This window comes from Zingiber officinale, chromosome 4B (assembly GCF_018446385.1).
Source record: "Zingiber officinale cultivar Zhangliang chromosome 4B, Zo_v1.1, whole genome shotgun sequence".
Classification (NCBI taxonomy): Eukaryota; Viridiplantae; Streptophyta; class Magnoliopsida; order Zingiberales; family Zingiberaceae; genus Zingiber; species Zingiber officinale.
In genome coordinates, this window is record NC_055993.1 from 51,758,851 (window position 1) to 51,903,029 (window position 144,179).

Consider the following 144,179-nt stretch of genomic DNA (forward strand, 5'->3'; position numbering starts at 1 on the left):
ATCACATATCATGGCATATTACATAACATTATGTATAGCATTTCCTAGAAGGAACCTTGCACTAGTTCGGTTAGACAATAATCTTACTCACCTCTTTAAAATATTTTTGGTTGAAATCCTAAGGTTAGATACTCCTCTGATCATACATCATATCAATATAAAATCATGGAAAGGAATCCTTCTACATAGCATAGAAAATCTTATCATGAAATGAGGTCTTGTTTAAATCATCCTAGATTTGAAAACCTTTTCTTTAGCCGAATTTTCTTAAATTCTTTCCTAGGTTTTCTAATCCTTATAAATCCGAAAATCACATAAAAGCCTTGTACCACAGGTGAGGGGAAGCTTACCTTCTTCGCTTAAGTTTCCTAGGTTTGAGAACTTGCTTGGGGACCTTTCTTCCTTGCTTGTTTGCTCGGCACCAATGGAGGAGAGGAGTGGCTAGGTCTTTTGGTGGAGAGGGGAGGAAGAAGAGGCTTCTTCCTCTTTGTGTTGCTCGGCAACAACAAGAAAGAAAGAAGAGGGAGGGAGTGAGAAGGAAGAGGAGCTTCCTTCCTCTTGTGTTGCTCGGCAACAAGAAGAAAAGAGAGGGAGAGGGAGGTCTCGGCACAAAGGGAGGAGAGGAGGATGAGTGGGTTGAGGATGAAGTTGAAGCCCCCTCCATGCCTATTTATACTAAAAGGAGGGGAGGGAACTTGACTTGATTCATCCTCCCTATTCATTTCTCCCCTTAAATGACAAGAATATTCTAGAGATATGCCTCTTGAGTTCTCTCTTTTCTTTCCCTTAATCTCTCTCTTTTTTCTCCTTTAATTAAAATTCCTATCTCTCCTCTTACAATATTCTCTCCTATCCCACTTGGTTAATACATGCATGCATCCACAAGAGAACCAAGGTTCAAAACTTGGTTATGTATATTTTTATTTCTTTTTACTTCCTTTTTCTTTTAAGTAAAAAGAATCATTTCTTATTCTTAACTACTTAATCCTTTCTCTCCTTATCAATAATTCTCCTATCCCCTTTGGTATCCTATACATGTTCCTTACAAGAGGTCCAAGGTTCAATCTCTCTTCTAACATTTTATTTTCTTTTGTACATAATAATTCGTATATTTCCATATTATGCATTATGCATAAATATTTCATACATGTACATATTATCTCATATTTCTTCCTTTTGTCTACATTAATTCCATACATTTTAAATCATGCATAGATGATTATATTCTCAACTTTATTTTTCTTTCATAAAGTTTTAATCATCTAAATCCATCTTAATATTTAACTTAGACTATCTACACATTCTTTTCATTACATTCGTACTCTCATTGCCCTTACTTTATCTAGGCTTTCTAGGGGTGTTACACCAGAGAACAGGAGGAATGTTGCAACCTCTTCCAATACCAGAGTGGAAGTGGGGAGACATATCCATGGACTTCATAACAGGTCTTCCAAGAACTACAAATGAATATGATGCAATATGGGTAATAGTAGACAGATTGACCAAGTCTGCCCATTTCCTAGCCATCAAGGTGTCCTATTCCAAAGAGCAGTTGGCACAACTGTACGTCAAGGAAGTGATCAGACTTCATGGAGTTCCTAAATCTATTATTTCTGATAGAGATGGGCGCTTCATCTCTCACTTTTGGGAGTGTGTTCAGACTGCACTAGGCACCAAACTCAAGTTCAGCACAACCTTCCATCCTCAGACTGATGGACAGACAGAGCGAGTAAATCAGATCTTAGAAGATATGCTCAGTGCTTGTGCACTAGATTTTAAGGGAAGTTGGTGTAAGTATCTGTGCTTAGCCAAATTTGCCTACAACAACAGCTATCAGGCCACCATCAAGATGGCACCATACGAGGCGTTGTATGGCAGGAAGTGCAAATCACCCATTTGCTGGCAAGAAGCAGGTGAAAGAAAAGGAATGGAAGTGGAACTAGGCATTCAGACAGAGCTGATAGATGAGACTACTCAGGCTATCCAGAAGATCAGACAGAGGATTGAGACTGCCCAGAGTAGACAGAAGAGTTATGCTGACACATGCGGTAGGTCACTTGAATTCCAAGTAGGGGATTCAATCTTTCTCAAGGTTGCACCTATGAAGGGAGTGATGACATTTGGCAAGAAGGGTAAATTAAGTCCTCGTTATGTAGGACCTTACCTGATCACAGAAAGGATTGGGAAAGTAGCTTACAAGCTGGACTTACCACAGGACATGTCAGCAATACATAATGTATTTCATGTCTCTATGCTAAAGAAGTGTATTCATGACCCTAGCCAAGTGATTCAGCCTCAGTCAGTGCAGATCCAGGAGGATCTTAGTTATGAGAGCAGACTTACACAGATAGTGGACAGAACAGTCAAGAGACTAAGAAATAAAGAAGTACCACTAGTGAAAGTCATCTGGAAGAACCAGAAGCACGAGGAAGTCACTTGGAAGCGTGAGGACAGTATAAGACAGAAATATCCATAACTATTCTAAGTTTGGGGACGAACTTTTTATAAGGTATGGGGGATTGTAACGACCCAACTTTTCCTATTTCAAGTTCTAAAAGTCCTTAAAAATATTTATAAATGCTATAGAAATATTCTAGAGATTTTTAGGAATTTTTAGAGTATTTTTATGAAATTTTTGGAGGTTGTTTGGTATTTTTACTAAACGAAGGAAGTTTCGACAAAAAAAAATGTTCAAGTCGAGATTCGAACCGTGGACCTCGGACCTGAACCGAGCCTTAACCAAATCTAGCCAGCCAACTGTTCCACGGGAGTTTTGTTAATCAAGTAGGGAAGAAAATATATTTAAGCAGTAAGGAAATCGGAAATAAATTGAAATAAAAGGGCGCGGCTGAGGAATTGAAACCGCGACCTTTGACTCGGTCAAAACCCGGCTGACCAAGTGTGCAAGCGGGTTATGTTAATTAAAGAAAGAACGAATTGTATATATAAGCAATAGTTGATAATAAAAAAACCCTAGTTACAAAAAGAGGGGAAGTTTTCCCGAGCCCTAATTTCCCTTTCTCCTCTCACGCGGCGGCGGCGCTTCCTCTTGCGGGCGAAACAAGACCGCAGCTAGGGCACGATTCCGGCGGACGGCGAGGGGATTCTCCGGAGGTTCTTCACCAGTACAAGGTTCCCTCGTCGAGGCGGAACCGTGAGCACAAGAAGAGACCGAGAGCTCGACTTCTCAGGAACCCTAGAACCTTCCTTTCTTCTCGGTTTAAATCCAAGAACACGCTGTAAGTAGCTAGTCACCTACGGTAAGAGTAGTTTCAAGATTTTCTGTCCTTGTTGCCGTGAATTGAGGATTGGGAACTAGTTGATTTTGAAGCTTGCTGCGGTGAATTGAGGTTTCAGATTCTTGAGTCTTTCTTTGGTTTTCGAAGCATTCTGTAAAGAAGGTTTTCTCTTGAAGCATGCTGTCATTTTTGTAGAGCAAGCATGTTTGTAGATCAAGCATGTTATGTAGATTCTACAGTCCCTTGTCGTTAACATTTCATTCCACAGCTCTTATAATTAGTATTTCATTTTACAGCCCCTATGATCAGCATCTCAAATTTATGTTTTCTTTGCTACCCTAATGGCATGATCGGATTATATGTAACCCTGTAGATTTGGGTTTTGTTGCTAGACAATGGGCAGGAAATGGTTCAGATTTTAGATTTCTCTTGCATAGTAGTTACAGATCTTTTGTTGGGTTATTGGAGCAAGACATGGTTAAAGTTGAAGCATGTTTAGGGATTTTGTGTTGCTGCCGTAAGTTTCATAAAGGGATCACAAAAAAAAAAAAAAAGGAAGGAAGGTTTGGCTTTCTTAAGTGAGAAGGGTCATTAATTAATCAGAGCAACTCCAAATAATTATCTAGTTGGCATAACCTGTTAGTTGAGGAAGTTTATCACAGCTCGACTTAACTTGTTGGTATCAATTTATTAAGGAAGAGTATGAGTCGTTTCCAACTGATTATACCAACTCTAAATATTTTGGTAGAGTATCAGTTGGTGTATCTAATTATTAACGGTCATATTAGTTACTAGTATGATTAACAGATACTTAGTTCCCTGTTTATCTCATTAGTAGTGTTGCTAATATTCACTAATTACATATGAGGTGTACTCATTAAACGGTCATGAGTAGTCTAAAGATGTTTACATGCATTTCAGTTTTAGTTCCCTTGCCCACCACCTTAGGCACATGAGCAGATTTTATTAAGCTTATTGTACAGAATTCATGTGCAGATTTCATTTACCCTTAGCTGAACATGTGCAGTTTTTCATTTGCTACGAGTTGGGCATGAGCAGTTCTCTTTGTTTTGCTGTGTGCGAGCATGTTTAGTTCTTTATTTTGCTGTTTACGAATATGAGCAGTCTTCCTTGTTTTGCTATTAGACTTTATTCATGCACTGTAGTTGTATAATTGTTTAAGCATTTTATTGAGCTTAAGTGCAGATTTTTACAAGTGTAGTATGCTGATTTTTGCTTTCACTTTGCTTTAAGATGTGCATGAACAGATTATAGCATGCTTAGAGAGTTCAGATTTGCTTTCCTTTGATTTATGTTTATTATAGCATGCTTAGAGAGTTCAGATTTTCTTTCCTTTGATTTATGTTTATTGTAGCATGCTTAAAGAAGTTAGATTTGCTTTCCTTGATTTATATCTGTTGTAGCATGCTTAAAGAAGTTAGATTTGCTTTCCTTTGATTTGTTCTGTTGATACATGTTTAAAGAATCCTGTTGCTCTATAAAAACTCTAGGATCTGCCTGTAGGTGGAAAAATTAGAATATTAAAAGATAACAAGTATAAGAAAGATAAAGAAAAGAAAGAAAAAGGCCAAGGCCTTAAGTAGATCCCAAAAGTCAAGACTTGAGGGATTTTGGCACATAAGATGCTTATTAAAATTTCAAGACATTTAAAGAAGAAGTAAATAAGTATTTTATTTTTAAGAGGCTAGTACCCGACTTCCGAGATTATCATTAAACAAATCTAGGTGTCCAATTCCGAGGTCTTGACCCTGGTAGACCGAGGTCTGCTCTTTTAGGATTGGTGGCTCGCTACCCCAACCTATTAGGGAACGCGCATAAGATGGTACTATGTCTGGGCCCAAGTGAAGTTGATTACTATTTTGAAGTATTATAAGTATAAGCTTTTGAACAAGTAAAATAAGTTTCACATAAGTATGAAAGTATAAAAGAATAAGTTTTAAACAAGTGAGATAAAAGAATAAGTTTAGAACAAATGAAATAAGTTTCACTTTGTTTTAAAATCAGTAAGTTTAGCTTTATTTTATGCTAGCATGTTATTTAGATTAGCTTACTGTTCTTTGCTATTAGAAGAGCATGAGTAGCTTTACATGTTTAGCATTTCAGTATGTATGATTTCTTTGCTATTAGAAGAGCATGAGCAGCTTTATATGTCTTCTTTTAAAGCATTCAGTTTCTAGTTTCTTCTCGTATACATGCACATTCGTGTTTTTGTGTAACGCCCAAAAATTCTCAAATCAATTTTAGAAATATTCTATGATTTTTCTAGAATTTTAGAATATTTTTATGGAATTTTTGGAGTAGCAGAAGTAGCAAAAATAAATAGAAACGTAAAATAGCCTAAGCGGGAATTGAACCCGAGACCTATGAGACCCTATGTCTTATAGACAACTCTAGTAACCAGGAGGCCCCAACAGGGGTGTGTTGAAAGAAGAGGGAAACAGTTATATTTAAGGTTTAGTTAGCCGAATAAACCACTTAATATAAATAGGAAAAATTAAGTGAGGAGTTATTAGTTTTCATCAGAAGCTTTTCCTCTCCTCACCCTAATTCCGCCGACCCCTCTCCCTTCCTCACCTCTCAGCGCCCAAGTCCAAGGAAGAACCTAGGGTTCCATCCCTAGGGCCATAGGAGTATCTTCTGGCAACATCAAGGGTATGAGGACGCTCCTCTCCGCGAGAAGAATGCATAGACGCGACAAGATCGTCGAAGAGATCCCTTCTCCGGAAAATCTAGTGATTAGATTGTAAGAAAAACTAGCGCAGGAGGTAAGAAACCCCTCACCTGCAGTATAAGTAGCTCTTTTCATGATTTTATGCCTTAGTTTAGTTATATACAGATTTTCAGCACATAGGGTGTGAATTAGTGCACACCAAATGTTTGATAAAATGTTTAGCTCAGTTAAATGCAACATAGGCATTTTTGATAGCTTAGATAAATGCAATAGGAGCATTTTATAGCATACTTAGCCTTGCTTCAGCTTATATGGGACAGATGGTCCAATACGTGGGCTCCCACAGTCGTCTCTAGGTTCAGATAGCCTAGTTCTAGGTTCAGATAACCTAGTAAGAGCAAGGTAAGGTATATTAGCTACAAATCAGTATTTTACTTTTCAGTGGCACTGTACTGGACTTCAGTTGTCCTTGGGTTGGGCTCCCACAGTCGTCCCTAGGTTTAGATAACCTAGTAAACCCTACTAGAATCGGGATTTGCAACCCCGAGTTTAGTTAGGGGTGCGCGCATAGCAAGTACAGTTGTCGGGCCCAACAGCAGCATGATTAGTATTTTCATCTATTTATGATAAATATTTTTTCAAAGCTTCACAATTTAGTTATGTGATTACAGTTTAGAATTTGTATCAGCTTAGCATTAGTTTAGTTAGTTATCGTATCAGTTTAGTTCTATCTTGTTGATGATGGATCGAAAGCGCTAGAGGGGGGGTGAATAGCGCTCGTGGCTATTTTTAGCAATTTAAAACACAGATTATAAGCGCAGCGGAAAGTAAATGAAAACACACAAGACACGAGTGTTTTACTTCGTTCGGAGCCTATCTCAACTCCTACTCGAAGGCCCGCGGTCCTTGACCGCTTTCGGTGGGCAACAACTATATAATGCAAATCTTTACAAGTGAATAAGTACAAGTAATTGCAGTAAATAAACTATACCAACGAAAAGGAGAATAGAAAACTTTGGATTGATTCGTTGGAGTAGCAGAGCGTTGTTGAGGCGTTTAGCAGCAGCACATGGAAGACCAGAGTTTTCTGTTCGAAGTTGATGATCTGAGCTGCACCTCGAGGTCTCTTTTTATAACTCTGCAAGGTCTGATCCAAATCCCCAATCTCGGGATCAGATTTGACCCGAAGCGGATCGGTCGACCGATCCTCACGTTCGGTCAACTGATCAGATGATCTCCACCGCATCTGATCTGTCCATCCATCGCTCCGCTTCGATCTAGTCAAACTTTATCCCTGGGTTCGGTCGACCGATCCCAAGGTTCTGTCGACCGATCCCAAGGTTCGGTCGACCGATCAGTCTCCTCTGACCCGCACACCTCGGCTTGATCCAGTCGACACCTATCCCATGTTCGGTCGACCGATCCCGAGGTTCGGTCGACCAATCCCTGGTTGAACCCGGTCCAACTTCTGGATATCTGATCTGGTAGCTTGGAGGTTCAGTCCACCGATCCCAAGGTTCGGTCGACCGATCCCGGTCAGTACTAACCCTGCACAAAAGTATTAGTTTCCTGTAAAACAGAGTTAGAACACAAACGATAATATATAAACAAATGTATTGACAGCCTTCGGACTGTCCGGGTCTGACTTCGGGTTTCCGACCGAAAACCCTAAGTCGACCCGACGCCTAATGTTCCCTCTACGGGGAACGCGTCCTCACCTACTCCACTCAGGAGATTTTACCTTTTGCAGTTCGATCCTCCAGATCGACTGGACTTTTGCTCAGCGTCTGATGCTTCCGGTCTTCATGCTGGATGTTCGGTCCTCGACCCATCTAGACTTCTACCTAGTTCGCGACACCAGGATTTTAACCTAGGGTTACCACCCCCTAGGATTTTTGCCCGAAGCACCGTCTCGCCAAGACTTCCCACATAGGGTTACCACCCCCTATGACCTAGAGTTACCGCCCCCTAGGGTTTTCCTTTTGCCTAACCGCAGCTAGGACTTTTCTCCACCTAGGGTTACCACCCCCTAGGACCTAGGGTTACCACCCCTAGGGTTTTCACCTTGCCTAACCACAGCTAGGACTTTCCTGAAACACTTAGTCATACACATTAGATAACAATTAAACTTAACTTTGAATCCCTTTGCCATTATCAAAACTAAGGTTCGATCGTCGGATGCTTCCCGCACCAACAGTTGATACCAGAAGATATTGCCATGATCAGCTATGGATTTCTATGTTTTGTATGATAGTATGCCATGCCATGCTCTAACATGTTCAGTATATATTTCAAATAGCATGTTTTAAAAGCATAAATTGCATCGTATGCATGTTTTGTGAGGTAGATGGTTTCTTACTAAGCTCCCAAGCTTACAGATACTTCTTTTCCTTATACTGCAGATAAAGGTAAAGGAAAGATGGATTAGCAGAGGCTGGAGGATAATACAATGAAGATGTGTGTGGATAGGAACTTGGAATAAAGATCTTTGGAGAAACTAGCAACTTAAGAACTTAGCATTTCCTTTATGTTATTCCTTTCTGCACTTTAGTTATTTAAGTGCCTTGGATTATGAAAGTTATGCATAGATTGTTAGTTGTCATGATATTAGATAGCTAATCATGAGTAATGATAGGTCTAGTAGCTTTGTTTTTGCTTATAGAATTGATATATGTGATTCGAGCACGAAACAGTGCTGAAATCAAACTTCTGATACGAAATCAGAAACCCCAATCGATCAGCCAATCGATTGGAGGCTCCTCAATAGATCAGCTGATCGATTGGGCAGCTTGTTCCGTGAACAGTAAGATCCTGAATCGATCGGAGAATTTGCTCCCGCGAACAGAGAGCTTCTGAATCGATCATTGGATCGATTGGTCAGCCTGGATCGATCAGCCGATCGATCCAGAAATTCATCCGTGCACAGTAGCACGTTGAATCGATCAGTGGATCGATCCAATAGCTCCAATCGATTGAGTGATAAGCTCAATCGATCGGGAAGCTGGATTTTGACTAGAAACCTTTAGTTGTAGCTCCTTGAGCATGGGGGATGAAAAATATGTCATGTATACCTTAGATCTCATCCCTTAGCACATGTAGAACAAAGAAATTGCCATAGCATAAAGAAATTTTAAATTAGTTCAGTCTTCCGCACCTTATAGTTTAGCACAGCATAATGTGATGGTCGGCCTTGCAGCCTAGTATCAGTAGGAGGCGGGTCGTTACATTTTGTGAGTTAGATAGCGCTTACTAAGTAAATTTTGCTTATAGATTGCATTTCCTCTTACTGCAGATAAAGGAAAGGAAAAGATATAGCAAGGAATATGACAAGGTGGTGCGGATGGTGTGTGATGTCAGGACTATGGAAGTCTTGGGGCTAGAAAAGAGTTCTTTTAGTTTTCTTTCTTTATTACTAAGTTTTTCGTGTTTTAGTGGACTGTAAACATTTGAGATTGTACTTTATAGTTCATGTCATTTGAGTTCATCCTTGTTTTAGATTGCATGCTGAGATGAGTTTTGTTTAATAAGTAGTTATTTTGGTATTTGACACATATTTAACTGTGTGAGAGTTTGTTATATGTTCCAGCCACCTGTGGCTGATGTATATTATGTTCGTATCTCAGTTTATGGCCACCGGTACAGGGGAGACTCTGCCAAAAATTTTCGGTAAGGACTCCTCGTGGTTTCGATCATACCGGTTAAGTAGAGTTAGTAGTTAAGTAACGGTCATCCTTAGAGAGTAGTATAGTATAGTAAGAAGGGTGGTCGTTACATAGGGTGCTTTTATTGTAGACTTTATAGGTCCTACTAGTTGTGAAGTACCCTAGAAAAATACCAGTTGTTGATTTGGATGTAAATTTACCTAAGTAATCTTTAGTGTTTAATATGTGTACTTTACACCCCAAATACTTTTAGATGATTTAAGTTGGATATTTTATTATAATATATTTCATAAGGGGTTTTCTTATAAAATTTATTAATTAAAATTCTATTTTGATTATAACATGTTGTAATTATTGCTTCCGGAATAGAGCTCACCCGAACCCATTTTTCGACATTCTCCTCAAGCAAACTTCCTCCCTGTCTTCTCATTCCTTGGGTGTCGCTCACATCCTTCTCATCCATCGGTGTACTCTTCCGCAACACCTCGTCCTTCAGATGCACCGAGCCCATCGACTCCCTTCCCGTGCCATCCTTCTTGCTAGCTGTGTCTTCCACTCGACTTCTTATGTTCCTAAGCTCCTGTACACTTAGACACAAGGATCAAACACAACATGACCTAACTGAACTTAATTGATCATATCAAACTATCCTGAGGTACTTACAACGATAACTCATTCTCGGACCAGAAGCGCAAGGAAGATTTCTTGCTCATGTTCTTCGTCTAATGAAGACTTGTCCCACATTGCTTGTAGATCCTTCTTTTTCTGTTGCTTCTTGGCTTCCTTTAGATTTGAACAGTTTTACTTGATGTTCCTTTCTTGTTGCATCCATAACAGGTGACTTTCAACTTAGCCTTCGTGCTTGAATTTGGACTTAATTGCTTCATCTAAATTTGGATCATCTACTTAATCTCTCATTTGGTAAACCCCTTCTTCTTTCTGTACAATTTTTTAACTAGGTTCATGAGCTTGACAGTGACTTCATCATCATCTTTTGAATCCAATTTACCTTTAGACTCAAGTTTAGTTCGGTATTCTTTCTTTGATTCTTTCAACTTGTTTATACCTGCAACTAAATCAATACCTCTTTCGACTGGAAGTGCATTAGTCTGTTCATATAATTTGAATTCAGAAAACATTTTGTCTAGTATAATATTTGAAAGATCTTTAGATACTTTGTAAGCGTCTACCATCAATGCCCACAAAGTATTTCTCGGAAAAGCATTTAACGCGTACCTTATAATGTCGCATTTCTCCACCTTTTGCCCGATCATGTGAACACCGTTGAGCAAGTCCTGGATCAGAGCATGTAATTGGCTTATCATTCACCATCCTACATTTTAATATTATATAATTTATTTAAAATTAAGTCACATTACTTACTTTTGTATCAGAGGTACCCTTGTGCAATTTAATTAGTTTTTCCCATAGGTCCTTTGCACTTATCAATGGCTTGGTTTAGCTCCTCTTATGTCAGGCAACATTAGAGTTTGAGTTGCCTTAGCATCGGCCTTGATCTTTTTCTTTATTGGTGTGTCCCACTTGTCATAAGGGATGAGTACTCCGTCTTTGGTGCGGAATGTGAATCTGATTTGAATGATAATTCACATCTCCACCTGAGTCTTCAAGTGGTATTCCATTAAGCCTTTCCAGTATCTAAAATCCACATGGAAGAAGCGGGGCGGGCGAGCAGTACTATAGCCTTTTTGATGGGCCATTCGAAATCTCTCACACAAAGAAACGAGGAAATTTGTTCCAAGACTCAGATTAGTAGTGCAGTATTTAAAAAAAAATAAAGAACTCGAGTGGTGTTGCACCAACTTCAAAAAATATATAACTCAATTATGGGAAAGAGAGAGAAAAAATTTGATCAAAAGGGGTGATAGTAGTGATTCTGATTGACTCCAAAAAGTTCAAAAATACCATAAGAAAAAAACTTAATCGAACGGTGGTTGCACCGATTCAGAGTGGCCCCTCTCTGATACCAAATTTAGGATCAAAAGTACTAGAGGGGGTGGGGTGAATAGAGATTGATGTTTTTTCATGTTTTTTTGTAAATTAATAGTATACACAGTGGAAAGAAAGAATTCAAAAGAAGAACAGTAGAGACAAAAGCTAACATGTTGTTTTTACTTGGTTTGGAGCTTGTAGTGACTCCTACTCTAAGGCATGTGATCATCAATCGCTTTCATTGGGCAATCAACTAATAATTCCAAATAAGTACAAGTATAAAGTGATAATAGTTTAAGTGTTATAAACAAAATTATACCGACAACTAAAGATTCAGAGATTTGTGCTTTCGATCATCAGAGCAGCTTTACTACATCATAATCAGAAATCGGAGTAGCATGACGATTGTTTAAGCTTTGAATTGAAATCAGAAGTTGCAACTTGTAAATTTTGCTTTATGGCTGTCGAGCAGTGCTTTTATAAGGTGTTGAGGGCGCCTCGAACCTCATCCAAGGTGCCTCTAATCTCATTTGAGGCACCTCCAATGCAAGTTTGATCCCATCCAACTCGGACTCGATAACCTCCATAGACTATGGTTTCTATCCTCATGAGGGTGCCTTCCAGGCACTCTGAGGCACCTCCAATGTGCTTCAAAGGTACCTTCCATGCACTCCAGGGTGTCTCCATATAGTGAAAACTTTATTCTCAAAGTTAATCTACGCGAGGGTGCCTTCAACCTATCCAGGGCACCTTCACGTAGCTCTGAGGTACCTCCAGCAGCTCTGAGGCATCTCAAGCACTGTTTACTCGAGGCTAACTTGTGTATTTCAGCTCCTGCAAAATATGTTATGCCAAATACCAAAGATACCTTACAAACTAGAGTTAGCACAATATAAAATAGTATTCATTAATTAATTTGACAGTTTTGGGGCTGTCTAATACTGACTTTGGATTTTACTGAAATCTTAGGTCAAATCGACGCCTATTATTCCCTTAATAGGGAACAGATCCTCACCTACTTCTCTCAGGAGAGTTTACCTAATGTCAAATTGATCCTCCTGACCATTTTAACTTTTACTTAGCATCCGAGACTTCAGGACTTTCAGCTGGATGTCCGATCCCAGACCCCCAATCTTCCGCTTGGTGTTTGCGACCACTAGGACTTCCACCTACTGTCCTCGATCCATAGGATTTTCTACACGATGTCCTTGACCGGCTAAGACTTCCGCTTAGTCCCTTGGACTAGGACTTCATTACCTTGCCACAACTTGGGCTTTACACCTTCCTAGTATTCACTAGGACTTTTACCTTGACTAAACTCACTTAGGATTTTTCTACACACTCAGTCAGACTTTATTAAAACCATAATAACTCTTAATTTTGAACCCTTTACCATTATCAAAACTTGGGTAGATCATCTGGTACTTCCTGCACTGACAGGAATGGCTGGGGAGTGTGTGCCATGGCCTAGGGTAGGCACGATCGTGCCTCAATGCACGACTAGGCTGTGGCTCTCTCTAGAAAATGTGGTATGGTTGTGCCTCAGGACACCACTATTCCTCAAGGTCGTGCCTCACAAAAATCCATTTTATTATGTCTAAACGTGGTTATCTCTAGTAAATCTCTAATGAAAAGTTGTAGATCTTAAAGTTATATATATTTTGGTATCTAGAATGACCCATGACTCTAGCCGAACAAAAATTTATGACCATTTTACTTTTATTCCATAGTGAAGAAAAATCTAGAATTTGATATGGTTGTGTTTGAAAAAGACACGGCCATGCTTAAAAGGCACGACTTGGCTATGGATAACACTAGATTGACCTAGATTTTCACATGGTTATGCCTATAAACATGATCAAATGTTTTGGAGGCTCTATACTCCATTTTAGCTCAATTTTCCATTAAATTTCTTTCTTAGGAATATGTACATGTCAAAGAACATATCTAGGGCATATTCCTTAATTAAAACTTTAATATGAAAGTCTTTTTAAATGAACGTTTCATATATTTGGCTAAACCATGTTGAGTCTTTTTCTACTCCATTCTTCTTTGAAAATTGCATTCTATCAATCAAAACAAGTAAAGAGCATATCTATAAATAAATAGAATGGATGTAAGACATTATAATGAAATATGGTATAATAAACATAGATTATACTCATGAAATATAAGTAAAGGTGCATCAAAGAATGTCTAGAAAAAAATATAACCTACGCACATCATCGACCAAACCCCTCAAAGGCTTTGCTTTCATGTAAAAAGAAATAGCACATTATTACTATAATAAAATATCCTACTAAATAGAGTTTGATTAATAGATAATATGCATAAATAAATCTGATAGTTGTGACTGTCTAATCACAACTTAGAACCCTCCGTTAGTTTTTTTAGCTAGATCAACACCTAAGATTTGTCCCGACTGGGACACACCTCACTATTTTTCCTTTAAGAAGAACCACTCTACTTAAGGATCTTACCTTCACTTATCCACTAAACATCTTGTCCACTAGACCTTTTTGGATTTTATCTACTCAACATCAAATCCTTGACCCCTAGGAGTTTCTCCTAAATTGATATATGGTCTTCTCTTACCTATCAAGTTTATCTTACTATATATGTCACATCCCAAGGTATACTTGTCCACCAAACTAGATGGTACCCCATAGTGACAATATGGAAAATACGATATTGAACTCAAATCAAGCAAAATATACCTCAATGCAAAATAAAAACACACTATTTTTTTTAAATACTAATGCATGTATATATGCATGTACATGTGAACATATTAAACTAACCAACATAAAACAAACACTCAAACATTCAATACAAAAAGAACACCATAAATACAAGTAGCAAAAAAATAAACCAAACAAGTTGAAAAGAAATATGAACTCTAGTAGGACTGGCAGCCAGGACCTTTGAGCGACATGACACATCCTCTAACTGCTAACTTAGAAGTCAAAGTAAAAGTAAGGGGTAATGGGTACAATGACTAAATGGGAATAAGAAGGATAGTAGATGAAACTATATAGTGTAAGGAGATCAAAAGGAACCAGTCTCAGATAATAATACTTACTACAAAAGTAAGAGCACCTACATAAAATCATCTTCGAATCAAATCATAAACAACAACATAACCCTTTATTAACCTTCTCCACAAGAAATAGTCAATAAATCAGGAGTGCATATAGTACATATAGTACATATAGAAACTATCTACACAAACTTAGCACATAATAAGCATATAACAAGCATATGACAAGTCATGACAATAAACGTTACATTTTAAGTCTCCATGAATGTGTCTCATGAGTAGTCAAGGTATCCACTATCTATAGGTGACAATACATGTTACTACTATCTGTTCTAGTGGGCAGATAGGATGAGATAGTGATGTGGACAAATCCACAAGTGCACAGAAGTGTCATCAAGTAATAAAATATCATCCACGGGGGGTATTAATTAATTAAGCACTGGCTAAGTTCGCAAAGCAAGTTATTTAGATGATCATGGTGGTGTGTGGACAAGAGAAAGCTTAAGAGAATGAAAGTTGAGAGAGAGTTGAGAGCGAGAGAAGCAATGTGATCAAGTAGATGGGAAGAAATCAAGGAGAAGGCGGAATGATCAAGGAGAGAAGGTAGAGTGTGATCATAGTGGGATGACAGAGAGATCACAGAAGGTTCATGGGTGAAGGTAATTCTAAAACTTTGGTTTCATTATGATGTTAATTGGTGTCCCTATGCATCACTCATCTATCTAACTTCATGCTCACATTCTTGTAGGGCATCTAACTAAAGTCTAGTAAAATCCTGTGAAGATGGTACCAGAGAGCTTACCCAAGTTCTAATGTTATTAAGTTATGAAGTAACTCTATAAAGTCTAGGTAACTGGATACCCTAGGGCCCCTTGGTCAAACAATCTCTAGAGTTATCCAATATACTTTTTAAAAGTAGATTAATGCAACTAAGTGGAAGAGGTAACCTAAAAAGTTCGATTAAAAGGATATCCTAGGGTCCTCCAGCCATACAATCACTAGATTACAAAAGTTACATCCTAACATTAATTTGAAAAAACCCTCTCAAACTTTAATTAGTTTTGCTTGTAGATGATTGTTCTTAGTTTCAAGCAAGTGTTGTAGAATGTAAAGATACCCTCTATCACAGGGTTCCTTAGTCATACAATCCTAAGAACCTCCTCTACACAATGAAGATAAATCTACATCTACATGAGTTGACCTCACACACATTTCATTAACACATACAAGGCACAACACACATAGAACATATCAATAAACATATCAAAGCATGAAAAAAATATCTAAATACATAATTCATACATCACATCATATCACATTATAACTACTGCCTACTCCTAAAAATGGGGAGGATATACTCCATTAAAAAGGAATTATAAACCAAAGACGCTAATAAAATCATTCGTACAATTCAAATCATATAATAGAAATAAAAAATGCTTAGGGAGAAGATTCCCCATGTCTTCGGAGTGGTTCCTTACGCCAGAGGTGGATGGATCATCGGAGTTGATGGAGATGATGTCCCTAGGGTTTTCCCTAAAGGGGAAACCCTCTCAGTAGAAGGACAAAGTCATCCGATCCCTAATCCAATTGGGTGAATCCTCTTATATATGTGCTAGAAATGATCGCCAGACATGGGTTATTCTGCTGGGCACGGGCACCCATGTTGAGCATTGAGGTATAGATCTAGAGGGTCATGGCTAGTCCTATTGGGCATGGGCTCCCGTGGCGAGGTGACAAAATTGGGTACGTCCACGTGGCATGGCAGAGCTTCTCCACTTGATCACCTTCGCTCCTCGTTTCACTACATCCTTCACTCCTATAAACCAAAATGCATGAGAGCAGTATCTAGGAGTAATAAAATATAAAAATGAAGCATAGAATCAATATACCATGAATTAGGCATGCAAAAGTAGGCTGAATGTAGTGTGAAAACATGATGAAAATTTTGTATACTTCACACTTATCAAATTCCCCCAGACCAAACATTTGCTTGTCTTCAAGCAAATATAATCTAGAGTGCATATGAATAACACTCTTCTAACTTCAATGAAATCATCTAATCCTATCTAGTAACGGCTTAAAGCGAGGGCATTCAATTAGTTTCACCAAGCCGAATGAGCTAGTTTTGTATACAATGCATAGTTTGTTCCTAAGATTTCAAGTTCCTCCCTAAGTCAAATCATTATTCAATTATGTTCCCAAAGTTTCTAGCATTAGGCACTTACCTGCGGCAATATGCGAGGCTTCTCCCTTTTCCTAACACAAAGTCTCAAAGGTATGCTCAGTATTGAGAGAAATGGGTAAATGTTTCCCTAATAATCTAACTCAGTCTTGACATTCTTCCCATCAATGACAATTATTTTTTTAATCCCATTATTTCCACTTTCCATTTTTTCACTCAAATATTTTATTGCATTTCAATTATTTTCTTTTTTTTTATTTTCCTCTAACTTGGGATTTTGATTTTTTTTCAAATAGGCTATCACAAACCGAGCATAATCTAGTAACTAAAATATTAGGAAAGGGTCACTTATGGTCACTATGGTACTAATCTAACAAAATAAATAATGACTATGTTGTACTAAATCAACCTTTCGGAAATAAATCAAAAGTGTAGTGTAATGGTCAAACTATCAAATAGGTATATGGTGAACAACAATCAACTCAACATCGCTTCTATTAAATTTTATTACTAGATAGGAAAACATTAATCACCAAAAATGAGAGAATGCATCAATATGGTAACACTAATACTAAACACATCAAAATATTGCTTAATGGACAAAGCCTGCATGGGTGCTTCTATTCAAATCTAAGACATCAACAAGAGCTAAACATGACATGATACAAGCTAGAAGAAAATTTTATTACGCAAAGAGAAACATGACAAAACTAACTAACAACCCAAAGTATATACAAATACCCAGACCTAAACTTTTCAATGTCTTCAATAATTGTAAAATGTATTATGGAGGGAAGTTTACAGAGGTTACCAAGTGATGCGTGCTAAATGCCTAAGTCATTAACCCCTCCATCTAGTGGTTGTATTCCTCCCAATCTTTGAATCCTCTATAATAAAAAAGAAAAACTAAGTAGAGGGTTTGTGTTATGAAAAAGAGAAATGTAAACAAGAAAGAACATGGGGATGCCTCCCAAGAAGAGCTTGTTTATGGTCATTAGCTCGATCCATTTTTGGGCTCATCTAAATCTCGCTCTGACCGAAGTATGATACTTCCAAAAATTCTTTCCAATAGCCCATTTTATTATAAAGAGAGTTTTAGTCATGAGATCAATATAGTGAAGCACCACTCTCTCCATCTTCGTCTTTTTGAAAGTTCTTCCTGGGCCAAAGATTGTTCAGATTGAGCTTTGAATTTCTGACCCAAGTGAAATCTATACACCCAAATGAAAAGAACACTTCCCATAAGTATGTAATATAAGAAAGAACTACAAACCATATTAAATTTGATGAAGCATGAATGAAAAAATGAATCACGTCCAACAAAATCAATTATAGGTACCTCTATGAAGTTTTCTAAAAGATCTCAAGAAATCTAACCTAATATTGCCAAAAGGTACCTGAAAGTTTAAGCAAGTGGATGTGACTACTTCTGGATCAAGTAATGGTTCTAACTCTAGCTTAGGTGATGGTGCAACAAAAGGTGGTGATTCTTGGAGCTTTTCCATCTCTACATAAGTCCCCCCACACATTGATTCACAACATGTTCAATTCCTACAACTCTCATTATACCAGTTGGTTGTGGAAACAAAGAAAGTGATTCTTGAGATACTACTTCCACAACACGACTCCCTACACTTCCTTTCAAAATATTAAGATCATCACATACAACATTGGATAATGCACCAAGATCAATATCATCTATAGGAGAATCAACAACTCCATAAGAAACTTCAAAATGATCATTGATAATTGGCATTTAGACAAATTATTTTAGTGTGATTTATCGGTATTCTATCCTCTTATGTATTCAATTATATGCTTTTAGTGTGTTTCTTGAGTTTGGATATTTTTAGTCTTCATTTCAATTTCAATTTCAATTCCTATTCATTTGATGAATATTATGGATATTTATTGATTATACTTTATTTTGCAGTAATTGAGAGAGATGATGATGAATTGAGGAGAAGAATCATCCTCGTCAGAAACTTCATCATTAAGTAATCCAACAAGGTCGCAAGTGGCTAATTCACCATCATTGAAAATTCATCATCTTGAATTAAACCAACAAACTTGCGTACAATTGAATTATCATCATAGAGTTTGTTAAATTCTTCTTCACTCTTAGTTGTAATGTGCGTAGATTATATATGTAATTTTGCACTATTTGACACACATATACATATATTTCGTGTTGATGATCTATGTGTTTTGCACCCTTTTCTATTATATTTTAGTATGATTACTAATTTATGTCCAGAGATTTGCTTGGTGCTTATTTTAACTTTCAGGAGCAGTTTGGAGTGGAAAAGGATGCTTAAGATACAAATGATGATCAAATGAAGTAAGGATTAGAGTACCCAGGTCATTTCAGAACCCAATTGGACCTGGCCATGCTATAAGTCATGGCCAAGAGAAGCTCAAGGAAGGGGCCGTGCCATTTGGCATGACCAAGGAACAAGGAAAAGACACTAGCCATGCCAAATGGAATGGCCAGGAAGTGAACTCAAGGCAAAGGAGGACTAGGTCGTGCTTCAAAGCATGGCCAGATGCTGTCCATGCCATTTTCCAAAGTTAAATTGGTTTGGTCGTGCCTTGAGGCACGACCATACACTTGAAGGCATAGTTTTGAAAAGATGGTCGTGCTAATTAGCATGGCTCAAAAGAAGCAAAGAAAAGTTGCTCTACTTTGGCCATGCCAAACAGCATAGTCTAGCCGTGTGGACAAAGCCTATAACTAGCTCTAGTCGTGCCTTATGGCATAGCCAAGAAGCCAGCAGCAAAAAGGGGGATGCGCCATTTGGCATGGCCAAACAATTATGACCAAGACTGATTGGCTCTAGTCGTGCCAAAAGGCATGGCCAGATGACCGAGCCAAGTTCAAGTTGTGCCTAGAGGCATAGCAACCCCGTGTTTCACCTTTATTTAAGGGGCACTTCATCCCCTTGCTAGGGAGGAAGATCCAAGGGCGGAAGAGAACCATCTAGGTCAAATTCTCACATTTGTGGATGTCATCTGGATTATCCAAGGTTGTTCCACTGCTCTATCCTCATCAGCCTTCCAAGATCTACATCCAAGCCCTTCACTTGTCGTCAAAGGATAAGTTTCTACTCCCTTTCCTTAGGGTTTTAGAAATTTCTATGTTTTTGAGTGCTCGAGTTGTATTTCTTCCTATTATAGAGTAGATTCTTATTGTTCTAGTATGTAAGAAGTAATTACAATGTGTGAATGATGTAAATTCTATGGAATTGCCAATTTGCTAGTTTGATGAAGCTTGTATGCACTTGTTTTGTTTGATGAAATGATTGCATAGAGGCTTTCCCTTATGATCATAAATTTGTCTATCTAGATTGCATATCTATATGCATGGGTCTTATTTCTGAGTAGATACATTACTGTGTATCTAAATTGGGGCTGTGTGTGAACCTGAATTTTCGTTGATCAGATGCATATATTGTCATCTCTTTTAAGTGTGTGTTCCAATATAGCTTGTTATGGCCTTAGGATACTTGTTTGAAGTTGAGTATCTAAGATAACTATCCTTCTATATGGAACATAACCTCCTAAGGGAGGATGATTCTATGTATGGATAAGTCTATCACTTAACCTAATTGGCTTCTCCTAATCATATGCTACGTAAGTGACCTACGCAATCTAGAGACGTATATCCAGGGCAGACCTTGTGACAGGAGGTACTCTACTAAAACTTAGACTCTCTAAGTTACTTCTTCACTTGATGGCATACTTGGTTACTGGAAGAGAAAGTACTCCAATACAACATCACGGGGTGGAATTCGGTAAATGTTTAAGCTATCCTGTAAACATACAAGCAAAGAACCAGGAATGGGCCAATTCATAGCATAACATCCACCATTCAATGAAACTTTCAGCCTAGAACATTTTCTGAATTAAGGACTTCCTCAACTATTTCTTACTTTTATTTTCACATTTTAATTGAAAACCTCATAACAATCCATTATCTATTTTGTCTAGTTAAATTTGAAGTGTAGAACCAACTAGCATTTAATCTTCAATCCTCGTGGGATCGACTTTTATAAATTTTATTACTTGACGACAACCGTGCGCTTGCGGTCATGACATCAAGTTTTTTGTCGCCATTGCCAGGGATTGAGTGTTTGGATCTAGTTAGTTTACATTAGAGTTTGTCTAGACAATTCCTTAATTCTTCAATTCTTTAATTCTTTAATTCTTTAATTCTTTAGCTCTTTAATTCTTTCATTCTTTCATTCATTATTCTCTATGCCTTATTTTTCATCTTTGCATTATATTTCCTTTTTAGCATTTTATTTTCTTTCCTACTTTAATTTTGTTACTTCATGTCTATCTATTTCTAACACATTTCCTTTCAAATAGATATGGACTTCTTAAAGTTGAAGCTAATTGCTCTAATTCATAAGTTCAACCAAAATGTAAACGTGAATTCTTATATTATTTTTTGTGATATTTGTTTTGCAACAAGTCATGTGGAAAGTACTTATCCATCATTATTTAACCCATCCTTATCGGGTTCCCTCCCCAACTACAATTAGAGGCAGGAGAAGGGTTATTGTGAGGCTTGTAAAATAATGGGTCATTCCATTGTAACTAATTTAAGGATCAATAATCTAGTTAAATCATTAGAAGAGCTTGAAAAAAAGTTTAATTAAATGGCCTATTCAAACTCACATTCTCAATTATCCAATTGGAGGAATCCCCAAAATTTTTTAAAAATAATCAACAAGAAGGAAGGATGAATTATTTTTGCCCGACATTAGAAGTTCAACCACCATCTAAAGAAGATAGATTGGAAAAGATAGCGGAAGAAATTTTGACCAGTCAAGCTCAAATACTCGGGGATATAAAGCAAATGATTAAAAGCAACAATGTAGGCTCATCTTACACTGAAACGCCAACTCTACTCTCAACTTGGGAGGACCCTCAGATGGGCATTATACATAAATATGAGCTTGAGGAACAAGATATAGAAGCTTCTTCCCACACTTTGGAAGATAGATTATGGGAAATGTAGGAGAACTTCAAAGCCTTCTGGGCTCAATCAAATGAGATGAATGTGTTAGTACCTCATGGTTGTTTTGATGTGGTCAACTAAGTTAAGTTAGGTCATGTGTATTTGATCCTTGTTTCTAAGTGTGTAGGAGCTTAGGAACACAAAAAGTCGAGCGGAAGACGCAGCTAGTGAGAAAGATGGCACAGGAAGGGAGCTGATGGGCTTAGTGCATCCGAGGGATGAGGTGCTGCGATAGAGTACACTGGTGGACGAGAAGGACGTGTGCTATGTTCCAGGGATGAGAAGCTGAGGAGGAAGCTTGCTCGAGGAGAAAATTGAAAGATGGGTCCGGTTGAACCCAATTCCGGATGGACGAAATCACCTACGTGAACGGAATAGTGGAAGAGTAAAACGGAGCTACTGGAGGTGCCCCGCACCTTTCTGGTGGAAGGCGCCTTCAAATTATTGAAGGCACCTTCAAGCCTTCATGGAAGGCACCTTTAATCACTTGAAGGCGTCTTAGACTGGGCAAAAAGTGGTCGTTGGCGAGGATATAGTCTTATCCTTACTTGCCTCACTAGAGGCTACTTCCATCTTATTGGAGGTGCCTTCTAACTTGTTGGAGGCACCTTCCAGCCTCGGATAGAATTTTTTAGGAGCTATAAAAAGACCCCTGGAACTAAAAAATCAACAACAACTCCAGTATTCATTTCCTAGCATATTTTTGAGCATTCAAAAAGTGTAATAGGTTTCTTCACCTACACGAAAGAGATCTTTCTAGTGCTCTTTTCTATCTTGGGTTAACAACCACCTAGGTTGTAATCAAGTAACTCCTTAGTATCTTTAATTTATTAGTTGTTTAATTTTCTTCTTATAAAGTGTGCTATTAATCTGAGTTGGAAGAACGAGAAAGGTTTACGTTGTTTTTAACAGGCAATTCACCCCCCTCTTGCCGACCGCACGGGTCCTAACAAATGGTATCAGAGCTAGGCTCATCTCAGAAAAACTAACCGTCGACTGAAGCACCGAGACGATGGCCAGACCGAGCATTTGCCCGTCGAAGTTCGAGGGAGAATTCATGTTATGCAAGAAATGCATGGAGGTATTTTTTAAAATTGATTTTGAAATTCTTTTAATAATTAAATATGGTTTTGTAGCTCCTAAAGACCAACAAGGAAATAAAAAGGAAGAATTATAATGGACCAAGAAGGAGCAAGCAGACTTCGTAGCGACGGATGAACCAAGTTCCACGTACTCAGTGTACTTCCACCCCAAGAAGTTAATCAGATTAGAGATTATGAATCAGCAAAGGAACTTTTGAAGAAGTTCCTAGAACTACACGAAGGAACTTCCGATGCAAAGCTCGCGAGACGGGACCTGCTCCAAAACCAACTGACGAACCTCTCGAAGAAAGAAAGTGAAATAGTTGCACATCTGCACTCGAGGATCAAAGAACTCATCACAAGACTCATGAATGTTGGAGAAAAGTTAAAAAATTGAGATTTATTAAGGTACACTTTAAATGCATTTCCTAGGACTCCTTAGTGGACCTCCATAGTCGACTCATTTTATATATCTAAAGACCTAGAAGTTAGTTTATTAGAAAATTTTTTCCACTTTTGAACTTCACAGATCTAGATGTGCAATGTTGAAAAAGGAGCCTAGTCAGAACATTACCTTGAAGGAAAGAACGGATGATCCAGACTACGAAGTGTCAATTTATGAAGATGAAGTGGCCCTAATGGAGAGAAAATTTAGTAAATTCATTAAATCTAATAAATTTAATAAGTCACAAGAAAAAAAGAACTTTCGGAGCAAAAGAAAGGTTTGATGCTACAACTACCAAGGAGAAGGGTATATCAAAGACGACTGTCCAGAACTAAAGAAAAAGGACAAGGACAAGGGAAAAGGACCAATAAGATCGAAGCACAACAGTCTGAAGACCTCATGGGATGAATCATCATCCTCTGAGTCTGAAATTAAAGTCTATACTGGACTAGCCCTGATGGAAGATCATCAGAGGGGCATTGAAAGTTCCTCAGAAATGAGCATCGATGAAGGGGGAGGATCCTCTTAAGAAAGCAATGATGAAGGGGGAGCATCAGAACACAAGGTAAGTGAGGTACGTGCACTATCTCACAAGCAATCTTTTAAGTTTATCAAAATACTTTCTAAAAATATGTGCAAATTGGAAAATGAAAATTTTGATTTGAAAAGACAATTAGCTAATGCATGCCCATAGACTTGTTTGATAATCTGAAATTAAAAATTGAAAATTTGAAAACACAAATAAAGAAATTGAAAGATAACCATGCATGCTCTAAATCCTATTAGAAAATAGGATTTAGAAATTATGGTAAAATCAACTAATACATTAGAAATCACTGAGGATAAATTAGAAAAATCCCCAGAAGTTATGTAGTAGCCAAATTTTTAGTAAATCCAATAGGTAGAAACCTATACTGGGTTCCAAGATCATACTAAGATTAAATTTATATTTTTTTTCCTAGAAGTCTTAGAAAGAAAATTAAATATTTATTTTCTTTAAAAGGTTTTGTCTAAAAGTGGTTGTTATTCCAATACCCAAGAAGGCCTAGTGCCTCACCACATCCTAGAAGCCAATTATTAAAATTAATATTTAATTATCTAAATGTTAAGAGAGTTAATAGTTATAAAAAATTTTAAAGATACCCCTAGAACAGTGTTTTATATTTTTTGATGTGATCAAACGGGGAAATAAGTATAAGTTAAGGGGGAGTAAGAACATTTTTACCATTATTCAAATTTTTGCAATTTTTTTTAACTTGGTTAATTCTCTATATTGCAAGATTTTTTTTTTTCAACTTGTTATTATTCTGTTAAGACCCTAACTTTAACTTGGGTTGATACACATAAAAAAGGGAGAGATTGTTAGTACCCCATGGTTGTTTTGATGTGGTCAACCAAGTTAAGTTAGGTCCTGTGTATTTGATTCTTGTGTCTAAGTGTACAGAAGCTTAAGAACACAATAAGTCGAGCAGAAGATGCAACTAGCGAGAAGGATGACACGGAAGGGAGCTGACAAGCTCAGTGCATCCGAGGGATAAGGTGCTATGAAAGAGTACACTAGTTGATGAGAAAGACGTTCGTGACTTTCGAGCGATGGGAAGCTGGGGAGGAAGCCTGTTCGAGGAGAAAACCGGAAGATGGGTCCGGGTGAGCCCAATTTTGGATGGACGAAATCACCTAGGTGAACGGACCAGCAGAAGAGCAAAACGAAACTGTTGGAGGTGCCTCCAACATTGTTGGAGGTGCCCTCACGCCTTTTTGGTGGAATGCACCTTCAAACTATTCAAGGTGCCTTCAAGCCTTCATGGAAGGCACCTTCAATCACTTGAATGTTAGTTAGAGCCCTAGAGCCAATCATTTGATGATTGTATGGACTCATGTATATCATATTCTTGTATATATATTAAGGCATTTGGTTTTTGGTTATTATGCTTATTTGTATTAGTGCTAGATAAAATAAGTATAGTAACGTCCTTGAGTAGAAGGTTCTTACCTATATCAATCGATTGGTTGAATCGATAGTGAGATGATATAGGGAACACTACTCTAATTCATTCCTAGTCGAGTATTAACATTCAGGGCTAATGTTAATACAATAAGACTAGCATGTAGGTCAGCTCGATGACTTGATCTCACAAGTTATGGATATAGAGATATCAAGCTGGCACATGGGTATGCATTAGAGAATGTATACTGAATGACCCGCCATGAGAAAGTATCATGGATCGTTATATGAGTGTCATATACTTTCTCATGTGGCTATTAGTATGACTATTAGTCCTTAGACCTGAAGTCACCATGGATCCCTACATAAGGAGTTATGTACTTTGGTTTCGTCAAACGTCACCCGTAACTGGGTGGACTATAAAAGCGATTACTGGGTATGTAACGAATTATGCAGAGGGATGTGAGTGATGTAGATGGGATCTATCCCTCCTATATGACGACGGGAGTGACATCAATATTCTTGATAGAGTAAGACCACGAAGTGTATGGCCATACCCAAATGAGTCAATATGAGATATTGAGCTCATTTGATTGAGTGAGTCTACTTGGAGTTCAAAATTTAGATTGGTCAGAGGATGACACGGTCTATGCCTCACATTGATCAATCTAGATGTCTAGGATAGAAGGACACTTGTCATATATTGTGAGGAGTCACAATTAGTAGTCACAAGGTGATGTTGGATCTCGACATTTCTTGTAACTTGGGTAGCAATGATGTATTGCTAGATGCCGCTCATTGCTTATGTTTCTAAAGGAGTTTAGAAATATTGCCAATGTTACAAGAACCTATTGGGTCACACACAAAGAACAAGCGGATGGAGATTAGGTTCATATGATGAACCAATTGGATTAGGTTCATATGATGCACCAAAGATTGGATTCAAATTAGACTTATTGAGTTAGACTCAATTAGATTCAATTGTTGAATGAGTCTAATTTAAATTTGATTCATTGAGTCAATTTATATTAATGAATTGAGATTCATTAAATTGAAATTGACTTGAATCAAAGGTTGGATTTAACTCAACAAGGAAGACAATTGGTCAAGTTTGACTTGACCAAGTAGAAGTTGAAACATCAAGTTTGACTTGATGTGTTGCCACATCATAAGGATGACTCATCCTTGCCACATCACATGCCACCTCATGGAGGTTACAACACTTCCCATTCCATTTAATGTGGCCAGCCACATTAAATGAGGGAGTTATGTGTGTGGCCGGCCACACTAAAGAGTAAATGGTTTTCATTTAGTGTGTATTGATGTGTGGTAATTTGATTATCTTCTTCCTTGCTTCTTCCTTCTCTTCTCTTGCTATTTTGCCGTGACTTCCATGGTGTGGAGAAGGTGGTTGAGTGAATTCCAAGAGCAAAGGAAGAGTGAAGGTCACAAAGGAAGGATACTACTAGTGAGTGTATAAGATTTGTTTTGTATCTTCTTCTTTTCTTCCTTTCCAATCCCATTCGAGAGCTCTAGAAAGTGCTAGCACACTTGGGGCTCTCTTCTCCATCCTTTGAGTGTGAGAGACACTCCTTGTTCGTGTGGATATCATTAGAGGAGTGTCTACGTTGACACTCTCGAGATCCAGCGTACCGTTGGACGAGCGGGAACGCGAAAGGGCACGCATCAAAGGTATAAAGTGTTTTCCTTTGTAGATCTACTGTAGATCATAGTTTATAACTCGTACTCGTGTTTTTCAAAAATTTTCTTTGCACGGATCCTACGGCTTTGGGTGATTCGGGGTTTTCGCGGCCCAAAAAACCCAACATTGAAGGTGCCTTCGACTGGGCAAAAAGTGGTCGTTGGTGAGGATAAAGTCTTATTCTCGCTTGCCTCGCTAGAGGCGCCTTCCAGCTTGTTGGAAGTACTTTCCAGCCTCGAATAGAATTTTTCATGGGCTATAAAAAGACCCCTAGAGCTAGGAAATTAATAACAACTCTAGTATTCATTTCCTACACATTTTTGAGCATTTAATGAGTGTAATAGGCTTCTTTACCTACACGAAAGAGATCTTTTCAATGTTTTTTTCTATCTTGGATTAATAACCACCTAGGTTGTAACTAAGTAACTTCTTAGTGTCTTTAATTTATTAGTTGATTAATTTATTTTTTATAAAGTGTGCTACTAATTTGAGTTGGAAGAATGAGAAAGGTTCACATTGTTTTTAACAGGCAATTCACCCCCTATTGCCGGCTGTACGGGTCCTAACAGAATGATGATAATGTAAATGAGCTTGGGGCAAATGAAACAAAGAATCTAACAGAGGAGTGCATTGCTTTAATTCTAATACCTCCTATTATCAATAATCAAGAGGAGCCTTCCCTTTGGCCTGCTATTGATGAAGTTATGGAAGGAAGTGTAGGGAGTTGTGTTGTGGAAGCAGTATCTCAAGAATTACCTTCTTTGATCATACAATCAATTGATACTATGGAATTTGAAAGAATGAAATTGGTTGATGATATATGTGTAGGGGATTTTGTAGTAGAGGAAGAGTCCCAAGAATTACCTCCACTTGAACCAAAGCTAGAGACACTACAAGATCTAGAAGGAGTCACATCCACTTGTTTAGAATTATTAGGTATCTCTCAACAATGCAAAGTAAGTATCACTATTGATCTTTTAGAAAACTTCATAGAGATACCTATGATTGATTTTGTTGGATGTGACTATTTCTCATAACTGCTTAACTAAACATGATATGGTTCTAGTTCTTACTTATTTAACATGTATGTGGGAGGAGTGCTTTTCTTGTGAGTGTGCATGTTTTCAAGAGGACAAAAATTAGAAGCTCACACTGAACCATCTTCGACCACCGGAAAGGACTCTTAAAGAGACGAAGATGAAGAGAGCAGTGATACACTACATTGCTCTTATGATGATAGTTCTCTTCATAATAATATGGGTCATTGGAAGAAAAGTCTAAAAGTTTCTCACTCTTGCAAGATCACAATTTTGATGAGTCCATTGAGGTGGTTGATCTAATGACCACAAGCGCTTTTTGGGAAGCAACCCATATTTCTTTCTTGTTATTATTTTAGTTTATTTTATTTTCTCTTTTCTTAACCCAATCCCTTTACTTAGTTTTTCTTGTCCATATTTATTTTTCAAGATACATTATTTAGGAGGCTTGAGAATAATGGAATAATTTCAGAACTTGATTGACTCATTAACTTGGCATGTCTCATTTGGTATCTTCTTTAACCTTAACTCTCTTTCATATTTGACTTTATTTTCATTGGGATAATAAAAAGTTTAAGTCTGGGGGGATGCATACTTAGATGCATATATGTTGAGTTATAGTGCTCCATCCTCATTGGCATTCTAAGATCTACATCCAAGCTCTTCACTCGACGTCAAAGGATAAGTTTCTATTCCCTTTCCTTAGGATTTTAGAAATTTATATATTTTTAAGTGCTTGGGTTGTATGTATTTCTTCTTATTATGGAGTAGATTCATATTGTTCTAGTACGTAGAAAGTAATTGTAATGTGTGGATGATGTAAACTCTACGGAATTGCCAATTTCCTAGTTTGATGAAGCTTGTATGCACTTGTTCTATTTGATGAAATGCTTGCATAGAGGATTTCCCTTATAATCATGAATTTGTCTATCTAGATTGCATATCTATATGCATAGGTTTTATTTCTAAGTAGATACATTGCTGTGTGTCTAAATTGGGACTGTGTGTGAACCTGAATTTTCATTGATTAGATGCATAAATTATCGTCTCTTTTGAGTGTGTGTTCCGATATAGCTCGGCATGGCCTTAGGATACTTCTTTGAAGTTGAGTATCTACGGTAACTATCCTTTTATATGGAACATAACCTCCTAAGAGAGGATGATTCTATGTATGGATAAGTTTATCACTTGACCTAATTGGCTTATCCTAATAATATGCTACACAGTGACCTACGTAATCTAGAGACGTATACCCGGGGGAGACCTTGTGACAGGAGGTACTCTACTAAAACTCAAACTCTCTAAGTTACTTCTTCACTTGATGGCATACTTGGTTATTGGCAGGGGAAGTACTCCGATACACCGTCGTGAGGTGGAATTCGGTAAATGTTTAGGCTATCCTGCAAACATACAAGTAGAGAACTAGGAATGGGCTAATTCATGGCACAACATGCACCATTACAATGAAACCTTCGGCCTAGAACAATCTGAATTAAGGACTTCCTCAACTATTTCTTATTTTTATTTTCACATTTTAGTTGAAAACCTCATAACAACCCATTATCGATTTTGTCTAGTTAAATTCGAAGTGTAGAACTAACTACCATTTAATCATCAATCCTCATGGGATTGACTTTTATAAATTTTATTACTTGATGACAACTGTGCACTTGCGGTCACGACATCAAGTTGCCACTTGCCTTTATAGAAAAGGGATCCTTAGTGGAGGTCTTAGGAAGATTTGGTCTTTTTTCTGCAAATTGTTTTTGAACTTGTGGTGGAGACCAAAATTGCTTGTCCATTGTTGGTGTGATCAATCATTGAGGGAAAGGTACTTGTGGCCTATAGACACTTTCTAGAGTGTTAGAATTGAGTTTTCATGATTTTCCTTTGTTTTTCGCCTCATTTCTGTACAAATCTTTTTGAAATTCTTCAAGATTCTTGCCACTTTTCAACTTGGTGACATTACAATTTGAACTAGACTTTAGTTACGTGGGAGAGAGGCATTGTTTGAACCATTTTGAAATCAATCTTTCTAACTTAGCCTCTAATTATTTGAACCACTCATTCTGTGACTCATGATTTCCAAAGCTCTTAGGTGGTTGCACTGCGTCTTGTTCAACAAGCACAGTTGCATTCAAGGCTCGTACTTCTGGAATTTTCAAGGAATATGTCATCAAATTTTCACTTGTTCATACCTAGAGGATTGTTGTCACTAGATCAATTAATGTATATGCTTCATCCAAACTTTTACTCATCAAAGAACCTCCTGCAGCTGAATCCCTTACTCGAAAAAGAAATCCAAAAGTATAATATGTGCACCGTCATCCATCTTTCCAACCCATGATGAGGATACTATCTTAATAAACCTTTAAATCTGTCACATGCTTCAAATAGTATTCTCCATCTTCCTGAGCAAAATTTATGATACAATTCCACATATACACCGTTCTTCTTGGAGGGTGACTTAGAAATCGTTGTTCCATTTATTCCCAACTCATAATGCTTTGAGGATCAAGAGAATAAATTCAAGTCTTTGCTCTATCTTTGATGATGAAAGGAAATGCAATCAATCAAATAGCATTAGTAGAGACACAATTCACCTTATTGCAATATCTAAGAAATATCTTTAGGTGTTCATAAGGGTTTTTGAATTTTCTCCTCCAAATTTGAAACTTTGTATCATGGCAATCAAATCTGGGTCAAGTTGAAAGTTGTCAACTTCTATCTAAGGTATCACACTAGCAAATCTAAATCTTACAGAAATGGGTGTGAAATTTTATTTTAAAGGCATGTCTCTCATGCTAGTGCTCATTAGATCTAAACACCTTCATAACAAATTATTAGAAAATAAGATGCAAAATTTAAATTGTAAGAAAGAAAAGGCAAAATTTGTTGGATCGTGAAAGATGAGAGAGGGGGTGGTGAATCTCATTCGATTAAATTTTTTTTCTCAATGTAAAAACAAACAGAGTTAAGCAGCAGTAATAAAGTAAAAAACAATTAAAGACAAAAGATAAGTCTCCTTTATACTTAGTTTGGAGCCTAGCCGACTCCTACTTAAAAGTATGTGATGTTTTATCACTTTTGGTGGGCAATCAACTAAATGATGAAATAGTACAAGTATGAATAAAATGTGTAAGTTAAATAAAGATACCGACAACAACATATGTAAGATGAAGAGTAGGCTGTCAGAAGCCACCCGATGTCGTAGTAGTTATAGCTTGCATGAGTAATAGAAAATCAGAAAGCATAAGTTGTGTCTAGCTCAAAGCTCGAGGACTTCTTTTATAGGAATCGTTTGATCGACTGAAACCACGTTCTGTTGACTGAACCTATCAGTCGACTAAACCTCCTATCGGTCGACTGAACTATGTTCCCTCCCTTCTTTGCCCCGATCTAATCCATTCGATCCTATAAATCACACTGTTTGATTAATTGATCTAGCTTATCAGTTGACCAAACATGAATTTGGCAATTCTGTGTCAATTAGATCTGATCTCTGTCATTTACCAAAATTGGATCAATGACTAAACTGCCTATATAGTGCACGATCATATCTATGCTAGATCTATAGTACACGATAATTGTAGTCGACTGAACCTATTGTTCAGTCAATTGAACCTTGATCAAGTAAAATTTTGTTCAATATGCAAAACAAAGTTGGCACAACAATAATATAATAGTAATCCTATAGAATAGAGTTAGATAGATATATAATGCATGAATGAGACAGTTAGTACTGTCTTAATCTCAACTTATAAACCTCCGTTTGTTTCTTCAATTGGATTATCTCCTAAGGTTTGTCCTTGTCAGAACAAGACCTCATTGCACTCTCTCCAAGAGCATACCTCAACTTACTTGTCAAATATCTGGTCCTTCGGACCTATTTGGACTTTCTCTGCCCAATGTCTGATCGCCTGATCCACTAAAACTTTTCCTGCAATACTAAATTAGCACAACAACAATAATAGTAATGTAAAATAGTGTCAGTAAAACTATACCTAGGTTTACCAAAATTCATTGGTAACCATTCGGTCACACATGCTTGGAGTTCATTCCTCCAAGGCTTTTCATTACCTAGACTAGAGTTTAACTTCACTCACTAGGACTTTTGCTTGGAGTTCACTCCTCTAAGACTTCTTATTACCTAGGGCTACCCCCCCTAGGATTTTCTGCTTGTCAAGCATCAAGTCACTCAGTAAACTATTCACCACTTGTTGTCACTCAAAAGACTACTCAGCCCTTGCAGTAACTCGGTAGACTACACACCACTTAAAGTCATTTGGTAGACTATTCACCACTTATAGTCACTTTGTAGACTATTCACCACTTGACAGTCATTTAGACAACCTTGACCTAACTAGACTTCTCACATAACTAGGTCAACCTTGACCAAGTTCCATTAAACATATTGTCAAACATTAAAACCATCGAGGTCGATTGTACCAACAGAATTAAAATCAAAAAGGAACTTGTAAAGTTTTTAACAAAAAAAGAAAAAGAAAATGTCTAAAGTAACTAAATTGCTAGTCAACTAATGTTAATAGAAAATAGTTCTCAACAATGGTGCTAAAAATTTGATGTAGACAAATCCACAAGTGCATATAAGTATCATCAAGTAATAGAATATCGATCCATAGGGACTATTTATTAAACACTAGGTAAGTTTGCATATACGTTATCTAGATAATTGTGGAGGTGTGAGGTAATGAGAAGGCTTAAGAGAATGAAAGTTGAGAGCGAGAGAAGAAATGTCATCAAGTATATTGGAAGAAATCAGGGAGAAGGAAGAATGATCTCGAAAACAAGGCAGAGTGCGATCAAAGTGGGAAGACAAAGAGATCATAGAAGGTCCAGGGGTGAATCCAATTCTAGGACTTTGGTTTCATTATGATGCTAGTTAATGTCCCTATGCATTGCTCATCTGCCTAACTCCATGCTTACATTCTTATAGGGTTTCTGACTAAAGTTCAGTACAACCCTATGAAGATCATACCAAAGTGAGCTTAGCCAAGTTCTAACATCATTAAGTAAAGAAGTAACTCTAGAAAATCCAATTAAAGGGATACCTAAGCCCCTCGATCATATAATTGCTAGAGTTATCTAATTTACTTCCTAACGGTATGATGAATGCAATTAAATAGAAGAGATAATATCGAAAGTCTAGTTAAAGGGATATCCAAGGCTCCCCTGGTCATACAATCTCTAAATTATACAAGTCACTTCCTAACATTAATTTGAGAAAAACTCTTCAAACTCTAATTAGCTTTCCTTTTAGAGAATTATTCTCCATTTTAAGGAAGTGTCATAGAAAGTAAGGATACCCTTTATCACAGAGTTCCCCAGTCATATAATCCCAAGCATCTCCTCTACACGGTGAACAGAATTCTACATCTATATGAGTTAATCTCACACATATTTCATCAAACACATACAAACCACAACACACATAGAACATGTCAATAAATATAGTAGAGCACGAGAAAATGTTTAAATATATAGTTCACATCATATCACATCATAACTGCTCTCGACTCCTAAAAGGGAGAGAATCTACTCCATTGTAAAGGAATTACAAACCAAATACACTAATAAAACCATTCATATAATTCAAATCAGAGAATAGAGATAAAAAAAATACTTAGGGAGAATATTCTCGATGTCTTCGGAGTGGTTCCTTTCTTTGGAGGTGGACACGGGCCATGCCGCTAGGTACGGGCTCCCATGTCGGGTGTTGAGGCATAGATCTAGATGGCCATCGCCTGTGCCACTAGGCACGGGCACCCATGGCAAGGTGGCAGAATTGGGCACGAGCAAGTCATTGGGAAGTTCCTGAGCACGGCAAGGCCCATGCGGTGATGCAGGGGCATGACCCTTACCATGAGGCATGAGCCCCCGTGGTAGAGCTCCAGAGGCAGGCAAGACCCGTGACACGACAGAGCTCCTCCACTCGATCACCTTCACTCCTCGTTTCACTCCATCCTTTGCTCCTATCAACCAAAATGCATGAGAACAGTATCTAGGAGTAATGAAACATGAAAATGACAAAAGTAGGTCGAATCTAGTATGAAAACACAATGAAAACCCTATATACTTCACTTATCACGTAGTTATCTAGCTCTTGAGCTATTGAATGCAGGCAACTATACACGCTACCATAGTCTAGTCTAGTGGACAATCAGAACACATAAATGTCACTATTTATGAGCATCAATATACACTACCACTACCTGATCTAGTGGACAAACAGGATGTGTAGCTATCTAGTTATGGACTACAGACGACAACACGTTACTATTAATATTAGCCCTAGTACCAATTATGAAATGATTGACAAGGGCATTTTTTGTATCATATTTCACTTATTAATAAAGGTAAAGTTAGTTATTATATTTACTTGAATTCAGTGTCAAATGAATAAGTATAATAATGTCCTAGAGTAGGAGGATCTAATGTACAACATATCAATTGATTGAATTGATAGTGAGATATTATAGATATATATAGAACACTACTCTTAACTATTCCTAGTCAAGCATTAATATACAAGGATAATATTAATGCATTGAGACTAGCATGTAGGTCAACAGATGATTTAATCTCATAAGTCATGAATATGCAATATCATGTTGATACATGGGTATATATTAGAGAATATGTACTAAATTGACCCGCCATGAGATATTTCATGGATCATTATATGAGTGTTATAAACATTCTCATAGTGACTATTAGTATGAATAGTCTTTAGACATGAAGTCACTATGATTTTTTACATAAGGAGTTGTGCACTTTGATATTGACAAATGTCACTGCAAGGTGGACTATAAAGTCGATCACTGGATATACAATAAGATATGCGGAGGGATGCGAGTGATGTAGATGGGATTTATCCCTTCCATATAACGGAAGCGATATATGTGAGTCCCTTGATTAGTAAGACACAAGAATGCATGGTCATGCTCAAATGAGTCAATATGTAATATTGAGCTTATTTGATTGAATGTGTCTACTTAGAGATCAAGAAACACAAAGATTGATAAAAGGATAATACGATCTATACCTCATTGATCAATCTAGATATCAAGGGTAGAAGATTTGAGTCATACAAGATAATAGACATGGAAAGGTTAAGTCATATCTCGATATTCTCGTCACTTGGGTAGCAATGATGTCTTGCTAGATGTCACTCATTATTTATGTATCTAAAATAGTTTTAGAGATATTTCCAATGTTACGAGAACCTATTGGGTCACACACAAGGAACAAGTTGATTTAGAGATATGTTCATATGATGGATCATTGGATAAAGTCTAATTCAAATTAGACTCATTGAGTTAGACACAATTGGATCCAACTATTGGATTAAGTCCAATTCAAATTAGACTCATTGAGTTAGACACAATTGGATCCAACTATTGGATTAAGTCCAATTCAAATTAGACTCATTGAGTCAATTCAGATTGATGATTAATGAGTAAGATTCATTGAGTGATTTGATGAATTTCAATTCATGAAGGAAGAGGAGTGTTCAATTTAGAATTGATCATGCATTGGATGAAGAGTGGTCAATTTTGAATTGCTCATGCATTGGATTCATTGGATGAAGATAAATATTAATGTCAATTTAGGCAATTGACATTAAGGCAATTTCATGAATGAGTACAAAAGGGATTTTGATTCATTTTCATGACGAGTTTTATGTGTTCTTGCTCTCTTTCTTCCCTCTTCCACTCTTGGCCAAAATCCACCAAAAGGGGTTGCTAACACAACCTTTGGTTGATTTTCTTCTCCACTTCTTGAGTTCATGGGACGAATGAAAGAGTAGTTCGTGTAGATGTCAAAAGAGGTGTGAACATTTGATTGTGATGAGATCCTAGCTGTCAGGAGTTTGTGTTCACACACCAAAGGTATAACTCCCTTCATTAAACTTAGTATGTGATTTTCCTTCGCATGGATTTTCTGGAAAGGAACTTGTTTTTCCACAGCGCTTTCTATGTGTTTAGTGCTATAGTTCCTTACAATTACTACGAATTTCTCATTGGCAATCAAATATATCTTGATCTCTAATGACTCTCTCAACAATAAATGGGAGATAATGGTAGACAAGATATAACAATGATCAGTGATGACTCTCTCAACCATGAATGGGAGACAATAGTCGACTGGATATAACAATGGTCATTGATGACTCTCTCAACCATGAATGGGAGATAATAGTCGATTGGATATAACAATGATTATTGATGACTCTCTCAATAATGAATGGAAGACAATGGTTGACAAGATATACACAATACAATTATAAGTAAAGAATAAACAATCACATCCAAGAGTAAACTTGGCTATCTACACCATAGTCTAATGATATCATACGTATATATCAATCAAGCATGAAGAATAATAAGACTGCATAGATATCAAATAGACTCAATGTAAGAACAAGTGATAAAGTTCCAACCTCAAGAACCGATCTAGAGTAGAGTCAGTGTAAACAAATAACTATTGTATAATCAATATATCATAATAAATGATCATGTACTAAGATAAACGAAACTATAGAGGTCAAAGAAGAACTACCTACCTCAAATATAGATTGTATTAACCATCTTCAAGTCTGAGAGGTCACATCGAGCTCGAATCCTATGAATATAGGATATAGAGCCAATCTAAATACTAGAGTAATTCGATTAACAATTTTGTTACCTACCAAGTTAATTAAACTAACTTAGTTAACTCTTAATTGATATCTAATCAATTATTCATTTCATTAATTACTCTTCAATCAATTATTGAATTGATTACCAATCTAGTTAGCTCAAAACTTAAGTAATTATCTAATTACATCAAATAATTTAATCAGCTAGTTACTCAAACATATCAATTAATTACTTTCATCTCACCTTATTACTTCTACTATTCCAGAATTAAACCATACCTTAAATCTTTTTTATCATTAATTAAATCTACATTTAAACCAAATGTAGAGTAATTTAATCTCAACTTAATCAATTTACCTTTACCAAAATTGCATTTTTTTTTCCAACATTGGACTCTCGGCGGCAAGTGGTCTAGTAGTTGGTAGTGGCGACGTTGCATGACTAGATGATGAAGGGTCAGTGTCTGGCAAGCAATGACAGCGTCATAATATCTAGTAAAAATTGTATCTAAATTCATGTAGTTAAATAGTGCATCATAATCTCTAGCAAGTCAATCTAATCCTATTAAATGATTTTATTGGTGAGCAAGATACAAAAGTTATTTGAGTACAGCTTAAGTAATAGTTCTTTATGCTTAGTGCAATAATGGCCTAAGTTTTTCAAGCTTTAATCCCTAAGCCTAGTCAAATCATCATAAAACTATATTCCTTATGCTTCTGGTGATAGGTACTTACCTGCCACACGGATGGTTCATATCTCTAAAACAAACAAGGTCTCAAAGGACTACTTAAAATCAAGAGAAACATAATATTTATTTCCCAGTAACTTAACTCAGTCTCAAAGGGGTAAATTATTAGTTTTCACTCACAATAACTTTTTTTATCCCTTATTCATATGATTTTTTTTTCTTTTTTGGTGCTTAAAAAGTGTAACACTAACACATATGCAAATATACAAATGCAAATACGGAGATTTTAATTTTTCCAAGTGAATTGCCCCAATCTGAGATCATCTAGTAACCAAAATGTAATTAAGATGTCACCTTAGAAATACAAGTACTAGTCTAGTTCTATGAATCATAACTATTTTTAAAATTATCTACCATCAAAATTAGGCAAGGTGTAAAGAGATCCTAAACAAGACCAACACTCAAATTTCTACAATAAAATCATTACTCACTTCATGGTAACATAGATAAGAAAAGATAGATCACTAAACTTACTAGCATCATAAGTAACCAATAAATCACATGAAATCTAGAACAAGAGCTCTAGTATTTTGCATTAAGGAAATCATGATGTGATGAATGATGCAACTAGAAAAAATTTATTATGCAAAAAAAAAAATAAAGAAATTTAACAAAAACTAATCTAAAACCTAATACCCCCCCCCCCCCCCCGACTTAAACTTTTTATTATCGCAATGAAAACTATAAATGAAATATGGAGCAAGTTTAAAGTTAGAGAAGTTACCAAGTTATGAGCTTCAAATGATTGAGACATTCAAGTTCTGAAGATACTTCCTTATCTGTGATTTGCAGTCCTCCACAACTTTGAATCATACATAAAGAAATTAGACAAGAAAAACTAAATAGAGGGATTAGGGTCATTATGAAGAAAGAAAAGTAAACTAAAAAGAAACTGCAAACTTAAACGAAAACAAGAAAGAAGAACTTGGATTGTCTTCCAAAAAGCGCTTGTTTTATGTCATTAGCTTGACTATCTCATTAGATTCATCTAAATCTCACTCTTAGAGGGATAAGATATTTCAACATCCTCTTACCAAGGGCTCTTAGCATGGAGAGAGCTTTCATCATAGGAGCTATAAAGTGAAGTATCGTTCTCTCCATCTTCGTCTTCTTGAAAGTTCTTTCAGGTGGTCAAAGACAATTCAGAGTGAGCTTCTAATTTCTAGCCCAAGTGAACTCTACACACCCAAAAGAAAAACAAATCTCCCACGAGAATGTTATATAAGATAGAACTGGAACCATATCAAGATAAGTTGAATAAGTAAAAAAAAATGAATCATATCCAACAATGTCAATTATAGGTACCTCTATAAAGATTTTCAAAATATCACAAGAAATACTAACCTTACTTTGTTGAGAGATACCCAAAAGTACTAAATATATGAGTGTGACTTCTTCTGAATCAAATGATAGTTCTGGCTCTAGCCCAGGCGGTGGTGCAACTAAAGGTGGTGATTCTTGAAACTTTGCTAACTCTGCATAAGTCCCTACACATTGATCCACAACATGTTCAATTCTTATAATTCTTATAGTCTCAAAGGATTGTGTGGACAAAAGAGGTGATTCTTGAGATGCTGCTTCTACAACACAGCGCCTTACACTTCCTTCCATATCATTAACATCAACACATGTAGTGAAAAAAAATTCAACATCAATATCTTCAATAGGAGGATCAACAACAAGATAGTCAATAACTTTACTTACAACCTTAAGTTGATCTACCTCATCACATTCATCATCTAAAAATTTAATTCCACTACAATGCCCTATAAATCTATGAGATAGATATGAAAACTTGTTGACCACTGTATTATCATTATCCTCCTCATCTGAAGAGTCCTCATCTTTGTACACATCAAGAAATTTGCACTCAACCCTATTAGTATCATAAAATTTGCCAAAGTCTTTGTTTTTATTGGTACCCACTAGCCTTTGTGGAAAAGAAATTCTTAATGGGGGTCCCGGGAAGGATTGAGCATTCTTTTTCCCAAATTCCCTTTGAGCTCGTGGCGGAGGTTTAACTTGTTGTCTAGTGATAGTGTGATCAACCATTGAGGTAAAGATACTCGTGGCCTTTGGGCACTTTCTAGAGTAATGGAACTGAGTTTTTATAGTCTTCTATTGTTCTTCTCCTGAATTCTATACAAGTCCTTCTCTAGAAGTTCTTCATAATTCTTACCACTTCTCAACTTAATATCATTATACTGTTCACTAGATCTTGTCTGTGTAAGAGGGAGGTCGCGTTTGAATTATTTTGAAACTATGATGTCAATCTTTGCCTCCAACTATTTGAACCCCTCATTGTGTGACTTGTGATTTTTAAAATTCTTGGAAGGTTAAACTGCATTTTGTTTGATAGGCTCTTTTACCTTCATAGCTTGCACTTTTGAAGTTCTCGGGGGAAATTCCATCTAATTTTTAACTAACCATTCTTGGAGATTTAATGTCACTTGATCAATGAATGTATATGTTTCATCCATACTTTTGTTTATAAAAAAACCTATAGCTAATGAATCTAAGAAAGAAATTTCCCTATAGAATATATGCAGAGTTAGCCATTTTTTCAAACCATGATGAAGGTACTATCTTTGTAGACTCTTGAATCTATCTCATGCTTCAAATAGTGATTCTCCATCTGCTAGAGTAAAATTTGTAACGCAATTCCTCATATACACTATTCTACTTAGAGGAAAAATGATTCAGAAATCACTGCTCCATTTGTTCCCAACTTGTAATACTTTGAGGATGGAGAAGATAAAACCAAGTTTTTCCCCTATCTTTGATACTAAAAGGGAATTCCATCAAACGAATGGCATCCACTGAGACACCCTCACAGTTCACCATATCACAAAGCTCCAAAAATGTCTAAAGGGATAGATATGAGCTTTCTGATACTTCTCTAAATTTATGACCTTGTATCATAATGATTATCTCTGGGTCTAGTTAGAAATGTCTTGCTTCGATATGATGTTGCACAATGGGAGATAAAAATTTCATAGAATTAGGGGCAGAAAATTCTCTTAAAGGCCTATTTGACATGTCAGTACTCATAGTATCTAAAAAATTTTGAGAAAAAATAATAATATAGAATTAAGAACAAGAAAGAAAATGCATAAATTAAGGAAAGGAAAAAACTGAACTATAAACTAATGTCAAGAAAAATTAAATGCATAAATAAAACAAACAAGAAGATGAAAAATCTAATAACAAGTCTAGAGTAACTCATATGCTAATCAACTAATATTAATGCGAACAGTCCTTAGTAATAGTGCCAAAAACATGATGTGTGTCCGCAAGTATACGGGTATCATTAAGTAATAAAAATATCGATCTCATAGGGACTGTTGATTAAGCACTAGTTAACTTCACACAGTGAGTTATCTAGACAATCGAAAGGTGGTTCAGTCACTAACACTTAAGAAGAGACAGAGTAGAGAGAGAATAAATGTAGGTGAATGAAGGACGATAGATTCTAGGATTTCAGTTTTGTTATAATGCTAGTTAATGTCCATATACATTGTTCATCTACCTAACTCCATGCTTACACTTGTGTAAGGCTTCTAACTAAAAGTCTGACACAACCCCACGAAAGCTGCACTAAAGAATTTACCCAAGTTCTAACGCCATTAAGTAAAGAAGCAACTCCAACAAGTTTGGTTAAAGTGATACCCTCTGTCATAAACCCTCCTAGTCATACAATCGCTAGAGTTAACTAATTTACTTCCTAACGGTAGATTAATAAAATTAAATAGAAGTGGTAACCTAGAAACTCTGGTCCCCCTAGTCATACAATCACTAGATTACACAAGTTACTTTCTAACATTAATTTGGGAAAAAAATCCTAAAACTTTAATTAAACTCCGTAGTAGAGCATTGATCCCGTTTCAAGGAAACACCGTAGAAAGTAAGGGATACATTATGTCATAAGGTCCCATGGTCTTACAATCCAAGGCCTTTTCTCTATATAGTGATCAAAACTCTACATTTGAATGTATTAACCTCACACACATTTCATTAAACACATATAATGCACAACACACAAGAACAAGTCATAAAACATATCATAGCATAATAAAATGTCTAAATACATAGTTCATATATCACATTACAACTACTTCCTACATCCTAGATCTGGAGAATCTACTCTATTATGAAGGATTTACAAATAAGAGACAAGAAATTAAGTATCTACAATCCAAAACACAAGATAGGGAAGAGAGGAATACTTATCTATGTGTCGTCAGTCTTCTTGCTTGCAATCCTTGCTCCAGAGGCGGACGGATCTATGAAGATGGACAATCTAGGGTTTCCCCAAGGGTGAGAACCCTTCTCCAAGGAATGGGGGTGAGCCCCAAGCCAAAGATGCTTGAAAAGGGAAGAAAAAAACCCCTTAAATAGAGCAGGGCACGGGCCAGGCATGACCCATGCCACGGCCTGTGGCATCAACACGGCTGGAAGCTGCTTTGCCTTTGGTCCAGTGGCACAGTCGTCTAGATTCCACACAGCCATAATTTGTTGAGTTTTTGGAAATCTCACACAGCCATGTGGATTCCACACAACCAAGTGCTACCTCTTCTCTAGTTTATTGACATGGTCGTGTGGATTCCACACGCCAAGTCTTGCTTCTTCTCTGTTTGGTGGCATAAACATGTGGGTTCACACGGCTAGAGCCTTCTCCTCCTCTGGGCATGTGGCATGGTCTTGCGAGTTCACATGACCAGAGTCTTCTTCTCCTCTGGCAAAGTGACACGGTCGTGTGGGTTCCATATGGCCAGGCTATTTTTCTTCGTTTGTTCTCTGAGTCATCTACCAATTCCATTTTTGCTCCAAAAGCTTGTCTTATCAATAAGAAAACACACAAAGAGCATATCTCTGACAAAGAAGGATAATTATACTGAAAATATGATAAGAGATGTAAAAGTGCATAGATCAAATGCAAATAAAGTATGTTAATGTGTGTCAAAAAATGCATAAAGGTGTATATAATCTACGCACATCAGTGGTAGGTGGTTGAGTAGTTGGTAGCGGCGACGTTGCATGGCTAGATGATGAAGGGTCAGTGTTTGGCAAGTAGCGGCGGCGTCAAGGGTGCATCGAAGAGGCGTGGACAGGGCCACTAGGTTGTGAGGCAGCGAGGTGGCACTGATGTTCATGCCTTGACAGCTCTCTGATCACTCATCAGGACAAGGAGAGAAGGAAATAGGGGTGGGAGAAATGACGCCGGTGTCAACTTCTTGCGGTAAAGGGCAACACTAGGTCTGTTGTGCAGTGAAACAGCACCGGAGCACATGGGGAGGAAAGGACGCGATGATGTTAGGAGGCAACTATAGGGACGCTGTGAGGGAGGGACAATGGAGGTGCCAATGGTGCACAGTACTAATAGTGAGGCATGCAATGACAACGATGCCAAATCTTAGGTTTAGAAATCTAAACTTAGTTTAATTAAATTAATCAACTTTCACTTTAAATAGGTATTATAAAGAGGTTTTTCTAAGCGCTAACCGATTTATCCCCATCATGCAACAAAAAAAAAGGACAACGCGGTGCACGAAGCTCCTGCTATGCGGGGTCCCGGGAAAGGATTCATTGTACGCAGCCTTACCCTGATTTATCCCCATCGTAATATCTAAAAATTCCATTTAAACTCAAAAAAATCAATAAAAATTCTAATAAATACTATATATTCCTATAAATTTAGTTACATATTAATTATCAATTTTTTTTATTAAATAAATTCAATTGTATTAATTTTAATAGTTTTAAATTCCTATTATCTCTAATATAATTAAAAATCGAATCTCAATCTCATTTAATTAATGTTATATATATATATACACGCACACGCACTAATATATTTATTTATTTATTTCTCTTATATAACAGTATGTCTGGTTCGCTAGCCCATCTGGACTTCTTTGCTAGTGTTCTCAATCTTCCAAAACTTCCATTACCTAGTATCTAATCCAGCTGACCTATTAGGAATTTTTAGATATAGTAACCTACACACTTGATCAATCCATTAAATCAAAACAAAACTTAACTTTGAACCTTTGGCAACCTCAAACATAGGTTCAATTCTAGTACTCCCTATACTAACAATCTTCCCTTTTTGATATTTGGACTCTCCCTCAAACACTCCCATGAGTTTAACAATTTTGAGTTTTAAAGAAAACTAAAAAATTTCAACACTTAACTTATTATAAGTACCCATACTATTGTGAATTCTCCTAATATTTATTGTCAAAGTTGTTGTGCAATGTGTCATAGGAACGATGATTGTCCAATAATATTTGACTACACATATAGAATACATAGAGATAGATGGGGTGCCCTTCCCAATTACAATCAATGACCGGAATAATATTATTGTGAGGTTTGCAAAGTAAATGTCCATACAATCAAAAACTACAATAGAATACATAATTTGGAAACATCATTGGATGATCTCAACAAAAAGCTTGATATAATGGCCTCATCACATTCTCACACATATAGCCCCAGTTGGAGGAATCCTCAAAATTTTTTTAGGAATAATCAAGAGGAGCTATGTACCACCATCTCAGTGGGATAGAATTGAGAAGATGGGTGAAAGACATCTTCAACTCACAAGTTCAAATGCTCGAGGAAATCAATCAAATGAATGTTAATTGCATTAACATAACCTCAACATGTGTGAAGTTAATGAATATGAGCTTGGGGAATATGAAATTGAGACTTTGACAAAGGAGTGCACTGCTCTAATTCAAATACCTCAAATTCTCAAAGTTCTAGAAGAGCCTTCCCTATAACCTACTATTCAATAACTTCTTGAAGAATTAGTAATGGTAGGATTTTACTTGATTTATCTAAATCTACTAACCATTTCATTTTCGAGCATGTTGATGGCAGGACATACTTTGTACAGCAATCACATGGACAACCTCATGATGAACCTTTGAAAGAGAACATATTTTTTGCGAGACTAAGAACCCTTGGTAAGAGTGTTTTGAAATATCTTACTCTACCATGATTGAGATTTAGAAGAATCTAATAAGGGATTGAACTAATGACCTAAAATAAGCATTCCTTGGGAGGTAACCCAAGTTCTTTCTTGCTTTTGTTTCAATCTTTATCTTGTTTAGTAATTTTAACTTGGTGCTTTGTTTAATTTCAAGGTCAATAACATCTACGAACTGGTTGTATCAGTCGCCAAAAGGCATGGAAGGTATTTGAAGGACACTTGAAGCCAGGGCCATATCTTTTCCTTTCCATAGGCCATTCCATGCCACAACCGTCATTTGACACAACCATGTCATTTGACACGTCATGTCTCCTATACAGCATGTCCCATGACTTGGTCGTGTCATTTGACACAGCCATGTCTCCATTCAGAGATAGTTCCACGCCATGGCCATGTCATTTGACGCAGCTGTGCCTCTTTTATGGGGAGCTGCCTTTTCTTTCTTTTTCATAACCCTAACTCCTACTTTGTTTTTCTTTCCTAATCTTATTTTTGCAATATTCAAAGATAGGGAGGAATGCAAGTAACAAATATAGGGATGTCTTTAGCACATGAATGACTCAAACATTTAAAGCGCTTCATTTGATAACTTCTCTCACTTCACACCTCTCTCTAGTTATATTTTATGGATTTCATTGGAACAATGAACAATTTAAGTCTAGAGGGATGTATATATGTTGGGTTTTCAGTTAGTTTTCTTCTTGCATAATAAATTATTCTAGTTACATTTTTAATTATTGTCATCTTGCTCTTAATGAAAAAATTTTAGCATGCTTGTTCTGGACTTATGTTGTTTGATCCTTAGTACTAGTATGTTTAGTGAATGATTTTTCTCTATCTTTAGTAGCATTAAATGAACAGTATTTTATTGAAAATATTTGAGTGATGGCCTAGTTTTAGGATCTTAGTTCCCTTTTCTAGTTTAGATAATAAATAACTTTATAAATAGTCATGATTCATAGAATTTGTTAGTACTTATGTTTCCATGTGAATTTCTCAAACTATATTTTGGTTACTGAATGAGACTCAGATCATGCCAACTCACTTGGAAAAATCATTATCTCGACATTTGATTTGTATATATGAATTTGTGTTAGTGCTACATCTTTAAATCACTAAAAAAGGAAATCATTTGAATAAGGGATATAAAAAAAATAGTTATCGTGAGTGAAACCTAGCAATTTACCCCTTTGAAACTGAGTTAGGTTATTGCAGAAATAAGTGCTATGCTTCTTTTGATTTTGAGCACTCCTTTGAGACCTTGTGCAGTTTAAGAGGGATAAACCAAGTGCATGGTAGGTAAGTGCCTATCACTGGGAGTATAAGGAACATAGCTAGATGATGACTTGACTAGACATAAAGATTAAAACTTGAAGAATTTAGGCCACTCATCATACTGATCATGAAAAACTTCATCTTAGACCACACTCAAATCACTTTAGTATCATGCTCACTAATGACACTATTTGATAGAGTTGGATTGATTCACTGGGGCTTATGATGCACCTACAAACACATGAGCCTAGATTGTAGGTTCTTGCTTAAGGACAGGTAGGCATAGACATGGCTTTGGGGCAAGGCTTGCCCATTGAAATTTCAGAGATAAAGCATGGTCGTGTCTTTTAAACATGACCCTGCGTGGGTCTTGCTGGAGCGAGACACGACCGTGCCAAAAGGCATGACCATGTCATCGATATTTTATTACTTGACAACAATCGTACACTTGCAATAGTGTAATAACTTTTTGGTGTTGTTGTTGGAGACTATTCTGATTAATATTAGTTGATTAGCATATGAGTTAATCTAGGCATGTTAATAGTTTTTCTTATTATTTACTTGTTTATTTTTATTTTTTTCACCTTTCTTTCTTGTAATTTAAATTCTGCATTTTCTTTCTTGTTTCTCACTATGTATTTTATTTCTTATCTTTAATTCTATATTTTTAAAAAAAAAATCAATACAAAAATTGGTTGAGTGTCATGATTATTTTAAATCTCCTATATCCATGTGTTATGTCATGATTACACCTTGTGTCTTGTGATTTTATTGTTGTTATTTCAGATGAGACTAGAAATTTTCTTTAGCCATGGATAAATACCTTTCTTGATAACCTAGAGGCTTCATCAATGCAAAGTATAATATGGATGACAAGCAAATATTGAACATCTGTAGAGTATGTGGCAGCTTAACCCACCCAACCATCATATGCCACCTCTTCCAAAAAGAAGCTAGACCTTCCACCGAACCAACTGATGATATCTACAAGGTTTGTGGTAGCTCATCCCATCCAGTTGCTTTATGTCACTTCTTCTATAGAGCTGCTACCTCTCCTACGGAACTTCAAAATCTATTCCAACCTAAACATTAAGACATATATGATTCAGTTCCTAGTACTTCTAGCTATGACTAGGGATATCAACAAACTCAGAACTTTCAACCCCGACACACATTTGAGGAGAATGAGTAGTTACTACCATAGCAGTATATCCCTGACTCACCTCAACACTACAATTAAGAATGGATGGATTATCAAAATTTTAATTTTAATTGCATATAAAGTGTTGAGCAATCTTCTCGAGCAAATTAAAATCCATCAAAATTTTAGGATGATTCACTATCAGATGAACCACAATAGTTACAACTTGAAGAGTTGACTGACTGGTTGGACCCCCAAGACTTAGATACTCTTGCTCTCGGTCAAATGAAGAGCACATTACATTATTTAGAAGAGCTTCTAACATAGCAAGGGATTCTCCGATCCTTACAGCAAGTGGATGCAAGTCTAATTTTGGAGTCTCGGCTAAATGATATTTTAGAGGGGACGAATTGTAAAGATGATGGTGATTGTGTTCATAATTTTATAGCTCTACATGACTCCTCTACTGTTTTGCATGAAGATAGTATTCTTGATGATACTCCAGACATTGATAGAACTATTGATACATCTTCGACTAGTCTTACTGTTGTTCCTTTTGCAACTTTTGATAATACATACTTGATGGATGATGAGATCATAGAAGAGGCAGATGGTGATATCAGTATGCAACCCTTTGAGTAGGAAGTCGTGGATAGCCGGAGACACCAAGACTGGGCACTCCCACTTTTACCTATACCTCACTTTCACCAAAACAAGGCCTCAACATCAACTATAATAACTGCACTCTTGGCCTGGATACTCTAGTTACACCTTCTCTAACATTTAGGGAGAATCTTCAAGGAGAATAAGAAGGAGAGAGCAATTTCACACGATATGTTTCCCATGATGAAAGTTCCCTTCGTATTTTGGGCCATTAGCCAGAAAGTCCAGAGGTATCTCACTCCATCAAGATCATGATTTAAGTGAACCAAAGAAGGGGTCGAGCTAATGACCTAAAACAAGTCCTTCTTTGGAGGCAACCCATGTTCTTCCTTGTCTTCATTTATGCTTTTAGTTTATTTTCTAGTTTCTTTTCTTTCCTCATAATAACCCTAATCCCTCTACTTAGTTTTCCTTGTCCTCTTTCTTTTTGTAGAATTTAAAGTTGTGGAGGAGTGTAAATCATGAATAGGGAAGTATCTTCAGAACATAAATGTCTTAATCATTTAGAGGTCAACACTTGGTAACTTCTCTAATTTCAAAACCTCATCCATATTACTTTTTTAGTTTTCATTGAGACAATGAAAAGTTTAAGTCAAGGGAATGTATTGGGTTTAGATTAGTTTTTGTTACATTTCTTTTTGTATAATAAATTTTTTTTAGTTGATCATGATTGTTTATTCCTTAAAGCAAATTACTAGTATGCATGTTTTAGATTTCATGTGGTTTATTGGCTACTTATGGTGATAGCATGTTTAGTGATATATCTTTTTCTATCTATGATAGCATGATGTGTGCAATATTTTACTATAAGAGTTTAAGTATTGATCTTGTTTTAGATCTCCCCACACTTGGCCTAGTTTTGATGGTAGATAACTCTAAAAATGGTCATGATTCATATAACTTGATCAGTACTAGTATTTCCATGATAATTTCTCAAACTACATTTTGGTTATTGGACGAACCTCGAATCATATCATCTCATTTAGAATAATCAAAATATATTCATGTGCATTTATGTTCAAGTGTTGCCCCTTGCAATAAGTTAGAGAAAAAAATGAAAAAAAATAATAAAGGATATAAAAAAAATAGTTGTTGTGAGTGAACACTAGAAAGTTACCTTTTTAAGACCAAGTTAGGTTACTAGGAAATAAATGTTATGTTTCTCTTGATATCGAGCATGCCTTTAAGACCCTAGGTAGATTGAGAGATATGAACTAAGCATGTGACATGTAAGTGTCTATCGCTGGGAATATAAGGAACACACTGATATGACAATTTGACTAAGCTTAGGGTTTGAAACTTCATAAACGTAGGCCACTATTACACTAAGTACAAGAACTATTTCTTAGGTCATATTCAAACTATTTTTGTATCTTGCTCACCAATGAAATCATTTGATAGAATTAGATCGACTCGCTAAAGATTATGATGCACTATTTAACCACATGAGTTTATATGCAGTTTTAACTTGAGAACAAGTAAAAGTTTAAGTATGGGGTGTGATGTGCATAGGTTATATATATTTCTAGATATTCTCTAACGCACATCTACTTGTATTTCATACATATAATTTATATTTATCGCATCCTATTTCATTATAATGTCATACTTCCGTTTTATTTTATTTAGAGATCTGTTCTTTGCATGTTTCTATTGACAGGATGCAAATTGGAGAAAATATAGAGTGGAAAGACACATTGATGCAACTTGTGAAGAATCAACAACCAAGCCATTCCCAGTGGCACGACCATGTGCTCTCTCCCAAGGTAAAGCCGAGACAGGCCATGCCTGAAGGCATGACTGATGTGCGTAGATTATATATACTTTTATATATATTTTAGAGCACATCTACTTATATTTCATGAGTATAATTTATGTTTATTACACCTTATTTCATTATAATGTCATATCTCCCCTCCTTTTATTCGGAGATCTGCTCTTTGCATACTTTGATTGACAGGATGTGCTTTCAGAGAGAAAATTATGTTTGTAGATGATGAGGAGAACAAACGAAGAAAAAGAGCCTGGCCATGTGGAATCCACACGGTCGTCCCACTTACCAGAGGAGAAGAAGGCTCCTGCCGTGTGAATCAACATGGTCATGCCACAAAACAGAGAAGGAACAAGCTCCGGTCGTGTGAATCCACACGACCGTGTCAACAAATAGAGAAGGGGCAGAGTATCGCAATGTGGATTCCACACGGCCATGTGACATTTCTAGAGAGCATGAAGAGCATAGCCGTGTGGCTTCCACACGGCGGTGCCACTAGACCAGAGGCTAAGCAGACCTTAGTCGTGTGGTTGCCACATGGCTGTGGCACGGGTCATGCCAGGTCCATGCCTTGCTCTATTTAAGGGGCTTTTCTCCCCTTTTCACTCATCTTTGGTTTAGGGCTCGCCCCCATTCCTTGGGGAAGGGTTCTCCCCCTTGGGAGAAATCGAGATCGTCCATCTTCGTCGATCCGTCCACCTCCGGAGCAAGGATTACAAGCAAGAAGACTGCCGATGTATAGATAAACATTCCTCTCTTCCCCATCTTGTGTTTTGAATTGTAGGATGCTTAATTTCTTTTCTTTTGTTTGTAAATCCTTTGCAATATAGTAGATTCTCTAGATCTAGGATGTAAGAAGTGTTGACACAGCAGGGCCGGCAAGAGGAGATGAATTGCCTAAAAAAGAAAATAATACCTTTCCCGTTCTTTCAACTCAAATTAAAAGCAACAATAATATTAACTTAAATTAACAACTAAAAAAGATGTGACACACTATTTACTTAGTTACAATCTAGGTGGTTGTTAATCCAAGGGCAATGAAAAGCTCTAAAAATCTCCTTCGGTGAAGGCCGAGAAGACTCTTACAATTGTTAAACGCTCAAACAGTTGCTAGGAAAAAAATACAGGAGTTGATTATTGATTTCCTAGGTTCAGGGGTCTTTTTATAGCCCCGAGAAAATATTATCAGTGGCTTGAGGGCGTCTTCCATAGAGCTGGAAGGCGCCTTCAGTGAGGCGCCAGTGGATAAAAGTTTATCCACTGCTAATGACAAAATCTGCCTGGTCGAAGGCACCTTCCATAGGGCTGGAAGGCGCCTTCGTACTCTTCATCGAAGGCGTCTTCCAGCCATGGAAGGCGCCTTCCACAGAAGGCTCAAAGGTGCCTTCAACTTCCTTTGAAGGTGCCTCCAACAACACTTACAGCGACTTTTTCTCTTTTGCTGTTCCGATCGCCTGGGTGATTTCGACCAACCAGAATAGGGCTCACCCAAACCCATTTCCCAGTCGCCTTCTCGAGCAGGCTTCTGCACCAGCTTCTCATCCCTCAGAACGTCACGCACGTCCTTATCGTCCACCGGTGTACTCTTCCACAGCATCTCATCCCTCGGATGCACCAAGCCCGTCGGCTCCCTTACCATGTCATCCTTCTTACTAGCTGCATCTTCTACTAGACTTCTTGTGTTCTTAAGTTTCTGCACACTTAGGCACAAGGATCAAACATAAAAGGACCTAACTTAACCTGGTTGATCACATTAAAACTACCATGGGATTCCAATAATCTCTCCCTTTTTGATATGTATCAACCCAGGTTCAAGTTAGGGTAAAAACAAGGCAATAAAAGTATTATAAAGAAATTGCAATAATAATATTTTAGGAAAATTCAAAATTTTATAATGTTGCAAATTTTAAAATTTAAATCTCCCCCTAAACTTGTACCTATTCCTCCCCTTTGATCACATAAAACAAGGAAAATACCAAAAAAAAGTTAGAAAGTTATGGAAATAATTTTAGGGGTACTTAAAAATATTTCCATAAAGTCATACTTTATATTTGACAAGAAAGAAAAGAGTTAAAAATATTTTGTCAATTCTAAAATTTGATGAATTTTTAACTTGTTTAAAAGATTATAATAGTAAATCGTTTAACAGTTAGTCAATTAAATAACTATTTTAATAATCAACTTCCAAGCTGTGGCGACGCACTAGGCCTTCATGAATATTGGAGCAACAACCACTTTCTTAGACAAAGTCTTTTAAAGAAAATTAATATTTAATCTCCTTTCTGACATTTAGCCCTTTTAAAAATTAAAAGAATTTTAGACTAAGCATGATTTTGGAACCCAATATAAGTTCTTATTTACTGGGTTAATTAAAAATTAGGGGGTATATACCTTCTAGGGATTTTTCTAAATTGTCCCTGGTGTTTTCTAATGTACTAGTTTAGCCTACCATAATTTCTAATTTTTAATTTTTGAAAATTACTTGTTTCAAACATGCATGTTCTTTTTCTAAATTTTTTATTTGTATTTTCAATTTATCATTTTCTAATTTTAAATTGTCAAACAAATCTAAGGGACATGTCTTTCCTAAGTCTAATTTTAACTTAGCATTTTCTTTTTCTAATTTTACTAAATCTTTGGAAAGTATCTTAATAAAACTAAAAGACTGCTTGGGAGATAGTGCACGTACCTCACTTACCTCAAGTTCTAATGCTCCCCCTTTATCACAAGTTTCTTCTGATGATTCTCCCCACTTCATCGATGCTCATTTCTAAGCTGCTTTCATCTTCTTCTTGGTGGTCGACAAGTAGGACTAGTCTGGAGAAGGCCTCAATCTTAAACTCAGAGGATAATGATTCACCCCATATGGCCTTCAAGTTCTTGTGATTTGGTATGTTGACCTTGTCTTTCGCCTTCTTCTTTAGTTTAGGGCATTCATCTTTGATGTGCCCTTCCCCTTGCCAATTGTAGAATCGAACCTTTCTTTTACTCTGAAAGTGCTTCTTTACTTGTGACTTATTAAATTTATTAGATTTAATGTATTTACTGAATTTTCTTACCATTAGAGCCGCTTCATTTTCATCGATTGATGCTTCAGAGTCTTGATCTTCCGTTCTTACCTTTAGGGCAATGTCCAGACTCGGTCCCTTTCTTTGTCCTGCACACCGAGATTTGTGTAATTCAAAAATGGAAAAGAGATTTTCTAAAGTACTCATCTCGAGATCTTTAGATATATAGTAGGAGTCTACAATAGATGTCCATTCCGGTGTTCTTGGGAACACATTTAATGCATACCTTTTTGTGTCCCGATTAGTTATCGATTCTCCGAGGTTTGTTAATCCGGTGATAAGCTCCTTGATTCTTTCGTGTAGATGTGTTACTGACTCTCCTTCATCCATCCGGAGGTTCATCAGTTGGTTTCAGAGCAGGTCCCATCTCACAAACTTTGTTTCGGAAGTTCCTTCGTGCGGCTCTAGGAACTTCTCCCAAAGTTCCTTTGCTGATTCGTACTCACCAATCCTATTCACTTCCTAGGTGGAAGTACGCTAAATAGGTGGAACTCGACTCATCCGTTTGCTACGAAGTCTGCTTGCTCCTTCTTGGTCCATTGATGTTCTTCCTTTTCATTTCCTTGGGAGTCTTTAGGAGCTACAAAATCATATTTAATTATTAATAGTAATTCAAAATCAGTTTTGAAAAATACCTCCATGTGTTTTTTCCAACACGTAAATTCTCCCTTAAACTTCTATGGGAAAATTGTCGGTTCGGCCATCGTTTCGGTACTTCAATCAGTGGTTAGTCCTTCTAAGGTTGTTAGGTTCTGATACCATTTATTGACACAACGAGGCTGGCAAGAGGAGGTGAATTGCCTAAAAAAGAAAACAATACATTTCCCGTTCTTTCAACTCAAATTAAAAGCAACAATAATAATAACTTAAATTAACAACTAAAAAAGACGAGGCACACTATTTACTTAGTTACAACCTAAGTGATTGTTAATCCAAGGGCAATGAAAAGCTCTAAAAATCTTCTTCAATGAAGGCAAAGTAGCCTCTTACAATCGTTAAATGCTCAAACAGTTACTAGGAAAAGAATACAGGAGTTGATTATTGATTTCCTAGGTTAGGCCTTTTTATAACCCCTGAAAAATCTTATCATTGGCTTGAGGGCGCCTTCCATAGAGTTGGAAGGCGCCTCGAGCGAGGCACCAGTGGATAAAAGTTTATCCACTACCAACGGAAAAATCTGCCTAGTCGAAGGCACCTTTCATAGGGCTAGAAGGCGCCATCGTACTGTTCATCGAAGGCGCCTTCCAACCACAGAAGGCGCGGAGGCGCCTTCAACTTCCTTTGAAGGTGCCTCTAGCAACACTTACAGCCACTTTTTCTCTTTTACTTCTCCGATCACCTAGGTGATTTTGGCCAACCAAAATATGGCTCACCTGAATCCATTTCCCAATTTTCTCCTCGAGCAGGCTTCTGCTTCGGCTTCTCGTCCGCTAGAACATCGTGCACGTCCTTCTCATCCACCGGTGTACTCTTCTGTAACACCTCGTCCCTCAGATGCACCGAGCCCGTCGGCTCCCTTCCCATGCCATCCTTCTCGCTAACTGCGTCTTCTGCTCGACTTCTTGTATTCCTAAGTTCCTGCACACTTAGACACAAGGATCAAACACAACAAGACCTAACTTAACCTGGTTGATCACATCAAAACTACCACGGGATTTCAACAAGAAGTAGTTGTGATGTGATGTATAAACTATGTATTTAGACATTTTCTTATGCTATCATATGTTTTATGACTTGTTCTTGTGTGTTGTGCCTTGTATGTGTTTGACAAAATATGTGTGAGGTCAATACATTCAGATATAGAGTTTTGATCACCATGTAGGGGAAAGACCTTAGATTGTAAGACTATAGGACCTTGTGACATAAGGTATCCCTTACTTTCTATGGCGTTTTTTTTAAACGGTGATCAATTCTCTGCTAAGGAGGTTAATTAGAGTTTTAGGAATTTTTTCCAAATTAATGTTAGGAAGTGACTTGTGTAATCTAGCGATTGTATGACCGGGGGACCCTATGACAAAAAGTATCCTTTTAACCGGACTTTCTAAGTTACCTCTTCTACTTAATTGCATTAATCTACCGTTAGGAAGAAAATCGGTTAACTCTAGTGATTGTATAATCGGGAGGCCTTGTAATAGAGGGCATCCCTTTAACCAGACTTTCTAGAGATGTTTCTTTAATTAATGGCGTTAGAACTTAGGTAAACTCTTCGGTGCGATCTGCGCAGGGATTGTGCTGGACTTTAGTTAGAATTCCTACACGAGTGTAAGCATGGAGTTAGGTGGATAAATAATGTATAGGGATATTAACTAGCATCATAATGAAACTGAAATCTTAGAATCTATCATCCTTCACTCATCTATTGTTATTCTCTCTCTCTCTCTCTCTCTCTCTTCCCTTCTGTTTCTCTCTTAAGCGTTAGTAATCAAAACTATCCTTCCGATTGTCTAGATAATTCACCGTGCGAAGTTAAGTAGTGCTTAATCAACAGTCCCTGTGAGATAGATAGTTTATTACTTGATGACACCTGTATACTTACAGACTCACATCAAGTTTTTGGCACCCTTGCCGAGGATTGTTCGCATTAACATTAGTTGATTAGCATATGTGTTACTCTAGATATATTTCTTTTTCTTTCCTTTCTACATTTTATTTCTTATTTTTCATTATGCATTTTATTTCTTATCTTTAAATTTTGCATTTATTTTTAAATATATATATATATAAAAATTGGTTGAGTGCCTTGATTATTTTATATCTCCTATATCTATGTTCTGTATGATGATTACTCACCATGTCTTGTGAGTTTAGTGATATTGTTTTAGGTGAGATCAGAAATTTTCTTTAGCCATGATTGATAATCTTGGCAACCTAGAGGCCTAAATGTAAAATATAATTTAGATGACAAGCAAATTTTGAACATCTGCAAAGTATATGATAGTCTAACCCATCCGACTGCCATATGCCACCTATTTTAAAATGATGCCTAGCCCTTCCACTGAACCAATTGATGATACCTGCAAGGTTTGTGGCAGTTTATCCCATCTAGCTGTTTTTTGTCACTTCTTCCAAAAAGCTACTACCTCTTACTCGAAACTTCAGAATCTATTCCAATTTGTACATCAAGACATATATGATTCTGTTCCTAGTATATCTAGTTATGACTGGAGAGATCATCAAACTTAAAACATTCAACCCAAGCACACTTCTGAGGAGGATGAGCAGCTACTACCACAACAAACTTCTCTGACTCACCTCAACACTACAATCAAGATTGGGTGGACCATCAAAATTTAGACTATATCTGCATTCAAAGTGTTAAGTGGTCTTCTCAAGCAAATTAGAGTCCATCAGAATTTCAAGATGACTCACTATCAGATGGACCACAACAGTTACAACTTAATGAGCTGACTGACTGGGAGAACTCCCAAGACTCAAATATTCCTACTCCTAGTCAAATGAAGACCAAACTTCAAGAATTAGAAGAGCTCTTGATGCAAGAGGGGATCTTGTTTCTCCAATCCCTATGGTAAGTTGATGTGTCAAGTACAAATTTAGAGGCTTAGTTGAATGATGATTTGGAAGGAATGGAATGTAAAGCTTTAGGCGATTGTGATCATTATTCTATAGCTCTACAAGACTCCTCTATTGGTTTGCATGGTGATGATGTATTTGATGATACTCTGGGCACTGATAGGACCATTGATGCATCTTCAACCAACCTTGCTATTGTTCCTTTTGCAACTTCTGATAATACATGCTTGATGGATGATAGGATCATAGATGAGGCAGATGTTAACATTAGTATACAGCAGCTCTTTGAGTGGGAAGTGGTAGATAGCCGGAGACCCCAAGACTGGACACTCTCACTTTTGTCTATACTTCACTTTCATCAGAACAAGGCCTCAACATCAACTTTGATTACCGCACTTTTGGCCTAGATACTTCAAGTGAACCTTCTCCAACCGTCAAGAACAATCTTTAAGGAGAAGAAGGAGAGAGATATTCCTTAAAATGTGATTCCCACGATGAAAGCTCCCTCCGCATTTTAGGCCATTAGCCGAAAAGTTCAAAGGTATCTCACTCCGGCAAGATCATGATTTCGATGAACCTAATAAGGGGTCAAGATAATGACCTTAAACAAGCGCTTCTTGGGAGGCAACCCAAGTTCAATCTTGTTTTTAATTTAGTTTTAATTTCTTTATAGTTTCTTCACTTTGTTCATAATAACCCTTATCCCTCTACTTAGTTTTCCTTATCCACTTTCTTCTTGTAGGATTCAAAGTTGTAGAGGAGTGTGAATCATAGATAAGAAAGTATCTTCAAAACGTGAATGTCTTAATCATTTGGAGCTCATCACTTGGTAACTTCTCTAATTTCAAAATCTCCTCCATATTTGCATTTCTAGTTTTTATTGGGATAATGAAAAGTTTAAGTCTGAGGGATGTGTGGATTATAGTTTAGTTTTTTCATATTTATTTTAGTATAATAAAATTTTTCATAGTTCATATAGCACGTCATGATTGTTTGTTCCTTAATGTAAAATACTAGCACACTTGTTCTAAATTTTATGTGGATTATCAGTTAGTTATGGTGATAGTATATTTAGTGATCTATCTTTTCCTATCTATGTTAGCATGAAGTGAGCAATATTTTTACTGTAAGAGTTTAAGTATTGGCTTATTTTAGGATTTCTTTACACCTTACCTAATTTTGATAATAGATAACTCTAAAAATAGTCATGATTTATAGAACTGGACTAGTACATGTGTTTCTAAGGTGACCTCTTAATTATATTTAAGTTATTAGATGATCTCGAATCATGGAAACTAACTTAGAAAAATCAAAATCTCTACATTTGCATTTATATATTTATATTTGTGTTAGTGATACACCTTTAAAGCACCAAAAAAAAAGAAAAAAATCATATGATAAAGGGATAGAAAGTAGTTATCGTGAGTGAAAACTAACAATTTACCTGTTTAAGACCGAGTTAGGTTACTAGAAAAATAAATGTTATGTTTCTCTTGATTCTGAGTAGTCCTTTGAGATCTTGTGTAGTTTTCTTAGGCCATGTCGAAACTATTTTTATAACTTGCTCACCAATGAAATTATTTGATAGGATTAGATTGACTCACTAAAGATTATGATGCACTATTTAACCACATGAGTTTAGATATAATTTTTGCTTGAGGACAAGCAAAGGTTTAAGTATGGGGGTGTGATGTGCGTAGGTTGTATTTTGTTTCTAAAAATTCTTTAACGTACATCTACTTGTATTACATGTATATAATCTATGTTTATCGCACCCTATTTCATTATATGTCATACTTCCATTTTATTTTGTTTGGAGGCCTGCTCTTTGTATGTTTATATTGACAGAATGCAAATTGAAGTAAAAATGGAGTGGAAAGACACATTGATGCAATTTGTGAAGAATCAGCAACCTAGCCATTCCCCGTGGCGCGATCGTATGCTCTCTCTCTAGGCAAAACCGGGGCAGGTCGTGCCTGAAGTTACTACCATGCCTCCCACAAGTAGCCAACCAAGAGGTGGTCGTGTGAAAACACATAGCCATATCCCCCTTCCACAACCGAATCGTGTTCCGGCTTTGCTATACTTCCATAAAGGAATTAGGGTCAGGTCGTGCCAAGTTTCTAGAGGTAAATCAGGGGTTGGACATGCAAATTGGCACGGCCGTGCCTCTCCGGCCGAGTCTATTCACGCCCAGGTCGTGCCAAAAGACACGGTCGTGGCGGAGAAAACAAGGGGATCATGTGCCCCACTATAAAAGGGGTTTCTCCCCTTTTCTCATTATCTTTGTTTTAGAGCTCCATCCATATTCCCTGGGGAAAGGTTCTCCCCCTTGGGGAACCATCGAGCTTCCATCTTCGACATTCCACACGATCCGTCCACCTCTAAAGCAAGGATTGTAAAGCAAGAAGACCAGTAGCACATAGATAAGCATTCCTCTTTTCTCTATCTTGTGTTTTAGATTATAGGATGATTAATTTCTTGTCTCTTGTTTGTAAATCCTTCATAATAGAGTAGATTCTCCATATTTAGAATGTAGAAAGTAGTTATGATGTGATGTATGAATTATGTATTATACATTTTCTAGTGCAATGAAGTGTTTATGTCATATTCTATTGTGTTTTGTCTTATATGTGTTTGGCAAAATGTATGTGAGGCCAATACAATTAGGTGTAGAGGATCGGTCACTGTGTAGAGGAGGTGCCTTGGAATGTATGACCATAGGATCATGTGACAGAGAATATCCCTTACTTTCTCTAAAATTATTTTAAATTAAAATTTTCTTGAAAATCATTTTAACTTAAAATTTATTTTAAAAAATTATTTTTAAAAATCTTTTTAACTTAAAATATTATTTTAAAATAATTTTTAAGTCAAAAATTATTTTAACTTAAAATTTTCTTAAAACTTATTTTAACGTAAAAGTTATTTTAACTTTAAAAGTTATTTTAAAAAATTATTTTTAAAAATCTTTTTAACTTCAAAAATTATTTTAAAAATATTTTTAATTGAAAAAAAAATATTTTAAAAATCTTTTTAACTTAAAAATTATTTTAAAATCTTTTAAACTTAAAAAAATATATGTTAAAAAAATCTTTTTAACTTAAAAAATTATTTTGAAATCCTTTTAATATTTTAAACATCTTTAAAAATCAATTTAAATTCTTTAAAAAATCATTTTAAAACTAAGACCCTTAACTTAAAACTTAAAACTTAAATCTTAATTCAATTAATTCAATTAAACTTTAAACTTAATAATTAATAAGTAAATTTAGTCTAACTTTATTTAAGAACTAAGATTGATTTGATTAGTATCTTGATCAACTTTATTCTAAATCATTTTAAAACAAACTTGATTTTACATTAAAATATTAATAAAAATTTTAACTACTTTATATTAATTAAAGAACCTTAAAATTACTTAACTTGGTTTAATAACTTCAATAAATTTAACTCCAAATTAATACTTTAAACTTAGTTAATCTAAGGATAATGTACATAAAAAATTAAATTATAATTAAGACTTTCATCAATTAATACAAAATTTAAGTTGTTTTAATCAAATAAGTATTAAATTGAGTTAATAACAAATTATTGCATTTAACTTGAAACTTAAATGAATAATTATAATATGTAGAAATACTTATGAAAATAGTATACTAAACATAAGTATTATTGATCCCAATTTCCTTAACACACTTAGGTAGACAAATGTACTAAAGCCTTGAAATTATGTCCAAACTCTAGTATTCACTTCATGGGGAGTGTTGACTTCAGGGGAGATGGTTTTGAAAAATATGTTTGTAAAGTATTTTGAAAAATTACTTTTGTAAAAATATTTGAAAATTTTATAAATACACTTGAAAATATTTTGAAAAATCTTCTCACACTTTATTTGAAAAATATTCTTAAAATATTTCCAATTTTTTTTCATTTTGAAAACTATTTTACAAATTACTTTCCAAACTTGGTTTATAAAAAAAACAACACTCTATGCTTTTCAAAAATTGTTTTGAATTATGTTTTTTTAACATATTTTGAAAAACTATTTTGTTATGTAGTGAACATTTTAACAAATTGACAAGCTCTTCTCAAAAGATTTTGTTCCACAATCACTTTCAAATTTTTTTTAGTGTATTGGAAAATATTTTAAAAGCTCACCTTCAAACTTTGTATTCTTTTAATTTGGATCAACCCCCTAGACACATAGGAAGTTTTACTTATGGTTAACAAGAAGTCCTAAGAATATGTCAAGTTAAGGCGGAGCCCTAATTAAAAGATTAAAAGTAATTTTTAAAAATTAAATTCTGCAAATCTTTAAAACTGAGTTTGAAAAATTATTTTCATAATCTTTTATAAAATACTCCTTGCTTTACAAATTTTTGTGAAAGACCTTAAAAAACTTTGAAAATGCACTATCAAAGAGTTGTTTAAACTCTCAAAAGTTGTTAATTGTGAAAACTTACTTAGAAAATTTGTTTAAAATTACTTTTAAAATCTTTAATTCAAAAAATTCTTTTCAACAGTTTTATAAAGTTCAAAAAAGGGTTTACTCAAGTTTTCTTTTATGCTTACTTAAAAAGATATTTTTGCAAACACTTTGGAAAGTTTTTCGTACATTGTTGGTGCAAAACCTAATAGAACCTTAAGTTTATATCCTTTTGATGTGTGCCAAAGGGGAGAGTGATGTATTAAGTTAGAAAAAATTATCTAAAACCTCTCAAACTTTTTCGAATTTCTCAACTCTTGAGAATTAACCCTTAAAGACCCAAGCCTAACTTAAGAAAATTGTCAAACATCAAAAAGGGGAAGATTGTTGGTGCAATCGACCTCTAGGATTTTAATGTTTGACAATATGATCAAGGGTTAACCTAAACAGGATTTGATATTTGAGAGAGAAAAATCTAGTCGGAACTAGATGACAAGCAAAGGTAAGTTCTAACCAAAGGTTAGGCAAAGTGCTTCAAGTCCTGATGAGTGAAGTCGGGCCCTAGTGAGTGAAGTTAGGTGGTGGAAGTCCCGGTGAGTGAAGCCAAGCCCTAGTGAGTGAAGCTAGGTGGTGGAAGTCCCGGTGAGTGAAGTCGGACCCTAGTGAGTGAAGCTAGGTGTTGGAAGTCCCGGTGAGTGAAGCTAGGTAGAGGAAGTCCTAGTGAGTGAAGTCGGGCAATGGAAGTCCTAGTGAGTGAAGCTAGACAATCCTAGGAAGGTAATCCTAGGTTTACTGTACTATTTTTATCTATTGTGCTAACTTTGTGTTGCTAGGTCGACGGGCTGATCGGGTAGCTGGCACGAAGTCCAGACCGGTCGACAGACTCACCAGATGTCTAGTAGGTAAGTTAAGATAAGTCACTAGAGGGGAGTGACTTGGTGAGGGTGTGTTCCCAGTTAGGGAACTTAGGCGCCGAACCAACTTAGAACCATTTCGGAAATCTAAGTTGAGATCTTGACTAGATTCCGGTCTCGGTGAGACGGAATCTAATTACTACTCTCTTTTTCTTTAACTGTACTAACTTTTATTTTGCAGGGTAGTATAACTTTTATTTTGCCTCGGACTAACACTTTCTTGTAGGAAAAGAACCTTCTGAAGAAAGGTGGTCCGAGCGCTCAGAAGGGATACGGGTGCTCGGAGTTTGTCCGGGCACCCGGAATTAGTTCGGGCGCCGAAAGGCAAATTTTATCCTATCGCAGTCATCGCACATGGAGCTCACTGGTTGGCTAGGCTACATCACAGTTCAGGCGCCAGGAAGGGATCCGGACGCCCGGAGCCTCCTATATAAGGAGGGTGAGCCCTGAAGCAAAGAACAATAACGACATCTGCTCTACTGCGCTGCGTTCCTGCGTCGCTGTGAAGCACCTCTGACAACGTGCTACCAAGAGTTTTTTCTTACTTTATTTTGTTGTCAGTATTTCCTTTTAAAGTTCGTGTACTTGCATTTGTAATCTTTTGCGAACTGCTAGTGAATTGCCCAACAAAAGCACTCAACGAGTACGGACCTTGGAGTAGGAGTCGACGAAGGATCCGAACCAAGTAAATTGGTTTGTGTTAGCGTTTGTGCTCTCTTTTATTTTTCCGCTGCTTACTTTTACTTAGCTACGAATGATTTTAAATCGATATTCACCCCCCCTATCGACTTTCACGATCCAAGAAGCATGTTAGCGATGAGAAGAATCCGGGAGAAAGGGATCGGGTGAGATGATGGGATAATGAAAACTTAGGTTTTGTTATCTTTTAGTTAGTTTAATTAATTGCAAATGAAATCAAGCATCTCCCACTTAATTGATATTCCAAGTAGGCTATCTCTAAACCTAATTAATTCATCTCCTTAAAATATGTCATCCGAACTCCGTTTAAAATCTAAAAAATTTCTAAAAATTCTTAAAAATTTCAATAAGGTTATTTCTCCAATAACACTTATTATTTAATATTCGTATATTATATGAATACTAGATAGTGGATGCTTTAGACATTTAACTAGAGATCAACATGAATTCACAAACATAAAGTTCAAGAATCTAGGATCAATTGTCTTTGGTAACAATGACAAACTTAAAGTAATTAGAATTGGTGATATTCAGTTACAATAAAATTTCTTAATTAGAAAAGTTCTACTTGTTGAAAATTTTAACTTTAATCTCATTTAAATCAATAAATGGAAGTATATAATGTTTGGTTATAATTGATGATTATTCCAGGTATATCTAGGTAAAATTCTTAAAGTATAAAAATGGAACCTTTGAAATATTTAACAATTTTTGCAAACAAATAGAAAATGAAAAAAGACCTAAAAATTAAGAAAATTAAAAGCGACAATAATGGAGAATTTAAAAATTATAATTTTACAAATCTCTATCTGGAAAATGAATATCACCATGAATTTTCATGTCCTAAAACACCCCAATAAAATAGAATAGTCAAAAGAAAAAATAAAAATTTACAAAAAATAGCTAGGTCAGTGATAAATAATACAACCTACCTAAATTCTTTTGGACTGGAGCCATTAATACGGCGTGCTACGTTCAAAATAGAATTATAATAAATAAAATACAAATTAAAATACCCTATAAAATCTATTTTAATAAGAAACCAAGTATAAAATACTTAAGGATATTTGGGTGTAATTTGTAGGATCGTAGGTGCGTGAGAGTGAGAGTGAATCAAGTGTATTTTGAAATCTTTTTCTTTTTCAAACTTTAAAAAGTGTGTGTGAGTAAGCAACGGAAATTTAAACGATTAAGTGAGAAAGGAGTAGAAACAGAACACTATCTACTCTTGGGCGCTTTGACCACCCTAGGTGCCTAGAACTGACGTGTGTCAGCTAATCAGAGTGCGCCAACTCATCTACAAAAGTAGCTGGGTTCAGACCGATCAAGGGTTTGGACCCACTGGGTCGCCTAGGCCTCAGGGTATTTAGATCCACTCTAGTACCTTGTCGTGCCTCGAAGGAGTCTCAGCCCGATAAATGGACAATATCTCCCCTCTTATGACAACGTATGGAACCTAGATACATAACCACACGGATGTACAAGTATAATAACTACAGCTCACACAGATGGAAATATACTTGGACCCACGCGGTTGAAACAAAAATACAACGAAAGACATAAGGTAGGACACTCAAACCAAAATGACAAACTACGAGCCGGCTCGACTTAAACACAACAAGCAGTGAAAACAATAAAGGTAGACACAAGTCTAAACATCAACTCCAAGTCAAAATTACAATATCGAATCCATAATGAAATCCAAGGAAATGCAAGTAAAGCAAAATGACACAAATAAAGTTGTCCTAAGATATGACGTGGGACCGACAGACAGGATACTCCAAGCAACTCTGCAACATCTACATGATACTTGAAGAACATAAAACATATAACGGGGTGATAAGTCTGGATGACTCAGTGGATAATAGACATAATAGTGCATGTTCAACGTAGAACATGGAGACCAAAACATACAATTTCAGTAGGGAAATAAAAATATAATTAGATATAGTATAATAAATGCACATACCTAATCTGGATCTAACATACACAGTATAGTGATTAGTAAACTCATTAGAGATTAAAACAGATTTGTTGAGCAATATATAATAGCATATATATATATGATAAATGAACATGTATGAATCATGACAACCATATACAGCAATTATAGCTCAATCAAATGCAAACATATCACAAGCATATGTAGATATATCTAAAAAAAATGCACCGTGTATCATATGTATACGAACATGTATGTCACTTCTACACAGCACTCTAGCTACCACTACATCAATGTGACCGAGCAGGGAGGACAATGACGACTGCTCATGTCTCCAGCTACCATTACATCAATGTGACAGAGACGGACAGAATGCAGAGTATTTATCTAACTACATAACAAGAAGGGGTACTATCTACACGACTCCAGCTACCACTACTCAGAATGTGTAGCGAATATGACTGACAACTCTCTCAATTATAGAGAGAGACTTAATTATCAGCATGCATAGAGTGCAATGATGAATATGATGTAAATAATCATGATATAGATACATTCATCATCAATGCAAGAACACAATCAACATAAAACTATCCTCGTGTTGTCTACCTCCTGATGTTGTCTTGAGGCATGGGTCTCACACACTTTATGCTAACTCAGACCAAGTTTAATAGGCTAAGTAACTAAGTTGCAAGTTAATTCTACTACAGAAGAGTTGGTCAATAAAACTATCCTTTTGAAGCATAAATGGTTTCTCAAAAGTTTCAAATAAAATAGGAATCATGATTTAGGAAGTCATGCGAAAAAGCTTTAGATGCACATGAGATACATAGAGTTTAATGAGACCATTAATACTACAATTCCTCGTGTAGATATCAAAATGACTCACCTTCTATAGTTGTGAATTTGAATAGGTATATACTTGGTTACGCCATTTGTTGGCCTCAATTAAGGCCACACTTCTTAGGCATGCCTGAGTCAAACTTAGGCAATGATAATTGAATGATGAGTTTTACTTGAGTTGATTCATGAACTTGTATACGTATGTTAAAGGTAAAGCTTGGGATTCACATTAAATGTGTTTAGCAAAGTTAGTAAACCGAACGAGTTTAGAAGTTGCATTGGATGCAATTTTAACTAGTACCTACCAAATTAACCATGTCCAAGTTTTACACTTGGGAAGAAGGGATCAAACCCCATTAATAAACTTGAGAAGTGGGAGATGCAAATTAAATTTTGTTCAATACCACCCAATCAAGTTTTCTTAGGCATGTAGTAGGCGTGCAAGGCAACAGCTTGAGCATAAGCTGTAATAACAAAATCAGTAGTTGTTTGCACGCAGTCAAGTCACAGCCCCTGTAAATAATGTAAGATAATAATTATATCCAATATGTTTCCAAGAGCACTTTCTTAAATTTCTATCCTATGAATGGAATGTTATTAAAGTAATTTGGCTAAATTATTCTGTCAACCTAAAATAATCCATTGCAATTACAATATCAAATAGATCTCATTATCATAAATCTAATGGTATTTTGTTTGTATGTCTAAAATGCTAACATTGTGACACTGAAAATATTTAGAAACAAAAACTTATCATTGATAATAGTAAGGCTGCTTTGGATATCCAACAAAAGAGAGATGACAGGAAGTGCATACCTTGCAAATAAAATGGAAACTTGAAATGTCGATTGAAAATTTTCTAGTTTTGAGTGTATCTTTTGAAAAAAAAAAAAAATTCATAGTATATAGGATTTTAGTCGCAACCATTAACGACAAAAGTCTAAACCAATTTGAGGTAGTTCATGAAATGGTTTTTTAGCCAAACCAAATAATGTAGCATTTGTAATCGCATGCAATCAATAATAATACTATATTGTTGTTTGCCAATTCCCATTCCCTCACATGCCAGCTAAGTTTGGATACATTCATAATTAAACAAAACAAAATAGCACGTCGATGAAATAAAAACAATAAACACCATGACATGAGCTCGAAATCTGTACAATAGCACTAAGCAGATTCTCATGAACATCATGACTGAAAAAATAACAATTATATCCATGACATTAGTTGGATTGTTCTCATTCACGCAAACTGATTCTGTGTATTGCTTTCTTTTCCTTAGATGAGTGCCAAGGAGGGGATTGCTATATCATGCAGAACTACATAATGCAGAATGGTGATTGCCTCTCATTACTCGTTGAATTCTTCCGTTGCACTCACATAGCTCTCATCAAATCTAGATGTACCTTAGCTTGTTTATGTACCTTGAGATGCTTCGTTTGCTTATACATGAAGCCACTAGTAAATCAGTAACGGAAAAAAGTAAATAAAACAGTCACCATAGGAAGGCAAGCTAACAATTAATATATATCCACAAATATATTACAGCGTCTGAAGGATGAGCAGATCCTGAGTACCTTTAACAAGTTACGAGGAGAGAAATTATGATTCAGACTAATTAGTTTCGGCAGATTCAAAGAGCTCCCTCCATTTCTCTGGATCACTTCCAGGGCCGTCTCCCTGTAAAACATACATAACTTCCTTTTCTCATATTCTATTCCAGTATCAAATCTGAGAAAATAAGACAGCAAAAAAGATTATTTTCATTATTTTATGAAATTCTTCCGGAGCTCCTGAAAAAGAAAGAAATATAAAGGTTTTGCACCTTGTTCTCCAAAAAGTAATTTTTTAAAAAAAATAAATAATACTTGAAGTCCATATTGCAGATAAAACAAAACATATTCTTTTCTTTGTCATTTCATCAAAGCTGTTGACACAAACAATCCCAAGTAGAAATTTGCAAACCTAAAAGGAAAAACATGATACATTTCCTATTATTATACGAATATGTTTATTCATTTGATTCCAAGGTATAAAGGATTGAAGGTCTCTAGAAGGAGGGTGAAGAAATTTAGCATCCAAGGAATAGCTACCTCAACTGAGTTGATCTCGTAGATCTTTCTTTTAGTACACTCTAGGTCAAGTGCTTGTATACATGCTTCAGCAACTACAAGTCTGCTAACCTCCCCAACAAGCTTATCTCCTGTAGAACATGAAATTTTATCATGCAGATTCAGATGTTGCAAAATAAGTTTTATGAACACTTAAATATGCGTACAAGTAATCAGAAATTTAAAGGTGTTGTTCAAACATTTGGATGTGTTGGGGCCTTCAAGTAAAATTTAAGAATGCAAACTGTTGTATATTAGAAGAGAAGAAATCAAGCTGAGACCTAGCTTCATTGATGAGTTGCCGACTTGGATAACTTCCTGTCAAGCATGTTTGGATGAATTCATGATTATTGAAGCTGGAAAAGCTTTGCAGATCCTCCAAATAGACTGCAGATCAGTAGAGACTGCCTGTCGTCTAGATAAGATTACTTGTGCTCACCTTCTCTCATGTTTTGGTCTCACTAGAAGAAGGATGTTATTAGTTGATGACTTGAAGATCTGGAAATTGTGCTAACAGGATACTATAGGTAGGCTTTACTTTCTTTACTAAAGGTAGACTCTGGAGAACTAATTAACATGGCAAAGATCAGGTTTTGCTCCCTTCTCAACAGTATGAAATCAACAATTTCATTGTCATTACTGTTCCTCTATTTGTAAAGAATTGTGTGAGTTATGCATCATATATGCTTTAATTAGAAAATCTCTTGCATATGTCAGGTTAGGATATTTGTAACATAAAACAAGATTGTTGTTCAGCACAGAGAATTTCATTGCTCTAGGCAAGTGGAATGACCTAGTGATACATCATCCTATCTCCACACATCTTAAACTTTCCAAGTGCAAAAATGTAGAATTTCAAGCAGCCAACTTCCTGTTCATCTAGATATTTCAATGTCATTCCTTCATAACAATTTGTAGATGCTACAGTATCCTCTTTGTCAATGTCTTAGCTCAAGTACCTAATATTATCCTTGTATATGCTGCATAATTATCTCTATTCGATGTAGTGGCTGATGCTATTAGATGAGGTTTTGGAGATGGAGGACGAGGTTGTGGACCCAGACATACTTTATACCGACCATGTGTTCACAGTGGTTCACCAACCATCAATCAGATATTGTTGTGGGGATAAGCTTGAACCACCACCTACTGCATAGATTACTGCACAAACAAACACAACCTTATTTTTTGATTCCACCTACTGCACAAACTAACACAACCTTATCTTTTGACTCCACCAGCATCCACAACAGTACCTAGACTATAAGTTCTGAATATGTGCATATGAAATAATCTCAAGCATTCCCTTTATTTAATCCACATTTCCTACAACTTCTTGTAGTACTGATTGTGTGGTAAAATTACCACTTGGGGATTAATTAATTAAGGTGCGCCTTTATATAACATGTAATCACAAATTAATTTCTACCCATCATTCACTTGTCACTTGTCTTTATTGCCAGAGGGAACAAGAATAATCTCCATCTAGATATTTTCTGATTATTTGTTTTAGGATTATCTATTGTTAGAGAAGTTAGAATTATTTGTTTTATTAAGGTATGTGATGGATCTGTACCATATTGGTGGCCTAGGTTTAAGGTTTTATCAAGAGTCTTAAATATACCATGTAATGGGTTACACTTGATTTACATTAATAAGAATATAACCTAATATTCTTTTTAAAGCTTTGTTTTTAGACTAGGTGTTTTCTTTAGTTGCCCAATCTATTTTCGGTTTCTTTGCCAATGCGAGGCAATATACATACAAGAAAGTCACCTTTGTCACCTTTCATCTTGTAGACTTCTAGTGGGCCTATTATCTTCATATTGCACGAGTTGTAAACTTACAGCTTTTAAAAGAGTAGAGGTTGACTTCTTTCTCGGGCAAATTTAGCAATGCAGCTTCCTCTCTTGATCCCAGATGTGGAATCATCCCATGCTATGATCATGTTCTCTTGCGAAGATGGTATCATACGTTGATTGTACTTGTCCCAAAGTCTGCTCATGCTAACAAAGTTACCGATTATCGGCGCATCTCTTGTTATAAGATTTTCTACAAAGTCATCTCCAAACTGTTAACGACTAAATTATCTGAGGTCTTGGGTCACATTCTTCATCAGTCCCCAGCATCTTTTGTGCAAGGTCGACTCATTACCAATAACATCCACTTAGCTCGGGAGCGAAATAAAACCGCAAGCGCATCTCTCCCCAATGTATTATGAAGAATGACCTCCAAAAGGCATTGGGATTTTCTACATGAAGTTCTTGAGGGACTCAACTTTCCTCCACTATTTGTGTCCTAGATCATGGAGTGTGTGACCACTACCTCCTCAGCAGCCATCAATGACGGGATGTTTGGCCATTTTAGGGGAATTTTAGGGGAGTCAGGGTCTCAGGCAAGAGGACCCATTGTCTCCCTACCTATTTGGTATCTACATAGAGGTCTTTGGGAGGTAGCTGCAACAATGCACCACCAATGCAGGTTTCGGCTTCCACCCGCAATGTGCCCACCTAGATTAGCTCACATGGCCTATGCTGACGGCCTTCACCTCTTCTGTCATGGTAATACAGCATCAGTTGGCACACTGACCACTTGTCTACGGACTTTCAAGGAGGCAATAGGACTTCAGGTTAACAGACTGAAGTCGAACATTTTTCTAGCGAGAATGGTATAGGTTTTCAGGAAGGTGTCATGTCTTTTAGATACCTCGGGATTCCATTAGCTGCAACGCATCTTTGACTATCTAACTATAGCCTTCTAACTAACTCTTTGATTCGTCGAATCTATTAGCTGAAGAAGACCCTGTCTTATGTCGATAAGGCACAGTTCATCCCTTCAGTGCTTCAGGGGATCAAGTGCTTCTGGATGTCCATCCTTTCGATACCGCAGGGCATCATTGATCGTATCTATAGTATTTGTCGATCCTTCATGTGAACATCCAAACACCCCCCAGTGTCTTGGGCAGATATGTGGCAGCCTAAGGATGAGGGAGGCTTGGGATTCAGAGACTTGCAAGCGCTCTCCTGGCTAAGGTTCTATAGCGAATTTAAGAGAAGGAAGATGCACTCTGGATTAGTGGGTTCATCACACCTACTTGAGTCACAGTGCTATTTGGATCTAGCAAGCAACACATTCAGATTCCCTTCTGATCAAGCATTTGTTGTAGATATAAGATCTCATTCTAGAGACTGCAGGGCCACCTGAGATGGCTAGGTAAAGACCGAAAGATTAGTTTGCATAGGATGAAGGGGTAGCCTGAACGAATGACTTCTTCAGACAACCTAGTCCCAGGATGTGGGCCCGGATGGCGTGGAAGACTTATCTACAACCGAGTCATGAAATCACTTTTTGGATGTTGGCATTGCGAAGGCTTCCCACTAGAGATAGATAGACAGCATCATCAGGAGGACCGACAATGCACTTTTTGTAGGCAGGAGCTTGAGACACCAAAGCATCTATTCTTCTAATGCACCTTATTACACAGCTATAGCGGAAGATCTGAGGTTGGCTCCACGTGTCGGGAGATGTCCACATATCACCGAACACTTAAGAGTTTTTAGCCACACTACCTGGGTAGGGCTTATCATAAAGTGGTACACTATGGATGGAAGGCACGAAATTGTAATTTTTTAGGTGAGGGACAGTTAGATGTAAAAAGGATAAACAGGAGCGTGGAGCTTTATGTATATAGGTCTTTAGACGTCTACTCAGCTTTATGTATATATGTTATGCTAACACCTCTATTTTTTAGAATTCTCTATATAATTTCCCTTGATATTGTCCACTTTGAGCTTAAACCTTCCTGGATTTATTTTTGGGCTCTACCCAAAAGATCTTATACCAATGGAAATATCTTTATTTTTAAAACCCATAATCTTTTCCATGTATTTCCAATGTGAAAGTTTGATTGTATTTATAACAATCCTCCCTCAAGCAAAAGACTATCATTATTCTCATAGTCAGGTCTCCCATCAAGCATCGGATTACTTTTGACCTGTTTAAGGCCTCCCCTTAAGTATCTAGTCACTCTTAACCTGCTCAAGTCTCCCCTCAAGTATCTTATCACTCTTGACATGCTCAGGGTCTCCCCTCATCCTTCGTTCAAGGCAACCCCCACATGGCTCGATTTGAACCATGGCTCTAGCTCGTGCTTCTTCCGACGATTATTCTAGTGAAGAGCGACATTACTCTGATATCAATTGTTATGTCCAAAAAAAAAAAAATTCACATATCTCCACAATGGTATAATATTATCCACTTTGAGCCTAAGCCCTCATGGTTTTATTTTTAGACTCTACCTAAAATGCCACATACCAATAGAGATATCTTTATCTTTTAAACCTATGATCGTTTCCATGTATTTCCAATGTGAGACTTTGATTGCATTCCCAACATCAACCACACAGCTTTTTGGAAGGTTGTGTTTTAAGGTGGTTCAAATTAGGTTAAAAAATCCTGATACCTTAGGTAATTTCAAAACAACTCATGCCTCCTTCCGCCTCGAACCACCGTAGTTGCTGCCCCATCGTTGCTATCGTCGCCACTAATGCCGCCATCGTTGCTAACACAGCCATCGCTGTTGAGGTTAGGTTGTTACATATTTCGATTCCGGCATGGAACAAACGAAAAACCTAACTTCTCAGTTTAGGTGTTTCATCTTCACCGCTTCAAACGCATCGTTGGACCCGAGCGAGGCGATGCTCAGGCTATGCTTCTGAGCCCGTTGCCAAGGTCCTGCAATGCATCCTACGTCTGAAGCGGAGACGTTGAGTAAACAAAGAAGTTTTTCGATTTTTTTAACTTCATGTAGGATTTAATCAAATAACTTTATTAATAATTTTAATATACTTCTCGCTATGATTGGGATAATTTTAATATACTCCTATTAATTTTATATATATATTATTATTATTTTTTAAAATTTAGATTAACATTTTTATTTTTAGTTAATATATTCTATAGTAAATTTGTGTTTTAAATTTTTATTTTTTATTTAATTATTGAAGATTAATGGTAGAAAATGAGAAACAACTAGAGTTGGAGTTGAAGCGAATATTGTTTGGGATTATGGGGTGTTGTATTACAAAGAAAAAATAGATTGTATCACATGTAAATTGTCTAAGAGGCTTATTAAGGGAGGAATTTAACAGATAAAGCTTCATATTGTGCTATTGTAGGAAAAGTAGAAGTATGTCCTATATACAAAAAAAAGAATAAGAGCTTATCTTGAAAATAACAAGAATAAGAAGCAAGAAAGTGTGAAAGAACTAAAAGAAGAGAGGACAGAAGTAAATATAGGCATTGATATAGAGGATGAAGATTGTCAAGTGGAGAAAGATTCTTCTAAAAAGAAGTCAAAGCATTTTAGGCCTATTGATAAATGGGCATCCGCAATAAATCCAACAAAGGCAAGACAACAGAACATAAATGACGCATTGAAGTTAATGTTTACAAATGATGTGCATGAGTACCTTGCACGATGGATTTATGAGGCGGGATTCCTATTCATGCAATTGACAATAAAAGCTCTAGACAATTTGTAGAGGCGATTGACCCTTAATATGTTGTTCAAGTAGTGACGAATAATACGACAAACAATATGGCAGCAGCGGAGTTGTTGAAGGTTACACAACCTCAAATTTTTTAGACCTCTTATGTGACTCAAACAATCAACCTCATGCTTGAAGTAATTGGAAAAAAAGTCCAAGTTTAGCGGAATGCTTGAGAAAGCAAAGACCCTAACAATATTCATCTATACACATCATAGAACTTTAGCTATTATGAGGAAATATATACTAAGAAGAGGGACATTGAAAGGCCCGGGGTGACTAGATTTGCTACTTCATTTTTGACTTTGGAAAGTCTCAAAAGCAAGAAAGATTAATTGAGACTTATGTTTACATCCGAGAAGTGGAGCAACACAAAATTATGGAGTGGTGTAAAGGGGAAAATGGCGGAGGTGACATATCTTTTTTTGGAATGGCTTTTCTTTAGTATTAAATGTTTTCACCCTTTCAGTGAAAGTTTTACGCCTTATTGATGGTGACAAAAAGCCCTCAATGGCCTTTTTATTGGGTGCACTTAAATAAGTCAAGGAAGAGATTAGAAAGACTTTCAAAAAAGGAAAAAATGTCACCCTTATTTTGAAAAAAAAAAATCCTTTGCATTATGCCGCTTATTCGTTGAATCTGATTTTTTACCTCAAAGATCCAAAACAGACAAAATGACACCAATGAATAAGTTCTTGAATTTTGTTGAGAGAATTTTTTCCACTGACGAGGACATACAATCCACTCCACCATTTGTAATGATAAATTATTGAAGTATAAGAGTAAATCCAGAAACTTTGAAATGATCATTTCTCCAAAAGATAAAATCCGCCACCCGGGCGCCCCCCTCCACCATTGGGAGAAAGTAAATCAGGAAACCAAAGCTAGTCATCACATGGGAGAGTAATGGCTCAGTTTTTACTGGGATTCAACCCTTGTTCAATTCTGTAAACCTGTGATATGATAACTAACTCGGCTATACCCTAAGGGCAAGAAAAAAAATGGTAATGACATATGAGAAGGTGGATCTGTACCACGACTTTGATCCGGGTACATCTCTTCTTTTATTACTATTCACCACATACATGTCTTTTTTATCTATTTTTGAGTTTATTAATTTTGTCTATTTTTTTAATTTAAAAGGTGGTCCAACTATGGTGGTGACACTCCAAACTTGTAAAAAATGACAATGAGATTTCTCTTTTTGACAAGTAGTTCATCGAGATGTGAAAGAAATTGGAACCAATTTGAAGGAGTAAGTAGCAATTCATAAATTATATTATCTATTTTTTCTTTTTGTTAGTTTTAATAATTTTTTAATTTTTTAAATACATACTAAGAAAAGAAATAGGCTCGAGACATTAAGATTATATTGGACCTAGTGGGCCGGCAATAGCTTGTAAATCATCTTGCTTTTTTGCTTAGCAATGACGCACTAATTAATTAGAAAAAAATAACATAAAAAGAAATAAGGGGACAAAGTATTTACTTGGTTACAACCTAGTGGTTGTAAATCGAAGGCAATTCAAAGCAATAGCAGAAAACTCCTTCGACAATGTTGAGGCGGAAAAGCTCCTTATAGCAGTTATAAGCTCAAAAACGAAGTACAAAAAATGAATACGGAGTGTGATGCTTTACAACTAGGAATAGGGCACTATTTATAATGCATTGGTCGAAGCGATCGTTTTGCTGACATGGCCATCAGGGCGCTTATATTGATTCAGGGCGCCTCCAATGTGGTAATTGTTATCCACGTAGCAATCTCTTTCTGATGTGTCAAAATGGAGACTCCTCAGTTCATCGAAGCCACCTTAGTTATGTTGATGAGGAACTCCGCTACTTATCTGCTCAGCAACGGCTCCTGGCATCTCAGGCGCCTCCAATTGTTCGGAGGCGCCTCGACTACTATTCATCAAGATGCCTCGCCTTAGGTCTCTTCTGCGACAATTGATCTACTGGGCATTCGAGGCGCCTCAAGTCAACTGAGGTATCTCGGGTCTTCAAGTCTTCATGGTCAACTTTCAAGTTGACCAAATTCGGACTCCGCTCACTTGGGTGATGTTCTAGCAGTTTAGAGTTGAGCTCACCCGTATCCAACTCCGGCTTTCTCCTCGAGCAGGCTTCCAGCTTCTCGTCCCTCGGATGCGTCGCAAGTGTCCTTCTCGCTCCACCAATGTACACTTCCACAACTCCTCATCCCTTGGATGCACCAAGTCTGTCGACTCTATTTCCGTGTCATCCTTCTCGCTCGCTACATCTTCCGCTCAACTTCTTATGTTCCTAAGTTCCTACACACTTAGAAACAAGGCATCAAACATACACAGGACCTAACTTAACTCGGCTGATCACATCAAAACTACCCGGGGTATTTGCAGTTCCAGTGATCTTTGTATATGTCAAATTCAACGCAAATCTTATGAAGAAGAGTAAAAGAGAAATGGGTGGAGATTTGCTTCTATCCTCTCAAGCTAGTAAAGCTCAAGGTTTGCTTGTTGATGGTGGTGCTGAAGATGAGGTCGAGCAAGATTCGGGACTCACTTGGAGAATGGTGGCGGAGGCCTCGGGAGCGGATGAAGTGCTACAACCAAGGAGGAGCGCATGGAGCATCCCTATTAGAGAATTTAGATACATCAGAGGAGGAGAGTGAAGATGTTAATTTTGAGTCTAATGATGAGAGGATTATGGATGTAGTTGATGGTGCATGTGTAGATGATTTAGAAGATCAATTATGTTTAATCTTGTCCTTATTGGTTTGTTGCAATGTTGGATTTAAACTTTGAATTTTAAACATAGACTTTTGGTAGAAGTAATAATATTACTTATTTAGTATTAATATGGTGATGAATTGTTATTAATTATCTTGTTAGTTGCATTTATATATTTATTTGCACCATATTGTATTGTATAAAGCTTATTTATGCATAAACATTATAAAGAATGTTGACTATTTATAATATTATATAAAAAAAATAAAAAAAATTCAACAGTCTAGGCAGCCGAGGCAGTAGGTAGTCACTGACCACCCTGCCGCCGCCTACCGTTATTTACAATACTATTTCTTCTTATATTAGATCTTATGATTAAGGGATTTGATAATTCTTGATGTCTATATATTGTAATCCTCTTACTAAAATAAGATAGAAAATATGAAATTCTTGTTTATTTTTTTGTTATGATATCAGAGTCAAAACTCTGAGATCATTTCATCTTGTGTCTTGTTCCTTGTCTAGCTCCAAGATCTTAGTATTTTATTCTTTTTCGTGTTCTTCTAGTATATTTTCTTAGACTTGATCTCTTAAAACATGTTTCTAGTTGAATCATATCTTTGGAACGATCTAAACATTTTCTTGTTCAATTTAATGGTATTCTACATGGGCATTCCAATTTCATATTTTGTCAAGGGAAAGAAATTATGGGATAATATTGATGGGATGATTCCTACACCTAAAGGCGAGAAGGAGAAGGAGAAATATATAAAATGGGAGGTGATGGATGCTCAGATTATGACTTGGATCCTGGTAAGTGTGGAACCCTCCATACTTCTCAATCTCAATCTTATAAGACCTCTAGAGAAATGTTGGATTACTTGAAGAAAATTACAACGAAAGCAATACAGCACGAAGATTTCAATTGGAACTCGAGTTAGGTCAGCTCAGTCAAGGGAGTATGTCAATCCAAGAGTTTTATTCTTTCTTTGGAAAGCTTTAGTCTAAGTACACAGATATAGTGTATGCAAGTGTACCTCCCGAAGGACTCATTGCTATCTAAAGTTTGCATAAGACTAGCAAGCGTGACCAAATTTTAATGAAGTTAAGGGAGGAGTTTGAAGCAATCAGGTCCAATCGGATGAACAAAGAACTAGTTCCATTATTGAATATTTGTGTAGGAAAGATTCTCAGAGAAGGACGACGACTCATTACACATGTCATGTCTTGGAGTAAAAAGCTCAACGTTCTACTCCAATTCCTATTACCTGCACTACTCAAGGAAGGTTTCAAGGAGATAGAGATATGACTAATATCCAGTGCTATATTTGCAAAAGATTCGAGTACATTGCCACTAATTGTACTAAAAATTTCTACAATTATTATCGGGGCATATTATCAAAGATTGTTCCACTCGGCCTATAAAGAAATCTAAAACAGCCTATAATGTCTCGATTGGTTCCTCAAATACCCCTAATCTTGGTTAGTCTCTATTACTCCTGAAATAGTTTAACAAGTGCTAATTTCTGCCCTTTCTTCTTTAGGCCTTTCAGGTAACAAAAATTCTAATTCCAAGTCTTGGTATTTTGATTTTGGTGCTTCCAATCACATGACCAACACGATCTTACCTTTAAATAATGTTAAAAAATTTAAAGAAAATCTTCAAATTCATACTATCGATGGTAATTCCTTACCTATCATAGTTGTTGGTGATATTTCAGTATCATTAAATATTATTTTTGTGTCTCCTAAGTTGTCCACTAATTTTATATTTGTCGATCAAATTCTGATTGTCTTGTGCAGGATCAAGTGCCTGGGAAGATAATTGCGAAGGGACCTAAAGTGGGACATCTCTTTCCTTTGTTTTTATGTCCCTCTCCGATGTCAAATTATGTTGCCCATAATATTGTTCAATGTGATAATAAGGTGTGGCATAGACGTTTAGAACACTCTAATTCTCATGTACTTCGAGTCTTCCTTAAATTTGATTTCTTCTAATAATAATTTTGTTAATTGTGCATCTTTTGCAAACTTGGTAAAAGTAAAACACCTCCTTTTCCATTGCATAAAAACCGTACCACCAAACCTTTTGAACTTGTATTACCCTTGTAATCTCTCATGAACATTACAAATACTTTGTTACATTTATTGATGATTTCATTCGCTTTACTTAGGTATCTTTTCTTTGGTCTAAAAGTGAGGTTTTCCAAATGTTTAAAATCTTTTATGTTTTAGTCAAAATACAATTTTCTGCCAAAATCAAAACCTTGCAATCAAATTCAAGTGGTGAATATATGTCGAATGAATTTCAATTTTTTCTTCAAAGTCATGGGATGATATCACAACGTTCTTGTCTTTTCACTCCATAATAAAGCAGTGTAGTTGAAAGAAAGAATCATCATCTTCTTGATGTTATTCGCATTCTTCTAATTGAGTCATATGTTCCTTCTCATTTTTTGGTGTGGAACTTTGTCTACTACTGTTTATTTGATTAATAAATTACCATCTCCAAGTTTGATCAATGATTCTTCCAACTTTTGTTTGCTTAGGCATGCACCAAATTATTCCAATCTTCATATTTTTGGATGTGTGTATTTTGTTCACCTTCCTGCATATGAAAGAAATAATCCAATCTATCAAGTGTGCTTTCTTAGGGTATGCTCGAACCCAAAAAGGATTTCTTTGCTATGATCCTCATGCCCGTCGAACTCCTGTCTCTAGGAATGTTATTATTTTTTAAAATCAGGCCTTAATCTTTAGCACATGACAGACCTCAGAATTTCTTTCTCTATCTGCTTTACCACATTTTCCTGAGTCACCAATACCAATTACAAGGTTTAAACCTGCCTCCTCCAGCTCTCACTAAGATTTCTCCACATCTTTCTGTTGTTGCTACTGGGTGTACAATATTTAAATCAAAGTTTTGATATATGACTAAAGTTAAAGTTAAGTTAGCTGTAATCTAACCAGTGGTGTCAAGTTTGTATATGCATGTTACTTGACAAGTGTTGAAATCCTGGTTGTGAACCTGATGACTAAGTCCTCGTGGAACTAGGCATCCGAAATCCTAATTGGAAGTACTGCATGAGTTAAATTTTGGTTGGAGATCAAGCGGCAAATTCCTACCTGGAAGCTAAGTGAATCAAGTCCAAGTGATTAAGATTTCACAGACAAATTCCTAGCCGGAGGCTAGGTAAATTAAGTCCAAATGATTAAGGTTTGACAGAGAAATTCCTAGTTAGGTGCTAGGTGAATCAAGTCAGGTGGAGTTGAAAGTTTGGGAAATAAGTCCAAGTGGAAGTAGTGGGTGTTATGGCTTGGCAACTAGAGGCTAAATCTCTAGACACAATATAAGTTTGAGTAACTTTGCATCATGCACTCTACTCATTATGTGTAACCAGTGTATAAAATATCGTTCCGTGCCGCCCAGCACGGACGATTTTTACCGTTCCGCCGGGCGGCCGAAACCGGCACGGGAGCACCTCGCGTTTCGGCGGCGCCGGAGGAGACGCGGGACGCCACCGGAGGCGTCCTGCGACGACTGCGAGACGCCTTCTGCGACGCAGATGGTGTCACCGAAAGCTTCCGACTACCTTGCCGGACGCTTCCGGCGACCCTTCCGGCGCCGCCGGAGACGTCCGGCGACGCTTCCAGCGCCGCCGGAGGCGTCCAGCGTCGCGGGACGCCTCCCGCGGGATCGCCCGCGATGATCGCGGGCGATCTCGCGTACGCCTTTTTTTTTTTTCTTTTTCTTTTTTTTTAATAATTATTTATTTTATTTAATTAATTTAAACAATTCCTAAGGAGGAGTTGTGATATTCCGAAGAGGCTTTTACAAACCTAATTAAATTATCCTAATAAAATATATAAAAAATATATTTAAAATTAAAATAAATTAAATAAATTTTATTAATTAATATTCTGAAAAAATAATGTTTTAAATTTTATTTAAAAATTAAAAAAAAATATAATAATTCTTATTTATATTCTAATATATTTTTTATTATTTTAAATTTCATTTAATTTTTAAAAAAAATTCTAAAATTTTTTTAAAAGTTCTAAAATTTTTTTAAAATTCTAAATTTTTTTTAAAATTCTAATAAATTATATTTATATTCTGATTTTTTTTATTTTTTTAAAAAAAATATTATTTAAAATATATATTATTTAATTATTAATTAATTAAATGAATAAATAGTTATTTTATTTATTTAATAATAATAATATTATTATTATTATTATTGTTATTATTATTATAGATACTTTCATTTTAATTTGAATTATTGTTATATCAATTCAATTTAAATAAATTTATTTTTAATTATTTTTTCTAACAATATTAAATTATTTAATAATTGAGAACTTATAATAAATCAATATACAACTTATTTTTATATATACCACAAACATATTTATCTTATAATTACTATAGATAAATAAAAAATACCAAAACTGTATCGGCACGGCACGATACGATACCGAAACCGTATCGTTCCGGTCTAAGACCGAAACTTCGGCACGGGTCGAAATTTTAAACCTTGTGTGTAACCACTGCATTCCAAGAAACCGGAAGGAAGTCTGAGAGCAACTAGCCGGTGATAACTCTCGACGGAGGGATTTCGGAGGATCTAGACGACTGTATTGGATCTAGGGGATCAAAGAATACGGGCAACCGGAGCAGCTTCCAAGTGACCGGGAGATGACATTATCAGCAATCTGAGCGAAACGGGTCAAGATGAGATTTGACCCCTGCCTAGGCAACCGGAAGATATCTAGTAGATTAGAGTGCTTCATTAACATTATCAAATGGATAAAAGTTGTAGTCATGTCAACACTGATACAGGCGACTAGAGGAGCCTATATAAGGAATTTCGAGACAAAACTTGAAAATCACTCATCTACATAGAATTCACTCTGGTTCTCGTGCTCGAAGTCTTCTTTCGCCTTCTATGCTACGGCACGTTGCAACGCATGCTTCCCTTGAGTACATTTTCATTTTGTTATTTTACCTAATTTTTAGATTTTTTTTTACGGTAAGGTTTCTCCACCTAAGAGAAATTTAGAAATAAAAATCATATTATTATTATTATTATTATTATTATTATTATTATTATTATTATTATTGCGTGTGTCTACTTCTGTTTTGGTTAATCAACTATTTGCATGCTTAAACTGGTAGCTAAATCTATTACATGCTTATTGTGTTGTCTTGATTGAATCATTCTAAGTAATCTTTATTATCCGCTATGCTACTCTGATTGATTCAACTATTTATTTACTATTTACTCATTTTTAAAATTTGTAACATTATTCACCTCCTCTAGCGTCGAGTTCGATCCTACAATTTAGTATCAGGGCAAGTTGAGCTGATAGTACTCTAGAAAAGCCTAGTTAGGTGCATGTCTAGGCTAGAAAAGAGTACCCTACCTAGTGCATCTAGTCAAGTGGAACTAGAAAATGCTAACTCATCTCACTCTAAATCGGTTAAACCAAAGAATTGTATTAAGTTTGATTTAGCTCCAGTTCCTTAAAAAGGCTTTGTTTTAAGAAGTGATTGTTCTGATTCTTAAGAAGACCTTTGTGTTTCGCCACAACCTCGAAGTTAATTTTGAAAACTCTTGCTCAATTAGCACAAAGCAAAACCTGAATCTAACATGAGGCGAACTTTGTGCTATGAGAAAGGAACAAACAAATTGATTAATAATCTAAGTCTAGCTTGAACACAAATCCAAACCTTAATTACAATCATACCAAACTTAAACCAAACTCATATCCTATCCTAGACTTTAATACAACTTAAACAAATATTTTCTTTGAGAAATGTCTTTGTAGGGCACAACCCGCCTTTCTTCAATGGCGGCAATTTCACTTATTGGAAAAGAAAAATGGAAGACCTTGAGCGGCCCACAAATCAAGATGGCACTACAATTATCTTTTGAAAATTGGACAACTGTCAATAAAAGCAAGGCTCAAAACATTACTACACAACCGTGACTTGATCAGGTATGTACTTAAGGCATTTCTAAGGACCACATTATAGGCATCAATGGTTGATGCGTACAAAGTATTTAAGGACTTGTATATTATTAAATTAGATGAATTCTTTTGTGATTTTGAATTACATGAATTGACTAATCTTGATCAGAAAAAAAAAAATATAACTTTGATTTTAGATAAATCTAAGTTAAGATCTAAACCCAAAGAAGAGACTGAATTAGAATCCAAGTCTGAATCAATATCTGATAGACGATCTCTCTTCGAAAGTCACACACCTGGTTAAAATGATGATCCACCGGAAAAAATTAACTTGGAAATTCTTGAAAAAGGATATTTCCAAGAAGGATCTAGCAAATGTTCAATGCTTTGAATGCAAAAAAGAAAGGGCACTTCAAAACCACCCTTACTAGAAGAAAAGGAGGGAAAACCTAAAAAAAGGCTCTAAAGGCAACCTGAATGAGTTATCATTAGAATCTGAAGCAGATTCAGAGCAAGTCAACCTTCTGACACTAACGACAATCAAAGAATATTTAAGTTCAGAGTCCGAGTCAGAATACAACTCAGCATCAAACTTAAATCAGGTCAGCGACTTAAAGGTGTTAGCTGACAAGGTAACAAATTCAATTACCAAAAAGTTGTACGCTACTGCTTATTTGACTAAGACTATAGCTAAATACAAGTCTAAAGTTAAGACTTTGCTTAAGGAGGTCAAAGACCTTAAGGAAAAGACTAACTTAAACTCATTAACTCAGGCTAATAGAGTTGGAACCTCAACTCAGGGCAAATCTTGAGGAAGAGAATTTTGATTTGAAATATCAAGTTAGTGAGTTAAAATCTACCTTCATCAGGCTTACATCTGGTTTAAATACTTAAATATGATGATTGGGGCCAGACGAATTGCTTACAACAATACTAGACTTGGTTTAAGTCGAATCAAAATCATGTTTCTTACATTACCTTAGTCAAAAGAAATGTTAGAAATAAGATTGCTTGGTTCCAAAATCATGCTTAGTTAATCAAATTAAAAACAACTGCTATAGGGTACCTAAACAACACATTCATGTGATTAATATTTCCTATGCTAATCCAATTGCTAAATTGAAAACGGTTAGAGCTCCAACTTAGCAGGGTTAATTTTTGAACTGTTAGACTACGATCATTTTATATTTACATGTTTATTATTTTCAAATATGATTTCAAAATTATAATATTCTATCTTCATAAATATCTTGCTCAATTCATGCATAAATAGACTTAACCTAGGTTCTACCGTAGACAGCATGTTCATACAAATCTAGGCAACCAGCAACTCACAAAACACACTACAATATAACTTACTTGTGCTTGAAAAATATAGAATGGTGTGAGATTCTTAGGGTTACAAGCTCTAAATTCCATATGCTATCAGTACATAAAAATGAATTGGGGCTAAAATCTTTTAAATTTATCAAGTTAGATGTTAACAATTTAGTTTTTATAAGATTAAGCTGGAGACTCTTATCTAACTTAATCAATCAATTGAAAGCTCCTATCCTATCGATAGTCAAGCTCAAAATCAATTTAGACATTTCGAAAAAGATTTTGAAAAAAAAAATATTTTGATAAAAACTTATCTATTTGTTTTCATAAATATCATTTTCCATGATTTTTTATCTTTTCAATTCCTATTAAACCTATTCAAAATATTTTTGTTTGGACTTGGGGATTGATTAAACTTAGACAAAAATAACTTTTTAAAAAAGACAATATATTTAACTATCCAGTTACCCAGATAGGTCTAACGGACTTAACCAACTCCGATAAAAATTAAGATACAGTCAACTGTATACCCCTACGGTCAACCGTATACCCTTTATATAACCAACCTCAAGTAGCCCACGAGTTTCCATCCAAACCTTTTTCCTAAAAAGCTCCGTGGTCGTTTCTTGTTCAAGACCATTTATTGATTCCTCGAGTTCAACTTCAAGTACAAGTTCTTCCTCTTAATCACCATGCCTAGAATTAGACATCAATCTACTCTAGCCAACACCTCAACACCTTCTAATTCTAGATTTCCTTCTAAGAGCCTTAGGCTTAGGTATGAACAAACCACCTATATCCTAATGCCTTCTAAATTTGTGAGTCGACAATTCTTTTCGAATTATTGTTCAGACATTATCAAAATCATAGACCACTTTAGTTTGTCTAAACTCATCTACTAGGACTAGATAATCAATCTCAATTTGCGCTTCAAAGTCTACAACTTAATTAGAATCGACGATCTTTCATATACATCTCGAGTTGGGACATTGACATTACATTTACACCTGATCTAATCAAGGACCGATTTGAGATTTGTCTTCCTCTATAATCAAATGTTTTCCGATTATAAGACTACATTTTCCTAGTCCTTTCTCTCATATTACATTAAATCTAATTTACACATACTTCTTTGTTGGTAATTGAAATCTAACCCATTAATTTTCGATCTGATTAACTTCAAGCTAAAGACTATGCTTTGTATAAAGTCCTAACTCATACAAGCTCAAAGTCAAGCTTCTCTTATACGCACTTACACATCTTCAACTCCATCATCCATCATGCAACCATCATTATTAATCAAGTTCTTATGCCCTACTGTCACATCATAACTCTTATCTTCAAATCCTTCGATATTGAAACGCCCTCAGGAAATATCTTAGTCTGGAAGGATAATATGCAGACCCATCCTGAGGTTGATGAGATTCATGTTGAACCCACTATTGATATAGAATAGCTACCCACATCTCTAGCACCACCAGCATCTTCTACGCCTTCACCATCCTTGACATTAAAGGATTGCATGACTCGACTCGAGACACATATCACTCGTGGGTTTCAGCTTATAGAGAAGTAGTCTCACAAAATCATGAATATGTTACGTGCTGCTTTTACGAGCCACCCTGTCTTCTGATAGACCAATTTGTCATAGATTATTTTTGAAACTACATTTATTTATTTTTACTTTAGTCATTCTATTTTGCATTTTACTATTGTCTGACATGAATATATCTACTATTAAATTATCTCCTTTTATTCTTGCACTTGACTATATAATGCATCAATTCATTATTTGTCTTATTTGCATTTTAACCGATTTTGATATATGAAAAAAGGGACAGAGAGATAAAAGAAAAAAAAAATTAAGTGTTATCTCAATTTTTATTAACTTTCCAATTTATTATTTCCCAATTTAATATCCTTATCTAATTAAATGTATGATTGCGCTAACTTTATTTATTTCTTTCATACATTGAATATAAACTTCAAAATTTATTATTTTTTTACTAATTTTAACTTAGTTTTCATAGCATCAAAAGGAGAGATTATTGGTATTGGGTGCACAACATTTAATCTAGAATTTTGATATATAACTAAAGTTAAAATTAAGTTAGTTGTGATCTAACTGTCAAGTTTGTAGGTGCAAGTTACTTGACAAGTGTTGAAGTCTTAGTTGTGACTAAGTCCTAGTGGAACAAGACATCTGAAGTCCTTATTAGGAGTTAGGCATGAGCTAAGTCTTGGTTGAAAACCAAGCGACAAATTTCTAGTCAGAAGCTAGGTGAATCAAGTCCAAGTGATTAAGGCTTGGTTGGCAAATTCCTAGCTGGGCGTTAGGTGAATAAAGTCTAGGTGGAGTGGGAGTTGAAGGCTTGGCAAATAAGTCCAAGTGGAAGCAATTGGGTGTTGTGGCTTGGCAACTCAATTTAGATGAGTAGGTTGAATGTTTAGACTCAATATAAGTGTGAGTAACTTTACATTCTATATCCTACTCATTACATGGGGAAGCATATTTGATAGTTCCAAGCAACCGGAAGGAAGTCCTGGGGCGATTGACTTATGATAACTCTCGACAAAGAGATTTCAGAGGGTCCAAGCCACCGTAGAATATGGGCGACCGGAGTAGCTTCTAAGCGACTGGGAGATAGTGTTATCAGCAATACGAATGAGGCGGGTCAAGATGAGATTTAACCCCTATCCAAGCGACCGAAGGATGTCCAATTGACCAGAGAGATTTGTTAACATTATCGAACGGATAAAAGTTGTAGCCACGTCAAAATTGATACAAGCGGACGGAGGAGTCATATATAAGGAGTTTTAAAACAGAGCTTGAAAATCATCCATCTACACAGAATTCACTCTTGTTCTTGTGCTCTAAGTGTTCTTTTGCCTTATGTGCTACAACACGCTGCAACACATGCTTCATTTATGATTGACAACACCTTGAGTACATTTTCATTTCTGTTGTATTGCCTTATTTTGTTATTGAGCTTAATTTTTAAATTTTTTTATAATAAGGTTTCTCCACCTAAGAGAAATTTAAAAATAAGGATCATATTATTATTATTGTTGTGTGTGTGTCTACTTTTGTTTTGGTTAATCAACTACTTGTATGCTTAAACTGTTAACTAAATATATTGCATGTTTATTGTCTTGTCTTACTTGATTGAATCAGTCTAAGTAATCTTTGTTATCGTTTTTTTGGGAAGGTAAATATAGATAAAGAGATCTCAAGGATTACAAAATCATTACAACTCTAAACGTTTATGAAATGAAATGAAAGATACCATCACAACTCTAGATAGCTACGAACTGATAGACAATATCAAGACGCTACTACTACTCTAGGTATCAATGAAATGAAAAACATGAATCTGAACCTTGCAAAACAACCTCTCAACACAAGGAACATCACCCTCAAAACTACATTTGTTGCGAGTTTGCCACACCAGAAAAACCATACTAAAAACCGCCGAATATCTAGCCTTTATAAGTCGTCCATTGCCTCAATAAAGCCTTCGGAATGCCTTGAATAATCATTGGACTGGAAAAAACTGATGGCAAAAGCCCAACCAACCCCACACCTTGCCCCAATGCTCCCTCACAACTGTGCACCGAAAACATAAGTGGGAATTGGACTCCTCTTGCTGTCAGCACAAGAACATATTTGTCGGTTACATATGACATTCTATTTGTTGTCCTCAACCGTCCGTGAGCCATCAACCAAAGGGTGAACCGGTGCTTAGGCAGCAAACCGGCCCTGCAAACCATTGGCGCCCAATAAACCTTGGTGGCACGTGGTCTAAACAATTCATATGTGTTGACCACCCCTTTTATTTCTCCTACAAACTGTTCTATCATCTTCATGTTTGCCACTCCTTGGCTCCCCATTCTTTGCAATAGATCATCCCGAATCTGTAATAAGCGCATGATCAAAGGAGAATCTGACGACTTTCTTTGTCAATGCCAAAAATCTACACCTTGAAGATAGTGGTGATGCACCCATCGAACCCAAAGTGAATCCATCTTATTTTGAACATTCCAAAGAGTCCGACATAATAGAGCGTTGTTCCAAGCTTACAAATCCTAAAGACCATATCCCCCTTCTTCCTTCGGTAAACATATTGTTGCCCAAGAGATCGGTGGGTACTTAGTAGACCAAATGAAAGATTGACACATACCATAGAGTTTATCAATCACCCCACAAGGCATTGGAAGAATAGAAAGTCATTTGCATTCAACACCTTGAAGCACAGAACGTATCAATTTCAACTGGCCAGCATAAGATAAGATCTGTTTAGGCCATGTCACAACCTTCTTCACCACCGCATCAAGTAAAGAACTATAGTTAACTATGAAAAGCCTCTCCGTGGCTAGGGGAATGCCAAGATATCTAAACGGGAAAGTACCCTACTAACATCTGGTGATTTGAAGTATATGATTCTGAGCTTGATCATCCACACCAGCCATGTAAATATTGACTTCGAATAAAGGAAGTGAGAGCTCCCATATCCGGATCAAAAGGACCAGACACCAGGCAAGAAGCCTAGTTACGGCTAGACAAGCAAGTCCTAGTAGGTCGGTTGGACCGAGGGGTAGGAACTCTTAGTTGCGGTTAGATAAGGAAGTCTTAGTAGGTCAGTTGGACCGAAGGGTAGAAAGATCTGGTGGGCCGAGAATCGGACATCAAAAGGATAGACTTTCCGCTTAAGGGGGACCTGTGGTCCTTCGTTTGAGGGGGGATTGTTGGGGTTACAAGGTTACAAACATAGTCCTGCGTGGGAAAGATCATAGATTTATAAGAGAAGGATATTTGCATTGGTATAAGACCTTTTGGGTAGATGATTAGCCCAGAGTCCCGCCTTGTCACCAAAATCCCTCAACACCGCCAAAATAGAGATAGTAGAGGTATTGGCCCTTACAAACATCAATAGATCATCGACATAAGCTAGGTGTGTAATTTGGACATCTCCACATATAGGATGAAAGTGAAAACTAGGCTACCGTGATGTCTTCTTTATTTCTCTAGAAAAAAACTCCGAGCATAACGCGTAAAGAAAGGGTGAAAGTAGATCTCCTTGCCTTAATCCTCGCCTCCCACTGAAAAACCCATGCATACCACCATTAATACTTATAGAGTAAGAGACTATGGTGATACATTCATGAATCCACGCTCGGAAATGTTGGGGAAAACCATAACCAACAAGTGTCAACGTAAGGAAACCCCAATCAACACTATCAAAAACCTTCTTCAAATCAACCTTGATCATGCATCTTGGCGATATGTGTTTACGGGCATACTTCCTTAATAATTCCTGTGCAAGATTAATGTTCTCCCCAATAGAGCGGTCTTGAACAAAAACCGCTTGCGTTGGATCTAATAAAGCATCCATTACATTTACCAACCTCCCCACCAATACCTTTGAGATAACCTTGTAAAAGATCGTACAACACGATATTGGGCGGAAGTCCAAAACTCGTAGTGAAAGATTAGATTTGGGTATTCGCAATTAAGGTGTGATTTCATTGCTTGAGAAGTCGCCCATGATGGAAAACCTCACAACTGCAATCAAAAATTCTGCTCCTACTGTATCCCATGCAAAGGTAAAGAACTTGGCATTAAACTCATAGGGATTAGGGGCTTTATCCTAACTAATATCAAATAGTGTAAGGCAAATCTCCTCATCAGCCATCGATATGGTTAGCTCCTTCATTTGACCCTCGGACAGCTTCCTCCCTTCCATGCAACTACTGTCCAACGGAATGCAAGATTCGCTAATGCCCAACAACCCTTGAAAATATACCACAAACTCATTGACAACCTCCTCCAAACTAGATATTTGTTCTCCGAACTATTTCGTGAGTGTGATGATGGCATTCCTCTTGTTGCGCTTCAGCAAATCATGAAAAAACTTGGTACACTTGTCGTTATTCTTGACATAAACACTCTTAGCTCTTTGTTGATAAAAAATCTTCTCCACCTCCACAAGTAGCGTAACTTTTTTCCTTAATGTTCCATACTCACTAGAAGACTCACCCCTGCTAAGAGCCCATATTGAGCTTCTAATTCTTTCTTTGCCCTTGTTGCTTTCTCTGAAGTACGTTGGAAGTGTTCTTTATCCAGAAATCGTAGCTTGCACTTCAAACATGTGAGCTTTGCCTTTAGCCTGTATTAGACATTTCCATAAACCGGTTCCTCCCAAGAAGTCTCTACCAAGTCTTGAAAGTCACCATGCAACGTCCATATATTAAAGAATTTGAAAAGCCTATTCAGCCCCCTCTCCCTTGCTAGTGTGGAGACTATCACATGAGTGATCCGAAAGACAACCGGGTGCCATAAACTCCGTATAACTCTCATAATCCTAATAGCTAATGTGAGTTGACTTGGGTACGATCAAGCTTTCAAGATACCGTGTCGTTTGTCCAAATCAACCTACAACCAATTGATTAAAGATCCACCAAACCACACATATGTACAAACCTCTCCAGGTCATGGAGTTCATAGTTAGTGACCGATTGCCCTCCCTCCTTGTCTTGGACCATCAAAGAGAGTTGAAATCACCCATTAGAAGCGATGGCTCAGAAATATTGTAGCCCATAAAGGCCTCCTAGCCACTATAAAATGAAGACCATAGTTAAATGTGGCAAGGAAGCTACGACCGATGATATGACAATGAACGAATTGCTCCTCCATAACGAGTAAATCCAAAGAAACCCGTTGCATATCCTATGAGAGCAAAATGCAACCATAGTTAGACAAACCGAAATTACTTGTCCCATACGTGTAAACCAACGTATCATGATAGGCTCAAGACAAGCTGACAAACTTCTGTAAGCTTTGTCTCAAGTAACGTCATTACTTGTACTCCCCTTTGTGCTTGAGGAGGTGTTGCAAGGAAGCTACGACTATAGATAAATGTGGCAAGGAAGCTACGACCCATGATATGACAATGAACGAATTGTTCCTCCATAACGAATAACATATCCCATAAGAGCAAAATGCAACTGTGGTTAGACAAATCAAAATTATTAGCTTGTCCCATACGTGAAAACCACCGTATTATGATAGGCTCAAACCGTCGTATCATGGACACTCTTCTCCGATGAGGTGGAGGCATTGGTAGTTGTAGTAACCAGTGCCCTTTCTTGTGGTGGGTGCAGAACAACCTCCACTTCAGCATCCTGCACATCATCCCGTGAGGATAGTTGTGATATCCTTTCTTAGTGAGTCCACTACGTCTCAGTTCTCGCAGCCCCTTGAGTGTCTTCATCCGGAGCCCGGGGTGCCTCCACCACAATAGGGGTTGGAGCCTCCACAATCACCAATCGGTTTATATCCTCCGGTCCCTCCCTTGTCCTTGGATCCTAAGCCATTCCTCTCACCTATTGAGCACAGCGAAGATATCTCGAACGTCAATGCCCTCTTGTAGATTGAGAGTGTTGCCTCTCATTTTGATTGTAATTTTGATCCACCAATACCTCCCGTCTAGTTTGATTATGATTTTGGTAACAAGCCTCCTTGCGATGCCCCATTCTTCCAAAAATCTAGCACCATCTCATAGACAACCTTTAGATTAAGTTGAACTTCAGTGGGCAATGTGATCGGCCCGCTCAACTCTTTCCTCAATGACGGAAATTTCCACTATGAGGCGTGCATACTCCAACCTGCCTCTTGTCCTTGTCATTTGATCCGTGTAAAGTGGTTTCCCAATCTCGGAGCCTATCAAGCTTAGCACCCACAACAACCAACAGTCCGACGGCGGGTCATGGATCTGAATCCATGCCTAGATGAAATGCTCATCTTCGTTGAAGAGAAAACTTGGCATAAGCTTCAAAAAGATTGGAATTTCATACACAAAATACGGCCCTCCAAGTAGCACCTTGTCCCAATCCTCCATCGTATCCAACCAATATACAATCCATCCACTCTTATGCATGAAAAATTTGTACGAAACTCCCCATCAGGAGGCAATCGCCACAACTCCGTCTTGGCTAGGATTGCGCCCTCCATAATACAAAAGCCCAATACCTCATCCACTGTTTCAATGTCATCATATTCGAAACATAACCTCCTTTTAGTTGCCTCGTATTGTTCCAGTGGCATTGCTAACCTCGCCTTTCGATTATCTTTGAAAAGGTTGGCTATGTCCTTCCATGGGATTCTTCCTTCGCTAGGAATTCCCCCACCCTCCTCCCGAACTTCTTCCTCTTCCTGCTGTTCAACCTTCTCTAGCACCCCCTCTTCTTCCGGACCTCCTCCCCTCTCTCTCGATGTTGAGACTCCTTTGTGAGGAAGGGGTTGCTGATTTGGATCAAGGCTTTTTCCACGTGAAGGCTGACTTGTCCCCTTATTCGCCACATCCGTCTGCTGCCCCATTATTACCACAGGATAAGCTTGAGCCAGATTCGAAAATTCTTGCTCCACATCAGTGTTTTAGGGACCACTGGATGATGCTAATTGATTCGAGATTTATTTGCAGAGTTAACCAGCTATTTCCTTGCCATTTCAGTGCAAGGAATAAATGTTAAAGACATTGGATGGATTAGATTCCAATCGGTAAAAGAAACTTCCTTATTTAGCCCTGTTGTTAAACCCCTACCAAATCAGGCGCACCTTCCACCTTTGTACCCGCCGTCGTCTTCCTCCCAATGCTCCGACGACCATCGGAGTAGATTCTAGCAAGAAGAAAACACCGCCTCTTGGAAACTCGTCGAAATATCCCAGCCAGAAATCCTGTTCAAAAAGAAAACAGTAGTATTGCAGTCTTTAAAATCCTGACCAACTACCTTCCTCCAAAACCACATATTTGTCACCAAATACCACAAACCAAAACCAACAACTCCACCTCAAAGAGAGGTGATCCCTCACCATTGGTGAGAGGTGGGATGCTACACAAGAGCACTCACAAGTCTCCTAACCAACTTCCAACCACCTTGTCTCAAGGAAAAAAACCTAGAGAGAAGGGAGAGCTTCTCTCTCTAAGTTGGAAGGCAGAAAACTTTGATTCTTGATTCAATTATTTATTTACTATATGCTCCTTTTAAAATTCATAACGTTATTCACCCTCCTCTAGCGTTAAGTTCGATCCTACACGTGCAGCATCTGATCCTATTTCCAATGATCCACCTCCTCTTCAACAAAGCTCTATGTTAGTATTAGCCGTAGTACCAATTATGAGATGATTATAAATGACTCATTTTGTATCATATTTCATTATTAATAAAAGGCAAAGTTGATTATTATGTTTATTTCAGTTCAGTGCCGATTGAATAAGTATAATAATGTCCTTGGGTAGTAGATTCTTATCTACAGCATATTAATTGGTTGAATTGATAGTGAGATATTGTAGATATATACATGGAACACTACTCTTAGCTATTCCTAGTCAAGCATTAATATACAAGGACAATATTAACGCGTTGAGACTAGCATGTAGGTCAACGGATGACTTGATCTCACAAATCATGGATATGAGATATCAGGTTGACACATGAATATATATTAGAAAATATATACTGAATGACCCGTCATGAGAATGTTTCATGGATCGTTATATAAGTGTCATAAACATTCTCATGTGCCTATTAGTATAAATAGTCCTTAGACCTGAAGTCACTACGTTTCCCTATATAAGGAGTTGTGTACTTTGGTATCGGCAAAAGTCACCTGTAACAGGTGGACAATAAAGACGATCACTGGGTATGCAATGAATTATGCGGAGGGATGTGAGTGATGTAGATGGTATCTATCCCTTCCATATGACGGAAGCGATATCTGTGGATCCCTTGATTAGTAGGATACAAGAAAGCATGGCCATGAGCAAATGAGTCTATATGAGATATTGAGCTTATTTGATTGAGTGTGTCTACTTAGAGGTCAAGAAACACAAAAGGTTGATAAGAGGATGACACGGTCTATGACTCATTGATCAATCTAGATATCAAGGATAGAAAGACCAAATCATACAAGATAATAGTCACGGACAGGTTAGGTCGGATCTCGACTTTCTCATCACTTGGGTAGCAATGATGCCTTGCTAGATATCACTCATTGCTTATGTATCTAAATGTTGATTTGGATACATTGCCAACGTTACGAAAACCTATTGGGTCACACACAAAGAACAAGTAAATTTAGAGATGGGTTCATATGATGAATTATTGGATTAAGTCTAATCCGAATTGGACTTATTAAGTTAGACTCAATTAGATCTAATTATTGGATTGAGTCCAACTCAAACTAGACTCAAGGAGTCGATACGAATTAATGAAATGGTGATTCATTATATTTGAAATTGCATGAGATCAATTGAGTAAGACTCGATTGAATTAGACTTGAGTTAGACTCGAGTGGATTAGACTTGAGTTAGACTCAAGTGAATTCATTCACTAAGAGGATTAATGGAGATTAATTTATTGAATTTCGAAATTCAATGAATCATTCAATTTTCGAAATTGAATTCAAAATGAAGAGTTTCAAATGTGGTCCTTAATGGAGTGTAAATATTCATTAATGCTCATTAATTGAATTAATGCTCATTAAGTATTTTCATTGGATGAAAATACTTAAGCATTTTTTCTCTCATTTTGGTGTACTTCTTCATTCTCCTTCCTCTTCTCTTCTCCTCTAGTCCGAGGCCTCCTATTAAGGTTGTTAGCACAACCTTAGGTGGTTGCCTTCACTTTGCGAGTTTGTGAGACAAATGATCGTGCTGAGATCCAAGCTGTCTGGAGTTCGTATGCACGCATCAAAAGTATACTATCATGATATAAACTTAGTATAGATTGTAACATGTCTTTCCATTCGTATGATCTTCTAGAGGAACTAGAAGTTTTCCGCTGCGCTTAAGCGTGTTTAGCGCCCTAGTTTCTTACAGTGGAATCAAAGCCACTTGCGAAAGGATATACTAAGTTATTATAATTTTATATGTGATATAGAAATGCATGATAGGTTTACTATGATCTAAGTTATGGTCAAAATTTGGTGTTTTGTTGGGAACGAAAGTTGGTGTTGTGACCAGCAAGGTCTCGGCCAAAGGTATTTTGTTCGGAACGAAACATAGTCGATTTTGAGGGTAGTAGGGTCTCGGGTATGGCAGCAACTCATAAATGAGTATGCAAAATATTTTTTGCTTTGGGGGCGCTGCCCCCTAAACCCGCAAGGGGCGTTGCCCCTTGACCCCACTTGCTAACCGGCTAACAGGACCGTCGTGGCATTGCGGCTCATAATTTTGTTGTTCACATCATAGTAGATTTATGTCATAAGGATATTGTGAATATATATATAACATGGTGCATGGTTATGACCTTTTAACCCCAATGTGATTGTGTGCGATGTTGTAATTCATAATACGACCTGCGTGTCGTGTCTTTGTCTTTTTCATTCTTGCTGTAATTTTAGACTACACTCGAATGTAACTCGAGTTTCTTTAGATTTTGTAATGTACAAATTAGAAAGGAGTTAATCTTCTAGACGACGAGTGAAAAGGAAGGAAGGACAACAACACACGACAACCAAGGAAGCACTTGGAGAAGCTGCTTTGACCTAAGTTGACTTATCGCTCTTCTCATTGGCTTGAGAAGATCGTAGTTTATAGGGGCAGTAACCATGTCGCATTTTATTTATGCATATATGTGATGTGTGCTTGATTGTTTACGATACATGTTTAGTTTAAACATAATTAGGTCTTTTTAAATATATGTCTACCAAAGTTTAGTACTCACTTCTAGCTCGATCAATTGAAGTCAGGTTTTGCCAAAGCAAAGTAACTCGATTTATTTTGCCAGAGTGCGACGGGACAATTGTGATGTCCGACTATTAAACTTTGGGTGCGACTTAAGTAAGTTGTCTCAGCTTAGAGGCATATCTCATAAGATGGAATTCAAATTATACTAATCTTGAGCGATTAACCAAAGCTCACTCAAGATGAGCTATAATATGGATTGCATAAGATGGGCAAATAGACAAATAGTATTGTTCATCTAGCTATACAAGAGTTGCATTTGATGCAATTGGTATATGATGTCTACCTACATTATACGAGTCTTGGGCGATTAGCCAAAGCTAACTCAAGATGAGATATAATATGAATCTTATCCCACATGAATGTCATTGCGATTGGATTTGGAGCTAGTAATATGGGTAAACCCAGAATCATGACTTGCTCCTACCAAGCTTTACAATTCAGTGGGAGAATTATTTAATTAAAGGTCTAATTAAATAATCGATATATGATACTTATTTCTGCATTATGTTATAGATTACCATGTCGTCAAATTCGTCGAACACTCTCTCTCTCTGCAATCTGTCCTTGATAAGGACAAGCTCAATGGAGCTAACTTCCTGGATTGGTACAAAAACTTGAAAATAGTTCTCAAGTAAGAACGAAAACTGTACGTCCTAGAGCAGTCCATTCCTGAAGCACTCCCTGCTACTGCCACTAGAGTTGATAGAGATGCTTACAAGAAGCATCAAGATAATGCATCAGATGTGTCATGTCTTATGCTCGCCACCATGAACTCTAAGCTTCAGAAGTAACATGAGAACATGGATGCTTATGATATGGTTGAACATCTTAGACAACTATATCAAGGACAAGCAAGACATGAGAGATTTGAGATCTCTAAAGCATTGTTTCAATGCAGAATGCAAGAAGAAAGTCCCGTAGGGTCATATATACTCAAAATGATTGAGTATGTAGAAAACCTACAGCGATAGGGATTTCCATTAGGCCAAGAATTGGCCACAGATCTTATCTTGCAGTCATTGCCCGATAGCTATAGTCAATTCGTCATGAACTACAATATTATTGAAATTGACAAACCGCTGCCTGAGATGTTAAGCATGTTGAGAACTACTTAACTCAACCTTAAGAAGGCAAAGCCTAGTACCATTTTGATGGTGTCTAAAGGCAAAGGCAAGTGAAAGCCTAAAGGTAAGGGTAAGACCCAAGGCAAAGGCAAGGGCAAGACTCATGCACTGAAATCCAAAGGTGGGATTGCTAAGGAACCTGCTTCCACTGAGGTGAGATCGGAAGAGGAAGTGCAAAGTGTACCTAGAGGAACTGAAACGGAAGAGAAGTGAGACTTCTGCCTCAGGTATATATGTTATAGAAGTCAATCTATTTATTTCTTCTTCATGGGTATTAGGTACCGGATATGCATCTCACATTTGTACTAATGTGCAGGGGCTGAGAAATAGTAGAGCATTAACAAAGGGCGAAGTGGACCTATGAGTAGGCAATGGTGAAAGAGTTGTTGCTGTCGCTGTAGGAACATATTCCTTATCTTTGCCCACTGACTTGTTTTAGAACTAGAAGAGTTCTGTTATGTGCCCACTTTGACAAAGAACATTATCTCTGTTTCTTGTTTGGGCAAGAAAGGTTTTTCATTTGTAATAAAGGACAAATGTTGTTCCGTTTATTTCAATGATATGCTCTATTGTAGTGCACTTCTTATGAATGATCTCTATGTTCTAGACTTTGAAAACTCAATCGATAACATCAATACCAAACGGTTCAAGTCTAACGATTTGAACCAAACATATCTCAGGCATTGTCGCTTGGGTCACATAAATGAGAGTCGCATATCCCAACTCCATGAAGATGGACTTTTGGACTCATTTGATTTTGAATCATATGAGGCATGCGAATCTTGTCTTCAAGGCAAGATGACAAAGACTCCATTTAGTTGGCACAGCGAAAGGGCTAATGATCTGTTAGGACTCATACATACTAATGTATGTGGCCCTTTCAGAATAACAATTAGAGGAGGCTATCATTACTTCATTACTTTCACTGATGATTTTAGTAAATACGGCTATGTGTATTTGATGAGACACAAGTCAGAATCCTTTGAAAAGTTCAAAGAATTCAAGAATGAAATACAAACCAACTTGGTAAGAGTATCAAGATGCTGCGATTAGATCGAGATGGGGAATACCTTAGCCAAGAGTTTCATGACCATCTTGTTGAGTGTGGGATCATATTTCAACTCACTCCACCTGGAACACCATAATGGAATGGTGTATCAGAAAGGATAAATCGTACTTTATTAGATATGGTACGATCGATGATGAGTCATACAGATGTTCCTACTTCCTTTTGGGGACATGCTCTAGAGACGGCTGCTTTCACACTTAACCGCATTCCATCTAAGGCTGTTATAAAGACATCATATATAATATGGACTGGAAAGAGTCCCAAGTTGTCTTTCATGAAGATTTGGGGTTGTGAGACTTACGTTCGACGACAAGTATCAGATAAACTATGACCCAAATTAGACAAGTGTTATTTTGTAGGATATCCTAAGGAAATAAAGGGATACTACTTTTATAATCCCACACAAGGTAAGGTGTTTGTTGCCAGAACTGGTGTCTTTCTAGAAAGAGAATTTGTTTCTAGACAAACTAGTGGGAGTAAAGTCAATCTTGAAGAAATTCAAGATGCACAAATTAGCACTGACACCTTGATGGAAATTGAACAGGTACCACAAGATGTTGTGGATCAGAATCTTGTTACACCGCAAGAAGTTGTGAAGTAACAACCTGTTCAAGTAGCACACACTCTATACAAATCTGATAGGATCTGTCGTCAACCTGAGAGATATTCGTTTCTCTTGTCTGACCATGGTGATATAGTGCTTGTTAGTCTTGATGAGCCTACATCTTATCAGGAAGCTGTACAGGGCCCAGATTCTGAGAAATGGCTAGAGGTCATAAGATCCGAAATGAAATCCATGTACACTAACCAAGTATGGACTTTGGTTGATCCACCTGAAGGGATCAAACCCATTGGATGTAAGTGGGTCTTCAAAGTGAAGACTGACATAGATGGGTGATCCTGTCCGAACGATGAGTCACGGACGCTGGGACGTGGCTCTCCTCTTTCTACGACCAGCTGCACGAATCTCAGGCGAACTTGCAAGGAAGTCGAGCCGGGAAGGGGTTCCCGGCGACGACCCTCCGATGCTCAAGTCAGGCAAGAGGAAAACGATGAAATGGCTCTAAGATGATAGATCTCGTACCTCCGTCGAAGTCTAAGGGCTCTTATATAGAGCTGTGGGGAGACTTATGCACACCTACCGAGGCGTACACGTGTCCTTTACCATACCGTAGTATGGGCTTCACAGAGGAGCATGTCTGACACCATACTGCTACAGTCCGAGCACGTCTCTGATGGGACAGCAGAACCTTCCGTCGTCGAATTCTGCGTATGGCCTGGTCGTCGAACATGCCTGTTGTCAGAAGATGTTCCCCAATGTCCCCTTGTCCTTTTGTCTCCTCTCTCCATGCGCCGGGAGTCCATCCGCTCGGAAGGCATATTATTTTCGACCGGGCATAGGTATCAGTCCGACCGGAAGATTCCCGGTCGCGTGCTCGGCTGAAACAGTTCCTTCACAGTATTACCATTTTACGCCTCAGCCGAGCGGACTACCCGCTCGGCCCGGCGACCCTGCTCACCATGAGCGTTGGAAACCTGATTCCCCCGTCGGGTTGTCTTTGATTCCGCCCGGACCCGTTCGGCCAGTCGACCCAACCCTTCTCCGATCGGCTGGCCTTCATGCTAACCCTTTTGACTTTTGACCTCCACGTGGCGTTGACTCCCCTCCAGAGGGGGTCCCCCGACCTTACTGCCGGATCAATGGGCATATGCATACCTATAAAGGTAGATTGGTAGCTAAAGATTTCAAGCAAATTCATAGTATAAACTATGATGAAACTTTTTCACTAATTGCGATGCTCAAGTCTATTCTAATTTTACTTGCTATTGCAGCTTACTATAATTATGAGATCTGACAAATGGATGTCAAAATCGCATTTTTTAATGAAAATCTACTCGAGAATGTGTACATGACACAACCTAAGGATTTTGTAGATTCAAAGAACGCTGGAAAGGTTTGTAAGTTGCAAAGATCCATTTATAGATTAAAGCAAGCTTCTAGAAGCTGGAATCTTCGATTCGATGATGCGATCAAAACGTTTAGTTTCATTAAGAATGAAGATGAACCTGTGTCTACAAGAAGGTTAGTAGGAGCACAGTCATCTTTCTCATATTGTGTAGATGACATACTTCTCATTAGAAATGATATCCCTACTCTTCAGTCAGTCTTCAATTAGTGAAGACTTGGCTTGGGAATTATTTTTCAATGAAAGACTTAGGTGAAACAACCTATATTTTAGGCCTTAAGATCTATAGAGATAGATCTAAAAGATTGTTTGGCCTAAGCCAGAGTACATACATTGACAAGGCGCTTAATCGTTTTGCCATGGAGAATTCCAAGAAGGGATTCCTGCCGATGTCACATGGTGTGAGTCTTTCGAAGACTCAATGCCCCTCTTCTAAGGAAGAAAGGGACCGCATGGATCAGATTCCTTATGCATCTGCTTTAAGGTCTCTCATGTACGTCATGCTTTGTACTCGCCCAGATGTCTCGCAGATACCAGTCAGATCCGTGAATGGACATCAGCCAAGAATATTCTTAAGTACTCGAGAAGGACTCAAGATTATTTCTTGATCTTTGGAGGCGATGAAGAGCTTACTGTAAAGAGTTACATCGATGCTAGCTTCCCAATGATAAGGATGATTATAGATTACAGTGGTATTTTGTTTAAATGGTGGTCCTATTAGATACTACGACGGTTCCATCTCATTCGAGAGATCGTCGATAGATGAGATGTGAGGATACGCAGATATCAATCAACGCTAACATCATGGATCCCTAACCAAGGCTTTAGCACGGAGGAAGCACGATGGTCACACTAGTCAATGGGTATTGACATCTAGTGATCGTACTAGTGTGGGAGATCGTAGTATTAAGACTAGTACCACTATTAGACGATCAGAAGGGCTCATTTTAGATCATATTTCATTATTCATAAAAGGCAAAGTTGGTTATTAAATTTATTTCACTCAGTATCGATTGAATAAGTATAATAATGTCCTTGGGTAGATTCTTATCTACAACATATTAATCGGTTGAATTGATAGTGAGATATTGTAGATGGAACACTACTCTTAGCTATTCCTAGTCAAGCATTAATATACAAGGACAATATTAACGCGTTGAGACTAGCATGTAGGTCAACGGATGACTTGATCTCACAAATCATGGATATGAGATATCAGGTTGACACATGAATATATATTAGAGAATATATACTGAATAACCCCTCATGAGAATGTTTCATGAATCGTTATATGAGTGTCATAAACATTCTCATGTGACTATTGGTATGAATAGTCCTTAGACCTGAAGTCACTGCGGTTCCCTACATAAGGAGTTGTGTACTTTGGTATCGACAAACGTCACCTGTAACATGTGAACAATAAAGTCGATCATTGGGTATGCAATGAATTATGCGGAGAGATGTGAGTGATGTAGATTGGATCTATCCCTTCCATATTACAGAAGCGATATCTATGGGCCCCTTGATTAGTAGGACACAAAAAAGCATGGCCATGAGCAAATGAGTCAATATGAGAAATTGAGCCTATTTGATTGAGTATGTCTACTTAAAGATCAAAAAACTTGATAAGAGGAAGATACGGTCTATGCCTCATTGATCAATCTAGATATCAAGGATAGAGAGACCAAATCATACAAGATAATAGTCACAGACAGGTTAGGTCGGATCTCGACTTTCTCATCACTTGGGTAGCAATGATGCCTTGCTAAATGTCACTCATTGCTTATGTATCTAAATGTTGATTTGGATACATTGCCAATGTTACGAAAACCTATTGGGTCACACTCAAAGAACAAGTAGATTTAGAGATGGGTTCATATGATGAATTATTGGATTAAGTCTAATCCGAATTGGACTTATTGAGTTTTAGACTCAATTAGATCTAATTATTGGATTGAGTCCAACTCAAACTAGACTCAAGGAGTCGATACGAATTAATGAAATGGTGATTCATTATATTTGAAATTGCATGAGATCAATTGAGTAAGACTCGATTGAATTAAACTTGAGTTAGACTCGAGTGGATTAGACTTGAGTTAGACTCGAGTGGATTAGACTTGAGTTAGACTCAAGTGAATTCATTCACTAAGAGGATTAATGGAGATTAATTTATTGAATTTCGAAATTCAATGAATCATTCAATTTTCGAAATTGAATTCAAAATGAAGAGTTTCAAATGTGGTCCTTAATGGAGTGTAAATATTCATTAATGCTCATTAATTGAATTAATGCTCATTAAGTATTTTCATTGGATGAAAATACTTAAGCATTTTTTCTCTCATTTTGGTGTACTTCTTCATTCTCCTTCCTCTTCTCTTCTCCTCTAGTTCGAGACCTCCTATCAAGGTTGCTAGCACAACCTTAGGTGGCTGCCTTCTCTACTTTGCGAGTTTGTGAAACAAACAAACACTTGTTTGTGTGGATACCATAGAGGCGCGAACGTGTGATCATGCTGAGATCTAAGCTGTCTGGAGTTCGTGTGCACGCATCAAAGGTATACTATCATGATCTAAACTTAGTATAGATTGTAACATATCTTTCCCTTCGCATGGAACTTCTGGAGGAACTAGAAGTTTTCCGCTGCGCTTAAGCGTGTTTAGCGCCCTAATTCCTTACACTCTAAACCTAACAAACCTCTTGAAAGGTATGGTTTTTCAACCCTGTGGCTATGTCTAGTACTTTATCTTCTATTTCCATTCCCACTTGTTATAACTAGACTATGGAACATGTGTTGGCAACAAACAATGGAAGTAGAACTTCAAGAACTTAAGGAAAACCATACTTGGGATATTATTTCTTGTCCTCCAAATGTTAAGCTCGTAGTAAGTGGTTCTATACTGTGAAACTCAAGTCTGATGGGTCTTTACATCGATACAAAGATCAATTGGTTGCTCTTGGCAATAAACAAGAATATGGCTCGACAATGAAGAAGCATTTGCACTAGTTGCTAAGATGACCACAATGACCACGATGAGAACCATTCTTGCTATTGCATCCACTAAATCTTGGTTTGTACATCATATGGATGTAAAAAACGCCTTAATGGGGATCTTAAGGAAGAGGTAACGCATGAAACTGCCACCTGGTATGTCAATGACAACTTCTCATAAAGTTTGCAAGCTAAGATGCTCTTTGTATGGGTTGAAGCAAGTGCCTAGTTTAAGAAGTTTCGCAACACTCTTCTCACTTTCTCTTTCACACAAAGTCAATATGATTATCACTTTTCTTTCACAAGACAATCAGTAGAATGTGTTAGAACCCCGGATTAGTTTTGATGTGATCAACCAAGTTAAGTTAAGTCCTATGTATTTGATCCTTGTATCTAAGTGTGCAGAAGCTTAGGAACATAAGAAGTCGAGCGAAAGACGCAGCTAATGAAAATGATGGCACAGGAAGGAGTCGACGGACTCGGTGCATCCGAGGGACGAGGTATTGCGGAAGAGTACACCAGCGAAAGAGAAGGACGCACGCGGTGATCCGAGGGACGAGAAGCCGGGGAGGAAGGCCGCTCGAGGAGAAGACTGAAAGATGGGTTTGGGTAAGCCCAATTCCGGTTGAATTAAGTCACCCAAGTGTTAATAGTTAAAAGTGCGATCTGCACTATTGGAGGCGCCTCCAGGGTTGTTGGAGGCGCCCTCGCGCCTTTGAGTGAAGGCGCCTCCATTGTTGTTAGAGGCGCCCTCGTGCCTTTTTGGTGGGAGGCGCCCTGTACAAAGTAAACAATAGCTGTTAGGCTACTGTTATGCAAGGATAAAGTTTTATCCTTTTAGGAGGCACCCTTAACCTCCTTGGAGACGCCTCCGAGCAACGGATATATTTTTCCAGACGATATAAAAAGACCCCTGAAATTAGGAAATAGCCAACTTGAACAAGTCCTATAGTCTTTCCTAGCTTATTTTCTATGCTGTCAACTTTTGTAAGAGGTTTCTCCGCATGCAACGAACGAGAATTCCAGTGGAGCACTTTTAAAGCCTTGTATTAACAACCACCTAAATTGTAGCCAAGTAATTCTTCCGCTTCTTTTATTTTATTAATTGTTCAGTTAATTGATTACTGTTTATTTTAATTGTGCTACTAATCTAAGTTGAAAGATCGAGAAAGGGTTAATTTTATTTTATAGGCAATTCACCCCCTCTTGTCAGCCCCCGCTGCACCAACAAGTGGTATCAGAGTCAAACAAGCTTCAAAAAGAACTAACCACCACTAAAGCGAAAAGATGATGGTCGAATCCAACATCCACCCACTAGTATTTGAGGGGGAGTTTGTGTTTTGAAAGAAACGAATACAGGTATTTTTTAAAACCGATTTCGATTTATTATTAATAATTAAATTTGGTTTTGAAGCACCCAAGGGTAAAGATGGTAAAGAACTCAAGGAGCTTTATTGGACTGACAAGCAACGCAAGGAGTCAATAGCAAACGATAAGGCTGAATTCCACCTACTTAATGTGATACCTACTCAAAACCTCGAAAGAATCAGCGCATATGCATCTGCTAAAGAACTTTTGGAAAAGTTCTTGGAAATCCATCAAGAACCGATAAAGGCAGAATCCGACTCCTCGATGGACATCACCTCATCTTCCGAAGAGTCCAAGACTAAGGAGATTGCCGAAACGTCGCTCATTACCGAATACCGACCTGAAGATGATGAAAGTAACTCAGAGATGAGCATCGATGAAGGAGGAAGATCTTCAGAAGAAAGCAGACGAAAGGGAGCATAAGACCACGAGGTAAGTGAGGTACGTGTTTTACCTCCTGAAAAGTCATTTCAATTTATTAAGATGCTCTCTAAATATATAGTAAAATTAGAAAATGAAAATGCTAAGCTAAAACTAAACTTAGTGAATTCATGACCCTTAGATATGTATGATAATCTAAAAATAGAAAATGAAAACCTAAAAGTAAAAAATAGAGAAAATGGAAAATGGCCTTACATGTTCAAATACTTTTTAAAAATCAAGATTTAGAAATTATGGTAGAATCAACTGATACATTAAAAATCACCGGAGACTGATTAGAAAAATCTCTAGGAATTATGTACCATCGAAGTTTTTAGTGAATCCAATAGGAAGGAACCTATATAGGGTTCCAAAATCCTTTTTAGATTAAATTTCCAAAATTTTAATTTATTAGAATAGAAATTGTGTTTTCGAATAATTTTTCTATTTGAATTATTTTCTCAAAATTTTTATACGGATAAAACATTATACTTTTTGTTAAAATAAATATTCTCAAATTTATTAGAATAGAAATTGTGTTTTCGAATAAATTTTTTGTCTGATCAATAATGAATTTTTTGTAAATTAATTACTGAAAAGTTAATTTTTAATATTAAAAATTCACAAAAATTGAAATTTGAAAATTTTAGTTTTTCTCCCATTATACTTTCTATTTTACGGATCTAAATAATGTAACAGAATTTTTAGAAATAAAAATCTATTTTTAAAAATTTATCTTCGAAAAATATATTGTTGTACTAAAAGATTTATTTCGGTTAAAGTACATAATATTTTTTCATAAAAATTTTCTACTGATCTAACTTATTGTGTTTAAGTTTGACCAAAATTTTTAGGATTTTTTGAAATTGAAAAGTAATTTTAAAATTATTTTTGTCAAAATAGAAGATTAATTAGTAAAATTAGCATATTTCTGAAAATTAATTCTGAAAAATGTTAGTTTACCAAAAATTCTTTTCTTGGACCCCTAGAAAAATTTTCAAATTTTTCTAACTATTTTTCGTATTTTTTTCTAATTTTTTTTAATGTGATCAAAGGGGAAGAAATAAATATAAATTTTTGGGGAATTAAGGGAGAGGAAAGATAATTTTAGAAATTTTAATTTTATCCTTGTACTTATTTGTAATATTCTTAACTTAGTCAATTTATTGCATTGCAATTTTTTGTTATAATTGCAATTTAATTGACTTAGTTATTTTATTGCATTTGTGTTTTAACCCTAGCTTAACTTGGGTTGATGTACATTAAAAAGGAAGAAATTGTTAGAATCTCGGGTTAGTTTTGATGTGATCAATCTGGTTAAGTTAGGTGTATTTGATCCTTGTGTCTAAGTGTGCAGGAGCTTAGAAACACAAGAAATCGAGCGAAAGACGTAGCTAGTGAAAAGGATGACAGGGGAAGGAGTCGACGGGCTCGATGCATCCAAAGAACGAGGTGCTGCGGAAGAGTACACCGGCGGATAAGAAGAACGCGTGCGGCGGTCCGAGGGACAAGAAGCTGGGGAGGAAGGCTGCTCAAGGAGAAAGTCGGAAGATGGGTTCGGATAAGCCCAATTTTAATTGAATAAAGTCATCCAAGTGTTAACAATTAAAAATGCAATCTGCACTATTAGAGGCGCCTCCAAGGTTGTTGGAGGCGCCCCCGCGCCTTTGAGTGAAGGCACCTCCATTATTGTTGGAGGCGCCCTCGCGCCTTTTTGGTTGGAGGCGCCCTGGACAAAGTAAACAGTTGTCGTTAGGCTACCGTTGCACAAGGATAAAGTTTTATCCTTTTAAGAGGCGCCCTGGACCTCCTTGGAGGCTCCTTCAAGCAACGAATATGTGTTTCCAGGGTTATAAAAAGACCCCTAGAGCTAGGTAATAACCAACAACTTGAACAAGTCCTGTAGTCTTTGATATCTTATTTTCTGTGCTATCAATTTATGTAAGAGGCTTCTCCGCCTGCAACGAAGGAGAATTCTAGTGGAGCACTTTCAAAGCCTTGGATTAACAACCACCTAGATTGTAACCAAGTAATTCTTCCGCCTTTTTTATTTTATTAGTTGTTTAGTTAATTAGTACTGTTTATTTTAATTGTGCTACTAATCTAAATTGAAAGATCCAAAAAAGGTTATTTTTATTTTGTAGGCAATCCACCCCCTCTTGTTGATTCTATGGTCTTTCTCTTAGTCTATGTTAATAATATTATCATCACTCGTAATGAGAATGGGTTGATCACTAAGCTTCAAAATATATTGCATAGTACATTTAAAATGAAAGGTCTTGGACATCTCACATATTTTTTGGGACTGTAAATTCACTCTCGAGATCATGGTTTGCTCTTGAATCAACATAAATATATTCATAATCTCATTGAGCTAGCTGGTTTAAAGGATACTACTTGATACGCCAATACTATTGTTGATATGCCAATGCAGGTGAATGTGAAATACCAAAAAGATGAGGTGAGGTAAATAGACAACTTGTTGGTAGTCTTATCTACCTAACAATCAGAAGTCCCGTTATCTCATATATCATCCATACCATTAGCAAATTATGCAATCACCTGACATCTTCATCTTACTGTAGTTCGTCACATTATTCGATACTTAATTGGGTCATCTACTCATGGGTTGTTTTTTCCTACAAAATATGCTCTTAATTTGATTGCGTATAGTAATGCGAATTGGGGATGGTTGCCTGAATACTAGGAAATCTACAATAGGCTAGTACATTTTTCTTGGAATTGCCTTGAATTCTTAGAAATGTAAGAAGCAGGATTATGTTTCTAAATCTTCCACGGAGGATGAATATAGAGTCATGTCTGCTGTTGTGACATTGTTTGGTTATGTGGTCTTCTTTCCGAACTTAGATTTCCTCTACCTAATCCTACTCCACTTCATAGTGATAATACTAGTGTCATTCAAATAGCTACAAATTTAGTATATCATGAACACACAAAGAGAGGTGTCATTGACTTAGAAGCTATACATCTTCTTAGACAATTAATTGAAAAATATCGGGAGCAAAAACAAGATCTACACATGGTATTCATTGACTTAGAAAAAGCTTATGATAGAGTCCCAAGAGAAATTATATGGAGAATTTTAAAAAAGAGAGGTGTTAGCGTAACATATATTGAACTAATTAAATATATGTATGAGAATGTAACGACCAGAGTAAAGACTTTAGGCGGAGTAACTGAAGCATTTCCAATAAAGATAGGGTTACATCAAGGATAAGCTCCAAGTCCCTATCTTTTTTACACTAATTATGGACGAACTCACTGCGCACATTCAAGATACAGTACCGTGGTGCATGTTGTTTGCAGATGATATTATTTTGGTAGATGAAACACGTGAAAGAGTAAATGTTAAACTAGAATCTTGGAGGGAAACACTAAAAGGGAAAGATTTTAAGCTTAGTAGATTAAAGACAGAATATATGGAATTTAAGTTTAGCAATATTAGAAGTAATGAAACAATTGTTAAGATAGGAGATGACGAGTTGTCCGGAACCGAGAAATTTAAATATTTAGGAGCATTTTTGCAAAACGATGGAGAGATTGAGAGAGATGTCTTACATAGAATACAAGCAGGATGGGTGAAATAGAGGGGAGCGTCGAGTGTTTTATGTGACCGTAAAGTACCTCTTAAACTTAAAGGTAAGTTCTATAAAATCGCAGTTAGATCTGCTATGTTATATGGAGCTGAATGTTGGACTATGACTCGAGCACATGAGCAGAAGATGAGAGTTGCAGAGATGAGGATGTTAAGGTCGATGTGTGGACATACGAGGATGGACAAAATAAGAAATGAGAGCATTAGAGAGAAAGTCGGAGTTGCATCTATTGAGAAAACTCTGAGAGACACATTTAAGATGGTACGGACATGTACTTAGACGACCAATAAATGCTCCAGTTAGACGATGTGAAACTATGATAAACATGCATATCAAACGAGGAAGAGGAAGACCAAAAAAGACTTGGTTAGCAACAATCAAACAAAATAAAATTTATTTAAATATAGATGATAATATAATAGGAGATAGAGCTCAATGGTGTAAAAGGATTCATACAGCCAACCCCATCTAGTGGAAAAAAGCTTGGTTGTTGTTGTTGTTGTATGAACACACAAAGTACATAGAGGTAGACTATCATTACATTAGGGAGGGCTTTATTCGAGGTGTTATCACTCTTCCTCATCTTACTACTGATTTTCAAATAGCTGGGGGCGAGCGTATTCGCCCTTTTGCCACCATGATTTTCAAATAGCTGATGTCTTTACGAAAGCTTTGAAAAGGCAACGGCACAAGTTTCTCAGTAACAAATTGATGTTGATAGACTTATCCGCATCAATTTGAGGGGGATGTCAATATATTCTTCTTTCCTTATTTAGTTTTGTTATGGTTGTATATCCCTTGATTACCTCTCTAAGATTTTCATTATTATTGTATATATCCCTTATAATTATTGTTGTATTTCTTTCTATATTAAATCCTAGGATTAAGGGATTGATAAGTTATAATTATTATTGTATTTCTTCCAATATTAGACCCTTGGATTAAGGGATTTGATAATTCTCGATGCCGATATATATTGTAATCCTCTTATTGAAGTAAGACAGAAAACATTTTCAGAAATTCTCATTAATTTCTTTGTCATTTTATTCCTTTTCATTTTACTTGAATTCCCCCTTAAAACATTATGGATGAACCCTTTTCACCAAAAAAAAAAAAAAAGGGAAAACCAATGCATTGTTACAAAAGAATTCTGAAATCTATATTCTGCTTCCTCTGAAAATGCATTTGAGTACCTTGACTTAAAATAACTGCACGGCGTTTTCCAGCAGTTGCTTTCAACAATGTATTTAGATCATAGGAAGTGTATGGTCCATCAGTCAATCTCCCAGCCCTGGAAAGTGTATAATTACTGTCAACATAGAGTTAAAGCCATGTACTAAAACTAATTATGATAAGTTCAGAAAGATAAAAAATTTATATAAATTTGTAACATAACCACCACCTAATAATGGTGAATGGTACAACAGAACTTCGCACAAAATCTTCGCCCATCTTCTTGAATTTTAGAACACCAAAGAGATTCATAATGCTGGCAAAACATAATCACAATTAGAAGATAACAGCTAGGTAGTTTTTCTTTTGGTATTGTCAAGCAATGAAACATGTTCTCTTTTCATTGAATAACAGGAAGAAAAGTTAGCTAATAGTTTTCAACAATGTTTTCTTTTCTAGTTTGTCAATAAAATGAAGAGCATACCTCCATGGTAACACATTGTATTTTGTAACGCCAATTGATGACACAAGAACAAGCCTCTCAAGAGTAGGAGGAAGTGCCAAAACAAGGTTCCGGATTCCTTCCCAGTCTTCAAATGAAGCAACATTATATCAATTTTAAGAAAGGCATTGGGTATTTAAAGGTTTTAAGTAATTCCTATGCGAAAAGAAAAATTATATTAGCTAATTGCAGGAAACATGAGTCCAATCTGATTGGAATTAAATATTTACAACTAGAGAAAATCTAGGCTTGTGGCCATCTTATTTGAAATTTTCATGAATTGGGTTACCAAACCTCATCTTTATTGTTGCTGAACCATAAATACAAATTCAAATTCAGCACTGATTAAGTTTCCTTTTCAGAGATTGAGAAAGTGCCCTTTACGGTTATGGAGAAGAGGACAGACAGTGATCCTTTATCCAGCATTACCCTCATATAGTTGAATCTGGAACATGTACCATCCTTGTAATCTCTATTAGTTTAAATACCTTGCAGTTAGTTTTTTTTTTCCTCGTTATATTATGAGGAAAATATGTTCACTAGCTTTTTAATCACCCATGACAAGATATCTAACCTTGTCGCTTACTTTGCATCACAAATTTGAGTCCTATTTAGCAATTGATTGCCTTTAGGATTCTATAATAGGCTTAGATAAGTTAAAAACTGATCATGAAGCTAGTGACTGCAAGTAAAATTGCTGATGTAATATTGTGGTAAAAATCAAGATGGGTGCAGAAAAAAACTATTCTTACCTACTCGTTCAGGGGTGTTATCTCCATCCCAACGTTTTGAAGGAAAAGCTGTAGTTCCAGTACAGCAAATAATATGCGTCACTCCCTACGAGACAAGAATCCTAATATTTGAAAAATTCAATAAATAGGAGCAAAAATGAGTTTAGGACCAAAATCTTAGACAAAATAGAGACGAACATCAAAGATAGTTGGATCTAAGTCATTTTGATTTCTTGTGTCACCTTCACGTACCTGTTGCAACAATTTATTCAATAAGGAATAAATGGAAACAAAATGAAAAGTGGGGAAATTTAGAACATTGTGCTGACCTCTTAGAAGAAAAATTGATCACAGTACCTCAAGAGTGTTCTCATCTTGCAAACCAAACAAAGATATTGCTTTTGAAGGATCTCTAAGTAGCAAGCGTGTCTTAATATTTCTACTAAGCAAGGATGCAACAACTAACTGCCCTGCATGCAATTTATAGTGATCAGTGAGTTGAATCAGCACACGGAATTTCAAGTGAATTTGGTTAAATCTCATTAAGTATTAGAATTTAGTATCATTTATAGATTTCATTGGAGGAATAAGATCAGTTTCACTGACCTCAAACAGTTGGGACTCATGTTTGGTTATTTTGATTGGTGAGATGGTTAAATGCCAAATGTCAAACCATCCATGTGAAAAGATTCTAAAATAAGCTAGAAGTTGCACACAATAAAAGAGAAAATGTGGAGTAAAATCAGAGAAAAGGTTGTTATGCCTGCATGTTGAAGACGTTAAAGCGGGAAGAAAATAGAATTTTTTTTTTTTTCAATCATTCCTTCTTCTAAATCACTTGGTGAACTCTATACTTGGGAAGAATTCCATTGAAGATAGTGTGCTAAACTAACAAAGGCTGCAACATGTCATTCTTCCATTTTACTGAGATAGATGTAAAATATCAATCATCTCTCTGATTGTTGACGGCAATACCATTCCTAACCTAAGGGCATCCAGGAGACCTACCACACACTCATTTCCTTGCATCTCAAGGCATGAGCCTGTTCCTGACCAACATGAATTGTATCATTCCCTGGACAAGCCTTTTGAACTTTATTAGATTAAATCAACTCCTTCAGAGAAGTTCAACAAATCACGAGGTCCTGATGAGTTGACAAATAATCTTACAGCCTATTGTGTGATCTTCAATCATCCTGCATATACAATTATTTGGATGATCTCTACCACAAATGAGTCAACCTGCAAATATTCAACTATCCATTTGTGGTCCTTGTGCTCAAGAAATATGGTGCAACACATCCATGAGATTTTCATTTTAATAGTCTAACTTATTCATGTTGGTTCATGTTGTTGGAGAAGGCCTAATGCCCAATTGACAGCTACACAATATCATGGACCAACATGCATATGGATTCTCTAAAGATGATTTTTACATGAGCTTAATACAAGTACGTGGATTACCCTGCAACAATACAATTTCAGTTTACTAACCTGACCAATTTGTCTATCTCATAGACTCTTTGCATTATAAGAATGTAAATTATCTCATGTATTGTTGTTTCAGTATCATAATAAGTCACCTCTCTTTTGGCAGTGGTTATCACAGAATATATAATTTCTCTTGATCGATCTTGTTGATGTGCTCTCCTTTTTTACCAACTTTCTTTTGCAGACTTCTTGCAATGTACGAGGGCAATATATGTTGCATTGAAATCAATTTGTTCAAGGAATTTGATACATAACAAGGACCAATGGATCAATATTTCTCAAGGAATTTGGTACTTCGTAATATGACCACTAGTGGCTCATTATCAACTTGTCATCTTATTTCCTTGTTTCTTTGATTGGTTATGCAACTTCTTTCCACCCCTCCCCCTTATCATGATTGCACTGACCATTCAACTACATTCTGTGAGATATTGTATCTTTTTGGATATCTAGTTTTAGATGGAGAATAAAACTTAGACACTAAAATGTCATTCATTCATGCAAATGTTACTGGCTAAATTTCATCGGACAGATTGTCAAAAGGTAATTTAGTTCTAGCTTCTACTGATTATAAACTAGAAAACTTTTATGTCGTATTTATAAAAGAATGATTTGGTCACATATGGCTATCTCATCTGAAGAGCTTTAGATATGGATTAATTTGTTAGAAATAGAAAGACAAATAGAAAAGACGAGAGAAAGTAGATGAAGAATAATTCTCCTTAATATGGAGGTTGAGCCTGCTATTACATACAAGATGAATATGTCAATCCTACAGAATTTGCCAATTATAATCATAAGTATGGCATGGAATACTATATCCATAAAAAGCCTAATAGACCATATTTATGCATATAGCATAAAATATTATGTGTATGGCAAGCTAATAGACCATATTCTATTTTTGTTAGATTGATTTCCAATTTTAATTGATCCTCGTTATACCCTTCCAACTCAGTGGAAGGTAGGAAATCAATCTCTACATGTTTGATGTATGGAAGATAGAATTGGCAACATGATAAGTCGCCCCAATATTGTTGCAACAAACTTTAAGTGTAGTAATTGTAGACAAGCGCAACTCAGAGAGCAGAGACTAGAGTCAAATAACTTTAAATGTAGCATTAGCAATAGCATTAAATTTTGCATCGATGTTGGAGCGAGATACCACAAGTTCCTTTTTGAAGTGACATGAGATTGAATTTTTATCAAGAAATATAGCCAATTCACCAATGGGTATTCCATCTTCAAAAAAACTACCTAAATATGCATCATTATTGACATTTAGCTCTCATATCAAATGGCAATATAAAAGAATACCATATAGAATAGTAATAAAGTAATTTTTTTTTACATCTTCATAATATTGGTCAGTAGCTCCATATATAAATTGGATACAAAAAAACTTAAAAAAATATACAATAGCTAAGAAAAATGCTAAGACAACTGTGAATAAAGCAAAGAATAAAACTTTTGGACGATTATATCAAAAATTAGATACAAAAGAAGGGGAAAAAGACATTTATAGAATAGCTAAAAGTAGAAAAAGAAAGACAAAAGATATTATCCAATTAAAATGTTTAAAGATGAATATAATAGGGTACTAGTAAACGATGGAGGAATAAAAGAGCGGCAGAAGAGGCATTTTCATCAATTTTTAATGAAGGTTTAGATGACAAACTTAACTTAGATAATTTAAGTAAGTCAAATGAGTATAGAAATTTAAATTTTTATTATAAAATTCAAACTTCAGAAATAGAACAAGCTTTAAATGGGATGCACAATGAAAAAGTCGTTGGACCAGATGATATTCCGATAGAGGAATGGAAGTGTTTAGAGAAACAAGGTATTGAATGGCTTACAAAATTATTTAACATAATATTGAAAAAAAAAATGTCTGATCAATGAAGGGTAAGTATTCTAGTTCTCTTACATAAGAACAAGGGAGACGTATAAAATTGTACAAACTATAGAAGTATTAAACTAATGAGTCATATCATGAAATTTTGGGAAAAAATAATAGAAAAAAGATTAAGGAGACCACGGCGACCGAAAATCAATTTAGGTTCATGTCGGGAACGTTAATAATAGAAGTTATACATCTTTTTAAGCAATTAATTAAAAAATATCGGGAGCAAAAACAAGATCTATATATAGCATTCATTAACTTAAAAAAAGCTTATGATAGAGTCTCACGAGAAATTATATAGAGAATTCTAGAAAAGAAAGGTGTTAGCATAACATATATTGAACTAATTAACGATATATACGAGAATGTAACGACTAGAGTAAAGGTGGAGTAACTAAAGCATTTCCAATATAGATAGGGTTACATCAAGGAGCAGCTCTAAGTCCCTATCTTTTTACACTAATTATAAACGAACTCACTACACATTCAAGACACAGTACCGTGGTGTATGTTGTTTGCAGATGATATTGTTTTGACAAATGAAACATGTAAAAGAGTAAATACTAAACTAGAATCTTGACGAAAAACCCTAGAAGAGAACGGTTTTAGGCTTAGTATAATAAAACCAGAATATATGAAATTTAACTTTAGTAATGTTAGACGTAATAAAATAATTATTAAGATAGGAGATAACGAGTTGCTCGGAACCGAGAGGCTTAAATATTTATGATCATTTTTGCAAAACGATGGAGGAATTGAGAAAGATATCTTACATAGAATACAAGCAGGATGATTGAAATGAAGGAGAGTGTCGGGTGTTTTATGTGACTGTAAAATACCTCTAAAACTTAAAAGAAAGTTCTACAAAACCGTAGTTAGACCTGCAATGTTGTATAGAGTTGAATGTTGGGCTATGACTCGAGCACGAGTAAATGATGCAAGTTGTAGAGATGAAAATGTTAAGGTGGATGTGTGGACATACTAGAATGGATAGAATAAGAAATGAGAGCATTAAAGAGAAAGTCGGAGTTGCATCTATTGAGGAAAAACTCCGAGAGACACGTTTAAGATGGTACGGGCATGTATTTAAACGACCAATTAATGCTTCAGTTAGGCGATATGAAACTATGACAAACACGCATATCAAACAAGGAAGACCAAAACAGACTTAGTTAACAATAATAAAATAAGATAAAATTTATTAAGTATAGATGATGATATAGTTGAAGATAGAGTTCAATGGCATAAAAGGATCCATATAGCCGACCCCACTTAGTGGAATAAGGCTTGATTGTTGTTGTAGCCGCATACATAAATTGGCAAGCGTGATGTTTATAAAGACAATATCAAGTCGTGTAATGGTGATATACAACAATGCTCCGAGCATTATATGGTTGTAGAATATGTCATGGAGCTACTAATTGTGATTGGTGTAAAGATAGAACATGACCCATCTATTTTAATTTGTTAAAGTAAACTCAAACTCAAAGATGTATTTGCTCTAAGAGAGAATACACCCTTTTAAATGAGGAATAAGTTCAATGTTAAGGAAAAAGTGAGTATTGCTTATATCTCAAATGGGCAATTCTCAATCAAGATAGTGGAGATCATTTATATTCTTTATATCATTGTTCTCAATTATTAGAATATCATCCACATAAATGAGAATGTAGTTGATGGCACATCTATATAGAAGAGGAATCAATCTCAGAAGCAAAAAAATCCTTAAGTGTGTAGCCAAGTGGTAACAAGATGAAACTATACTTGAGGGGTTTAAATAATATATGGATTTCTAAGCTAGCTAATATATGATAGAAATTTAGATGAGTGAACCCAGGTAATTGTTCCAACAAAGCAATTTCTTTAAGAAAATTTAATTGTCATATCAACTAGTTGGAGCTGATAGCTATAGATAATAATAGTTTAACAATTGTAATTTTAATAACATGACAAATATTCTCATTAAAGTCAATATCTAATTGTTAGCAAAGTCCTTTTACTATAAGTTGAGCTTTTAGTGCTCAAGAAATCTATCAGCTTGATACTTAAGGTAGAAGACCTATTTTAAACTGACAATGTCTTTGGAGACAATTTTAAGGAATTAGATTTCGGGTGTCTTTCAAAGGAGAGCATCAAACCTTGGGGCCATTGTTGCACGCCAATTTAAAACTCAAACTTATTGTGTAAAGAGAATCATTTTGATGGAAAATGTTAACCTATCAAAGTTCTTAAAAGAGGACATTGTTTAACACCTTGAGGGAAATGCTCATATATGTCCCTAAGGGGTAGTAGAGTGCATCGAGGGGCATGGGCATCATCATTATCTTATGTGGGAGACAAAGGGGCAAGTAGACAAAGTGATGAAGAAGATTGTGAAGCCTCAATAGTCGATGAGCCAAGAGGAGTGGTCTTGTTAGTTTCATAGAGTGATGAGATTGATATGGACCATCAAGAACTTTAGGGTAAATGGATCATAACTAGAATATCATCTCCTTCTGTAGCAGTATGTATTGCTAGGGAAGCAACCCTTTGTAAATCTAGTGGAATATCGGGTTATATCATGAAGGTGCCACCACTCTCCGGAGAGGAAGTTGATGGAGTTGTTGTTGTAAAGTGAAGAGGAACTTATCAAAAGCAACATGCCAAAAAATATATATTTGCCCGCACTTATATATATAGATAACCATATTCATGATGCAAATTTTTATAGCAAAGGAAAATTCAATATTATGAACAATGTTCAAGTTTGTATTTGGAATGGTTTCAATGGACATTTTATCATGTGGCAAAGTAGGTATGATTGTTGAGATAGATTGTAATAGTGATAGCATCATCCCAATATTTAAGAGCAGCAACTATATGATAAAGAAGGTTACAATGTGAAGTAATGGTAGAAACTATGTTTTCCAAAGAAAATAGTTGCCATTATAGAGTTTGATGGGCAAATCAATATGCATTCATTGGCAAGGAAGATATTTGCATCATCATGGATGTTGATGCGGTCGCGATAAGAGTTGAAGAAGAAATTTCACATATTTTTCTTTCATTTCTCTCCTTTTTTTTTACATTCAAGAAAGAGCAAATCTAGAGAAGCATCAACACAGTTGTAGATGGCAACCAAGGGTCACTCTAGGATGTTGGTGAGGAGCAATGTGCTAAGGAGAGCAGCTAGGTATACAAAAGAAGATACCTTCAAGGATTGTTATCATAGTGACAAATCTAAGACTAGGAGATTAATTGTATCTAAGCACACGGAGAGGTCGTTGATTGAGAAGACAAAGGCGATCTTCATGTTATAGTGATTAGGATCAAGGCTCCAATGCCATATTAGGAATTGAAAAACCAATAGAGAAGAAGATAAAAATTGATGAAGAATAACTTTGCTTCATATTTTCTTCCAAAAACTGAGTATGCTATTATATACAAGATGAATACATCATAAATGAAATTTGATAATTATAACAATCGAAAGTATGACATGGAATATTACATCCATGAGAAGCCTAATAGACCATATAACATTACATCTATAAAAATTATTTATAATTCATTGTCAAATATAATTAATTGAAATTAACTTGAATTCTATTTTGCTCGATTGATTCAAATTCTATTGACACATTTTACATAATAGACCGCAAAATAAATCTTCATGCTATCTTCCAACATATTAAAGAGATTGCCAAAAATAAAAATTGGTTGGTAGAGAGGCAACATATTATTTCTTTGCAAAATAAGTAAAATTTCTTTCAACTTAAAACTAAAACTAAAACAACAGGAGTTGATAACTACATTGATTTATTGAGCATATGGAAAACAAATGGAGAATAATTTAAAATAGAAAGGTTGATAAATAAAACTTATGAAACTTTATGTAATCCATCAGATAATGTAGAAATATTAGGAGAATGAAAGGGGCTTACCAACTCCACCAGAGGCACCGATGACGAGCACCAGCTTGGAAGAAGAATAAGAAGGAGACTGTTTTGGGGCCAAGACTGAGGTTTGGTTGTGTTGCTCCTCCACCGCCCCAACCACCTGCCTCCTTCGGCGGGCGACGCCCATGGAAGCGGGTAGCAAAGTGCATCCACAAGCGGCGAGATTGGACGGGAAAGGTAGGATTGGAGGCTGCGTTGTTAGCTTGTGGGCTTTCTCAAATACAGAGGACGAGCACGAAGGGAGGCGAGCGGAGAGGCTGAGAGCCATGGCGGCGGCGTGGGAGGGCGTGATTGTGACTGACCGCTTACTAGAGCCCAACCGTTTTTAATTTATTTCCACTTCTTTTTTAAAATTTATTTTTTTCTAGAAATTGCTCTTAACCGTTTGGGATAATAAACCAATGGCACTGGCAATCGCCAATTTCCTTCCTTATAGAAAGTTGATTTCAAAGTGTTGGCTAATCAAATCTAAAATTGTATGCTAAAAATAACTTTAAAACTTCTAAACTTCTTTTTTCTTTTTACAATTTAACCATATTATTATTTAACAGTGAAAAAAACCAAAAAACTAAAGAAGTCCTATGATTTGAAATAACAAAAAAAGAATATGATAAAATATAAAATGTTATGTTAAATTATATGTTAGAATAATTAATTAATTAATCAATCTAGTAGTAAAAGAGTGTTAGTATTGATGGATATTATAACATCAATCATCTCATTAGAAAGTATAGGGTTCACATGTTACATACATATTATATTAAAATATTCATTCTCTCATCTTCATTTTAACATTAACACTTATAATAATTCACATGTCACATACGCATTATATTAACATATTCATTATCTCACATTCATTTTAACATTATGATCCTATCTGAAAATCCTGAAGAATATTAGCTGGGGATGTGGCCTCTGGTTGACTGCGTGCAGATCTCGCTCCACTCTACAATACAAGAAACGCCAATGTAGGCCAGGAAGGGGTCCCCAGTGTTGGCCCTCCGATGCTCAAGTCAGTCGTCGGAAAATGGAAGAAAGCGAAGCAACAGTAAATACAAGTGTGAATAGTGAATAGCGCGTACCTCCGTCGATGCATGGACCCCTTTTTATATAGCACCCCAGTCAGTGATGTGCATGTACCTCAAGGTGCGGGAATGTTTCCCCAATCGTCGTATGAAAGGACCTGTCAAGAAAGTGTATCTGACACTATACCTTAACAGGGCATGTAAATCCCTGATGAGACAGTAGGAGCTTCCGTCGTAGATCCGCATATTGACCATGCCTCGTTGTCAGCGGTATTATCTCCTAAAGGGATATTAAGAGATATGAAAGGGGTCTCATTGTTTGGTTGAGCGGGGCAGCCACTCGATCGGGCATCCCCGCCCTGTCGACCTTAGCCGATCTTCTCCATAATCCCTTGGCTCAATTAATTGTTTCCACCTGACCGGACCAGTGCTCTGGTCGCCTTAGCGATCCTCCGCTTCATTATGAGCCTCTGACGTTCTTGCTATAGTGCTCTTGGCTATACGGACGTTCTGCTCGGACACGCCACTTGTCGATCGGACACTTCATGCCCGATCGACAACTACAATAGACCTCCACTCGGCCCACCTTTGGTGAGCCCGTTGTTTCTTTGGCGTTGACCGCCTTGACTTTGACCTTCACGTTGGCTGCTATCTCCTCACTTGGTGGGCCTCCCTTTATCACCGCATCACAATCCTTCCCCTCAAATCTAGTCGAAGGAGGTTGTAAGTCCGACCAACTGGATAGGTAGTGTCTTTGGTGACCTCTGTTGGAACCCCAAGGTTATTTTGGTGTGATCAACAAGTTAAGTTAGGTCCTGTGTGTTTCTAACCTTGTGTCTAAGTGTGCAGGAGCTTAGGAGCACAGGTAGTCGAGTGGAAGACGCAGCTAGCATGAAGGACGGTAGTCCGAGGGACGAGGTGCTACGGAAGAGTACACCGGCGGACGAGAAGGAAGCGTGCGGTGGTTCCGAGGGATAAAAGCCAGAGCGGAAGATTGCTCAGGGAGCAAGAGACGCAGCTAGCGAGAAGGATGGCACGCGGTGCGTCCGATAGACGAAGACTGCGGATGAGTACGCCGACGGACGAGAAGGAAACACGCAGCGATTCCGAGGGACGAGAAGCCGGAGGGAAGCCCGCTCGAGAAGATCGGAACTTGGGTTCGGGTGAGCCCTATTCCGGATAGCAGAGATCACCCAATCAAGCGGATCCGGAGCAGAGGACCCGGACGAAAGTCAACCAGAGTTGACTCAGCATCCGGGGCGCCCGGACAAGCCCGGGGCGCCTAGAACCCTTCCGGGCGCCCGGGAGTCAGTTTTTGACCGGATCGAGCTTTGACTCGATCTGAACGTTGGGGGATAAAATTTATCCCCCCCAGGGCGCCCGGAACCCTTCCAGGTGCCGCGACCAAGGCTATAAATATAGCCTTGGTCTAGAAGCTTTGAATCAACTCAGAAATTTACATTCCAAACACTTATGCGCTTCTATTCTAATTTAGCTTCTGTCTTTTGTGCTTTCACTGCTATAAGAGGCTTCTCTGCCTGAAAGAGATATTTTAGTGCACGTTCATTCCTTGGATTAACAACCTCCTTGGTTGTAACCAAGTCAAGTTGTGAGCCTCTTCTTTCTACTTTTTATTTACTGCTAATTTAATTATTTTACAAGTGTTAGTTTGAAAAGTCGGGAAGGGTCTTTGTTTTTTTTACAGGCTATCTAACCCCCCCCCTTCTAGCCAGCCGCAACGGTCCTACAAGTGGTATCAGAGCCGAGGTGCTTCATGAGGATTAACCGCCGAACGAAGCAACGAGATGGTCGGACCAAGCATCCACCCGCCGAAATACGAAGGGGATTTCGCCTCCTGGAAGAATATGATGCAGGTATTTTTTTTTTACTACAGACTTTGAATTAACCTTATTAACAATGGAATCTAGCTATGTAGCTCCAGAAGGTAAGGAAAAATGTCAATGGACAAAAAAGGAGATGGCTGAATTCGTGGTGAACGGCAAAACAGAATATCATCTGCTAAGCGTCCTTCCACCTCAAGAAGTCAACAGGATCGAGCGCTACGACTCGGCAAAGGAACTTTGGGAGAAGTTCCTCGAGCTACACGAAGGTACGTCCGAAGCCAAGCTCGCTAGACGAGATCTGCTTCGCAATCAGCTCACTAACCTGCGACTTGGGGAAGACGAGACAGTCGCACATCTGCACTCCAGAATAAAAGAAATAATCACCGAATTCACGAATCTCGGAGAAAGGGTAAGTAACCGAGATTCGCTCAGGTACGCGTTAAATTCGTTTCCAAGAAATTCGAAATGGGCATCACTAGTAGATGCCTTTTACATTTCAAAAGATTTAGAAAAAATTTCATTAGAAGAATTTTTCTCGACTTTTGAAGTGCATGAATCAAGATGTGCAGGTACGAAGGAGCCCAAGAACAACGTCGCCCTCAAAGCCTCGAGAGACAAACCCGAGTCGGAATCTTCTCTCGACGACGAGGAAATGGTAATGATGGTAAGAAGATTTAATAAACTTTGTAAATGCAGATCTACTAACCATCCGCAGGGGAAGAAGAAAAGGACAATCCGCTGCTACCACTACGACAAATAAGGGCACGTCAAGGACAATTGCCCCAAGCTGAAGAACAAGGATAAGCAGAAGGGTAAGAAGTCTATCCAAAAGCGAAAGGCCCTAAAGGCGACGTGGGACGATACGTCGTCCGAATCGGAAGTCGAGGCATTCTCCGACTCACACTGATGGCGAGTCATCAAGACGACGACTGCGAGTCAAGCTCTTCCGAGATGAGCATCGAGAGCATCGATGAAGGGGGAGCTTCATCAGAAGAAAGCAGCAGTTCAGGGGGAGACACGGACAACGAACTCGACAAGGTAAGTCAGGTACGTTCTCTTCCTCCCGATAAACTTTTTAAATTTGTTAAGTTATTAACTAAAGACTGCTGTAAATTAGAAAAAGAAATAAAAAATTTAAAAGTAATTATAGCTAAGTCTTGTCCCTTAGAAGAATTAGATAAATTAAAACTAGCAAATGAAAAATTGAAACTTGAAAATGATGATTTGAAATTTCAAGTAGATAACTTGAAAAACTATGCATGTTCATCTAAAACCAATTTTAGAAGATTTAATAATTTAAATTGATACTTTAAATATCACCCGGGACAAATTAAGAACATTTCAAGAAAATATGTCCCTAAAAGTTTTTTGGTTAATCCAGTAGACTGGAACCTATATTGGGTTCCGAAGTCATGCTTAAATTAATTTTAAAATTAAAATTAGCGCTTTAAGTGAGAAAATTAAACAATAAATTTCTCTATGAGGCTTTGTCTAAGGAAGTGGTTGTTGCTCTAATAACCAAGAAGGTCTAGTGCCTCGCCACGACCTGGAAGCTAAAATATTGAAATAAATGTTTAATTAACTTTCTGTCAAAGCATTAAAATTAGAATTACTTAATGCTTTCAAAGTTTTTCAAACATTTTTTTCAAAATATTTTTATGCTTAGAAAAATACTTTTACCTGAAATTCTTACTCATAAAACCTTAAGTTAGGTTTTTTTAAAAATAATTTTTGCAAAGACTTAAATCTTTTTTCTCAAAAATAATTTTTTTTGTTAACTTAGAAAAAAATTTCAAAAATCATTTTTTCCTGAAACTAGAAATCTCAGCTTAAAGTACTTAGAAAAATTTTCTAATTTTTTTTTTAAAAAAAACTTAGAACTTTTTTAGAAATATTTTTTCTAAGTCTTCAACCCTTAGATTTTTTTTCTTGAACCCCAACTTTTTTGTAATCAAAGGGGGAGAAGGATTAGTATAAGTCTAGGGGGGTAGACCAAAATATTAACTTATTTTATTTTTTGCACTTAAATTACAAATTAAGTTAATTTACTTAATTTTATTTAATGTCTATTTTAACTCTAGCTTAACTTGGGTTGATCACACCAAAAAGGGGGAGATTGTTGGAACCCCAAGGTTATTTTGGTGTGATCAATAAGTTAAGTTAGGTCCTGTGTGTTTCTAACCTTGTGTCTAAGTGTGCAGGAGCTTAGGAGCACAGGTAGTCGAGTGAAAGACACAGTTAGCGTGAAGGACGACAGTCCGAGGGACGAGGTGCTGCGGAAAAGTACACCGGCGGACGAGAAGGAAGCGTGCGGTGGTTCCGAGGGACGAAAACCGGAGCGGAAGATTGCTTGGGGAGCAAGAGACGCAGTTAGCGAGAAGGACGGCACGCGGTGCGTCCGAGGGACGAAGACTGCGGATGAGTACACCGGCGGACGAGAAGGAAACACACAGCGATTCTAAGGGACAAGAAGCCGGAGGGAAGCCCGCTCGAGAAGATCGAAATTTGGGTTCGAGTGAGCCCTATTCCGGATAGCAGAGATCACCCAATCAAGCGGATCCGGAGCAGAGGACCCGGACGAAAGTCAACTAGAGTTGACTCAACATCCGGGGCGCCCGGAACTGTCCGGGGCGCCCGAACCAGCCCTGGGCGCCCGGAACCCTTCCAGGCGCCCGGGAGTCAATTTTTGATCGGATCGAGTTTTGACTCGATTTGAATGTTGGTGGATAAAATTTATCCCCCCCAGGGCGCCCGGAATCCTTCCAGGCGCCCCGACCAAGGCTATAAATATAGCCTTGGTCCAGAAGCTTTGAATCAACTCAAAAATTTATATTCCAAACACTTGTGCGCTTCTGTTCTAGTTTAGCTTCTGTCTTTTGTGCTTTCACTGCTGTAAGAGGCTTCTCCGCCTGAAGGAGATATTTTAGTGCACGTTCATTCCTTGGATTAACAACCTCCTTGGTTGTAACCAAGTCAAGTTGTGAGCCTATTCTTTCTGCTTTTTATTTACTGCTAATTTAATTATTTTACAAGTGTTAGTTCGAAAAGTCAGGAAGGGTCTTTGTTTTTTTACAGGCTATCCAACCCCCCTTCTAGCCGGCCGCAATGGTCCTACAACCTCCTGATCGGGCATTCCCTCTTCTTGAGCCTCCGATCGGCTTATATAATCTTCATAGTCGACATTCTGTTTTATCTTACCGACCTGAGTGTGGAGCTGCCGCTCGACTATCACTCCACAAGCTTGGGTTTTGAGTCGTCGCTTGGCTATCATATAGTCAAAGAACTGTGCCGATCGGGGTGGTTGGCAGCGACACATAGTGATTTTTTTACATCCCGTCACTTTCTTGGTTGAGCGCCTTATAATAGTTGTTGACGCCATCTCAATTTCTAGAAGACTGCAAATCCATGGTCATTATGGATGAGCGTGTCACCCATGACTTTTAATTAAGTCCCATTAATGCTTCCCGTCGTCAGCTGCCACGTGTCCCCATCTCTACTGCCGCACGCTTGATGTGGCAGGTAGATATCCACGATTGATGTGACAAATGCCTTTTAGAATTCACGGTCGGATTTTGACCTTGTTTTCTACGACCCTCGATCAGACGGCTCAGAGTCATCGCTCGCTGGGCTTTATAAGCCCTTATTTACTCGTCGTCATCCTCATACTTCCTTGCATCTTCGTTCCTGAGTACGTTCTTTGAAGCTTCTTCTTCTCATCTTCGCTGGCGACCTTTCTCAATAAGCCTTCCCTCTCTTTCTTTCATTAAGTCTTCGATTTGCTTCTTTCTCGCTTTTCTATGGTTGTCTCCCCTCAATCTCCTCTGTCTGTCCCCGGGCTTTGGTATACTTCTACCGAGTCGAAGGTCAACAGGGATGAGATCGTTCAAATGAAACTTATGTATCATTTTCCCTCTGACTATCAAATCGTCATCTCCTCTGCCTACGACCGACCCCATCAACCCACCATCGGCTTCCTTCCCTTCTTCAAGAACCAATTCTATGCCGGTCTTTGATTTCCTGTTCACCCTTTCTTCTCAATCGTATGTAAATACTTTCATATCTCCCTGCAACAATTAGTATCAAACTCCTTTAGGCTACTGTGCGGGGTAGTCATGTTGTTCCGTCTGCACGACATCCCCTTAGTGCCTTAGGTATTTCATTACTTCTATTATCTCAAGTTATCTAAGCCAGAGACCTTTCTATTCTAAGCCCGAGTGGGCTCTGTCTCTTTTAAAAAATATCATCCTCCAATAAACACTAGAGGGAGCACTATTTTATCGTTCATTTTCCTGATCGGCCTGATTTCCCGACCAGCTAGCAAATGGAAGTGATGAAGCCTCCGTAGCTCAACAAATATCGAAACCGGTCGGACTACCTTCAAGCAGCTTCCAACTTGGCAAGTCAAAAGTGTTGGATCGTAAAGTTTGCTAGGGGGTGAATAGCGATCGTTGAAACTTAATCAAGTAAGCAGTAGAAATAGAAAAATTAGAACAATGCTAACACACCAAGTTTTTACTTGGTTTGGAGCCTTCGTCGACTCCTACTTCAAGGCTCACACTCGTCAAGTACTTTCGTTGGGAAATCCACTAATAGTTAATGAAAAGAGTTACAAGATTAGTACAAGAACTATAAAACTAAATTACTGGCAATAAGGAAATTAAAACTGAGTCGCAGGTTGTCAAAGGTGCTTCGTAGTGTCGCAGGAGCGTCTTTGGAGCAGTGTGCAATAGAGCAATCGTGGTAGAAAGTTGTATTTCATGCTCTGGCAGAAGGCTTCTTATATAAGTAGCTCCAAGCGCCCGGATCCCTTCCTGACACCTAGACTGTGATGTTGGCCCAGCCAATTAGCTAGCTCCATTTTTGCGATGAGATGTACTTTTGCATTTCGGGCGCCCAGACTAGTTCTGGGTGCCCGGATCCCTTCCGGGTGCCAGGACCACTTCTTCCAACAAAGCTTTTTCCTACAAGAAAAGAATTAGATTCATCTGAGGCAATACACATTATACTACCCTACAAAATAAAAGTTAGCACAATTATAAAAACAGAGTAGTAATTAGATTCTGTCTCCTCGAGACCAGAATCTAGTCAAGATCTCAATTTAGATTTTTGAAATGGATCTAAGTTAGATCGACGCCTACTGTTCCCTCAAACGGGGAATGCGTCCTCACCAAGTCACTCCCCTCCAGTGACTTACCTTAACTTACTATTTTGCCAGACATCCGGTCAGCCCGTCGACCTATCTAGACTTCGTGCTAGCTATACGATCGACCCGTTGACCTAGCTGGACTTCGTGCCAGATATCCGGTCAACCTGTTGACCTATCTAGACTTCGTACCAACTATTCGGTCAGCTCGTCGACCTAGCTGGATTTCTTGCAGATATTCAGTTAGCCCATTAACCTATCTGGACTTCTCCTACACACTTGGTTACATTGTTAGATCATAACAAACCTAACTTAACTTATTTTATCATTCATCAAAACCTAAGTTAGATCGTTAATGCAACCTGCACTAACAATCTCCTCCTTTTTGATGTAATGACAACCTGGGTTAAGTTAAGAAAAAAAATAATATGAAAAAATGATATAGTTTTTAAGTTAGTCTTGTTTTAATGTTATATCTTTGGTATTTTGCTAACTTAAACCACTTAGCCCTCCCCCTTTGGCATTCATCAAAAAATTAGAAATAGACAAGTCATGAAAATTTTGCTAAGTAAAGTAAGTAAAAAAAATTGACAATAGAAAAATTTTCAAGATTACTTGGGGAGTTTAACTTAGAAAATAAGTCAATTAACTTTAAGAAAATCTTTAAAGACATCCTAGAACGTGATCTTCAAGAGCAAAAAACTTTATGTTAGGATTTCCAATAATGTGATTTTGAAATTGTTTTCAAAATCTACTTAGTTTTCAAACTATAAGATTTTCAAAAGATACAAGAATTTGATAAGTCTAAATTTTTGCAAAAGTAACTTAAAAGATTTGAAATTATTTTCAAAAACTACTAATTTTTCATAAGGGTTGCAAAAGAAAAGTTTTTGCAAAAAGAACTTTAAGATTAGGAAATTCAAAATTAATTTTCAAGAAAATTTATTTTAAAAATAGCTAGGTTTTTAAGATAACTTTTGAAAACTTTGAAAAACTTTTTCAAGAAATGGAATTTTGAAGAAGATATAAGAGATAAATAAAATGGTAAAACTTAGGTAAGATTGTGAAACTCTTTGAAAATTGGGCCAAGTTGTTTTCAAAAATATCTTTTAATTCAAAATTTTAAAACTTGGATAGTTGTCAAGTTGTTTTCAAAAATATCTTTTAAAGTAATATTTTAAAGCTTAAATAGTTGTCATACTGATTTTTGAAAGTTATCTTTTTAAAACACTTTTGAAATTTGTAAGGCCAAAAGTTTGAAAACTCTTTAAAAATATTTAAAGTTATGAATCCTCTCCCTAAACCTGACATTATTTCAAAATAAACAACTAAAAAGTATCCTTAACTGTCTAACCATTAGTTATTAACTAACTATCAGAAGATAGTTTTCACTTGATTAGTCAGGTTAAGTTAATTTATCCAATTAGTGTTTGACTAAGCTGAAAACTTAACCTGATTACTATAAGTTTGTTATTTAACGTCCAGACTTGTATTGATGCACTGATATCAACATCTTAAGTCCAGGCAATCTACCTATGCATCTCACCCCTTTCTAAGTTTAGCAATACACAAGCAAGGTAGTCCTAGTATGTTGGTGAGATGCTCAAGTCCTAGATCTATAGAAGTATGATTTCTAAGGGTTTGATCTAGGCTAAGGCTAAAAGTAATTTTGAAAATCCTAAAAATAAGGAAAGTTTTGAGAAAAATAAATAACGAATTTTACCCTAGAATTTTAAAAAATTTGAAAGTAATTTTGAAATTAAGAGTCCTAGTCTATTAAGCGCATTCCTAATTATCAACGTAAGTTACTAAATTCACTTTCAGGGAGGGGTTTAGTAAATATGTCAGCTAGGTTTGACTTGGACTCAATGTATTTGAGTTCAATGTCACCTTTAGTGACATGATTCTTGATAAAGTGATGTTTAATTTTAATGTGTTTAGTTCTTGAATGATGCACATGATTTTTGGTTAAATTAATTAAACTGACATTATCAATTAGTACTTTTATATTTGTAAAGTTTAAATTGAAGTCTTTTAAGGTGTGCATCATCCATGATAATTGGGCAACACATTCTCCTATAGTTATATACTCTGCCTCAGTAGTAGATAAAACAATACAGTGTTGCTTCCTACTAAACCAGCAGACAAGTGATGGACCAAGTAGCTGACAACCACCACTTGTACTTTTACGGTCCAGTTTACAACCAACATAGTCTGAGTCGGAGTAGCCTATGAGTTTAAAATTGGGTGTTCTATGATACCAAATTCCTACATTTGATGTTCCTTTGAGATATCTAAAGATTTTTTTGATGTTAGTCAAATGTGATTCTTTGGCACAGGTTTGGTATCTAGCACATATACTAACTGCAAATAAAATATTAGATCGACTTGTAGTTAAGTATAGAAGGCTACCTATGACACTCCTATAGTATTTTAGATCAACTGATTTTCCATTTTGGTCATCATCTAAGGTTGTGTTAGTTGCCATAGGTGTCTTTATTTCTTTAGTATTTTCCATTCCAAATTTTTTAAGTAATTCTTTAATTTATTTTTGTTGATAAATGTAATTGCCTTCATTTGTTTGTTTAATTTGTAACCCTAAAAAATAAGTTAGTTTTTCTACTAGGTTCATTTCAAATTCTTGTTCCATTAGGGTTGTAAATTCTTGTAAAAATTCTAAATTGGTTGACCCAAAGATTATATCATCTACATATACTTGAGCTATAAAAATATCTTAATTGATTAATTTGACAAATAGAGTTAGGTCAATTTATCCTTTGATCCCTTTGGAAATTAGGTAAGAGGTTAACTTTTCATAATATACTCTAGGTGCTTATTTAAGACCATATAAGGCCTTCTTAAGTTTAAATACATGGTCAGGGTGATCTAAACTCTCAAACCCAAGTGACTGACCTACATAAACTTCCTCTTTTATTAGCCCATTTAAAAAGGCAGATTTTACATCTATTTGATAAAGTTTAAATCCTTTATGGGCTGCATAGCTAAGTAGCATTCTAATGGATTCTAGTCTAGCTACTAGGGTATATGTTTCATCATAGTCAAGTCCCTCTACTTGACTAAATCCTTTGGCAACTAGTCTAGCCTTGTTTCTAATAATCTCTCCATTTTCACTTAATTTATTTCTAAATACCCATTTTGTTTCTATTATCTTCTTATTTTTAGGTGGTGGTACTAAGTCCCAGACTCTGTTTCTCTCAAATTGGGCTAACTCTTCTTGCATAGCTATGATCCAGATTGGGTCAAGTAATGATTCGGCTATTGTTTTGGGTTCAATTTTTGAGATTAGGGATATTTATCTTAGCTTAAGTTTTTGAAGGATGATCTATTTTGAACTCTTGGGTCTGTCACCAATTATTTGGTCAATTAGATGATTTGGGTTGACTCTTATGGTTTTAGCAGGTTCATTCACTTGAGGTTGATCTTCTTCTTCTTGACCTAGATTTTCACTGGCTCCCCCTTGACTAGTGTTACTTTGAACAAAATCAATTGGTTGAACTTGAGTTTATTCTAAGTTTTGGTTGGATTCTTCAAATTTTACATTTGAGGTTTCTTCAACTCTTAGTGTAACTTTATTGTATATTCTATAGCCTCTACTGTTTAATGAGTTTCCTACAAAGATCCCATTTTCTATTTTTGATGTAAATTTTCCTAAATGTTCTCTTATATTTAGCATATAGGCTGGACATCCAAATACTTTAAAGTATTTAATATTAGGTTGTTCGTTATAATATATTTCAAATAAAGTTTTATTATGAGTTTTATTTATTGTGGCTCGATTTTGTACATAACAGGCTATGCTAACAACTTCTGCTCAAAAGTATTTTGGTAGGTTATACTCATTTAACATTATCCTAGAGGCTTTAAGTAGGGTTTTGTTCTTTCTTTCTACTATTCCATTTTGTCGAGGTATTTTAGGACATGAAAGTTCGTGATGGTAACCATTTTCAAGGCAGAATTAGTCAAAGTTATAATTTTTAAATTCACCTCCATTGTCACTTCTAATTCTTTTAATTTTTAGGTCCTTTTCATTTTCAACTTGTGTGCAAAAATTAGTAAAGATTTCAAATGTTTCATCTTTATTTTTAAAGAATTTTACCTAGGTGAACCTAGAGTAGTCATCTATTATTACTAGGCAGTATAGACTTCCATTTATTGATTTCATGGGAATCAAATAGGTCTAAGTGCAATAGTTCTAGTATTGAATTTGTTTGAAGTTGATTAATTGATTTGTGAGTAGATTTTGTTTGTTTTCCTTGTTGACAAATATTACAGATTGTTGAGTCTAAATTAGGTAATTTTGGTAGGCCTCTAACTAACTCATTTAATTTAGTTAGATTTCTAAAGTTTATGCGTGACATTCTTCTATGTCATAACCAAGTTTCTTATTTTTGTGTTAAGTAACACTTAAGTGAAGAAGAGGTTAAGTTAATTGCATAGATATTGTCCTTTCTAAACTCTTTTAGGCTTATAGTAGGGTTATCTAAGTGCTTAATTACACATTCAGAGGAAAGAAACCTAACCTTATATCCAGAATCACACAATTGACATATACTAAGAAGGTTGTATTTGAGTTTTTCAATAAGTAATAATTTCTTAATAATGAAATCGGTTTTGAGTTCAATATTACCTATCCCGATTACCTTGAGTTTGTCATTGTTTCCAAAGACAACTGTTCCTAAGCTTTTGTAGGTTAATTGAGTGAATTTGGTGTGATCCCTAGTCATGTGTTTGGAGCAACCACTGTCCAATATCCACTTGGTTCCCTACAACACGTAGGAGTTAAGATTAGTTTTATTTTAAGTTTAAATTTAATTAAATTTTTTAAGTTTTTAATTTAAAGTTTAATTTAATTTTTAATAAAAATTTTAAGCTTATAATTTAATTTATAAGATTAAATTTAATTTATTTTTTTAAGTTTAGGTTAAGTTTAATTTAATTTTTAAGTTTAGTGTTTTAATTTAATTTTTAAGTTTAAGTTTAAATTTTAAGTAAATTTAAGTTTTATTTTTAAGTTAATTTAAGTTTTAAGTTTTAATTTTAAGTTAATTTAAGTTTAAAGTTTTAATTTTTTAAGTTTTAAGTTTTAATTTTAAGTTAATTTAAGTTTTAATTTTAATTTAAGTTTAAAGTTTAAAGTTTAAGTTAATTTTAATTTTAGTTTTAATTTTAATTTTATTTTAATTTTAATTTGATTTTATTTATTTTAATTTTAATTTAATTTATTCTAATTTTAATTTATTTTAATATATTTTAATTTAATTTATTTTATTTTAATTTAATTTAATTTAATTTAATTGTTATTTTAATTGATTTTATTTTAATTTTAATTTAATTTCTTTTAATTTTAATTGAATTGAATTTTAATTGAATTTAATTTTAATTTATTTTAATTTTAATTTCTTTTTATTTTTATTTTAATTGAATTTAATTTTAATTTTAATTTAATTTATTTTAATTTTAATTTATTTTAATTTAATTTAATTTAAATTTAATTTATTTTTATTTTTATTTTAATTTAAGTCCTTAGTTATCTCACAAAATCTAGGTTTTCAACCAGAAAATCCTATAATTTTTGTGAGATAAGTTAAGTTCAGTTTTATGGTTTGGTTTAACTTCTGTTAGATTTAGGTTTAGTTTTGGGCTTAACAGGTAGATATTCTTTAGATAAACTTCTGGGCTATGATGAGTCACCTAGGCATCATTAGAGTAATCATGCCTTCAAGGTTTTCCAAATAGTCTTATCCACTGAACTTAGTACAAAACCTTGGTCTAACTAGTTAGGATTCGTAAGGGGTAGCTTCAGTTAGTTTCACTCTGCCAAATGTAGCAAGTCGAAGTCATATCTTCCTAGACATGCATAGACTGAGCTTCCCTAACCTACTATCATCCAAAACTTCACCAGTATCATAGGTCAAGTTAAACTTTGTCCCTTTTTACTCTAATTCTAATTACCCTGCCGGGTAGGTTATTTTTGGAGATGCCAACTAGTTTGGAGCCTCCCCCTGAATTATTGATCTGGATTTCTTATGTTTTGATTTTGAGTTTATGTCGATTACTCTTGTAATTTAGTGGACTTGATGATAGTTTGGGTTTGAGTTAGTTCTGTAGTTCTTTCTATGGTTCAATTTTGGTTTAGTGGATTTAGTTTTAGATTTTGAATTTAGATTCGGGTTATTTGATTTTACATAATATATTTTATTTTTGGATATATAGTATTGGTTAATTTCTACTTGCGTGGTTAGGCATACTTTGGGAACCCAAGCTTTAGTTTGTGTTTTATTTTGAGTTACTCGTGATATAAATGATTTATTTGTTGAACTGAGCTTGTATCCAAGCCTAAATTTGTTGTATACAGCTTTTTGATTTTTACGGATTAGATCCAAGTTTTTGGATCTAGTTGTAAAGTTTTCTAGTAGTCCTTTAAGTTTGTTAATTTCAATTTTTAATGTTGAGTTTTCCTCTTCAAGTTTTACAACTTGATTTAGATTAGAATTTTCAATTTATTCCTTGAGGTGTTGATTTTCCTCAAGGAGCATTTTATTTTGATTTTTATTTTTCAGTTAATTTTTTATTTAAGCATGCAATGACTTTAAAAAACTTTTTGCTTAAATTAAAGTATACCTCATCAGAACCTTCACAAATGAGTACAGACTCGTGGCTTGATTCAGGTTTGGACCCGTCTTCCGATTCGTTCTCCGATTCTGATTCACGGGCCATCAACGCGAGGTAGCTTCGGTGCTTCTAATCTTCGGCATCAGATTCATCTGATGATTCGTCCCACGTTGCCTTGAGTACTTTCTTTTTGGTTGTTTTGTTTTTGTCATTCTTCAGCTTTGAGCACTCATTTTTATAGTGACCCTTCTTGTTGCATCCGAAGCAGGTCACATTTTATGGGTCATTAGTGGAGTTGATCTTCTGCAAAAAAAAAGTCATTTCTGCTGAAGTTTTTCTTTCTCCTAGTGAACATTTTTCTTACCAAGTTCACCAGGTATTCTTCATCTTCTGAGTCTTGGTCAGACTCACCTTCAGATTCAGGCTTGGTTCTTGATTTTTCCTTAAAGGAACCTACAAAAAGAGCAATTCCTTTCTAGGCCTGTTTTGAGTTAGTCTACTCATGGAGTTCCAGTTCACAAAATAATTCGTCAAGTTTTAATTTAGAGAGATTCTTCAAAATTTTGTAAGCATCCACGATGGATGCCCACAGTGCATTTCGAGAAAATGCGTTTAGGGCATACCTTATTAGATCGCGGTTCTCCATTTAGTGGCCGATAGTGTGAAGCCCGTTGAGGATGTCCTTTATTCTCGCGTGGAGTTAACTCGCAGATTCTCGTTCCTGTATTTTAATATTAAATAACTTATTCAAGTAGAGGTCTCATTTGGTAACCTTCGCGTCGCTGGTTCCCTGGTGTAGTTCGATGAGATTGTCCCACAGTTCCTTCGTATTTTCATGTGGGCTGATGCGATTCAGTTCCTCCTCGTTAGCCTACACTAGAGGGTGTAGAGAGCTTTGAAGTCTATTTGGCCTTTTTTTTCATCTCCGGATTCCACTGTTTCGATCCATCAGAATTCTGGCGTTATCGACTGGAGCCTTGTAGCCTCTGGTAATATTGAACCACTGGTCGAAGTCGTTCTTCTGATAGACCTCCATTCACTTCTTCCAGTACGGGAAGTCATCACCGTTGAACAGGGGAGGACGGACGGTCCTGTATCCTTCATTTTGGGTCATAACTCTTGCACACAAAGAAACAAGGAAGAGGATCCCAAGACTTGGTCTTGGATTTAGCAATGTGGGAGAAAAATAAAAATATTAAAACTGAATTAGTGTTGCACCAATTCAGATTAGTTTGCTACGAAAAAAATGTTTCCAAAAAGGTAATGATACCAATTTGAATTATGTCGAAAAACTTAAAATTGAAAAATAAGAAAAAAAATTTACCTCCTTTGATTGATTGGTGGTTGCACCAAATCAGAGCGGTACCTACTCTGATACCACTTGTTGGATTGTAAAGTTCGCTAGAGGGGGGGGTGAATAGCGATCGTCGAAACTTAATCGAGTAAATAGTGGAAATAGAAAAATAAGAACAAAGCTAACACACCAAGTTTTTACTTGGTTCGGAGTCTTCATCGACTCCTACTCTAAGGCCCGCACTCGTCGAGTGATTTAATTGGACAATCCACTAATAGTTCGTGAAAAGAGTTACAAGATTAGTACAAGAACTATAAAACTAAATTACCAACAATAGGGAAATTAAAACTGAGTCGCAGGTTATCGGAGGTGCTTTACAGCGTCGTAGGAGCGTTTTTGGAGCAGTGCGCAATAGAGCAATCATGGTAGAAAGTTGTGTTTCATGCTTTGGAGGAAGGCTTCTTATATAGGTAGCTTTGGGCGCCTGGATCCCTTCCGAGCGCTGAACTGTGATGTCGGCCCAGCCAATCAGCGCGCTCCACGTTTGCGATGAGATAAACTTTTGTATTCCAAGCGCTCAGACCAGTTCCGGGCACCCGGACAACTTTTTCTAGCAAAGCTTTTTCTTGTAAGAAAAAGATTAATCCGAGGCAATAAACATTATACTACCCTGCAAAACAAAAGTTAGCACAATTATAAAAACATAGTAGTAATTAGATTATGTCTGCTCGAGACCAGAATCTAGTTAAGATCTCAATTTAGATTTTCGAAATGGATCTAAGTTAGATCGACGTCTAGTATTCTCTCAAACGGGAAACGCATCCTCACTAAGTCACTCCCCTCTAGTGACTTACCTTAACTTACCATTTTATTAGACATCCGGTCAGCTCGTCGACCTGTCTAGACTTCGTGTCGGCTATCCGATCGGCCTGTTGACTTAGCTGGACTTCGTGCCAGATATCCGGTCAGCCCGTCAACTCATCTGGATTTCGTACCAACTATCTAGTCAGTCCGTCGACCTAGCTGGATTTCTTGCCAGATATTCGGTTAGCCCGTTGACCTATCTGGACTTCTCCTACACACTTGGTTACATCGTTAGATCATAACAAACCTAACTTAACTTACTTTGTCATTCATTAAAACCTAAGTTAGATCGTTAGTGCAACCTGCACCAATAAAAAGTACCATATACACCGGCTATTATTGGAGAGTGTCCTTTATGTGTTTGGGTTGAGCTTGATCCGAACGCGACTGCCTCTCACCCTAGGTATGCTCTTTCTTTCCTTGGTCTTTAAATCTAACTGATTTTTCCTCCTTTTTTGCAGCTCAAATGATATTGAGGACATGTCTAAGCGGCAAGAGCAAGCTCATGGACGTAGAGATTAACGCTATTGGCATTGTCGAGCTGTAGAGTCATGGCTTACAATCGGTTGACCAATCTGACTATCTGACTAGTGATTTGGGAGGGAGCCATGCAACTAGTGAGACAGGAGTAAGTCATACAGCAGCTAGTGATGTTGCAGCTGCCACGGCGGAACTTCCTCTCGACCGACCTTCAATGTTGTTGATCGCGGTGCCCTCGGAGTCATCCACATCCAGCGAACCTCTAATACGACTCAAGAGGCACCGCGGGAAAGCTTCTTCCCGCTCGGCCACCTTCGCCTTGCAGACCCCTGCCCATACCGGCTCACGCCCTTCCTCCGAGCGAGGTGAGACTTCATCACCCGCCTTTCCCGAGCAGGGGCCCGTTCTGATTCCTACTTCTATGTTATCCGACCAGACACCTTCTCTGTCCGGGCTGCCATCAGGGACATATGCACGCCACCTATCGTGTATATTCCTCTTCACTCCTCCTTGTAGGTCACATAGGTATCTACTATCCGGTCTTCCCCGATGCCTAAGTCCACAGGCCAAGCGACCTCCGAGCCTTTTGGTCCTAGCGGTCAGAGACACATAACGATCATTGTCCACCTACTAACGGATGAGTCGCACCATTCGGGAGACTCTGAGTTGCGCTCCCCCGAACACCAGATTCGGATTTAAGGGCCGCTATCTTATGGGCTGATGCTAGGGCTCGTGCAATGACCATTTCCCCAGAGGAGCTCGCGAACATCCATACATAGAAGGCCACTTTGGTACGTATATTACCCTTATGCTCACTTATTTCCCGATCAACATTTATTAACTTATTTTTCTACAGTTCTGGGTCGAGACTAGACTTTTTGGAGCACAAAATCCAACAGATGTGTGCCCCGAGTGGCCCCTCTGAGGCATCCCAGGCTCATTTTGAGCAGCTGACTGCCGAGGTGGCCCAACTGAAGGTCGATCTGGGGAGGAGCTCCAAACAGCTTCAAGTTGAGTGGAACAAGAGTGTCGAGCAAGCCTCACAAATTGAATAGCTCAACAAGAAAGCTAGCAACTTTGAGTCCAAAATCAACTCCGCCAACACCCGAAAGCTTCGCGCCATAAAGGACTTATAGATAAAAAATAAAAAGGCTAGGGTCTTAGCGCAAAATCTGAAGGAGGCTGAGGCTGCTCTGGTGACCGAGCGGCATAGCCGATCGGCCGAGCGAGCGGCTACGTAAGCCCAGCTCGATGCTAAGGATGCCGAGCTGAATTCACTGAAAGCTGAGTTGGAGGTTCCCGAGCAACCTTCAAAATTTACCAAGAGGTAGAGCCGGGCAAGTTTGAAGTTCTTAAACGCCGCTCAGAAATGACTGGCTCATGGATCGAGCGCTCCGCCTCTTCAACTTCGGCATCGACGGGACCCTCTAACAAATGAAGGACGAGGGCTATCTCTCTCTCGTGCTGACCAATAAAGTCATAAATAGAGAGAAGCTGACCGAGTCATTGTCGGATGATGTGCTTGACTATCTCGAGTAAACCTCCTTTTGTACTCTCTCCAGATGTTCTATAAAAATGTTCTAAGTATCAATGAATGAACGCCCGTTCGGTGCTTCTTCCTTTTGTTAAATTTTGTAAGTGTTCCTCCATGCATCGTCGTTCGGCTCCCGTGGGGCTATCTAGCGGTTTGATCACCTTATAGCATTTTGTGAAAATTTTCTAAGTATGCATTCTTGTACCTCCACTCGTTAATGTAATTAGTTGACGAATCGTTTAATCACCTATTTCGGTGTATGCCAAACAACATCTTTGCTTTTGTGAGCAAGAATCTTTTCTGCTAGTCAGCCGTATAACCGATGTTTATAATCATCGCTCGACTCTCAATTAATTTTGTTATCGAATTTATATCTGTCGCTCGGTTGTAGTCGTTGACTACTGAGTTTACAGTCGTCACTCGGCTGTTGTCATAGACTCGAGGTTTTATAGTCACTGCTCGACTTTAGTTGGAGTAGACTCGAGTTTATAGCCGCCGCTCGGCTGTTGATTCATCGACAGGGGTAGTCGTCGCTCGACTGTTGATTCGTCAACAGGGGTTTATAGTCGTCGCTCGATTGTTGATTCATCGACAGGGGTTATAGTCACCGCTTGATTGTTGATTCGTCAACAGGAGCTTATAGCCACCGCTCGACTGTTGAATTTGTAGACCAGGGTTTATAGTCGTCGCTCGACTATTGATTTGTCGACAGGGGTTTATAGTCACTACTCGATTATTGAATTCGTAGACCAGGGTTTATAGTCATCACTTGACTGTTGATTTGTAGACAAGGGTTTATAGTCGCTGCTCGACTGTTAAATTCGTAAACCAAGATTTATAGTTGTCGCACGACTATTGATTCATCGACAGGGGTTTATAGTCGTCGCTTGACCGCTCGATTATTGATTTCATAAACAAGGGTTTATAGTCGTTGTTTGACTTTTAACTTGGTCGAATGGCACAAGAGTTTGGGACACTTGGGACCTTTATTCATTATGTCCCTGTACATACAGGATATACATTCATACAAGTGTGTCTAGATTTAACCATGCACCTCTCACCCCGCCCTATAGGGCTGGAGATGGTTTGCGCTCCAGGGTCGCTCGAGCCTTCTCCCGTCTTCGTCTTATAGGTAGTAGGCTCCCGAGCGGAGCTTCTAAATGACTTTGTATGGTCCTCCCCATGGGGCTTCTAGCTTAGTGACGTCGCTGACTGGCTTCACTCTCTTCCATACTAAGTTGTCGACCTGAAATGACCTTGGGATCACCCTCCGATTATAGCTCTGCTTCATATGCTAACTGTATGCCATCAACTAGACGATGGCCTTATCTTGTACTTTATCTACTAAGTTGAGCTCCATGAGTCTCCATTTGGTGTTTACATCGTAGTAGAGCTGCACATAATTGTACTCTACTCTGACTTCCACTGGAACCACTGCTTCACCCCCGTACACCAGATGGAAGGGGATTATGTCGGTCGCCTCTCTTGGTGAGGTGCGATGGGCCCACAATATGTTGGGGAGTTCATTAGCCCAGCTACCTCCAGCGTGGTCGAGCCGAGCCCATAACCCTCTGAGGATTTCTCTATTGGTGACTTCCGCCTGACCATTACTCTGGGAGTAGGCCACTGAGGTGAAAGCCTGTAAAATACCATAGTCTTCGCACCACTCCTTGAGCCTCCGTCCTGCAAATTGTCTTCTGTTGTCTGAGACAAGCCAGCGAGGGATACCGAATCGACACAAGATATTTTGCTATATAAATTTAATCACCATATACTCGATTATCTTGGCTTGCGACTCGACCTCCATCTATTTTGAAAAATAATCTAATGCAATGAGTAGAAACCTTTGTTGCCCAGTCGTTATGGGAAACAGTCCAACGATGTTCATGCCCCACTGGTCGAATGGACAAGACACCGTGGACGCTTTCATGTCCTCGCTGGATCGGTGTGAGATGTTATGCTACTTTTGACATGACAAGCAAGTGACCACTATTCGAGCGACATCATCTTGCAATGTGGGCCAAAAGTATCCCGCCAACAAGATCTTTCGGGCCAGTGATCTACCGCCCGGATGACTTCTGCAGGAACCTTGATGAACTTCTTGTAAGATGTATTCAATATCCTCCGATCCAACACACTTGAGCAACGACCTTGAGAAAGCTCTTTTATATAGCTAATCCCTGATCATGGTGAACTGCTCTACCCTCTTTTTCAACAAGTGAGCTTCCTCTTGATCAGCTGGTGTAACGTCCGATCGGAGGAACTTTATCAATGGTGTCCTCCAATCACTCGGGAAGGTTATTCTGTCCATCATATCGATGTGTGCCATCAGTGAGACTTGTTCGACCGGTTGATCTATCACGATCCTCGCTAGCAAATTGGATAACTTAGCCAGCTCATCAGTGTCCTGGTTGTCCGACTGGGGGATCTTCTGTATGACCACTTCTTGAAAGCTGGCCTTCAACTTTTCGAAAGCTTTGGCGTATAGCCTTAGCCGGGTATTACTTATCTCAAATATACCCAATAGCTGCTGCGCCGTCAGTTGAGAATTCTAGTGGATGAGGACTCTTGTGGCTCCTACATGCCGATCTGCCTGCAAGCCGACTATCAGGGCCTCATATTCGGCTTCGTTATTTGTAGCTCGATAATCCAGCCGTACAGATAATTGTATCATATCCTCCCTAGGCGATATCAAGAGGATGTCGATCCTGCTTCCCTGCTGGGTGGATGAACTATCTACATAGATCTTCTAAGTCGTGTCCAGCTCAACATTCTGGACCTCGGTAACAAAAGCAGCTAAGGCATGCGCTTTGATCGTCTTTCACGGTTGATATTGTATGTTAAACTCGCTCAGCTTAGTAGTTCATTTGATCAACCGTCCGGATGTTTCAGAGTTAAGGAGGACTCTTCCCAGTGTGCTATTGGTCATCACCACAATCAGATGTGATAGAAAATATGGTCGAAGTCTCCGAGCAGCGAGTACTAGCGCGTATGCCAATTTTTCGAGACTGGTGTAGCGGGATTCTGTATCTTTTAATATATGACTTAGAAAATATACAGGATGTTGCTCAGGGTCGTTTTACCACACCAACGCCGAGCCAACCGTATGCTTTGTTGATGATAAATAAATCCAGAGCGGCTCCTCAGCGTTGGATTTCACCAATACAAGTAAGGAGGTAAGGTACTCCTTCAGCTCCTCCAGCACCTTGTCGCACTATGCATTCCACTAGAAATTCGTCGCTCAACATAGTATCTTGAAGAACGTGTGACTCCGGTCAGACGATCTAGAGATGAATCTCGATAATGTAGTGATCCGTTAGGTTAGCCGTTGGACCTCCTTCAAGTTACGGAGTGGGACATGTCATGCAGTGCCTTCACCTTGCTCTCGTTCGATGATGATATAGCCCAAAGAGTGGTCACTCCTTGCTCTGAACATGCACTTATTTAGATTCATCTTGATTCCATATGACCTTAAAGTTCGACAGGTTTCTTCGATATTTGTGCAAAGGTCAATGACTCAGAAAGATTTTATTAAGATGTCATCGACATATACCTCCATGTTACAATCGATCTGCCGTCGGAACACCTTGTTCATCAATCTTTGATAGATAGCGCTGACATTCTTCAATCTGAACAACATGACGTTGTAGCAGTAAGTCCCTTCGGTCATAATGACGTTGACCTTCTCTTGATCTTTATGGGTGAGCGGTACTTGGTGGTAACCGTAGTATGCGTCGAGCATGTAAATCAGCTTACAAACCCACCGTGGAGTCCACCATTTGGTCTATCCGGGGTAGGGGATAGAAGTCCTTTAGGCAGACCTTGTTTAGATCATAGAAGTCGATGCAGACTCACCACTTGCTGTCCGGCTTGAAGACAAGCACGATGCTGGCCAACCAGCTTGGAAATTGTACCTCACGGATGTGGCCATCTTCCAACAACTTTTTTATCTCCGCTCGGATAATCTGATTCTGCTTCAAACTGAAATCCCTCTCCTCTATTTCACCAGCCGAGCGTCCTGCCGGATGTGAAGCTCGTGCTGAGCCTCGCTTGGCGAGATGTCTGGGAGCTCGTGTTTCGACCAGGTGAACACATCATGGTTTTGCCTAAGGCAGGCAACAGCTTTGCCTTCTTCTCATCTGTCAGGTCGTTCGTAACAAATGTAGTGACTTCTGACCAGCTGGGATGGATCTGAACCTCTCCTTTTCTTCATAGACCAACGTGGGAGGTTCTTCCATGATGGTGTTTACTTTCAAACATGGGATCTTCCGCACGACCCTTGCCTCGGATTTGACTATCTCGACATAGCACCGCCGAGCGGCCAATTGGTCGCCTTTAACTTCACTCACCTCATTGTCTACTGAAAACTTGATCTTCTGACAGAAGGTGGATGCCACAACTCAGAACTCAATAAGGGTCAGTCAACCCAATATGACATTGTAGGTGGACGGTGCATCCATCATAATAAAGTTTATAGTCCCGGTCCTCTTGAGAGGTTCCTCTCTTAGCGATATGGCCAGCCAAGCATAATCGATCGACAACACTTCATTGCTTGTGAACCCATATAGTAAGGTTGTCATGGGCTGCAACTTGCTCTGGCTGATTTGCAGCTAGTCGAACATCTTTTTAAAGATTATATTTACCGAGCTACCTGTATTAACAAAAGTTCGGTGAATACTATAGTTAGTTATTACCGCCCGGATGATCAAGGCATCATCATGCGGGATCTCTACTCCCTCTAGGTCTCAAGGCTGAAACTGATCTCTTGTCCCCCGGCCTTCTCTTTGTTGGGACCGATGTGCCCGCTAGAGGGGGGTGAATAGCGTCTCACCCAAATCACTCGCTTCCTACACTTGTTAGCTAGCGCAGCGAAAATACAAAACAATACAAACACAAATACGAAAGCTAAATACAAATATAAAGAACAAGAAAGAGTAAGCAAACCAACACACGCCGATTTACGTGGTTCGGAGATAAAGCTCCTACTCCACGGCTGTCCGTAAGGTGGACGATCCCTATTCGTCGGTGGATTACTCCCCGGAAGACCTCCGGCTAGCTCAACCTCCTTGTGGGTGGAGAAACCTCACCACAAACTCACCAAGACCTCTTGGACACAAGGGAAACCTTGAGCACTTTTGTGACTACTAATTAGGCTTTAACCAAGTCTAATTTCGCCAGGTCAAACCAAGCTCCCAAGCTTTGGTTTTATAGCCCGCGGGTTGAAAACCCCGCCTACCAGTCGACTGCTAAAACATGCAGTCGACTGTCCTCTGTGGAAATTCGACCGTTACACCCCAACGGCTCGATTTCACACATTCTGTTCGCTGCCAGTCGACTGCTACAGTACTGCTACAGTAACGCTACAGTGCTGCTACAGTAACCCTAATTCTAGTATTTTACTCCAAGTATAATTTCTCAGCACTCGTCCCTGCCCGACCAACCTAGACCTCGCCTTCTAGCCTCCTCCATCAGCCTTGCGTCCCTCGGATGCCTCCTCATCCTTCACGTCTTGCCTTCTGGAGCTTCCATTGGCCTTGTCATTGTTGTCGGGTCTTCCTTTGCCAAGAGGTCGCGCCTCCGGGACTTCATCCATTGCCAAGTTACACTTGGACTTACATTGCCAAGACTACATGCTTGGACTTACACCGCCAAGACTCATCCTTGGACTTTCCTCCTTTGCCAAGATCACACTTGGACTTCCTTGTTGTACCTGTATCCTGCACACTCACAATGCATATCAAATACAACAATAAACCTAACTTAAACCTTTGCCCAAACATTAAAACCTAGGGTCACTAGATTGCTCCAACACTCTTTACTGCATCCTACAACATGTATCTCCAGTCACCGGGCATGCAACTTCCTTGCTCGGTTGGAATCATTGTCGATTGGTCCACCGATGATCATTCCAATTTCACCCCAAGCGGCATTGCTTCAGTTCTCCTCTTCCTGAGCTGAGGATCTAGTCTGCTTAGCAGAAGTTCGGACGGGACTTGTGTTATTTCTTCTTTGAGGCTGACGATGGCGCTGCTCGTCTGCCAGTCTATCTTCTTCTCTTCGCCCATCTGACCGTGTTGATGTCGTTGCTCAGGAGTCGGTGAGTGACGATGGTATCCTGGAGGAGCCGATCGGCTGGATATCGGCCTCAAGTCGTAATAGTCCCAAGTGTTATGCGTTGTCGATTGATGGAACGAGCAAAATAATGACATCCAAGTCTTGCCTTTCGCTGCTTTGGGTCGATCTACTGCTACATACTGCACGATATGTGTTCTGGCTCTTGGTATGGCTATGCTACTCCAGATTGGGGGCCCTTTGGTGGTTGATGATTAGTGGTCGACCACCATTCTGGGGGAGTAGTATGCTCGACAGGCACTTCCTTCCTCCGCGCCACTTGGGCTTCCTCGGTGGTCCGCCTGAGTAGATGGTCGAAGTCTTTTGGAGACCTCCAGATGAGGGAGCGGAAGAATTCTCTTTCGGTAAGCCCCTAGGAGAAGGTATTTATCATTATATCTAAGGAGACTGATGGAATATCCATGGACACCTGATTGAACCGCTTGATGTAGGCCCTCAGTGCTTCATTGGGCTCCTGGTTCACTACGAACAGACTAACACTTGTCTTCTGGAGCAGCGACTGATAGCGAAGTGGTGTAAAAATATCGCTAGGAAGTCTTTGAAGCTATAAATTGATCTGATCAGTAGACATCTAAACCAGCGTTGCGCTGATCCTAAAAGAATGGTTGATGTGATCAGTAGACGCATCAGTGTACTGATAGAGTGTGGTTGCATTATCGAATGAGCTAGATGGTCATCCGGATCGGTCGTTCCATTGTATTCTTCGATCATTAGTGGAGTATAATGTCAGGGTAGGGGGTCATCCAGGATCCCCTGAGAGAACTGTCAATTGATCCGTTCAGGCGAATCATCATTTCTTGGTGCTTTCCCTTTTCGTGCATCTTGAATGGATGCATCGTCTGAGCAGGATCCTGGTTCCCTGTCCGCTCGGCACTATTCCTCTGATGGAGTCTGGAACAACGAGCGATGAAAAGGGTTTGGCGCATTGGGCGTGTCCCCATATGTGTCGGTAGGCTTCTTATTCTGCCCCCGAGCGGATACATGTTTCGCTCAGTCTCTGTATCCGACTTGCTGACCCATTGTTGATGCTGCGAGCTCATGTACCTGGTGCTTGGCCAGCGCATGCTGCTGTTGTTTCTCCACCATTTTTACTGTTTGGGCTTGTATCAGCATATCTAATTCCTCCTTATTCAATGTCATCGTCGTGAGTCATCCAACATCCTCCATCTCCGTGTTTTGGATACAGGCTACGTTCCCACAAATGACGCTAATATGATCCTGTCCGAAAATCGTGAAGAAGGCTAGCTAGGTATATGTGGCTTCTGGGTTGACTGCATGCAGACCTCGCTCAGCTCTACAACACAAGAAACATCAGTGACAGGCCAGGGAAGGGGTTCTTGGCGTTGTCCCTCCAATGCTCAAGTTAGTCACCAGAAAAATGGAAGAAAGCGAAGCAACAATAAGTACAGGCGTGAATAGTGAATAACGCGTACCTCTGCTGGTGCATGGACCCCCTTTATATAGCACCCCAGTAGGCGACGTGTATGCGCCTCAAGGCGCATGTATGTTTCCCTAACCGTCCTATGAAATGAACTATCAGGAAAGTGTCTTTGATATTATACCTTAACAAGACATGTAAATCTTTGATGAGACAGTAGAAGCTTCTGTCATACGATCCACCTGTTGACTATGTCTCATTGTCAGTGGCATTATCTCACAAAGGGATATTAAGAGATATAAAAGGGGTTCCACTATTTGGCCGAGCAAGGGAGCCGCTCGGTCAGGTATCCCTACTTTGTCGACCTCAACCGATCTTCTCCATAATCCCTTGGCTCAGTTAATTGTTTTCGTCCGACCGGACCAGCGCTCTAGTCGCCTTAGCGTTCTCTGCTTTGTGATGAGCCTATGATGTTCTTGTCATAGTACTCTTGGTTATACAAACGTTCTGCTTGGATACGCCATTTGTCGATCAAACATTTCATGCTCGATCGGCAACTATAGTAGACCTCCGCTCGACCCACCTTTGGTGAGCCCGTTGGTTCTCTCGCGTTAACCGCCTTGACTTTGACCTCCACGTTGACTACTATCTCTGCACTTGGTGAAACCCCCTTTATCATCGCATCAACATTTATTATTATGGGATACACATATACATACACATTATATTAACATATTCATTCTCTCATATTTATTTTAACATTAATACTCATCCATTTATTTATCTTATTCTTATTTTATATTAAATGAATATAATTTTAATTTTATTTTCGCAGATTAAATGATTATTATTTAAAATAATATTATTATTATTTTTAAATATATTTATTAAATAATTTTTTAATTTTTTATTCTTTACTTAATTTTTTATTTTTCTTTTAATAAACTTACTTGGTGCGTCCATGCATACATCAGGTAAGATTTTTTTATAAACAAAATCTTATTTTATTATTTTATATATATATAAACAAAAGCTTTGAATCAATTGTTTGAGCGCATTCAAAGCCACGTTGACATTAACACCACCACATATTAGTTTTAACACCATAACATCTGATAATTAATACCAACGTGGAAGCCAAAAAGAGTTTAATTCATAATATAGCATGATGCTGGCAAAAGCATTCAACGAACTTCTAAGCATCCACGATTTAAATTTCGGTTACATTGCTGGACATTTTCATAAACATCCACGATTTAAATCTCAATTACATTGCATTACAGAACATTTCATAATCAACATCGCCAATGACAACAAAAGTGATTAACTTTGAAAGAAAAATCTATGATGGTAATAAATACTCCAGTCTCATGCCATCAAACTGGGTTATTGAATAATACATATTAATATTAAAAATTCAAACACAAATAATAAATTTGATACGATTTTAG

The 144,179-nt window shown here is 37.2% G+C and overlaps 1 protein-coding gene and 1 non-coding gene across 11 annotated transcripts; one reads left to right on the plus strand and one right to left on the minus strand.

The window, feature by feature from the left end:
- The first annotated feature begins 30,343 nt into the window (after window positions 1–30,343).
- On the plus strand, window positions 30,344–30,448 carry LOC121978948. Its single transcript, XR_006111263.1, has one exon. It is a non-coding gene; the product is annotated as a small nucleolar RNA R71 (small nucleolar RNA).
- A 34,629-nt stretch (window positions 30,449–65,077) lies between these two features.
- Window positions 65,078–116,700, minus strand: LOC121975062 (uncharacterized protein At2g37660, chloroplastic-like). Of its 10 annotated transcripts, none has more exons than XM_042526424.1 (11): window positions 116,384–116,700; window positions 109,421–109,533; window positions 109,262–109,315; window positions 109,085–109,169; window positions 108,315–108,420; window positions 108,060–108,146; window positions 107,851–107,948; window positions 90,971–91,090; window positions 66,789–66,898; window positions 66,273–66,375; window positions 65,078–65,205 (listed from the first exon to the last, which is right to left on the minus strand). In XM_042526424.1, the coding sequence occupies exons 1-10, from the start codon at window positions 116,664–116,666 to the stop codon at window positions 66,310–66,312; spliced, it is 1,122 nt and encodes a 373-aa protein (XP_042382358.1). In that variant the 5' UTR covers window positions 116,667–116,700; the 3' UTR covers window positions 65,078–65,205; window positions 66,273–66,309. The 10 variants fall into 10 exon arrangements, 8 of the variants coding, with proteins under 8 accessions (XP_042382358.1, XP_042382357.1, XP_042382359.1 ...); XM_042526423.1 differs by lacking the exon at window positions 65,078–65,205 and adding an exon at window positions 65,687–66,153; XM_042526425.1 differs by lacking the exons at window positions 65,078–65,205; window positions 109,262–109,315 and adding an exon at window positions 65,687–66,153.
- Between the last annotated feature and the right edge of the window lie 27,479 nt (window positions 116,701–144,179).

Bases quoted from the DNA above. Each gene is read 5' to 3' on its own strand.
- LOC121975062 (XM_042526424.1), bottom strand. From the start codon at position 116,666: ATGGCTCTCAGCCTCTCCGCTCGCCTCCCTTCGTGCTCGTCCTCTGTA. The intron at 109,534-116,383 runs GTAAGCCCCTTT...AATTGCATGCAG, and splicing joins CGGTGCCTCTGGTGGAGTTG to GGCAGTTAGTTGTTGCATCC. The intron at 109,170-109,261 runs GTTCGTCTCTAT...CTTGTCTCGTAG, and splicing joins TAGATCCAACTATCTTTGAT to GGAGTGACGCATATTATTTG.